The sequence below is a fragment of the Osmerus mordax genome, chromosome 7, assembly GCF_038355195.1.
Source record: "Osmerus mordax isolate fOsmMor3 chromosome 7, fOsmMor3.pri, whole genome shotgun sequence".
Classification (NCBI taxonomy): domain Eukaryota; kingdom Metazoa; phylum Chordata; class Actinopteri; order Osmeriformes; family Osmeridae; genus Osmerus; species Osmerus mordax.
This window is the reverse complement of record NC_090056.1, coordinates 18,016,499-18,160,677: the sequence shown is the minus strand read 5'-3', so window position 1 is coordinate 18,160,677 and position 144,179 is coordinate 18,016,499. Positions and strand designations below refer to the sequence as shown.

Sequence of the window (144,179 nt, the reverse complement as noted above, 5' to 3'; positions counted from 1 at the left end):
GTCTCCATATTTCACAGCAGTGGTACTCATAGTCACTCGCTAGTTACCCACATCTGCGATTCGCAAGTTTAGCGATTCGCAAATGTGGCTTATTTCATGCTGCTGGTGCATCGCCAACTGAGTTAAACACCTCAGGCCTGCTTGGAACTGACGCCCTTCAGCTCTGTAACCAGCACTGAAATATTTACAGGCCCGCGGAGGCGGGGCCATCGTCTAACCAGCACAACTCCAACCCAGGTGCCCCCAACCATCACCTTTCTCCGTCATCCATATTTTAAACAGCACTGTCTGGTGTTGAATACGAACAAGGGTTGTCCTAGAAAATCGGACGCAATTAAGTATTCCGTTTGGACTTCAAAAGCGCGAGGGTGAAATGGTGTTTAAAAACTGTCTTAACGAGGTAGCGTTTAAGGAATCATTCAGTCCTTCTCCACAGCTGATGTCTGAGTGGACTGACATCCTTTGCTTTGCTTGACGCGGACGTATCAAAGACGTTTCCGTGTAATCCTGTTACCCTAACCCGGGCCCTGCAGGGGCAGCACGGACCCCTTCCCCATAGGTTTTATGTGCCGTTAACCACTAATGTCGGTGGGTTCACGACCAATGGGAGACCGTGTGAAGGCCCGTGTGGGTTGAAAAAGCCTCCACCATCCTGGGTTCGATTTCAGAAGTTTCCTCACAAGTCAGCTCAGCCTGGTTCTCTCAGCTTAACTAGGGCTCACTACAAAGAGCTTCTGAGGGGGGGAGAAGGGGCGAGGGGGCGGGGGAGTAGCCTAGTACGGAAGAAACGGGGGAGAGATGGAGAGAACGCTGGCACATCAGCCAGATGGTGCCTTGATTCAGAGAGAGCCTGCATCAGTGGCAAAGTTATAGACAAAATAAGGCAGCTCCTCACCCTCCCTCTGAACTGATATCCATCTAGTCTGGGTCAGGAGAGTAGCAACTGAGCTCAAAATCCCAACGCCTTTGCCGTGGGGAGGTTGGCTGTCAGGTAACTGGGGCAGGCCTGGCTTCATTCTTCCCAGGTTTAATTCTTGTGTACTGTAGCTAGGGGCTGGCTGAAGAAGAAAGAAATGGAGGCTGTAATCTCTCTATTAGGCCAAGTCAATCCCCTTGGGTTCTATGCTGGTTTATCAGACCGGATGATGCAAGAAAAATAACTGCAGAATCTCTGTTTCTCTGTGACAGATGACCCGGTGTGGAATTGTGTGCTTTTTTCAGTTAAAAGAAGGCTGAGGCGAAGGGACTAATGAAAAATGGCTCAAGTGTCACCAAAGGGAAAGAGCTCAAAAGTGAAACTTGCAAAAATTATCACACACCAATCATACGACTGCAAACAGTCGCTCTGCAACTTGCAAATGCCACCATTAACCCATACCCAATTTGAAATGCTTTTAAACTGAACCAACTTCACTTGAGTGTCGCCTGTACCATACGTCGCTTTGGATAAAAGCGTCAGCTAAATACACAAATTATTAGAACATCAGAACGAAAAACTCCATTAGTGAAAAAAATAAGAAAGTAAATGCCAGTCATGACTTCCATTGTGCCATTGCCTGAGTCAGCCCACGTGGGCATAAAATATATGGGTCCTTGTTTTAAATGGCATTCCTGTTTGAGAAGTGAAGGAAGGGCCCACGCCATGCTGGGAAATTGCAGAGTGCAGCCCCTTCGCCCTGACTGCACTAAAAGTAATCAGGTTGCTGAGTAATCTTCATTACACTCCAGCACTCTACTTTATTGAGATTCGGGGAGGGGGAGTTTGCCAGTACACACAAAAATGATTTATTGATCGCACTTAATGCAATAAGCATGCAGGACCCAGTGCAACAATTCCATTAGGTTTTCTTAACGGCCGTGGTGAGGTGGACGACGGGCCTTGTGATGAGGCTGGGGGCGGATGAGGGGGCGGAGAGCGGGAGGATGAGGAGCAGAGGGGCCTGGGGATGAGGCTGGGGGCTGATGAGGGGGCGGAGAGCGGGTGGAGGAGCAGACGGGCCTGGGGATGAAGCTGGGGGCGGATGAGGGGGCGGAGAGCGGGAGGATGAGGAGCAGAGGGGCCTGGGGATGAAGCTGGGGGCTGATGAGGGGGCGGAGAGCGGGTGGAGGAGCAGACGGGCCTGGGGATGAAGCTGGGGGCGGATGAGGGGGCGGAGAGCGGATGGAGGAGCAGACGGGCCTGGGGATGAAGCTGGGGAAGGATGATGGGGGGGAGAGCGGATGGAGGAGCAGACGGGCCTGGGGATGAAGCTGGGGAAGGATGATGGGGGGGAGAGCGGATGGAGGAGCAGACGGGCCTGGGGATGAGGCTGGGGAAGGATGAGGGGGCAGAGAGCGGGTGGAGGAGCAGACGGGCCTGGGGATGAGGCTGGGGGCGGATGAGGGGGTGGAGAGAGGGTGGAGGAGCAGACGGGCCTGTCTGCACACGGTCTCCCTATCTTATGCAAACACTCCCCTGAAGGCTAAGGTGGACTCCCTCTTGAATGGAAGCACCCGTGGTTGAAACTGTAAGACGTGCTGAGCTTAAGACACGACAAATCAGCTACTTAATGCACTTTCTAAATGATTAGAGTCACGGCTGTTGCTGAAAGAGGGAGCGCAGAACATCGTGATCTCATTGAGCCGTTTGCCGACACATTCCACGCAGTTTCAACAGCAGAGTCAGAAGTGCTTCCTGCTAAGGCATCATATCCAGTTGTATTTTAACTCTAACGACGGCCTCATGGAAACCATCTTCAACCTTATTAGGTTTCGTACGCACAATACTGGATGGAACCTAGAACAAAGGGAGAACGGAATCCTCTGTTATGGACGCCTGTTATCAAACCGTATTTTGGCAGGAGTCCTTGAATAGGAGATGAGATACATGGATGAAAGGAAACAAAGAGTGTTCTCTGGAACACAGAGCGCCGCTGGCTGAAATGAAAGGAAGACTCAGGCACACACGACGAGTCTTCCTGTCGGTTGAGTCCTACGCACTCCCGCGTTTGCATTCTTTTTCACATTCAAATCAGCGGCCCCTTTTCAAACGTCGCCCCTGTCGTACTCCCATACGCCCAGCTGGCTGTTCAGTCGGCGCCGCATCAATCGAGACAGAACTCCGAAGGAGGAGGAGGAGGAGGAGAAGGAGGAGGAGGAGGAGAGAAGCGGGCCGCTGATGTCACTCTGTCATGAGGCGTGACCTGACCAGTCAGCCATGTGTTCCAGCTGTTGGGAGTTTACTGACCGCGACCGTTTCCCCCCACAACCTATCCTCATCCACTGGCCAACCTACACTTTTCTGTCACTCCACCACCTCCGCCCCACCAACCACCTTCCTCTTCCCTGCCCCTCCCCCCTGCCCATCCGCTACACCCTAAACTGATGTTTCTGTCACTCCACCACCCCCGCCCCACCAACCACCTTCCTCTTCCCTGCCCCTCCCCCCCGCCCATCCGCTACACCCTAAACTGATGTTTCTGTCACCCCACTCCCCCGCCGAAGTGAACATCCATCCCTTCACTCCTGGAATGACCTCTTTCTTGTGTCAGCACAATAAATACTGCGAGTTGGCCTTAAGAGGCATGTTGACTTCAATTGACTCTGTGACACCTGTGCAAAGACTGAAGAAACACCACTCAAAAGGCACCCAAAAAAAACTGTACATTGAGTAAAGAACAAAGAACAAGAGTCAAAACAAGTAAATCACTCTGACTTGGACTATTAAATGATTTCCGGGAACAATCTTTGTGACTAATTTAATGTTTTGAGGTATCATTATTCCTTGTGAATCATGAGGTTGCCAGAATAAAAAGAAACGTTCGTCAACTTAGCCAAGAGGCTTTTTTTCTTTCGTATGTTTTTTTTTTACAGCAATGATTCAAGAGACTTGAAGCAAACTACAAGGGGAACCAAATGATTAATGTTGTGTGTTTCAACTCCCAAACGTAGGAAGTCCTAAATCAAAACAGAGCTGGAGCTTTTTACAGCTGGCCTAATGAAATTCGAAAAAACAACGGGAGCTCCCATTAGGCTTTGGCCCAGGTCCTACATGATGAAGCGTTTTAGCGACTCGCCATCTTTAAGGTATCAATGATTCTGAAACTCCTTTAGAAACCGAATCGAATGCTGGTTACTTAGGGTTTCCTGACAAATCCTCCGTCTTGTGAGGGAGGGAGGTTTAGCCGTGCTGGGATCCAGGGGTGTTTGCTTGGACACAGCGGCAGTATTTGCTTAGCTCACTGCCGGACTCCATCAATGGAGTGATAAATCAATCCCAGGCGACGTGTCGACTGTGCAGCAAGAGTTATGTGACCGTGATGCGGTTCAGACATCTGTCCACGCCAAAGACACTACGTTTCCCACAATGCACCAAACTAGACTCTGCTCTGCAAAGCTGAGTTGGGTCCAATTTGTCAAAACCCAGACTAGAGTGAAGAGGAAAAACAGCTGAACACTAAAGAGGAAAATTCGGGTAGATACTTCCTCTGAAACAGCTTTGGCTTTTTTTTTTTTTTTTTACAGAGTCATTTTGCTCATGCTAGCTGGTTCAAATGTGTTCTGAGTATGTCATCAATAACACAAAGATAATTCATTCTGTTTGTGTCAGTGCTGGCCTTGGATCTTGTCATTCAGCTCACAGAGTATTTCCTCTAAACTCTGCTGTTTGTTAAGTGGGACTGAGTTTCTGGGGACATATTGACCTGTACTTGACATCAAGATGTCTAGAGGAATGAATGGGAGGAGACTAACTGAGACTGATGACTTGGTTCTACCAAACAGACAAACTGAAACAGCCTTTGCTTATTTACACAATTAATTCATCTATGGGAGTCAGTGGTTTGAACATGTTTGGTTTTACTTAATGTGTTTGTAAATTAATGTAATCACCACAGCACAGCGTCATAGTCAGATACACTTATCACGACTCAGAGGAAAAGCCCATGATCTTTTTGGGCTCTCTCGTCCGAATGCTAAACTAAGATTCTGTTAACTGATGTGCCACCATGACTTAGCATTTACATGGCCTTCCAACATTAAACGTCAATGAATAATAAACAGGAGAAGCTTGAAGAGATGAATACTTTCCCTCCACGGTGTATCAACATGCTTCACTGTGAAGTTCAGCAGTATTGTATGCAAGCTTTGGTTTTTGTTGACAGCAAGATTACAAATAAAGAATAAAAAAAACACTGTCTAGGTCTAAAGCAAAAACTGCTTAGTTATTATCTAATTAATCACAGATCTCTTAGGCACATTCCAGTCTCCAAGATAACATAACTTTATAATTATACCAAAAATGCGTCTCTGAACCGCATAAATGGCTACACTGCATTATGTCCAGTACTGCATAAAGTACCTGCCAAAATCTGTCTATAAACCAATGTTTGTGCTACTATCAACTTATAAACTGGCCAAAAGGACACACACTCAATTAGACTTAGTATTTAATGAAAAACACACATCAGCACAAATATTTAGGAACCAATCCAGCTTGGCATTACAGTTTTCCTTAGATGGTGGTCCAGTCTTTTTTATATACAAAAGAGGTAATTTATTGTTTGACACAAAATCTTTCTGTAAAAAAGTCTTGATTATGTCTTTAGGCCATTCCATTGATTTATTGTGGCAATTGATTTAATTAACTAAGCTATATCTGGAAATGGCAAAATACGATAATTCTAGGCAAATTAACTTCTGACCTGATGTCTGGCCAAACCAATTAATGAAACACAATGAAACACTTCCACTTCAGAGTTGAAATTAATGAGAACAAGAAAGAAAGAGAGACGCAGAAAAAGAAGTAGAGAGGGAGAGGAATAGGGGGAAGAAAAGAAAGACAGACAAGAAAAGAGTCAGAGAGAGAGAGACACACACAAGGAAACAAACACAAACACACACACACAGAAAGTACAAAAAAAAGAACAGACCAAGTCTGCTGGTTGCCATGACAAACAGAAGTGTCAAACTTAAACATAAAATACGGGTTAGGGTTAAATTAGTTAGTTAAAAAACAAGAGAGGGTACAATTTCTGGGGAAATTTTGAGGTGTGCTTGCCTCCGTTGCAGCTGATCGCTACAAACCTTCACCCTCCTCTCATTTGCTTGGTTCTTGGTCTCATGTCTCAGCCTGGGGTAAAGCTAATGGGGCTGACCTGCTGTTCCCACCACACGCTCCCTGTTCCCCTCCTGTGGGCATCCTGACCTTCCTCACTTACAACCCCCTCGCGATGACCTCCATGACCCGTGACCTTGAAGGACAAGTCAGGAATGGCCTCCTTTTTCGAAATCTCTCCAATTACCCATTGCTTCCTCCAGCTCATTTTTGGTTTCCCACTTATCTCGCTCTCTTACCTCACTCTCTCTCCCTCCGCCTTTCTCTCTCCCCCTCTCTCCTACTCCCTCTCCCAATCTCTCCTCCACTCTCTCCTTATCTATTCTTCTCTCTATATCCCTCCTTATCTGTTCTTCTCTCTATACCTCTCTCGCCCTCCTCCTTCCTGCAGTATTTACGAACATTATATCCATCTGTCGTTCAGGCCTAACTAGTTGTCAGTGCTGCTCAGGCTTTATCAGCGGGGGGGTTCAGGAAATGAGTGCAAGATGCAGGGAGGGAGAAAGAGGAGAGGGGCTCCTGAGTCCAATTTTCCCACAGCACCTGGGATTGAGGTGGATCAGATAAACATGCCGTAATTGTAGGCTTGTCATAAAAAAAAGTGTAGACTTGTGAAAAATATTTGCAGGCTGCAGATTGAAAGACGCCTTTAAAATGAGATAGTCACCAGCGGGGTTTAGAGATAAGAGTAGATGTTTTGTCAGGTGGGGGGATGGTTAGGAGAAATATTATCAAACAAGGACAAAGTCACTGTATCAGAAGCTGCAGAAAACAAAAGAGATGTCACAGCTACAGTAACACATTAGCACAGTACCCTTATGCACTCACACGCACACAATATATAGACACACATATACACACTGTAGTCCCAGTTTCATTGTGTCTGTTCGGTTACAGCCCACGCCTGATATGAAGGTCATGTGACCAGTCAGAAACGGGTCAACTCAGGACAGAAGTTCTCCTCTCCAGAGTGACAGGGACAGCAGCTCCTACTCTTTGACCAAATTAAGGAACACACACACACACACATGTACATACACACATACATACACACACACACGCACTGTAACCGGTCTCTATATCAATTATTCAGAGGACAATTACCCGCCCACATGACAAAGTTTTGTCCTTTTCTAGGACGTCACCCCTACTCTCTCTCGTCGCCTCTCTTAGATAAAGGGGTTCGTCAAACAAAAACTTTCCCCCCCAAAAATCTAATCTATTTTACAGAGACGTTTTTGTTAACCTTTTCTCAACAACACTTGAGAGACAAAAACTGTTTTTTATCTTACTGTAAATAGCTGGACATGAAAAAATTTGTGTCCTTAAAACCTTTTAAGGAGTGAGTTATTTTTCCAAAACGGAAGCTAGCTAGTTTTAGTTAGCTTCCGTTACCTAGCAACCTAGCATAATACTCGTAGCAATGCTACTACCTGCTAGTGTTAGCCTCCTAATTGTAAATTTTGAAGCCATACTATAGCGTTTGTCATATAGTTTTTGTATATCGGAAAATAGTCGGTTGGAATGTTCAGAATCACATATGTGTGACGCTACCCCTTATCGGGTTAAGAAACAAGTACAGTTTAGCACCCTCATTTCCCAGGAGTCAGGGATTCCTTCTCCGCTCGCCATCTCAATCAGCAACTTCATCTCTCATGAGGGAACATGTTTGTCGTTTTTGGGTAGCCCCCGGGAACAAGTCAGCATCTATCCATCTACACGGTTAAGCTGTTACTTTTCCACCAGTTGTTTTAGCCTGAGGAAAGAACTTCAGACTATGAAAACATAGTTTATAAAGTGTATAACAAAGACTAAACAGGCCGACGTGAAGGAACATGTAACACTGGCTCACGGCAAAAAAACACACTCACACTCTCGACAGGTTGAAATATCTCTCTGATGAATCAGGTTGTTCGGAATGGTTCTCAATGAAGATCAGTGCATGTGTGTGTGTGTGTGTGCATGTGAGTGTGTGTGTGTGTGTGTGTGTGTGGGGGGGGGGTGTTATGTAAAGTGAGTGCATAACTGATCACTCATTGATCATAGACCTCCACAGGAAAACAAAACAGTTCCGGCTATGAAACATGGATACAGTCATTACATAACTCTCTTTAGTGGATTTCATAGGTTAGATAATTCAAGGATGACAGTAATTAATTTAAATATAAACAGTCATCATAGAATCAGAATCAGAATCAGAATCAGAAAGGGATTTATTCGCCATGAAAGTTTGCACAGACAAGGAATTTGCTTTGGCAGGAAGGTGCATACAATAAACATATACCTAAAATTTAAATATGTGGACTAACTATACTAAAGGTACATAAACTAGCAGTACTAAGTGGGATAAATATAAGTTGCCGTAAATTACAATATAAAAATACAAAAATACAAATATTACAAAAAATTAGGTCCAAAGTGGCATTGTTTGTACATTAAAATGAGCCTAAATGACACTGACCATAGGCTAGTGTTATTCATCACTGGTACATTACAGGTAAATGTCCACTCTCTAGCTCAATACGTCTGCAAAAAGCATGCCTGCAAGGCGCTTGGTTCAGAAAACAGAGGGAGGGGAAGGAGAGGAGGAGGAAGGCTGAGGAATGAGAAAGGATTCCATTGTTCTAACGGAACACTGAGTGCAGAGGCACACTGACACAGGTATTCTGCCCAATAAGGCCTGCATTGTACTGTAGCAGAAGCCCGCATACCAAGAGAGTATGTGGCCTTCAGACACCTGTTCTAGTTGGGTCTGACACAGCCCCTCAGAACGCCTGACGCCTTGGAAATCCATGTTTGGAAAGATTCATTCTCCAGGCCCGGCAATTAGGATTAGGACTTTAAGGAGCCGTGTCAATCGGGTTAGGGATGGTATTCTGGAGGCTTTATTACAGTGGTTCCACAGACATGTGCATCTGAAACTGGATCCCGGGCGTTCACAATCGATGGGTTTTCCCCTGTATTTCTCTCCCTCTGCCGTCTGTCTGACAGTCTTGGCTGGTCCCTGCTGGAAAGCTGGGACTGTCTATTCTGGTTAACAGTCCATGAGGGGTGAGGAGGAGACATACATATTCCCCAGGGGAGAATCCAGGCCAATTCCTGCATCTGTTTACGCCTCAAAGAAGTTAACCAAACTAAGTTAACGTTTTCTTTGCACATTTTACATCACCTATGGAAGTGGGGGAGAGGGGGGGGGGGGGGGTAGGAGGGGGCTTGAAAAGGCTTATTGGTGGCAAAAGACTCCCACAAGAGTCATTCGAAACGACAAAAGCATCGCCCGCCCACTCCCTCGCCCCCGCCTCAACTACCCAGGTTGCCAGAGCATTTCCATTAAAGCATTCCACTCCCCCCGTTTGTCTCTCCTCCCCAGCACTGAAGGAGGGTTATACAGTGGCACTGATTCATCCACGGGTCGGCCCCGACACTGAGAGCGAATGTGCTTTTCACTCTCTCCTCAGCGAGCGGCCGGTGTGATCTAATTACCAGGGGGGAAGATAAAGTTGTCTCCCTTTGCAGAGCTGACGGCCCTATTCTTCTTTAGAATAGAGAAAGAGGGCAGGGCTTAAGTGAAGTCGAGCTACATCTCCCCGGACTACCGCTCGCTAGCGCTAATGCTAACGCATGAATCCATTAGTTACAGGGAGAGGAAGGAGCATCGACTGGGAAATCTCTCAATGATGAGGCCGCATTGATCTTCACTGACGGAGAGGCTTCCACTCTGCTGCAGTTTCCCTCATCTACTTAAGAGCCCGAAAGTCGCAGCCTTCAAAATGCCAAAACAAATCAAAGGCTATCTCTTCAAACGCTCACATACTCGCGTGTCCTCAACCGACTAGAAGTTTTCCCTACCCGACCCGAAGCACGTCTCAGGTCTCCCCACAGGTCGAGTGCTGACGTCTTGTCAGACTAGTCCCTAGAAACACTGCTCTGACAGATTAGTTCAAAGGTCACACATGCCTCCCACTTTAATGAGATGGTACCATACACAAGCCTTGCTATCTCCATGTCACACACATACCAAACAACCACAACAAGTGCATTCCAGTGGCTTGTCTCTCAACAAACAAGTGCCTGCACCCAGAAGAATCCTTGACCTGCTCAAGCCAGAAATTCAGAGCACCAAAGTACTTTGTTTTGGTCTTTTTACGACCCGGACGAGACCACACACACACGGTGCTCGCAACTGGCCTGGTTTTGTTCATGTGGTTGCTAAGGTACCTTTCTAACAGCCGCAGTGGGCTAGTATATGGACGCTGCTGTCAAAAGCTAATGAATAGCCACACTGGGGCCTGTTGTCTTTACTGATAATAGCTGTCGTCCATTTAGATGTTTACAGCTTAGATGTTTAAGTCTACCAGTTTGTAGGTATGCAAAATGTAAGCAGAAAGACTCCAGAGGAGCTTCTACATGTAAAACTTGATCTGAAGCTTGATCTAGTTACGGTAATGAAATCTCAGGTACAATTACAGTTGGCAGTAGCAATTATGCTATGGCGCTGACACATTTCATGCGTGAGAATCCTGACAGCTTTCGCATCGCATTAGATATTCAAATGAGGAGGATTAGATTAGATACTGCAAGGTGAAGTCAAGCATGTATGATGCTACTAATCCTCATGTCAGACACAATGAGACAGACATGTGCTTTAATGATGTTACTTGTGTGTCGGATATGTCGGTTTTAAACTCCCGAGAATCAGATACAAATGTTCCCACTCGTAATACAAGAAATGGTCCGTGTGTTTAAAAGACGTTCACACTCCTTATGGGAGAAATCATTTAGATTTTCTCTCAGAAAACTTTCAGTCAACAAGGTTTTAGCAACAGATAATTAAGACTCAGTTTCGAGTCCCAAAGATTTATGGTCTGTAATCTCAAGGACATTCTTTGGAAATGAACTGCTCAACTCTGCTTAGTGAACATGTTGTAGGTGTTTTAGACTAAGTCTAAACTATGTTGCAAGTTCAGGTCTGTCAACAACAACAAAAATCTACATCTGCTCCGGTATGCTGCGCTAATTAAACGCAAGTAGAAAAAAACACAGCCAGTCAGAAGCCAGAAACGATCAGGCAAGCATCTAAAATCCTCATCTCACTCTCCAATGACTAAATGTAAATGTAATTGTCTGAGAAACTGACTCCCAAAAGCCAGAATTCCTGCAAATTTCTAATATCATTAGCATGGTGTCTGCCAGTCTTATGCTAATGGAGCATTAACATGACAATGAGGCATTCCAAATGAGTTGCAGGAGAAATACAACGCTCTCATAATTTCACAGCAATACTTCTTGAAACAGAGTTCGTACTGCCTTCGCCAGGGTTACACACCAATGGCTTGGTTTCACATGAATAAAAGCTTTTTCAGGCTTAAACAATTTGGTGGAGTGGAACAGGAGATACACTTTTTTCCATCTGTTTTTATTTAATTAAAAACCGCTTCAGATCTAATGAGGCTACATTATTGAGATAAACAGGAGGTGGAAACCTATTGAGTAATGTCAATTTGAGAGATTTGTAGATAGGCTCACACCAGTGAATCCTGGTGTGAGCCAACAACCAGTTTTCTAAAACCTTTTCCTCAGAGATACCACTGCTGCAATCCAGAGTTAAGTGAATGGGATCCTGGCCAGGATCCAGGTCTGACTTAGTGTAAACTAGTAAGCAGACAATAAACCCATAAAAAAAGATTGCTCCTCCTTGGAACCATGTACATTGTCCCCTCGTCTGACCTTCTAACCCCTCCCCGAGGTATCTTCAGACTGTGCCCAATAGAGGTGGCCCGGGAGACATAACACTGATAAGAACTCCAACCCAAAATGAAAACTGCTAGTCTACCCGTGTCCCACCGGCTTGTTATCACGTTCTGGTCGGTTCTACAACGCTTTTGACTGAGAATCGTTCACGGTCTGGAGAAGGCGCCACAGGCTTTACTTCAAAGTTCCAAAGTTTCCATGCGAAAGGAACACAAGCACAAAATTAAACAGAAAAAAAGTTTGGTACTAATCACTGTACTGTTGGCCAAACCCGAACAGCTGTGACGTACTGCGGTTCGTCTTGATGTCCTAATAAAAACAGTTCAAATGAAAAAATAACAAAACGACAGGTGCTTCCAGACCTTCTTCATAAAAAAGGGAAATACAACATTTCCTCCGTGAGCCATATGTTTTTTTTTTGGGGGGGGGGGGGTATCAATTGGGACCATATGTGTAAAGAATCTGCTTCTTATTAGCCGGGATAGCCACCAGCCTGGATTCAGCTCAAGCCTGGAGACCTTCCAGCAGCAACTGGATCTCCAAGAGGCCAGTGGATAATATGACCCTGAGACAGCTTAGATTGACACCAGCTGAGGCCTAGCACTCTCACCCCTATCCACTCTCTCTTAAGAACCAAGAGGTGGCCCTTGGCTGTGTCCAAACACTCTCCGCTCAAACAACCTTCCCTCCTGATCTCCGCTGGCCAATCACAGTGGGGCAGATCCAGAGGGAGGGATCTGTGGAAGGGGGGGGGGGGGTTCGATTGGAAGGCTGCAGGAACACAGCCAAGGTCTCTACCACCTGGAGCCAGCTCCAGGGGGAGTGGAGCACTTCCTGGGTCAGTGAAGAGGATGTTGTGGGAAGGAGTAGCTATACGCCAGCTGTCAAGAGCAGGATTCTCGGAGGCAGAGGTTAATAAGGCTTGGCGGGGGTGTTTCCATAGCGATATCCATGGTTACCAGGACCTTGGCCAAGACATGGCAGTACGAAGGTGGTTTGTGTATGAGGGACAAACCATGGGAGGTCATTGAGAAATGAGAAGGGGCGGGGTCGTGGGATTAAGGAGGAGGAGACAGGGTTAAGTTTTTGCAAAGTTGTTAAGTTTAGAGACCATCAACATCTATGTCAATGTAAGGGTCCTTCACCAGCAACCACTAGATCAGAGCTTAGCGAGCCTGCCCTTAAGTACGTATTCCACTGACAATGGTAAAGTTGAAGAGGTTTTGTGCCTTGTAGGAGTCTGTTATGTAAGAACGGTAGCTGGAGGTCTATGAGGTTAGGTTAGGTTAGGCGAAACTATAAATCATGTTGTTTTCATCTTGCCTTGTTTTTCCACAGCTGGAAGTGGAGTTGGGTTTCCAAGCGGTGGCAAGAAGATAAGAATGTTTTACATTCTGCCAAGATGGGACTAAAGATCAAAAACCACGGTCTCTCAAGAGCCCTTTAGAGTCCCTTGGGGTCGAAACTGCCACTAATCCAGAAGAAAAAGGTCAGCTTGCTGTCTCAGTACAAACCATGCCTGTCTGATGAAGATTACAGAAAAAGACCAAAGAAAGGTTCAACTGAACTTTGAGGGTTAAACTGGACTTGAACTGAGCTCTGGTAATCTACTTTGACGTCGCAGTTTGTCGTTCAACAGTTCATCTTCTGCTATCAAGCTGCTGTGATTGAAGGTTGGAAACACTGGCTCAGTGACTCAGTGTTTGCTCGTTAGATTTGTCACTTGCTAGTGATAAAAACCAGGGAGGTTTGCACCAGGCCAGCAGCCCTGCGGTAGGACTCCACCCTGTCTGGCCTACAGGCCTCGAGTCTGCGACTGACGCATGCCCCTGCTCCCGGCGTTAACCTCTGGGCTTGAACCTTCCAGCACTACAGCTGCTCATTACTGTGCAGCCGACTGGAGCGCTGGGACGGCTTTACAAGCCCTGAGAGAGTCAGGAGGGATTCGCTATCCCAGCACCGCCATGGGGCCCAGACAGGAACACTGATGGGCGGAATGCGTAAGCGTACCAATAGCGAAAGAACCCTTAATATAGAGTTCCAACTGTTTTTTTACGTTTGCGAAAAGACAACCATATGTCAAAGGCTTGTGTTTCATCCTGAATCCAGAACGCAGCGATCCAGCGGGAAATTGTGCGAGGGCGTGAATGTAGACGCCACGGCGGAGATGCGAGCCAAGTCAGTTAACGTGCGGAGGCGGAAAGAAGCTCTTGTTTCAGAGCAATCAGTCTGAAAATGGGTTTTCATAAAGCATAGAAGATGGTTATCTAAGTGGGCACATACAATGGTTTTCTCTTGGCGCCAAATCAAAGAATCACTTTTAGAAAGCCTTGGCATTGCATGGAAGCTACAACTGTACGAATACTCTGGGGAAGAAATACACAAGTTTGGAGGAATGTTAGTTCTCTCTCCAATTTCTTTCTTGGTCAAAGGCCAAGATAAGGTGATGACACATACCTATAATAAACGTGCCTCTTCAAAATTCCCTTTGTGCCTGACTGAATGAGTCGAGTGCATATCAGTGATTCTCATAGCTCTGTAAATGATTAGCGACCTTCCTTAGTAACAGACCGGCCACCTGCCTTTCCTTCTCCAGCCCTCCCTGGTTTTTCTCCACGGGTGAGTAACAAATCAAAACCCTGCAAACACTGAGTCACCTCGTCAGGGTTTCCAACCTTCAATCACGGCGACTTATCGCAATAGCCTCAAGTCAAACACTTGCTCCACAGTGGAGTAAGCAAACACATGTCATGCCAGCCTAAGTAGAGGGAGATAATCTCCTGTGCAGTGTTAACAAGTTCACTGGGCGTGGACACCAATGATGTTGGGCAAGGTTTACCAAGGAAGCTCCCCTGGCGATCGATCAACCTGAGTGGTCTCACTCAGGCATGGTCCGTTTTAAGACCTCATCATATTGACTTAGTAATAACCACTTGCCCTTCCAGCTAAGAGGTTGTACTGGTGTACTAAATGTGTGTCCACAACACAAAAATGGGGTTTCTTCCATTGTAAACATTCTCAAAAAAGGCTAGAAGAATGGCAATTTCATACATGAGGCCGGACACAGCAAAACATGTTTACACAACCCAGATCCAGTCTGGGCAGTTTTCACAAGAGCTTGAGCTTTGTCTGCTTCCCCACACGGCAATTAGACATGATTCTCCAAATCCCACATAGTCTCTCTCAATGTCCGACAGCTCCCGATCCAGCTGTTACTTTTGTCTTCCCTTGACCGACCAGAACTGCTGGACGTTATGTCATGTTAAAGTTTTACAGTTCAGCTTACTCAGTTAGCGGTTAAAGACAACACATTAATCATGGTTCATTGATGTTGACTTACTTTTATGTCAGGGTATGGTTGACTTTATTCATCCTCTCCTCTATGCCTGTTATATAAAGTCTTTTGGTCTATTCAGTCGGCTCTGGAGCAAGACTTGGCTTTTGTATGCAACCTTCCGAATGGAACAGGTATAGAGAACGTAAAAGAGAGAGGGGGGAAGGGAAATTGAAGAAAAACTGCCATGCATGCAGATGCACACAGTCAACACCACTGGCAGACCTCAAGGATTATCCTTTTTAAATGGACACTCTTTTGTCCTTCCACTCTCATTCTCCCTCTGCTCCACTGAAGAATAAAACACCTGTGTCTACAACACAGCCTTTTGTTAAGACTGTGATGAAACAGGTACCCATTTCACACAAAGACATCTTGAACCCATCTTAACAAGTTTGTTTGATGCCCCACAAAAAAACATATACACCCAAATTTACTTAGCAAGGAGCTTTGGGTTTAAAAGGAATAAAAAGTTAAAAACTCCGTAAAGTTTTTTAAAGTATTGTTTACGTAACATGAGATGCTGACTGCACAATGCAAGGGGGAGTCAGGCACTATGTCAGGTGACCCTGAGCTGTAGAATGCTAGCATCTTAGCAGTTAGCGATACAGCGTGCCATCAGGGTTAGGCCTTAACTTTAACCCGAACCCGAACCGGGCCACCAAAACCAGGCCACTGGAACCAGGCCACCAAAACCAGCCCCCCTTGAACCAGGCCACCAAAACCAGCCCCCCTTGAACCAGCCCACCGGTGCATTGAGATGTGAAGGCAGTCACACAAAACATGAATGGGAAAGAATTTGAGAAATGTTGAAAAGTCAACAGAGCTGCAAATACTAAGATACTGAACTGCCTCCTCAGATTTCAACGTTAACATCAGACACCGTCAGTTCAAGGTCTACTTTTTGATTTGTTTCGTTCGCGACGCCGTCTCGAACATCTGGCGAGCTGTTAATGAACAACCACAGTTGTGTCTGAAGTCTTTGTTAAAACATTACTCTTTTTTTTTTTTTCAGGCAGAGGTTGTGAAGCTAAAGGATAACTGACACCTTGCGGTGAGGTCAGGACAATACAAGGGAGGGGGATGTGATGCCTGGGGTCAGAGGGTGAGGTCAGGGGTCACTGAGACTGGAAGGCGGGAGAGAAACTGAACCCAAGTTATGGGGCTGTATTCCAGACAAGTTGAGCTGGTCATACTCAGGTGAACATCTATAGGGGAGGGCGGGGCTTAGGACAAGGGACAACCTGGTGATGGTGAACGCTGAGTTAGGTGGTTGTAAGGAGAGAAAGAGAAAAAGAGTGGGAAAAAGAGGAGGATGACTAAGAATTATGAACAGTAGGCAGGCTTTCAACTGCAATTAGCAAGCCAGTTCGCCACCCATCATATACTTTAAGAAAAGACTGAGTTCTTCAAACACAGAAAAACACCTAAGTGCAAAACGCTAGCGAAGTCGAACAACAAATCAGACAGCGTAAATCTGTCACCGCTTCAATTAGTGTGCGTACACTCATAATGTGCCGAAAAGCAAACCACACCGTTGGCGTGCAGGCCAGACCTCATCATTCCTGCCCAACACCAATAAGCCAAGTCTCTGTGCTTACTGCTTACCATGACTAAATGTGCTGGAGCCTGAGGGGAGCACCTTGGATAACCTTCCTTTACTGCCTGGAGTTTTTAGTGAAATGAGCTGCAGCCCTACAAAGTGTTCCAACAAATCCGTCCTAAGGTGATGGGAGCGCTGCCAACGTCTGACCCACCGGCTACTCCTCTTAAGGTCCTCCTGCTGGCTGCCCGGTATGTGCTTAACGTACACTTGGATCCGGTCCTAGTTTCAGCTCTGTTTCTCTCTCGCTCTCTCGCTCTCTCTCTCTCTTTTCCTTGCTCTCTCTCCCCTCCCTCGTACTTACTTTCGACCCTTTCTCTCTTTTTTTTCTGTCTCTCTCTACCCTTCCACACTCTTTCTTTTTTAAGTCTCTCTCCCCATCCCCACTCTCTCTTTCTCTCTGTCTCCCTCTCTCTACCTCTCTCCTCTTTTCCTCACTCACAACCCCCCCCCACCCCCCACACCCCTCTCACCCCAGCTCTCTCGGTCTCAGCACAATCAAGTGCCCTTGTCAGCGATGGGCATTTCATTACCTAAGTGCCATTTCCTTAGCAACCAAGCAGGTACTGAGGCACTTAGCAGCAAGCGGGCCAGAGAATGCTAATGTGAGGGCCGCCGCTACAGCCGGAGCAGTCGCTGTGTCTGTGCTTTGGAATCTGTCACAGTAGCTTAGTAGGCAAGGTACACGATACATCGAGCGACTTCCAAGACTATGAATCAAAAAAATTATAATACATTTAAAAGCCTGGATACAGTCGTAATCGATATGTTCCAGGGAGCGGTTCAGAAGGTCCAGAGAATGTTCCAGAAGGACCCAGAAGCTCCATACTGCAGCATTCCTGCTCCCTTTTCTGGTTGTGTCCCCACAACCAGATTACTGGTGACGGATAAGGACAATCACATTTACATTTAGTCATTTAGCAGACGCTCTTATCCAGAGCGACTTACAGTAAGTACAGGGACATTCCCCCGAGGCAAGTAGGGTGAAGTGACTTGCCCAAGGACACAACGTCATTTGGCACGGCTGGGAATCGAACTGGCAACCTTCAGATTACTAGCCCGACTCCCTCACCGCTCAGCCATCTGACTCCCTATCAGAGCTGTCTCCAGCAGTTTGTCAGACAGACTTTAAGGGTTTGTGCTCAACCTCTCTCAGAGCAGGATGAGACAGCAAAAAACGGTCGTAAAGACAAATGATGAGCACAGTACATACTGACAAACGCCCTTGTCCATCATTGAAACTCTTTATTTTTTACACCAGCCTCTCTTTGTCTAGCGCCTGTCTGCTGTCTTCCCTCTCTGCTGCAGTCTACAACAGCTTCTCATCCTGCGGAAGTTTGACTTGTCGTGTTTCTCTCCTGTCTATTCTTGTTCTATAAACTGCCATCGGATGGGAAGTGGCAGAGACAGTATGCAGTGGCCACGCTGAGGCCTCAGAACAACATCCCCTTCTCGAATCCCAACAGGCAAATCCCACAGAAAGGCGGTCGGTGAACTACCAACAGGTGCAGACCATAGAGCCCTCAGGGGCTTAAGGAGAAGGACACTTCACCATCAGCTAAAATGAGCCCTAATGTGTTGGGGATGAGGAGGCTAACTTTACGTGGCTAGGTCATTAGCAGACAAAAGGCCTGGATAAATAGAGAATCACCTCAGGGGAGCATGGACGGGGGGTGGAAGGGCAGTGTGGCCTGGCCATGCCCCCTGCACCCCGGGCCCCCTGAGGCGACCCCCTGGGGGAGGGGTGAAGGGGACATTTAAAGATCCTGTAAAGTAAATTCCATGTTTTGCTTCTAAGTACATTATATACGTGTGAAATGAGTTCCTGAAAGCATGTGCAAAGCACGAAAACTTTGTCACACTGAAATGTGGAGTTAAACCGAAGAACAGTTTCTCTTCCGTTTTCAGATCAGGTTTTAATGGGCGGAGCCAAAAAATGCCCTATCTACGTCATTTTGCCCTATCTACGTCAGATCACTGAATGGCTCCTCCTGCTGTACTGTTATTGTAGCCTACATCAGCTAGCTAGCTAGCTTCAGGATGTCTCCCACCACCCGCGACTGCATCTTCCCTGGATGCAATAACTCCAGCTGCGCTGCAACGCCATTTAAGTTCCCTATTGATAATGAAAGGAAAAATAGGTGGATAGATTTTGTGAAGAGCCACGCTCATGGAAAGCTTCGGATCAACTCCAACAGCCGCCTCTGCACTGACCATTTCATGGCGGATAGTTTTAACATGGACCAGAGACAGACGGGGTTCACCAACACACGGCTTCTCTTGCAGCGCGGAGCCGTACCGAGCATCGCCCCTCCGGCCGTTAAACCTGCTACCTGGAATACCCCCCTGCTCTGTCCATGCCAAACATTGAGCAACCTTGCGGCCTAGACATCAAAGCAGCATAGTGTTTGTGCATGCAGGCATTTACAGCCCTGCTCAACACACACACACACACACACAGGGCCAAGGATCAGCTCCAGTGCTGGACTGAGTGCCACCGTAGGGCAGGTACGGAGGGATGGAAACAGCAACAGCTGCAGAAGCTGTCCATCCATGGGAGAGTTTTGTTTAGAATGTCTGAAGTATGTGTTAGGTTGTGGTCTCGGAACTGTGACACAGTCTAAGTTCCGTTTTTACCCTAAAACAAACATCACTTTTTTAGTCTATGCCATACCTCAGCAGGGTCATGACTTTTCAAAACAAATTCTGCGGTAGTTTCCAGAACAAATCAACAACTGCATTTTACACATCAACCACAGCAGAATGAGTCCACGTCAACCTGAATACACACAATTCCTGTTTACCTATAAAACCTGCGTTATTTATAAGTACAATAATTTATTCTGAAACTGGTTCTAAAGTCAAGTGGAGTATTTGTCCCGGGTCAGGTTGCTCTGATACGTGGAGCAACAAAGGGAGACAGAACAATAGAGCTGCTCAAGGCCTGGCAGCGACTTATAAAGCCCTGCTTTGGAGCGCAATAACTTCACCTCATTTAGAACGAAATCTCCGTGAATAATCTGCCGACATGAGAACCTGTCTCCCTGACCCAGAAGTGAGGGAACGGGGGAGGGGGGGGTCTCTCTTTCTTTCTTTCATTCTCACACTCACTCACTCTCTCTGTCTTTCTCTCTCCCTCTCCCTCTCCCTCTCTCTTCCCCCCCATCTCTCTCCCCTTTCTTTCCCCCTCTCTCTCTTTCTCTGTCCCTCTGTTCCCTCCCCCCCCCCCTCTCTCTCTCTCTCTCTCTCTCTCTCTCTCTCTCTCTCTCTTTCTTTTCTGAGACCCATGCTTTGGTACTGGATTATACCGGGATTAGCTAGTCCTGAAAGTCAGTAGTGACCACCTCCGTGATCCTGGGCTCTCACCATGCACACCGTGTAGAAACCATCTCCAGCAGAGAAGGCCCTGGGTACCTCTGTTTCCAGGACAACAAATTGAGTTAAGTGTAGAAGGAGAGCACCGGACTGTTTGTGTGTGTGTGTGTGTGTGTGTGTGTGGTTACATAAAACCAGGCAAAGGAGAGAATGTGTGTATGCTGTTTGTGTGAGTCTGTGTGAGTCTGCGTGTATGTGTGTGTCCTTTCACCCCATTTCAAAGTTTTTGTTTAGGAGAAAAGAAGAGCAAATGTGGAACGAGAGTTTGGATGCCTCTCTCCAGTTTAGAGCAAGAGAGAGAGAGCTCAGATAGAGACAGAGGGAGAAAGAGAGGGAGCGATAGAGAGAGGGAGAGAGAAAAGGAGAGGGAGGGAGAGCACGAGAGGAAAAAAGAGAGAGAGCGAGCGAGCGAGAGAGCATGCCAGGACTGTGCCTCCAGAGCCCTCTCCCCCCCTCTCCCCCCTCTCACCCCTTCTCCTGCCTCAGAGCTGTCTTAACGCTTTGATGAGCAGGACGCAACAATACGCCGATTCTTCAGAGCCACCACGGCCCCTCTTCTTAATCCACCACCCCACCCTTCCTCACTCCTGTCCTGAACTTGAGGCTCCTGATCCGGGAAGCCAGAGGCTAAGAGTGGGGGTGGAAGAGTCCTAATCACTCTATTCTTTACCCCCCGTCCCCGTCCCCCCCGTCCTCCGCCCCATACGTCTCTTCCAGTTCAGTGTCCCAGGTCACACATCTGAAAGAAGGGACAGAACGTACCATTTTCCAAGCCCCGGGGGTAAGGCCCAAGGTGTGCGTTGAACTGGCCCTCCAAGCCTTTGTGGCATTGTCAGGCGTGATGATGGACAGGTGGCTGAGGCACTTTAAAGACTGGAGTCAACAACAAAGCCTATAGGTCCCTCCACAACTGGCCTACTCCCCTGCCCTGATCCTGCCTCTCCTTTGTAGAGAGTGATATGAAAGGACTGGTTATCGAAGGGCTAAGTGATTTATGTTCTCATTCAATGTTGTGAAACCCCCTTTTTCCAGTTGCTGTATTCAACATTTGGAAAATATACCAGCCTCTACAGGCAAATGGAAACTTAAAATTCACTTAAATAAGCACTCGACTCAAAGCACCCTCCATTTTCAAACACCTGCAGTGGAGTGCCGGATCTTTTTGAGATGTTTCGCCGATAGTCGCAGTACTTGGAGACTGCATAGCGAACGTTGTTCTTCTCGAGATTCAATTCCAGCAACTCACCCAGCCAACAAAAAGGGCAAGATTAAAAAGTGATTGGGCACTCTCCAAGGGAGCCCTGTTAAAGCCCGGACTCACTCTACCCTGGTTACTGGGAGAAAGCACTGCTATTCCCCTGAAACATGTCCAAACACACACACACACACTCATACACATGTACACATGTGTACAAAGACTGACATTCAATTCTCAACATTTGGACTTCAAACACCTCGCTTATCACACCAAGTCTCCCTAATTAAACAAAAAGCAATAAAATTAATAAAATTCTTCCATGGATAAAACCCTGCATAGCGAGCGGAGCGGTCTAATCTGTCAGGCCGTCGCAATGAGGACCAATCGGTGATCTGCATCCTGGATCGAATTTCAGACCCCTAACCAGCAGACAAGAGATGCTAAAGCGAGCGAATCCATAAACACGACATCCGTGACTGACTGAAGGTAATCCTGCAGATATACACTACCTGTAGCTCCCAGATCCAAACCTATCTTCCTACAGGCTGAGGGGATGTTCAGCAAGATAGGAACCCTATCCTCTTTGTTATGTTTTTTATTAGGGTGATACTGGTGGTACTCAGTCGGGGAGGTGAACCGACAACTGTTGATGTAGCTCAGTGACAAGAGTGCTATTATCATCGCTGTTGACTTCTGTTATGCTCTTGTGAGATCCATCTTCCATTTTCACTGACCCAATCACAGTAAAATAATTCATGACGCTTAGTATTTTCCCTCTTGTATGTATCTTGGTGGCTGTTAATATCTCAGATATTTATAGACGAGTGCAGCGTCCTTCCAGTGCCGTTGAAAGGGTTCATCCTGTCTATTCCAATCAGTGAAAATGACAGTGAAGGGCAGAGCTCAAGCAAGTGTCGTATGTTGCGTCATGTATGAACACAGTTTATATCTGTATTAAAGCAGACGGGAGTGACACCAAGTTGGCTCTAGTCCTGACTGTCTGCTGCGGTAGCGTGAGGGCATGAGGGCGTGTGTGTGTGTATGTGCGCGTGTGTGTGGAGTTCATTATAACTGGGGTTGCATTGAGAGAGGGCTCTGTCCTCTTGAGTAGAGTCTATGCCCATTCAGAGCACTCTACTGTAGAGAGGAGAGCCGATCTCTCCATCCTGCCAACTGTTGTTCTCCTCTGTCTCCTAAGACACCCATGGAAAAGAGGAGGTGGGGGGAGGGCAGCTCTGGTAGAAAAGACCAAAGCGAAGGGGAGGGAAAGAGGAGAGAAGCGGCATAGGGAGAAATGGGCTTGGGAGAGAGAGGGTTGAGAAAGGGAGGAGAAATCACTTGAACTTCCCCCATTGTCTCCATGTTAATTTGCCCTGATCAAGATTCCGCCAGCATCCTGCCAGCCAGTTCAATCTGCACAGACGGAGCACAGAGAGAGAGAGAGAGATACTGAGAGAGAGAGAGAGAGAGAGAGAGAGAGAGAGAGAGAGAGAGAGAGATGCTGAGAGAGATACTGAAAGAGAGAGAGAGAGATACTGAGAGAGAGAGAGAGAGAGAGAGAGAGAGAGAGAGAGAGATGGTGAGAGAGATACTGAGAGAGAGGGAGAGAGATACTGAGAGAGAGAGAGAGAGAGAGAGAGAGAGAGAGAGAGAGAGAGAGAGATGCTGAAAGAGATACTGAAAGACAGAGAGAGATACTGAGAGAGAGAGAGAGAGAGAGAGAGAGAGAGAGAGAGAGAGAGAGAGAGAGAGAGAGAGAGAGAGAGAGAGAGAGAGAGAGAGAGAGTACACACAAAGAATACACACAAACACCAACACACACACACAGACATACACTCCAAAGTTACAGTACATCTCAAATGAGTGAGCTAGTAGTTACGTTGAGCATCAATCCACAGGTGAGCTCCAATCAAATATACAAATGAATCCTACTTACACAGCCAAGGACAATACGTGCTTTGGTTTCCAGGAAAATAGGTACACACACACCTGCCCCTGACTTCACCTCTGAACTTTGAACCCTCTCTCCTTTAGGTTAAAGAGAGTGGACTGTGTGGTTCCCCTCTTGATTTACTAGAGTGGGATGTGGGAGATAAGATCGTTTCTAGGCAACCTGACCTTCCAGGGAATGGCCCTGGAACCCAGTGAAATTAAGGACCCGAGGGGAATTCCATGTGACTTTTTTTGCGGGGCGTCCATCCAATGCCTGATCATATTAAGTTCATCGAACTGTTTTCATTGATAGCGAGGAAATCGCGCAGGTTAGTGCAGGTCTTAGGAACAGACTATCCAGAAGAACATAAGAGAATAAAACATGGTTTTAGATCTGTTGCCAATTTATACCGTCCACAGGAGACTTGGCAGGCTCATTGGATAAAAGAAGCAAATATTTGCAGGCAGTCCGTGTGGGACAGATGACATTTACATTTTCTTCCAGAATCAAACACATCTGAGAGGGAACACGCTCAGACTTGTCTCCTGTCGAGAAGCTGCATTTCAACAATACCTTTATGTACCAAGCTCAAGAGGCGGAGGGAGTTTTTTCTCCCTGAAGGAACGGCTGCAATCTGACATAGTTCACGAACAAAGTTAGTAAAGAGTCAAGAAAGTCCTTCTCCGCCTACTGAATACCTCTTTCTTAAACCTTGTCGGTTTTCTCAGAGCTTTTAACTCGTACAGCTTCCAGTCCCAAACATTGCCACCTAAATGGGAAAACTCAAATCTCAATGGGGCTGAAGATGGATTTAAAAATTACTTGTCGGAAAGTTTTACTGAACTTTGGTCATTTCAAAATGGCTGACTTTGCCATATGGAAATGTTCCATGGTCATGTTCATCTTGTGAGATAGGCAAAGTACGAAGAGGCAAGCAGAGTCGTGAGAGGCAGCTTTGGGCACACCTCTGGCGGTAGTCACTGATGGAACCTGTTCCCTCAGGCAGAGATTCCCCTTTCTACCAGATAAACGCTGCGAGCTGCGAGCTGCGAGCTGCGAGCTGGCTCACAGCGTAGAAGACATTTTGCTCTGCTTACCATGTTTCTTGAAGTGTGACACAAGCAACTGAATCAAAAACTGGAGTTTAATGTGAATTCCGTCACTTTCAGTCTCGCTTTCTGCCACAAACACTCGTTGATCGTAAGACACACTGCACTAAGAACTGACACACATGCACAAACTCACAGAGAGACGTTTTTTCAACACACTGAACACACCCCCATAAATGTACAGTATACACACACACAGGACATGGGAGAGAGACGGTGTTGGACGAGTGTAACTCTCGATGGAGCAGTGCAGCATCTCTCTGGCTGGTCATGGGATGACTTCATCTCACAGAGGATAATAAAGGCCCCGACCCAAAGCAGGGGAGATGGCCCGCTTCCCTCTCTCTCTCCCTGCACCCCTCCATTCCTCCCACACCTTCCCTCTCTCTCTCCCTGCACCCCTCCCTCAGTTTCTCCCTTTGCTGTCCCCTGGCTCTCTCATCTCTCCTCTGCCGGGATTTCAAACTTGTTTCTGTCATGTGTGTATTCCACTTTTTCTTCACTCTCTGCAGATCATCTGTCTTTAATTGCACTCTGGGTCAACATTCGCCCCTCTTCTTTCTTCTGATGGGTTCCTCATTTCTCACTAACTGGAGGAACCATGCTGCCCACAGCCCTGCCTAGCTCCAGAGCCATGTGACCACACCTCCTGGAAGACGAGGGCTAGGTAGGCTACAAGTGACTATATCTCCTCCATCTACACACACCAGGACACCAGCATTCACTGTGCTGAAATCTAAAGATAAAATTATGTTTAAAACACTGTACAGCTTAGTTTGATTCCTAGACCCGTCCTGAGCCTTCTCCACCGAGGTCACATGCTTGTGTGTGACACTGAGACTTCCTGTGCCAGATAGTATTTGCTTCTGAAAGCCAACACTTCATTGCCATTGTTGGCTAAAACAACAGAAGCATCACAGTGGCTACTCTCCAGCCTGGCAAATCTCTTGGCTCATTGGGGCTGGCCTGGTGAGCAGGGCTGCAAAGCCTCAGGAGAGAGAGGGAGAGAGGGAGGGAGAGAGGGAGAGAGGGAGAGAAGGAGAGAGGGAGAGAAGGAGAGAGGGAGAGAGGGAGAGGGAGAGAGGGAGAGAAGGAAAGAGGGAGAGGGAGAGAGGGAGAGAGGGAGAGAGGGAGATAGGGAGAGAGGGAGAGGGAGAGAGGGAGAGAAGGAGAGAGGGAGAGGGAGAGAGGGAGAGAGTGGGAGAGGGAGAGAGAAAGAGAGGGAGGGAGAGAGGGAGAGAAGGAGAGAGGGAGAGAGGGAGAGAGGGAGGTGGGACTGAGAGAGGTAGGGAGATAGAGGGAGAGATGGAGAGCGGGAGAGGGAGAGAGGGAGAGAGGGAGAGAAGGAGAGAAGGAGAGAAGGAGAGAAGGAGAGAGGGAGAGAAGGAGAGAGGGAGGTGGGACAGAGAGAGACAATAGAGATAGAGGGAGGGAGAGAGTAAAAAACAGAGAGAATAAGAGAGCATTCCTGAGGCCCTAGATAAAGCAGAGATGAATGTCAGGGCCTTGTCAACAATCAGCTTACTCCCCTTCCAGCCCCCCTGACAGATATGATATCCCACACATGCATACATGGCACCCACACGCACACAGAGATGAGCAGAGAGACACTCAGACCCCACCAACTGGAAAAATCACCCAAGTACTTTTACGTAACTTCAAAAATACCAGTAACCTATTGGGTGAATTCAATATAAAAGAAGCACAATTGATGTTTGAAAGCTACCTGGCCAGCACCTTGTGGAACTTGAGAGAGTGAGATGTAGGTTGTTTTATTTTTCTCTCTCTCGTCAGGCTCAGGTCTCCAGGCCGCACCTGGTTATTAGACTATAGCAGCTTTACAACCCAGATTCCAGCCTAATTACAGGTGGACTGGCCTCAGATCTGCTTCCAGACACAGAGGAAGGAGAGAAGGGTGTGTGTGAGAGGGTGGGGGGAGAGAGAGAGAGGGGGGGGCGGGGGGGAAGGGGGAGGGGAAAATGAAGAAGGAGGGAAAAGGGAGAAATAGAAAGAGAGAGAAAGAGAAAAACTGAGGGAGAGAAACAGACAGAGAAAGAGACAGAAGGAAGGGAGAGAGAAAGAGAAAGAGAGAGAGAGAACCATCACCTGCTACTACGGCTGGATAGAGACGATGACAGAGATATGGACAGAGAAGGGTGAGGAGATAGAGAGGTGCAGGAACTGACAGACGGCTAGAGAGACAGATGTGAAGACACTCAACACACCTCCGACGGGGTAGGCAGACATCTGACGTCTGACAAACACGCATGCGGCATGAGTGACGAGACAGATGGATGACAAGCCGACAGTCAGAGGAAGAGAGAAGGAGGGAAACGGGTCAAGACCTTTCCCACAAAACAGGGTTTCTCAATGACCGTGTGAGGGAATGGGATGAGCTAACCCTGTGGTCATTAGGGGTCACTTTGACCCGCTGTGGAGCGGAGAGAGGGATGAGGAGGGCGACAGGAAGCGATAGAGACAGCAGTGATGAGCGGAGGAGCAGAAGGCCGCGGGAAAGGCCTGTGTTTAGACCATCTGTATACATTCGCAAAGGACAGATAAGACACCATTACTGACCCAGTTCACCAAAGAAGCCTAACAACTGCCGGCACCATCAAGCTGCATCCAGGTTCCTATAGTTTACTCCTTAAATCTCTCCTTCACCTCACTGGGAACACACTGAATACAGAGAAACAGGTGTTAAGGTGACACGGAGCTCCATTCGAACACAGCTCTCGGATCGACATTTTCCAACGGTTCAATTCCCTTGGCAGCATTAGAGATTCGGAAACCGGTGCTTAATTAACATTACAGATCGAGGGGGGAAGTGCTGACTGGCACAGCAGATGCCTCAGCACACTACCTCAGGAAACAACCCCAGCAGGGTGAGTTTAAATATTTACCAAAGCCGGGTCAAGCTCACCTCCACACCCAGCATCCAGGGGAGTGGTGGTGACGTTCTGGTAATAAGATACTTCCTGTTTCCTGTTTCTGAATGACATCAGGACACAAGGGCTGGTAGATGTTTGAATGACTTCATTAACATGCTTTATGTCTTGGGGACTGTACTAACATCTATATCACAGCCACACACAGAGGAAACTCAAAGGCTACCTTCCTCTTGGTAAGTGGGGCTTCTACAAATAAAAGTGCACAAATAATAGACCAACGTTGTAAATTCCCTAGTTGACCTCTTGACCTCTCGTGACCAGGAACAGCAAGAAGCTGACAAGCTTTGAACGTATCCTTTCGTGAGTTCATTTCTTAAATCCCAAAAAACGTTGACATGACAGCTAACAGCTAAGCTCACCCCCCCCCCCCCCCCCCCCCACACAAAAAAAAAGTTTCATTTAAAAGCAACATAAAAACATTTATGTTGCTAAAAACCATAGTCATGACAGCGACAAAAACCATATTTTTTTAATGACTACATTTATTTAGCTTCTTCCCACTGAGGAGAACCCGGAAGCTTCTTCTGACGTGACACACTAACCAGCTCTCCGTCCACCACCACAGCTGTCCAGCCCGTGAGACACTTTGAGTCTAAGTGGGGAATGTTGTTTTAGACCCAGACCCGAGGAAGCCCGTATCCCACAGCCTCCCGCCGCTGCTCTCATTGTGTCTGAGATCCAGGGGGGGTTTTCCGCTTGGCTGTGCTTCCGAGGCCTGAGAGCTAGCTGGTGGAGAAGCGGGAGTTTCCTCCGCAGTTTAACTGAGCCGCCTCCTCTTGTTCTAGCTACAGGTGGCTAGAAGACGGTGCCCTATTGGTGCCTGAAGAATACCTCAGCATTACTTATACTCTAATCAGCATGACTTATACTCTCATTAGCATGACTTATGAGGAATGGTGACGGAATGTGTGTATCTAATATTGCAGCGGTGTAGCTTGTGAGAAACGACAATGCTGCCTGGAAGAGGTTGTTCATATTCTGGTGTGTGTGTGTGGAGGGGGGGGGGGGGGGTGGGGGGGGTATTGTTTACAGGGTCTCCAGTTCTTGAATGCTGTGTTATGCTGTTGATTGATTCTCAAGCAAGGGTAACATTTGTAAATGTCATGTTGGAAATTGTATATTTCCCCCTTTACGGACGCTTCTTTAGTGACGTACTGTACATAGAATGTCTCCAATTCCGTTTTCTGCCTGGGGCTACGTTCAGGACCAGACTGTTCTATAAGCCAATCTGTTAGAGGCCACAATATCTATTTGAATGTGTCGTAACTGTGCCGTGAATCATGGCCCGTGATGAGATGAGGGTTCGAGAGAATGTCCTGTGGAAAATGCATGACATTCAACTACAGGCTTGTGCATTCTAGAACTATTAACACACAGGTTGCGCCAACACATAATTACAATAGGGAGGCTTTGGTTTTATTATTGTTTTGTAAACCGTTGCTATGGCTTTCATACTTTATACCAAGAACATTAGCCTATGTGTTTGTGAAGCCCACATTGTGAATCTAGTGACACAAGCAGTGACACACCGCCAGGGATGTGATAATGTATCACTGTGAGCTATCTATCTATCTGGTGATTCTTATCAGGCAACAGAAACACACTCAAAGGTAGACTAGTGAGTGAAGCTAGATAGTGCCAACAGGTCCACCCCTCTCTCTCTCTCTCTCTCTCTCTCTCTCTCTCTCTCTCTCTCTCTCATTCTTTCACTTTTGTCCCTCTTTTCTATCTTTCGTGGCTTTTTCATTTTGAACCCTTCATCGGTATTCCAGACAAGGTCTCCACTTCCACATTTTTAATTAAAATCCATAATAACTCTGGAGACTCGGGGCTAGCTGGCAAACAGGTACATCTCCCGCCTCCCCTGTCTCTGTGTAGAGCTCACATCAAAGCCTCATTATCACCTGATTGCACGTGGGTTTGTCTTAAACACACAACCCACACAGGTACACGCACACACGTGCGTGCTGGAGATGGCTCACGCACTCTTTCTGTCAGACACACACATTCAGGCGTGCACACACCCTAATCCACAGAGGCACCCTGAGAAAAGTCCAATCCTTCGAGTCGCCCCTCTCTGTGTCGTGACTTTGACTTCCCGTGACTCTCTGAACACAAAGGGTTTCTTGTGAACACGTAGGCAGGATAAAAACACAAGACTGCATCGTCTCTCACCCATCTGGGAAAAGACAGATTCATTCTTGGTCAAATTCCTTCATTTTCCCTTATTCCGCAATCTTGGAAATACAAATCCTACTTGCCCCCCAACAAGTATGCTAATACATACTTGTTGTCTCAGTAGTATGCAAACTTGTCTCGTACAATTGGGCGATATTTTGATGGCTGGTGTGTCCTCTCTGATAATCTTATCTGGTGTGAGGGACTAAGTACGTAGTAGGTCTAAAAAGGAAGTGCAGTCCACATTCCAGCATGCTCTTGCATCACTTAGTCATCTTCCAGAGCCTTTCGAGTCACTGATTAACCATGGCTGACAAATGACCCCTCAGACAAAACAACCCCTCACTATCTCAAAACAAACAAACGCTGCTTCCTTTTGAAGCTCTGGAAGCAACAAGCAGATCCTTTGAACAAGGGTTCGACTGCCTTCTGATTCAACTTCCTATGTGTGTCTATGAGGTTCTTCCATGATGGCCTCACAGAGCCATGTCGTGTGCTCATTCAGCATTGAGAATTTAAAGAACGAGAGAAGTCTTCCGTTTCATATCTCCCTCCCCTAATTTTTCCTTTTCACTTCCATTATCACCGTCTGAGATCTGATAACGAAGGGCTGGAAGGAGGGAAGGGGGAGAAGGAGGGAGGGAGCCAGGTAGGGGCTTGCGTGGGGGGGAATTCCAAGACATTCCAGGCCTCCTCCTTGAACAAACAGTGGGGAAAAAAGTGGAACGGTTTTCCGGTGGCCAAGGCTTGCTCACCGGAGGAACACTGAGGGGCTGGGGGGGGGGGGGGGTGGGGGGGGGGGGGTTCACTCCACATCCCACCCACCCCGAGGAGCATTCCGCAGGCCTGTCTGCTCGCCCATCATTAGGCAAGACCACCTGCTGGCAAATCAGGACCCCCATCCCAATCCCGGCTTAGCTGGCTAACCCCATACTGCTCACCGACAGCCCTCACGGGGTTATGCACACACCGTAGAGCGCAAGTGATATACAGCAGCTATACACACACCATAAACAGCCTATATGGTCCCCTAGATCGACTGCGGAGAGCGACTGTCGTGCTTTGGTTAGACGCACCGAATTACGCTGTGTGGCCTCTTTTAGTATCTATGGAAGGACAGATCATCTCTTCGCTTATTGGAGACAGGTGTTACACTGCTATAAACCTGCCACTAAAGGACTTCTTTAAGAGAGGACTCAAAAGGAGAGGAGAGGATCCACAGAGGTAAAAAAAGAAGCCTTGTTGAGCCTCGAGGGGATGGCTATACTGGCATCAGGTGGAGCCGAAACAAAAACAGCTGATAAACGGAGAGATAAAATTTCCTTGTACCCTCAACGCCTATCCATCAAGTTGGCTTCCTCCTTCCCTCACTCCCAGGCCTTTTGCTGTGGCTTTCTCTGTGTGTATGTCTGGGTGTGTATGTTTGTGTGTTTATAGTGCTTCTCTCTCACTCACTCTCTCTTTCTTTTTTACGGGCAAAGGAAAAAGAGAAATTACAACAAACATTTTCCCTTTCCTTTACATAAAATAAAGCCCCAGGCATTTTGAAGTCCTGAATCCCCTCACTTCATTTGTTTGAGACCGTGGCTTCATTGTGTCTTGAAGCATCGCAAATGGCTCCGGTTGATTTTGTCACATTATCTGACAACTCGGCGCGTGGCACAATTGAATATGGTAACATTTCTCTGAACAGTTGCTCGCGGAGCAGACAAAGGACGGGAAGATTCAGCACTGTGGCTCGTCTCTTATCGGCTCCTGCAAGGTGTAACTCAACAATGGGGGGGGGACGCGGTTCTCAGTCTGAGAGTTCCCTTCTGCCTTTTTAGTTTCTCATCATTCAGTCTCGGAACGCCTCAGAGAGGCCCAGTAAACAGAGATAGCACATTCTAACCTGGAGGAAGGTGGTTGGCTTGTCCGTGCAGGGAGAGAAATACTACTTGGGTGTTTTAAGAGTGCCGCCGGCGTGTGTGTTTACTGAGATCTCGGGGAGAGCAGCCTTAGCAAGATGAAGGCGTTATCCGAGTGAGGCTGGCCTCGCAGAGTGGAGGGGTGAGGGAGGAAACATGATGCAGAGAGGCGTCCGTCTCCACAGAGCTTTGGTCGCTCTTTCAGAGTGGTTAATGACAAACAAAACATCCCCAAAAATTCCAAGTCCACACCTGTACAAGGAATTTGTTCTTGGTTCAAATATACCCCCCCCTCTCTCTCTCTCTTCTCCCTCTCTACCTTTCCACATCAATCATCTTTTTTTCCCTCTGCAAACTCATCCTCAAAACTCATCATTACCGGAGAAAGTTACACAAAGCCCTTTTTTTTCTTCCTTCCTTCCACATCTTGACGACGTGCCTCCCCACCCTGCTCTGCCAAGCATTCCTCTGTCTCTCCCGACTATTGAAAATGTGGAGAATGAGGAGAAAGGAGAGAACGGTACAATGAGCGAGTGGCAGGTAGAGTCTTGTCGGGCCGTACTAACATCCACAGTCTCCTGGGCGCATGGTGGTTGGTTGCACACAAGATGAGATCCAACTTGACTTTCTTAATTAAAATTTTGCGCTATGGCGAGCCTCTGAGCTCCTTCTTCATGGGACAGAGGAATGCAATCTAATCATCTTGGTCAATTTGATCCACAGAAAAAAACGAATGATTCTATCAGACTGGCAGTTCATAGGAAGCATCACAGGTTTTAGCCAATGTTCTGAATGAGGTGTTCAACCTGTCTGTTTTTTTTTTTACAGGCCATGCCGTACAGTAAAGGATTAGACCTGAGCATGAAAAATGCATAGGCCTATTAGCATGTAGTGTAGAGTACTGCATTGTACAAAAACGTCCTACAAACCCCCAAAATGGTATTGATCTTATTTATGACAAAAAGGAAGAATCAGTTATATTCACCATTCAATTGAATCTTAATTTTCAGTATTTAAGCACTTAGCCATGAGCACATTAGGTTATGTGAAATATGATGCTCAGCTAAATCTTTTGTGCCAAGACCCTCAAGACTCAAAGCACTCACACCAAAAAAAGACACATTCTCGACAGCGATCGCAAGAGTCAACAACCTCCCCTTCGCACAACAAGGAAAAGAAAAGAAAATCAATGGTATGTTGGCCACTCACCATTAGATAGGTTAGCAGTACCATTTTTCGTGTCTGGACAGGAAATATAAGGAGTGTGCCAGATTTTACCAAACCCCACTGGAGACACCAGTGAAGAAGAGCACGATGGGCTCTGATTGGCCCCTAGCGACTTCTAGAAGCCCTGAAACCTTCTCCCCCCAGATCTGGGAGGCCTGCATGAGTGGTGGACTTTGAACGACTGCCAGCATTGTCAAGCACCCGCAGAAGCCGAGGAGTAACAAGCCTCGCTTGCATGCGTTGAGGGCAAACACAGGCACAGTCATGGCAGATATTAGGCCTTATTAGTCACGGCTATAGAAACCTTCTCATCGTGCCTGACTAATGACTTCTTGGCGAAAAGAACTAACAAGAAAGCAAAGAGTTTGAACTAACTTCCCCAAAAAGTGGTCCGTATCTAAGGCTGCAGCTGGCTGAAATGTATTTCATGTCTTCTGTTTCCTTCTGTTTCTCCTGTCACACTCAGGAAACTCCTTGAAAACTATTTTTAAGACGGCCTGTTCTGAAGCGCAGACAAGCCTGATCTGTTCATTCATTCTCTGCGTCCTGCTTCTGCCTGTTACCATTATTTCCTCAGAGTAGTCTACATCAAATAAGAAACTTACATTAGTCGGTTTTCCACAGAACCTAAACTGTGGCGCTAACACAGCGGGAACATGTTTGTCAACTGTGAAACTCCATCCCCGGTAAATACCCCCCTGTTGCGGGTCACCTGAAGAGCTTCTCTCTGACTTCGAGACGCCCCACTGACAGGGTCAAAGATCAGGAGTCAAACCTCAAGAAAGTTACTCTCTGTCCTTCAAGGTGTTTATCAAAGGAGACACACCCACCACAATTTCAGGTCAGCCTGGGAAAAGCCAAAGCTTCACCATGACAACTAAGCTCCTAAAATGACTCAGGTGTCCCAATGTATCGGAGCGACGTTAAAACATGGATTCAGGGAGCCTAGAGCTATGTAAAGCACACACCACTCATCTTAAAAGAATCCGGGGTCTCTCAAAGTGATGAACTACTGCCGAGAGTTTAACACCCTTTGGCACAACACTGACGTGTGTCATACCATATCTATGAAACACAACCACCCAACATTATTGGATATGCGAATGCCTCAAAAGGACAAAGTCCCCACCTCTTACTGCCAGTTGAGACCGAGGCAGCCGTGTCGGATACATACTGTTCACGAACGCACAAACAAATATGGCTGAGCGGTTAGGGAGTCGGGCTAGTAATCTGAAGGTTGCCAGTTCGATTCCAGGCCAAATGATGTTGTGTCCTTGGGCAAGGCACTTCACCCTACTTGCCTCGGGGGAATGTCCCTGTACTTACTGTAAGTCGCTCTGGATAAGAGCGTCTGATAAATGACTAAATGTAAATCTCGGTACATGTCATCACAGTTAAAATAGGAACATAAGACGAGAGTCAAACGTTTTTCCTCATCGAAGGGTTAGGGTACTCCCAGGGTGCGGATGCCTCAAAAGGACAAAGTCCCCAGTTGAGAGCGAGGCAGCCGTGTCGGATACATACTGTTCACAAACAAATATGGCGTCTTACCGTCCACGCAGTGTTCCACGTCCTCGAGGTTCCGCAGCGTGATTCTCATGAGGCTGGAGTTCAGCATCAGCTCGTTCTTGTGTGCCGGCCACATGTACTCCGGGGCAAGGTTCACAAAGAAAATGCGCGTGTCGCCCGTGGCAACCTGGTTGTCACAGATGCCCGGGTCCCCGAAGCCACCGATCATCACCTTGTTTCCGCCGTCCAGAAGAATCTCTCCATTGACCGTGGTCTTACCCTTCAAGTACCGCCAAACTCTCACCTGTACAAAGGTCACGGGAGACAGGACAAAAGGGTCAAGATATTTGTTGTTTATGCTTCTCCAGAGAGGTGCTCCTCATTAAAATAGGTCACAGACAAGCTCAGGTCTTTTTTAATCATGTTCAATCTGTCATTTTGGTGACACTTTACCCTCAATGTACTTCAATGACTGTGGTAATACCTGTGGTAATAGCGTTGTCGTTGCATAGGAATACTCATGTAATTACATGGTATTATGGTTTGGCATTATGGGTTATTACACAGGGGTAAATATGAGGGTTGAATGACAACATACAGCCAGTACTGCATGTGTTCCGCAGTAACCTTGGCTAATCGCATCAGAGCAGACGCTTTCTCCTCATTGGACAGATTTCCCTTTTTAGGCTCCTCTGTGGACTCATTCCATTTTGGTGGTGGGTGGTTTCCATTTCCCAGAATGGGAAGCGTGTGCCTCTAATCTGCTCCCTCTGAATCTCATGTCATGGGACAGACACAGAACAGTCAGAATACCGCAGGCACTGCGTACTGCTTGGTTTTAAAACTGAAAGATTTCTGGACAGAAAATGTGGGGGGGTTTTTTGTTTGTTTTTTTTGTGTTATAAATGGCCAAGACAAGATCGTTCTGTTTGTGTAAGATGGATGTGTGAGTTATCTGAGGTAGGCTGTTCCCTATAAAGAAAGATCTGAGCTCGCTGAATTGTGGACCATCCCTTTGTTGCTCACAAGACTAAGAGACAAGAGAGCAGTTCAGCACCTGCTGTACCTAAAACAAAGCCCTGGATGCTGTGTTGTGCCAGGACTATAATCTGCACTGCAGTAACACTAGTCATTTATACTACGCCTTATGTTTACTGGGATCGTCTTGAAGTTCTGTAATGGAAGTCAAAGTTCATGGCGGTTCACAGCATGTGAATACAGCATCGGATGTTTGGGGTCATTACATACATGAGTGCCCCAGCCCTGTAGTATAATTTATGATGGTTTAACTCATACGAAACCTCCAAATGCTGGACACATTTCAAATAAAAACCATTGTTAAAACACTGCTCACAGCTCGAACAGTTATTTCACTTGACGGCAAGGGGCTAAGCACCACACCTGATGCCCTGACAAAAATATTTTTGGGGATGGAACACAAATATTAAAGTTGAAAGAAACATCAGTTGTCACATTCGATTTTGTATAAGGTTGAATTATTACTGTAACGTGTCAAGTAATCGTAAAATTGGCTAGGCTAGCCTACTACTCTGACAGGTGCTACTTTTCTATTAGCCTACATATCGCACGGCGCATACAGTATTGAGTTTCTGAGCGACTTTGTAACATTTTCGTATTGGACTAGTAATGGGCAGTCACTGCATTCCACACAAACTGAAGTAACGTCGGGCCAGACTTACCTTGCAAGAGTAGGTATTGTGCACAGGATCCATGTTCATGATTTCCTCTACGGTACCAGTCAAAACTACGTTCGCCTCCTCTTCCCTTTTTTCCAACTCCTTCTCCGGGCAACTTCCATGACATCGTTGACAGAAAACCGCGACTATGAGCATTGCACACCCGTACAAGTGTATCCGTTGTGAACCCATGGTCACAAAACGGAACGCAAAAAAGTTACGAAAAGATTAAATGGCTTCACGACGCCAGGTACTAACTGTGATAAGCAGTAACCGCTCTTTAGAATGGCCTAAAATCCTGTCCCAACTTCCCTACAGACCACGAATCTCCCTCAATTTGAACCAAATTTCATGCATCTGCTGCACGAGCTGAGCTCCCTCGCTGCAAGCCGGCAGAGAGAAGAAAAGGGTAGGATTCTCTCTCAAGGAATGCGCTGCTCTTCTCCCCCTCTCTCACACTCGGTTCTTTCAGAATGACGTTCCTGATTTGCATGTAGTCTGAATTGCTGATATGGGCAGTGAAGGGACCTGGTTTGCGGGTTGAGGATGGCTGTTGCTGACAGTGGTGTAAAACGCCACCCATTGGAGAGATTGCGCCCCAGACGACACAATATCCACAAGGGAAACAATGGCTTTAGGGCAAGTGCAAGTGGTATTAAATCTTTTTATTATTTGGGTAACTTCTAATGGTGATGGAAAAGCATTCGTATTTTATTACTTCACTTTAAATAGCCTATTGCTGATTATAAACATTAGGCACACAAAACACATCTATAAACTTAGAATCATGGAACCTTTTTTTATATTTTGTTATTTGGACGTTATTATTTGCAAATGGCGTGCAAGAAACTTTTTGGTTTCATAAATACTTTTTATGTAGGCTACTACTATGTAAATACTTTTTACGTTTTATCACTTAATAGCCTAAACATCTTAAAATAAATAATCTTATGAGTTTAATAACTATAAAATAAGCAGCCTTGAACTACCTTATTTGCCCCACCACTAAAATCAGATAATTCCATTTCCTCGTATTAAAGATTTCTATCCTAAACTTCTGTAAATGGTTCCGTGTGTTTTGTTACAGCTCCCATTGAGGAACAGACACTGCAGACATTTCCCCTCTTTCAAAAGCTGTAATTTTAACTACCCGTCAATCTATTCCTGGAAAATGACAGGCTTGGCGATGCGCAATAGGCCTACCGACAAAGTATATTCGCAGAAATTGTTCATGTTACAGTAGCTCTTATTTTATTTCTCACTCAAAGGCTCAATTCAGTTCATCTCTCTTTATTGCTGCCAAAAGAAATTTAAGATCTAATATTCGGCTCAATCTTAGATAGATATTGGTTTGCTGAGGTAATATTACTTCAACCCTAAACTATAGCTGAAGTCCCAAGAAAGCCTAATAAGAAAGAGTTTGATCTGAGCAGAGTTGTCTTCAGTACTCTCTACAAAGAGAATGTTTTTGACAATGGGGCATCTTTCCCTGCCGAGAACCATCCAAATCACGAAACATCATGTTAAAAATCTCACCATCAATTGTCTTGTGACAGCACCTCTCATCCCTCAAATATTTCAACACAAAGGCATTCAGAAGTAAACAAGGTTTAACAAGCAGCCATATTTGGGAAGACTTTTTCATTGGTTATTTGTCAAGAAAACAGCAAAGGAAAAGTAATTATTGTGAAAGAAAAAAAGAAACAAGATGACTTTTAGAAGTGTTATTGAAAATGTCCCCACACATTACTTCAGTTAGGTTTTTATATGGATTTGGTTTGTTCTCTTGTTCCTACCTGATCCTTCATGAGGGATTGTTTCACAGTAAACAGTACGCAACACTGATAAATACCAAAAACAGGATGATCTGGGCACTGGGACATGTGACTGTGTGTTCTGGTCATGGGAACCCTCATCCTTTCTGCCTCTTATTTAACATAAGCCAATGTTTACAGTCTCATAGTGATTATGTCTAAAAAGCTACGTGCATTAAACCTACCTGTAAAATTATATATGTATATACTTAAGGGAACAAAACATAGTTTTCAGATGAATATTGTGAATCCAAGAAAAAGAAGGGTGAATTATTTTAGCTTCCAAAAATTGCAGTGTAGACTTAAACTTATAGCCCATGGCCGGCTGTTGACTTTACTGCAGCACGGTGGGTGTATTCGCATTGTCATAATCCCCTGTCCAATCAATGAAATTGTCGCAGTTCAGCTATCAACGTAACTTATATTCTTCGTTGTGCCATATGTAGTCTACTGTGAATGAGTCATGTAAGTGATATCCCCCAATGCATACTACATAAATAATGCACAATGCCTCCTATAATTAATCACTATCTGTTCTGTGTTGTGAAAATTGCGTTGTGAATATCCTTTAGGTTGTGAATAGGAATTTCCCCTTGCCCCGCAGTCTTTTAGTATTCTGCTATGTTAAACTACTCACAAAAGATTCACAAGACACCATTAGCGCAAGTAACCCCATTCCTGTACACAGACACACACACACACTAACCCATGCAAACACACACACACACTGACCCATGCAAGCTCACACACACACACACACACACACACACTAACCCATGCAAACACACACACACTAACCCATGCAAGCTCACACACACACACACACACTCACACATACTAACTCATGCAAGATCACACACACACACACACTAACCCATGCAAGCTCACGCACACACACACACATTCCAACGTTATCAAAAGAGTCTGCTGTAGCTCTTTTGTTTTCCAGAGGACAAGCTTATCCCCATTATCAGGTATCAGCTTGGGAACATAATAGGGAGGCTGGCCTCCTTGGCATCTGCCTGCGTCCACAGACACAGTGTCCAGTATCTTCGCCAGCGTAGCAAAGCCTAGAGACATGGCTTGTTTTTACTGTCTCTCCGTGCAACTATTCTGACTGAAGACACAGCATGGAAACTCTCCTTAGGTTACTGAGTAATGTGCTCATCTAGAGTATAATGATAATGACATTTGTTTTCTTGTTTCATGGAGAAAAGAAAAAAAATGATAAAAATAATGTTGTTTTGGATGCTTATGTGTGTGTCATAAAACCACTCTCTTTCTCTTTTCTGCACGATAATACTTAATTGGAATATGGTAATATACATAACTGTTGTAGAACCCCTTAACAAACTACAAAGACTTTTAAATCCATACCAGCACACAGCACAAAATTGCATGTGGTTTGCATCTTGTCAAATTGTTTCATAGCTTTGTAGGCTGACTGTCACAAAGTTAAGATATGTGTGAGTGGCTGTTCGAGGAGAAAACTGCTCTGGCATTTGCCAATGACATTCAGTCCCATCAGACTCTCCTCTCCCAAGGCAAACAGTGGATGTGCAGCAAACAGCCAGTGTTTAGCTGGGCAGGTTGTCGACTGCCAGGTGTTGTCCTGCTTTGTGATCTCAAGTCTATACAGGAGAGTGATTCTCACACCTGGTTTTATCTTCCCCTTTTAGCTGGAATGCTCATGCCTCACTCTTTCTCTTACACACGCTTTTCTTTTCTTCTCCAGTAGGGTGGAAGAGATTGAACCTTATATTCCAGGCGAAGAGAGACAGAGAGAGAGCGAGAGAGAGAGAGAGAGAGAGAGAGAGAGAGACAGAGAGAGAGCGAGAGACAGAGAGAGAGAGAGAGAGAGAGAGAGAGACAGTGAGAGCTAGCAGACCCTCTTATCTACTGTTTGAGTAGAGGTGCAATGTTTCCTGTAGTCTGTTAACACTGTCAACAAACAGGCAAACAGACCCCATCTGGATGCATTGTGGGGGATGACAGGAACTGTGGCTTGGTTGTGCAGTCTGTCATTCAGATGTACAGACACACTCTACCTCTCTCTCTCACTCTCTCTCTCCGTCTATCTTTCTCACACACACACATACACACACACACACACACACACACACACACACACACACACACACAGACAGAGAAACACACACACAGAAACAGACACAGGTGCAGTATTGGTCCTATCACTGTCTTACCACAGGCGTTTTATACTCTGTGTGGCAGTACTCACTAAGGAATCGAATTCACTAAAATGACAAAGATTTATACATGGCCAAACAATACATTTCATTACAGTCTCTATCTCTATAATCTGGAGAACCTGTGGCAAAAAGCTCCAGGCTGGTGTTCGGGGCTCTCTCTGACAGCACAGAGTACCTCATCTGCATTTATATGACTGTCAGACACAGTTGCTAGCACAGATAGGAAACTGACCCTGAAGAAAACCAGATTGGCCAATCAGGTATTTCTATCCCTGTCTTGAAAGAGGGATGGATAGTGTTCCCCTTAGTTGGGAGTTAAATTAGCATCCGCTGAACAGGCATCGCTAACTGTTATCACTGAGTACTTCTGTGGTGGCTTATACATGTTTAAGTAGGACCTGTGAAAACTGAAAATGTACAGTAGGACAGGCAAATGACCTCAATATCCGGAACGGCTGTCATATAGCCTACTCAGTGTATGTATTTCCTATAACAGTAACAGCAACATAACTCAGACTAATAGTGAGGGACATTACAATAAGTCTTGGAGGCCTGCGAGACTTCCCTACTCATCCGCTGTCTGTGTCATAGCTGGGGCTGTCTCCGCAGAATGGCCAGTATTACCGTCCATCTTGTTTTATTGATGCCGCTCTTTGGCAGACGTCATACTGAGTCCATTAGGAAATGAGCACGATCGGGCTGTCCAAGTCTCCCAAGCCACCAAAGTAGACAAAAGGGAAATTAAAACCTGTCTACTATACATCAGACTAATTTCGTTACCAGGAGTACATACTGAGATTGAAAGAATTTAAGGTTTTCTCAGCAAAGAAAAAACTAGAGTGATTTGCCTCTCAAGTTGCACAGACAATGCGGACTGATGAGTTTGCATTGTCTGAGAGGAAGCAAAAGCGACTGATGATGGTGTTTCTGAAACCTTTGCTCTCGCCTCTTCTCATCCTCTCTATTCCGTCAATCAGCCTTTGATTTAAATTATATCGAAATGAGCTCTCATTTACATAAACACGAGCCAACCTCTGGTTCTCTAAAAACCTCTTCCATCTGACTCGTGTATTAGCATTAGCGTTTCATCAATGCATCTTGGCCCTGGAAGAAACCTATTGAGAATCAATATGGGTATGTGTGTGTATGTATGTATGTGTGTGTGTGTACATATATATGTGTGTGTGTGTGTACATGTACGGTATGTGCTTGTGGACCTGCCAGAACTTCTATTGAAATGGAATTGAGTGATGTGCTAGAGCTAAGCACAGCAACAGAGAACATTATTCTACAGATCCTCCTCAATCATAGGCCCCCTCATTCCAAAATGGCCACCCGGCTACATTAGCTAATTGCTGATGCGCTATTGTCACTGTGTCAGTCCGTTCTGCTGATTCATCTGACTGATTGCTGTTGACTTAGTTCCATTGAGCGGGTCAGCCTTTTTTGCTATCATTAACCAGCAAGTTTAATATTCTGTCTAGACCTTCTCCAAGGAAGTTAGTTCTCTAGAGTTTTTATGACTTAAAGTTGATTGAATTTCCAATGGTTAACAACAAAAAACTACATAAAAGAAAACCCAAGAACGCAATACCCGAACAACACCAGACCGAAGAAAGAAAAGTTCTCCAAAGTTAACTGAGCAACTTTAACACTTTTATTGATAGGATTAGGATAGACTACTTTTTTTTTGTTTTACTGTAGAGAGGAGCAAGACCAATAATTTTCAATGTACCTGTACTTGTACTTATTACATGTTTGAAACAAAACATCGGTTTCATTCCAACAGGCCCCACATAAATTCCTGCCTATTTTACAAACAGTCCTCCATATATGATTTTCGTTATTGTAGTTGGTAGTGTGCTGCACATTTGCTATTTGATGATAGGTGTGAGACACTTGGTGAGAGCAGAGGCCAGATTGTGGAAGTTAGTGTGCGATGTTTGGATATGACCAGGTAGAGGACGAGAGCAGCCCACAACATCAAGAAACAGATGTTCATATACATACTTTCACATGTGACTCATATTGAATCACTCCAATGCCATCCCAGAGTCTCTGATCCTACCTCTCTTGGCAATAGAGGCCAGTGGAAGCGAAAATAACCAACTGGATTTACACCAACTCTTAATGAACATGAATATGACTATGACTCGTGTCTACTTACGTTTGATAGAAGGCCACCGAAAAATATATACTTTATTTAAGGAATCATAAAAATCATAAAATGTCTGGAGGGTGAATTTGACCAATGTCCAGAGGTAGTAGTGTTTGGCTACCAAACACATACTTGTAGATGTAACAGAAAATATTGAATTTGCATCACAAGGACAGTGGGCTGGTTGCTAGGGTGACTAAAGAGAATTTGATCAGAATGATGATCAAAACACGTAACAGTTGATACTATTGAACTCCTTTGGTTTTGTCTTTTCTGTTGCACACTGTTTTTAATGGGTGCCTATCATCTTGTCCCCGAGGTGGAAATAGAATGTTAAAAGAGAAAATCGTTCTTTTGATCAAAAATAACCCAAAGGATGGATTGAAGATAGATGGTCGGCGTTACCTTTTGACCTGCTATTCATTCTTCATGTCTGTGAGAAGTGGTATGCGTCATAATAGAACCATTTCAAGAGTACTAGCACACACAAAAAAAAACAAGAGAAGGAGACAGAGAGCTACAGAAATCAAAGCTCGAGTGATGAAAGTACTCCCAACATCCTGTCTGTCACTCAATGGAAGCAGCCAGCTGCCTGTTTGGACTTGAGAACCGTCTGTATATGGTGTTTCAGTTAATGCATGCTGGTAAAACAGAACTTAAGCAGAGTACCTGTTTTTCTTTGTGTGTGTGTGTGTGTGTGTGTCGAGTGAGTATGTGTGAACACACAGGCGTATGTGGGCCTTTGTGCGCTTGGGGGTCAGATGGCTGAGCGGTTAGGGAATCGGGCTATTAATCAGAAGGTTTCCGGTTTAATTCCCGGCCGTGCCAAATAACGTTGTGTCCTTCACCCTACTTGCCTCGGCGGGGAATATCCCTGTACTTTGTACTTACTGTAAGTCGCTCTGGATAAGAGCGACTGCTAAATGTGTTCATCCGACCAGGTGAGTGTGTCACCTGTTTGTGTGCCGGTAAGAGTGCCCCTAGCTGGTAAAACAGAACTTAAGCAGATTACCAGTTTTTTTGGTGTGTCGAATGAGTATGTGTGAGCACACTCGCGTGCGTGGGCCTTTGTGTGCACGTTCATCCGACTAGGTGAGTGAGTCACGTGTTTGTGTGCCGGTACGAGGGCCCCTTTCCCCTCTTCACGCACCTCTTTCCGGTGAGTCCCAGAGCGAAGAGCAAACAGACTGGAGACGATGCCTGCAGCATCTCAATGCCTCATCATTGAAATATGTCTGGCTGGCCGGGGAGGCCTGTAGAGTATGCGCACCAGCAAGATCCTACTGCTCCAATGTTCGCTTTGTCTTTACGTTTCATTTCTCCCCCCTCGCCTCCTAATTTCCTCCCGAACTCTGTGGGCCGTCTGCAGCAGGTGTTTCCTTTCAGGGCTCCTTTTAAACTCGAGTTGTTGCGATGTGATAAATGCAGACATGATGCACGCATACACATGTGTGTATCTGTGTGTGTGTGTGTGGGCATGTCCACCGATTTCTACACACAATGAGCATTCAAAGTCAAACTGTGTGCACACTTTGACAAACACGCACGCATGCACGGACACACACACACACTTATCCGTACGCACACAGGCACACACACACCACACCGACGGCAGACACTGGCTCCAGGAAATGTTGCTGACAAACTTTTTGCCATCCCTCTTTGAATCTGTGCCCAAATATGGAGCCAAAGGAGAGGTCAATCTCTCAGCACTGTGCTGATGGTGCACAGTATCTCCTCGAACTGACAATGACAGAAGGAATGGGGGTGGGATAGACTCTATTACTAGCACATCTGCACCTCATATTGAACAAGAACATGTGTAGAAAGAAAACCCACTGACCTTTTGGAACAATTTATAAAATTATGTGTGTTAATACAATCTGGTTCAGTGAGTTACGAGTGAGTGAGTCATCATGTGCTTGATCAGACTACAGTTATGTACTGTTATGAATCATAAGTGAATCGTTCACTTGGTCAGTTATGCTTTGGGAATGTGAGGGATGACACAGACAAAAAGGGCTCCATCTCTTCAATGTCACACAGAGTTCGTGAGGCACCCTAGAGAGGTTCAACGATTTATCATTCTATTCAATCAATTAGCTTATTCCATTTGGGCGTGGGCCGTTATTGAACCATTGCTTGACTCAGACATGAATCACAAGATTTCATTATCGTGTGTCCCCTGGAAATGTCCTGTTGATTTAATTCTCCCATCCATCCAGACGTCCAGCACGATACATCCCTTCTCTGTCCTTTCACTTGGAGATAGTGAGGCTCTTCTGGAACTGCTTTGATTCAGAAGTTGCCTGATCATGAACAAAACAACTACAATAACTTAATCAAACCTTTGGTTTGGAAAGAAAGGCAAAATGATGAGATTGGATGAGTTGTTTCTTATTGTCTATACCTCCTCTAACTGTACATGCCCTGTCTGCACCATTAGGATAGAACAATTCCTCAGATCCAAACACGTCTTTGTGGAATCGTATTACACATTCAGGTGTTTCATTAGCTGTATATGTACTGCTTAGCAACCAGAATCAGAATCAGAAACAGCTTTATTCGCCAAGTAAGTTTACACAAACAAGGAATTTACTATGGCAGGAAGGTGCATATGTTAAACTTGTAGTTTTATAAATATAAGATGTAGAAAATATAAAAAGTTGAAAATTAACAACAGTATCTAAATAATACCTGCCAATACTATAATATTTCAAAAGTAAATGAAACATAGACAAGATGGGATTCTAAGACACACCTCATTAAATGACGATTAAATGCAATGATGAGAAAAACGATAATTATGATGATCTCTGGTGCAGACAAATGTCCATGACATTTAAAACTGATAAACCATATAATTTCCCCTCCAAATCAAGAGGTCTATTTAAACCTCATCAATGCTTTGCGAATGTCATGCAGAAATAAATGTATGTATCATTTGAAAACTCAATATTTATAGTATGCTTACCTCTGTGTGTTTCTTTCTCTGCATCTTGGGTAGGTTTCTCTTTTTGTCAAACTATTTTCAAGGCAATGGATCCATCTAGGGGTAAACTATTGCAATTACATTACAATGTGCAGATATTCGCTGTTGACTTTATATATACAAACCAGAGCTATTGCAAAATATGATTTTCAATATTTTTCAATGGCTCTGCTATAAACCAGTCATAAATGAATGCTTGAACTTCCCATCAAAACACTACCAGTCATCCATGTGCGTTAGTTGGGGTGGATTCCCTATTAACAAATAACTGGGCAACTTATTACTCTTATTCATATTTTAATAATAATAAGATAAGAAATTATGAATTTTACATTATAACAAGAAGTAGTAGAGAGTTGATTTCAACATCTGTAACAATACAATAATTTCGTTTTAATTCTGTTAAAGGTATTTGTTTAGGACTTTATTGCAGTTTTTAATATAGGTTTAGATTATATATTATAAATTTAGATAGGCCGCTATGGACTGACAATAGGAGCTTGTCAAATAATTCCAATGTACCTGTACTTCATCCGTGAACGGCAAATAAAGTTGAAACTTGAAACATTCTGCGCAGCCCTATTGAAGGCTGCGAAGCGCAATATGATGTTTGAGAATGTGTTGGCGTGCTCCCTGCTAGACCCCTGCCCATAGCACTTGCTTGCTTGCACCCTTACCTTAACCAGCAAGCTAGCTAAACAAAACATTTCCTACCCACATTTCAAAACAAGACAGAGCAATGAGTTAATTTCTGCCAGAATAAGGACATATTTCTTCGCCGAAACAAGTTCATTAAGTAAGACTTAGCTATCTTTGTTGTCTGCATGCTTAACAATTCAAGCGCTCATGTAATTTGCTTCAGCAGAGTAACGTAAGTGCTAGCTAGTTTAGCTGGTGGTGCTACAGTGCGAGGAACCTAGCTAGCTTTAGCTAACGAATTGTATCGAATCTTGCAGCAAAAAAAACGCAAACACGTTAGCATAACAATTCTTCCATCTCTTTACAGTATTATCTAGCATTTGGCTAGTTATGCATCAATTATCAGCGAACTTGATTGCAGTAGCTTGTTCAGCCAAACAGACGGGCTACAATAACATTGAGTTAATGACAGCTAGTTAAGTTTGTGTAGCTGGAACGAGTATCCATATTTCTGATGGACGTTGCAGTAAGTTGGTGTTACAATTTCGGTGGTTTAGACTCACATCTGTTTGAATAGTTATAATATTAGCCTACGACTCAAATGTACAGGTCCGGCCATTCCAATGGTGATCATGTCGGGAACAGCCACTGTGCTGCAACAGTTCGTGAGTGGGCTAAAGAGTCGAAATGAGGACACGCGAGCAAAGTCTGCCAAAGATCTTCAGCACTATGTTACCACAGAGCTTAGAGAGGTGAGTTGTACTTGAACTGCTTGTGCAGTAGCCTAGTACACGTCTCCTAACTGGCTGTCATATACGTTCCCGAGCCTCTCTTGAGGCTTTAGTCTATCCTAGGCCTTTTGAAGTGCAGCCGTGGTGCTGTTGTCCTTTATGTCCATGCTTATTCGGTCGTTATTAGCAGTGGTATAAGATGATTACAACATGTTAATCTTTATACTTAAATGTTTTTTTGTGTGTTTCGAATGCTACCCAAGTTGAGCCAAGATGAGGCCACAACATTCTATGATGAGTTAAACCATCACATATTCGAGCTGGTGTCCAGCTCGGATGTAAATGAGAAAAAAGGAGGGATTCTCGCCATAGGTAAGTCTAGAAGCACACATAAATTCTTTTTTTTCTCTCCCCTCGAGTGTCTTCAACCTTAACCAAAATCCTCCAATCGTTAACTCTTCCCAGTGAGTCTGATTGGAGTAGAGGGAGGAAATGCCACAAGAATCAGTCGCTTTGCCAACTACCTGCGCAACCTGCTGCCTTCAAGTGACCCCGTCGTCATGGAGATGGCCTCCAAGGCCATGGGTCACCTGTCCATGGCGGGGGACACCTTCACGGCGGAGTATGTGGAGTTCGAGGTGAAGAGGGCGCTGGAGTGGCTGGGCGCCGATAGGAACGAAGGAAGACGCCACGCAGCTGTAAGTAGGTCACAACTTGGGGCTGCCAGTGAGGCCCGAGGCTTGTTCCGTGCTGCGAGTTCACCGAATAACCCGGGCTTATGTCAGGGGAAAGTAACTTACATGAGCCTGGCTTATTCTGTGAACCTGTTTTAGGGAACATGCCCCAGGTGTGTTTGTTTTGTCAATGTTGCAGTCCCTGGGTTTGTTGCGTTGGTCGTCGAATGCTTTGTTTTGATTAGGAGGGTTCTCACACTGGTCGGGGCTGTTCTTGAGCCCTGATAAGCGTTTGTTTACATGTCCTTGGAATGGAAAGTGAGTTTTGTTGCGAGTAATCCTTTTCACCTTTACCCGCCAGGTGCTTGTCTTGAGGGAGTTGGCTGTGAGCGCACCCACCTTCTTCTTCCAGCAAGTGCAGCCGTTCTTCGACAACATCTTCTATGCGGTTTGGGACCCCAAGCAGGCCATACGTGAGGGTGCGGTGTCTGCCCTCAGGGCTTGCCTCATCCTCACCACCCAGAGGGAAACCAAGGAGATGCAGAAACCACAGTGGTACAAAGTAAGAGAGAACCATATCAGTTGTTTATTATGTTTCATTGTTTCTAATCTACGTCTCGGGTACAGTTTTTTAGTATGACGACGATATCTTTCAAAATCCCTCATTCTTAGTTTGCTTCTTCTTTTCCCCCCTCTTCTCCAAAGCAAACGTTTGAGGAAGCAGAAAAGGGGTTTGACGAGACGCTGGCCAAGGAGAAGGGCATGAACCGTGACGACAGGGTCCACGGGGCCCTCCTCATCCTCAACGAGCTGGTCCGCATCAGCAGCATGGAAGGAGAGGTGAAACAGCGTCTACTAGAATGTTACCATGCCATCTATCTATGATGCTTTTGTCAGGGTTATAGGTTATTTGCCCGCAATATCAAGTAAGTAAGTAAGACTTTATTTATATAGAACATTTCATACAAAAATTGTAGCTCAAGGTGCTTTACATAAAATCATTAAAAACAATAATACAAGTGATAAAAGTAGATCAAGAGGTTTTCCGGGTTCAAATTTAGACAAGTGAACGCTATACATTTACATTTAGTCGTTTAGCAGACGCTCTTATCCAGCACGACTTACAGTAAGGACAGGGACATTCCCCCAAGGCAAGTAGGGTGAAGTGCCTTGCCCAAGGACACAACGTCATTTTGCACCTGATTAATCTGATTAATAGCCCGATTCCCTAACCGACATTACCACCCTAATTCTCGACGACGTCCTCTCATCATCCCTCACCTGTCCGCAGCGCATGCGGGAGGAGATGGAGGAGATCGCCCAGCAGCAGGTTGTTCACGACCGCTACTGCAAAGAGCTGATGGGCTTCGGGACCAAGCCTCGCCACATCACCCCGTTCACCAGCTTCCAGTCGGTGCAGCCGCAGCAGTCCAACGCCCTGCTGGGCCTGCTGGGCTACAGCACCCCCCAGGGCTTCCTCAGCTTCGGGGCCACGCCCGTGCCTGCCAAGAGCTCCCTGGTGGAGAGCCGCTACTGCCGGGAGCTGATGGAGGAGCGCTTCGACCAGGTCTGTCACTGGTCACGGTCGATGGGTGTGGCTCAGTGGTTAGAGCACTTTGACCGCTTAAGAGGTCGCAGTTTCAAAATCCAACTACGTTTTATCAAATTGTATCGGATGTATACATTTTATTTGTGGAGAAACGTGTTTTGAGTTATGGAAGGTGTATGTGACACTTTCTGTTAAAGCAATACGTACTTTTGGTCTCACCGTGTCGACCCCTCAGCCTCTGTAAAGGTTGCTGGTCATTCTGCGGAGGGTGACATGTTCTGTTGTCTCCGGCTATCAGGTGTGTCGTTGGGTTCTGAAGTACAGGACCAGTAAGAACCCTCTGATCCAGATGACCACCCTAAACTTGCTGCCCCGACTGGCCGCCTTCCAACCAAACACCTTCACGGGTCAGCATAGAACCTCTTTTCACCTCTACTTCTTCTTAATTTATCTCACAACATCCCAGGCTCTTTTCTCTTCGTGACATTTCTCCCCCCTCCCCCGCCCTCTCTTCCTTCTTTTTCCTCCTTTCTCCATCCCCAGACCAGTACCTGTCGGACACCATGGGCTACCTGCTAGGCTGCCTGAAGAAGGAGAAGGAGCGCACGTTAGCCTTCCAGGCCCTGGGTCTGCTGGTGGTGGCCGTGAGGACGGAGATCCAGCCTTACCTCACCAAGATCCTGGAGATCATCAAGGCAGCCCTGCCGCCCAAGGACTTCGCCCACAAGTAAGAGCTGTTGCTGTGAGCCAGTGGGTTTGTGTGTGAGGTGTCTGTCACCTCTTAATCGCTCTTGAATACATCTTCCTGGTGTCTTCACCTACGGGTATGAAAGAACATGAACCTGATGGTCAGATCCTGTCGTATAGAGAGGGCAGAGTATTTGGTTCTTGTGAGAAATAATGATGTGGACCTGAGTTGAGTGTTTGTACAGTGGTGCTGTGCTAACCTCTCCTCGTGTCTCTTTAGGAGGCAGAAGATGATGCAGGTGGACGCCACAGTGTTCACCTGCATCAGCATGCTGTCCAGAGCCATGGGCCCCAGCATACAGCAGGACATCAAGGAGCTTCTGGAGCCCATGCTGGCCGTGGGACTCAGGTAGGGTCAAGGTGTTTTAACGCATGAAGAGAGAGAGCGTGTGTGAGTGAGTATGAGAGTGCAAGTGTGTGTGTGTGTGTATAAGTGAGTATGAGAGTGCAAGTGTGTGTGTGTGTGTGTATAAGTGAGTATGAGAGTGCAAGTGTGTGTGTGTATAAGTGAGTATGAGAGTGCAAGTGTGTGTGTGTGTGTGTGTGTGTGTATGAGTGAGTCTGAGAGTGCAAGTGGGTGTGTGAGTGAGTAAATAAGCAACTATTTGTGTTACCACCTGCCTCCTCACTGTACCCCCCCCCCCCCCCCCCCTCCCACAGCCCCGCCCTCACCGCGGTTCTCTACGACCTGAGTCGTCAGATCCCTCAGCTGAAGAAGGACATCCAGGACGGTCTGCTGAAGATGCTCTCCCTGGTGCTGATGCACAAGCCCCTGCGCCACCCCGGCATGCCCAAGGGCCTGGCCCACCAGCTGGCCTCGCCCAGCCTCACCAACATCCCCGAGGCCAGTGATGTGGGCAGCATCACTCTGGCTCTCAGAACCCTGGGCAGCTTTGAGTTTGAAGGTGTGGCCTTTCACGAGACGCTGGTCAAAACCTGACAGTAGTGTATAGTCTTGGCCAGGTTGTATTGTAGAGTTTATATAGGGTTAACTTCACACAAAGAAGAATAGAACCAACACATTTAGGTTAGAAACTGTTAAGAGGAGAAAGACCAATAATTCCAATGCAACTGTTCTTGTCACAAATGACAAACACACTAGAAACCTAACCGATCGTTTACATCTGCTGAAAGTTAACAACAACAAAACAACAACAAAACAAAAACTGATTAGGCTATTTCTATTGGATTTAAAAAACGGTGTGTTTTAATATAAGTGTATATATTAAAGTAAAATGCTGTGACATAACGTTTTTATTTTGTATTATATCGACATTTTCATAAGATTTCTGACGAGTGTCCAGAGCTAGGACGCTAATGCCATTATGGACCCCTTACGCTAGTAAACAAAACGAAAACACATTGAATCCGAGAGCACCGTCCACGCTGCCTGTACCTACATGATTAGCGGTTAAACAACACATAAGTTAAATTACAGTTATTTTTTTACTGCTCTAAAACGGAAACGGCCCAAGTATCAGAAAGTCGCTAGATACAACTTTTTTTGTCACCAGTAGGGAAGGTGAAAAGTTGCTAAATCTAACGACATTGTCGCTAAATTGGTAACACTGTTTAACCGGTAAACATTCGTATTGTCGGTTATGGGTTACACGGTTGATTATGAGCATCCTTACTCCCTTTCCAAATCTGTATTCAACCCTCCCTGTTCCTCCCTCCCCGTTCCTCCTCCCTACCCGTTCCTCCCTCCCTGTTCCTCCCTCCCTGTTCCTCCCTCCCTGTTCCTCCCTCCCTGTTCCTCCCTCCCTGTTTCTCCCTCCCTGTTCCTCCCTCCCTGTTCCTCCCTCCCTGTTCCTCCCTCCCTGTTCCTCCCTTCCTCCCTCCCTGTTCCTCCCTCCCTGTTCCTCCCTTCCTCCCTCCCTGTTCCTCCCTCCCTGTTCCTCCCTCCCTGTTCCTCCCTTCCTCTCTCCCTGTTCCTCCCTCCCTGTTCCTCCCTCCCTGTTCCTCCCTCCCTGTTCCTCCCTTCCTCCCTACCTGTTCCTCCCTCCCTGTTCCTCCCTGTTCCTCCCTCCCTGTTCCTCCCTTCCTCCCTACCTGTTCCTCCCTCCCTGTTCCTCCCTTTCTCCCTCCCTGTTCCTCCCTCCCTGTTCCTCCCTGTTCCTCCCTGTTCCTCCCTCCCTGTTCCTCCCTCCCTGTTCCTCCCTCCCTGTTCCTCCCTTCCTCCCTCCCTGTTCCTCCCTCCCTGTTTCTCCCTCCCTGTTCCTCCCTCCCTGTTCCTCCCTTCCTCCCTACCTGTTCCTCCCTCCCTGTTCCTCCCTTTCTCCCTCCCTGTTCCTCCCTCCCTGTTCCTCCCTCCCTGTTCCTCCCTCCCTGTTCCTCCCTTCCTCTCTCCCTGTTCCTCCCTCCCTGTTTCTCCCTACCTTTTCCTCCCTCCCTGTTCCTCCCTCCCTGTTCCTCCCTCCCTGTTTCTCCCTCCCTGTTCCTCCCTCCCTGTTCCTCCCTTCCTCCCTACCTGTTCCTCCCTCCCTGTTCCTCCCTTTCTCCCTCCCTGTTCCTCCCTCCCTGTTCCTCCCTCCCTCTCTCCCTGTTCCTCTCTCCCTGTTCCTCCCTCCCTGTTCCTCCCTCCCTGTTCCTCCCTCCCTGTTCCTCCCTCCCTGTTCCTCCCTCCCTGTTTCTCCCGGCAGGTCACTCCCTGACCCAGTTCGTCCGCCACTGCGCCGACCACTTTCTGAACAGCGAGCACAAGGAGATCCGCATGGAGGCGGCTCGCACCTGCTCCCGCCTGCTCACGCCTTCCATCCACCTGATCAGCGGTCACGGCCACGTGGTGAGCCAGACCGCCGTGCAGGTGGTGGCCGACGTCCTCAGCAAGCTGCTGGTGGTGGGCATCACCGACCCAGGTGAGAAGGACGGTCATGCTGGCTCCACGGTGGGTAGTGAAGGGTTTGGATTAGACTGTCTGCTGAATGAATACAGTTTGAAACGTAAAGGCCCTGATGGGGCATTTGTCTGTTAGACCGTCTGCTGAATGAATACAGTTTGAAACGTAAAGGCCCTGATGGGGCATTTGTCTGTTTTTCAGTGGGCTGGAAATGCTTAGTTTTGAGCTACAGTACTATAATTACAGCAGTAAAACCATGGATGAAGTCTGTGGAATTATCGTGTGGTTGAAGATAATAATAAGGATGTGTCCCTTTTAGCAGATGCTTTTAGGGGGTTATTCGAACCCGCAACTTTTTGATCTGCAGTTAAATGCTCTGCCACTGAGCTATACCCCTCCCCCCATCCCACCCTCCAACTGTTTATCTAACTGTTGCCGTGGTCTCTCTCTCCCAGATCCTGACATCCGCTACTGCGTGCTGGCCTCTCTGGACGAGCGCTTCGACGCCCACCTGGCGCAGGCCGAGAATCTGCAGGCGCTGTTTGTGGCTCTGAACGACGAGGTGTTTGAGATCCGCGAGCTGGCCATCTGCACCATCGGCCGCCTCAGCAGCATGAACCCGGCCTTCGTCATGCCCTTCCTCCGCAAGATGCTCATCCAGGTCGGCACCACAGCAACCACGTGCTCCCTTCACCTCCGCCAGTCGTGGAACCTGACTTTTAAACAGATCGTCCGAAGAGAGCGGGGGGGGGGGGGGGGGGGGGGTGGCGAGGTTTTTGTTTGTTGAGGGTTCTGTTTGAACCCTGCACCTGACTAGCTCGAAGCGTTTTTGTTGAAGCGTTTTGTTTTCCTGTTTTGCCACCCCGACAGATCCTGACCGAGCTGGAGCACAGCGGCGTGGGCAGGAACAAGGAGCAGAGCGCCCGCATGCTGGGTCACCTGGTGTCCAACGCCCCTCGTCTCATCCGACCCTACATGGAGCCCATTCTGAAGGTACAGCTGTCACCACTGCACCCGTAGTCACACCATTAAAGGCTACATAACCTCTTCATCTCTTGAAAGCTGGCAGCTTAACAGAAAGTGATTTATATTGTGTTACATTAAGTTTTAAAATACGTTTTCCCATCATTTCAATACTTATGGGATTTACTTGATTCCACCTCTTTCTGTCTCTCCACCCAAGGCTCTGATCCTGAAGCTGAAAGACACAGACCCCAACCCAGGGGTGGTCATCAGTGTTCTGGCCACCATCGGAGAGTTGGCTCAGGTAAGACCAGCAGGAACCCACCTAGCTATCTGTAACCTACAACCAATAAGTCCCTGTTAGATTCAGTGTGTATACAGTGCTGTGCAAAAGGCTTTTTACCCCCCAAAATGATAATAATGTATTTGTTTGTAATGTATTTGTTTTGTCTTAAAATGTTTACTTTTCATTTAAATATTTCTCAACGCATTTTTAGCTTTGTTTTAACATTTAACTTTTTTTTGTATCTCTTTTTTGTGTGTATCTATCGATAAAAACAAATCGTCCTCTAGAGTCATTAGTCTGTATACATCTTCTAGTATACAGACGAGTCGCAGAAAAAAAATCTAACCTTACCTGGAGAGAGTTTCAATGATGTTGTTGTTCCCAGTTTGATCCCCATCCCTGTCCCTGGCCAGGTGAACTCGCAGAGCCCAGGCAGGGGAGAGGAGAGCAGGGTCAGGGGTCGTCTAGGCCTGCTGCGCAGAGGGAGTGCTGGAGATGCCAGAGTAGACAAGAGAGTTTGTTCTGAGACGGTTGGAGGACAGGTCAGAGTCAGAGGCTGTCTCTGGAGCCACTATGGAGAAGTCGCACAGAGGGGAAAGAAGCTGTATGAGAACAGAAAACAGTTTGTAGGTGCACCGTAAGGGTCCAAACGAGAGGACAAAAGATACATCATTGAACATTTGAGGGGGGGAATGGAAGACTGAGGAAGGCCAAGTTTTCTGTGACGTCAGAATGGAACATTGTCAAATCATGCTGGGAGAACATGGGTCATGGGTTGTGCACAAACTTTTGGAGTCCATTAGTTAGTGAAGCAAAAACAAATACAAGGGATGTGTATTTTCATTGGCTGCTGTTTACTTGTCGTCCAGGTGAGTGGTCTGGAGATGAGGAAGTGGATGGATGAGCTGTTCCCCATCATCATGGACATGCTGCAGGACTCCTCCTCATTGGCTAAGAGACAGGTATGCTCCATAGATTTCACCCTTTGAAGATAAACCAATCTTTTTTTTTGGTTTTGTTTTTTCATGAAGTTTTGTGATAGAGAAAAAACATTTGGTTACTTTGACAGTGTAGTTTCTTATTTTCCTTTTCCCACCAGGTGGCGCTGTGGACCCTTGGCCAACAAGTCGCCAGCACAGGCTATGTTGTGGATCCCTACCGCAAGTACCCCTCACTCCTTGAGGTGCTGCTGAACTTCCTGAAGACAGAGCAGAACCAGGGAATCAGGAGAGAGGTGCCTCCATTTTGGCTCAGTTTGTCATTTTCCAGCGTTTAGCAGATGCACTGGTTAAAAGTAGTATAAAGGGCATGAGGCAACATGCTGCTAGCCCAAAATGTCTCCCGTCTTCTGCCAAACCATGATGCCAAGCTTTAACAAAACAAATACAGGTCTAATAATGCCCACAGTTTGACCCTGTCGCTACAATCAAGGATAACAATGTGAACCTGACTTGACTTAAACATGATATAGGTTATAGCTCAGAGTATTTGACAGATCCAGATCAAGTGATCTCTGGTTCAAATCTCCCTGTGCTATAATTGCTTATTATAAGCATCTACTAAGTGAAATCAATACATAACATCCTGGTACATCTCAAGCCTGCCTTAATTATTTACCTCAAAAACATATCAGTGCCTTAAAATACAGTATTTACTATGTTGCCACGTTTAACCCTTGTGTTATCTTCGGGTCATTCTGACCCATCAGTCATTGTGACCCACCGTCGTATTGCGACAAATTTACCTCATACAAAAACAAAGTGAAGCATTTTCTTTTAACTGTCGGGCTGTCTCAGACCCCCCACATTGGAATGGTTAAAAGAAAATTATTTTTATTTGTTTTTGTATTGGGTAAAATTGGGTAAACACAACGATGGTTCGTTATGAACCTTTGGGTCATGTGACTCGAAGGCAGCACAAGGGTTAAAAGGTTTTAACCTTGCTGGAGGTGCAGGTATTTACATTTAGTCATTTAGCAGACGCTCTTATCCAGAGCGACTTACAGTAAGTACAGGGACATTCCCCCGAGGCAAGTAGGGTGAAGTGCCTTGCCCAAGGACACGTCATTTGGCACAGCCGGGAATCGAACTGACAACCTTCTGATTACTAGCCCGACTCCCTCACCGCTCAGCCATCTGACTGTTCTGTTCTGGTATGCTCATATACCATCCTCTCTGTCCTCCAGGCTATCCGTGTGCTGGGCTTGCTTGGAGCCCTGGACCCCTATAAGCACAAGGTCAACATTGGCATGATCGACCAGTCAAGAGATGCCTCTGCTGTCAGCCTGTCAGAGTCCAAGTCGAGTAATGACTCTGGTGAGCCCCTGCTTTACACACACACACACACACACACACACACACACACACACACACACACACACACACACCTCATTACAGCATCACAGACTATACACACACACACCTCATTACAGCATCACAGACTGTACGCACACACACACGCACACACACACACACACACACACCCACACACAGGCACATGGCTACCTGCTTGGCAGAGCAGGCTAGGTCACATAAAGTGGAATAAAAATCGTTCTGATGGTGTCCACGTTCTCTAAAGTGTATGGCCATTACAATGGATGAAAAATATAAAATGTTTCAATTATAAGGTGTCGAACCTGGCTGTAGCACAACTCCTTAGACTGACCCATCTGTGTATTCGAATGAGTTATTGCCTTTGTTAAAAGTGGAGACCACTGCAAGTATCCAGCATACAGTATCCATTCTGTCATCAAAACTCATAACTCATGAAACAATTGAGCACAGTCAACAGAAATAATGGTCGGGGTTTACAACCTGTTGGAGCCCCAGGACATTAAAATGTCTCCTGACTTGTGTTAGATCCTGAACCAAGGGAACCCGGCGCAGAGAAGTCACTTCACAGTGAACGTGATCATACTAAGTGTTTTAAAACCTGCCAGAGTTCAGTATATGATCAGAAGTGACCTACGTAACGCTGTCAGCCCTTCAGACGATACGACACAGTGAAAGGAGACTATACCTTTTATACCCTACGCCTAATGTGTTCAACACAGTTTCTGTAAGCTACAATTTGATGAGTTTATTTATTTATTTTTGCCAGCTTTCATCCTTTCATTGGACAGTTTTGAAATGAAATGTGACAGGAAAGGATATGCAGTAAAGGGCCAAAACGGGATTTGAATCCAGGCCTCAGTCTACATGGCACATGAGCTACCAGGGTGCTGTAGTTCGATTTTTTTTTTCTTTCATATATGAGCTAATAGACAATACTTAAGTTGTGATGTAATTTCTGATCTCAGACTATGCACTATCAAAATGTCAAAACATATTCATTGTGAATGAAGATATATATATTTTTTGTCGTGTGTATATTTTGTTCACATATTGCGATCATAAATCACTCATCGCGATCGCAGGTGCAGACTCGATCGACGGTCCTAGACAGGGCCCCCTCGAGGGAAATTCATACCTTGGCCGTATCAGTGAAGATGGTTCCATGTCAATGCCATATTACATCATTGCGTTTACACAAGTCTGCACATCTGATAATACCATCTGACCGGCCACACTAGTCCAGAGACGAACCTAGATAAACGACGGAACGAAAACGCAAGATATTTTGCTGATCTCACCTCTTTGTTTAAATGATGATTTCACTTGTCCAGTTAGCTTCCAGCGAACCACTGAATCAACTTACTGCGTGCATAGCTGTGGATGTGCAGGAAAAACTTGCTGAATGTGTATTCAATTCACAGATGCATTGTGAATGTGACATTGAGCTTTATGGTGATAGTTTTAGCAGTGTTAGGCTACTAAATGGGCTGCGACTGCAATGGAGGCCTCCAAACGGCAGATCTGGTAACCGTCAGAGCTAATGGAGCTAAGGAGTCTGGCAATCGCTGTGAATGAGCAGAATATTTAACGGTTATATAGGGTCAGGGAGGAATTGAATGTCGGATTCACCTCACCTGACTGTACACACACCCCCAACTGAATGACTTTAATTGGTGATATGGTGGTTGGTGGCTGATGAATGGAATTATATCTTCTGGGGAGTCAGGTGGCTGAGCGGTTAGGGAATCGGGCTAGTAATCTGAAGGTTGCCAGTTCGATTCCCGGCCGTGCAAAATTACGTTGTTTCCTTGGGCAAGGCACTTCACCCTACTTGCCTCGGGGGAATGTCCCTGTACTTACTGTAAGTCGCTCTGGATAAGAGCGTCTGCTAAATGAGTAAATGTAAATGTAAATATCTTTCGGTCACCTTTGACTTGTAAAATGTTTGTTTTTTTGTTTAGTTTTTTTACAAGTGTTTTGATAGCTAACAATAAAAACAGCTCGACCGTCTGCCTCTACATGAAAAACCGCCGTAAATGTGTTGTGTCTGACTAGACTTCGTAAAGGGCCAGAGAGCGCCGTGTGACTTGCGTTTCTGTTGAAACCGAACCCTCACGACGGACCAATGAAAAGTTGAATACCAGACATCTCTTGTCTCTCCAGCTCTCCAATAAAAGCTTGTAGACCCCTCCCTGGGACTGACACACTGACTGCCCCCGGGACAGTAGACCCCTCCCTGGGACTGACACACTGACTGCCCCCGGGACAGTAGACCCCTCCCTGGGACTGACACACTGACTGCCCCCGGGACAGTAGACCCCTCCCTGGGACTGACACACTGACTGCCCCCGGGACAGTAGACCCCTCCCTGGGACTGACACACTGACTGCCCCCGGGACAGTAGACCCCTCCCTGGGACTGACACACTGACTGCCCCCGGGACAGTAGACCCCTCCCTGGGACTGACACACTGACTGCCCCCGGGACAGTAGACCCCTCCCTGGGACTGACACACTGACTGCCCCCGGGACAGTAGACCCCTCCCTGGGACTGACACACTGACTGCCCCCGGGACAGTAGACCCCTCCCTGGGACTGACACACTGACTGCCCCCGGGACAGTAGACCCCTCCCTGGGACTGACACACTGACTGCCCCCGGGACAGTAGACCCCTCCCTGGGACTGACACACTGACTGCCCCCGGGACAGTAGACCCCTCCCTGGGACTGACACACTGACTGCCCCCGGGACAGTAGACCCCTCCCTGGGACTGACACACTGACTGCCCCCGGGACAGTAGACCCCTCCCTGGGACTGACACACTGACTGCCCCCGGGACAGTAGACCCCTCCCTGGGACTGACACACTGACTGCCCCCGGGACAGTAGACCCCTCCCTGGGACTGACACACTGACTGCCCCCGGGACAGTAGACCCCTCCCTGGGACTGACACACTGACTGCCCCCGGGACAGTAGACCCCTCCCTGGGACTGACACACTGACTGCCCCCGGGACAGTAGACCCCTCCCTGGGACTGACACACTGACTGCCCCCGGGACAGTAGACCCCTCCCTGGGACTGACACACTGACTGCCCCCGGGACAGTAGACCCCTCCCTGGGACTGACACACTGACTGCCCCCGGGACAGTAGACCCCTCCCTGGGACTGACACACTGACTGCCCCCGGGACAGTAGACCCCTCCCTGGGACTGACACACTGACTGCCCCCGGGACAGTAGACCCCTCCCTGGGACTGACACACTGACTGCCCCCGGGACAGTAGACCCCTCCCTGGGACTGACACACTGACTGCCCCCGGGACAGTAGACCCCTCCCTGGGACTGACACACTGACTGCCCCCGGGACAGTAGACCCCTCCCTGGGACTGACACACTGACTGCCCCCGGGACAGTAGACCCCTCCCTGGGACTGACACACTGACTGCCCCCGGGACAGTAGACCCCTCCCTGGGACTGACACACTGACTGCCCCCGGGACAGTAGACCCCTCCCTGGGACTGACACACTGACTGCCCCCGGGACAGTAGACCCCTCCCTGGGACTGACACACTGACTGCCCCCGGGACAGTAGACCCCTCCCTGGGACTGACACACTGACTGCCCCCGGGACAGTAGACCCCTCCCTGGGACTGACACACTGACTGCCCCCGGGACAGTAGACCCCTCCCTGGGACTGACACACTGACTGCCCCCGGGACAGTAGACCCCTCCCTGGGACTGACACACTGACTGCCCCCGGGACAGTAGACCCCTCCCTGGGACTGACACACTGACTGCCCCCGGGACAGTAGACCCCTCCCTGGGACTGACACACTGACTGCCCCCGGGACAGTAGACCCCTCCCTGGGACTGACACACTGACTGCCCCCGGGACAGTAGACCCCTCCCTGGGACTGACACACTGACTGCCCCCGGGACAGCCCTTTGTCACGTACGACCTTGTGTCCAGACGAGTCCTCCAAGTGGGAAATGTTGTTGATGCTTAGTGTGAAATCATCTTGGCGGCAAGCTGATTAGAGAATTTCTCATTCACTTAGGAACCTACTCACAATATCAGTTTACAATTACGACTAGCCCAAGAGAGAACTGGCTATCAAAATACATTGTTCAGTGCCAAACTAAATCTGATGTGGAAGTTAGTATGTAAACTAGAGACAAATGCTGTTTCTCCATAGCAAATCTATATTTCTCTGTGTCTTTTTCTTTGTCTCTCTCTCTCTCTAATCTATTCTTCATCTTCCCATCTCAGCTGACTACAGCACCAGTGAGATGCTGGTGAACATGGGCAACCTCCCCCTAGACGAGTTCTACCCGGCGGTTGCCATAGTGACTCTGATGCGTATCTTGCGGGACCCTTCGCTGTCTAACCACCACACCATGGTGGTCCAAGCCGTCACCTTCATCTTCAAGTCTCTGGGCCTCAAGTGTGTTCAATTCCTGCCCCAGGTCATGCCCACTTTCCTCAATGTCATCCGGGTGTGCGACACCAGCATCCGAGAGGTAGCTAATGCTAAGTAGCGCATTTGTTTTAATTTATTGGTTTTACTTAAACTGATTTTCTTTTTTAACAGATGTGTTCTATGGGTTAAGGCGTTGACAATATCTTTTTTTGTGAACGTTTCACTTTTGTAAAATTGTGTTAAAGTTCAGAGGAAGTCAGGAAAAAGGTTGAAGAGAAGATGTACTTGAGGTGACCTGTTTACTGTCACGTTAACAGGAAGACCTTTGATACTCACTACAGCCAAGAAGGTGCTTTTTTGGTTGCCATTTCATCACAACCACACGTTTTCTTCTCAGTAGCTTCAACAAGAGGTGTACCGTGTCAGGGCAGTGTTAGACAGCCTGTGACTAAACTCATGACCCCCATCACCATATATTTTCCTCAGAGCAGTCGGACTCAAGCCAATCAACATGTTTTGGCTACACCTGCTTTCTCACCCCTTTCCTCCCTCTCTCTCCCTCTGTCCTTCTCTCAGTTTCTCTTCCAGCAGATGGGGATGGTGGTGTCGTTTGTGAAGATCCACATCCGGCCCTACATGGATGACATCTTCACCCTCATCAGAGTGAGTAGCTTTGTTCAACAATGAGCCCCTTTTTCTCTCTCTCTGTTTTTTTGGGGGGACTCAGAAAACAGCTGCAAACTCTTAATTCCTTCAGTTCACTTCTCTCCTTTCCTCATTAGCCTTAATGTGCAACGGGCCTTGAACTGAACTCGTGCTGTGGCACCGTCTATATGTGTCTGCACACAATGACTGGGGTCGGTATAGAAAAGCATTAAAAAAAATAAGGACTTGATGAGGAAATAATGTAGTTTATAGGAGATTCTAATCAGTAACTAGAGAGGATACAATTTCTGGGGAAATTGTAGGGTGTGCTTGCTTGCGTCGGTTGCACAGGGGTCTGTATATTTTATATAAAAATGCATCGGGCCTACTTATTATTTATAAAGATTACATAGATTTAAAAGCATCTTTTTTTTGCTGCTCATTTACAACTCAAAATACGAGTGAAGTGTAGAATGAAATATGATGTCTTCTCATTTCCCCTGCAAGAGGCAGCTGACAGGCTGAATCAAAACGAATACATTTGGCAGAACGGTGTACAAATGGACCTAATCTCTATGACTTAAACGTCCTTTTAAGTTGTCCCTTCTCGTGATATTTTCAGGCATTTAGCCTACTCATATTGCATTCATTCATTAATAAAGAACCCCCTTTGAAGATTATTCTACGACTTTACCGGCAGAAGATAGAATCGCGATTCAAACAGTACCATCTGCTAACTGAAAATATGCCCCCAAAAACGTAAATAAGCTTGACATTTATTTAGTGGAAAATAGCTCATTCATAAAAAGCTCACTGGTAGCGATCATTGTCAGTAACAACTCAAAATGCGATATAGCCCTGTGTGGAGAAGCTGCCCCGGTAAATTCTACTACTACAGTACAGTACTAGACTACTGCTGTGTTCGTCTTGATAGCGATTGCGTTGGTTGAATTCGATTAAACGTTCCGTTGTACGGTTTAGGCTGAAATTAATTATTTTCATGAACAGATTGACAAAGTTTAGGCTGTGGCAATGAAGTTCAGGTTAGTAGTCAGATAGTTTCCCTACTGAAAGACTTTTGAGTAAGGGGAGTGCCGAACATGTTCTGTTGCCGTTTGACTTAAACAGCTGAGGAGTTGTTGTTAGCTACTCACACTAGTGTCTCGGGTACAGTAGGCTACAGCGTTGCAGTGAGCTACACTGGTTTGAAACCACAGGTAATGGTAATTTCACCAACAAATCGTTTACTAATGTCAGAATAAATCCTACAACGAAAATGTATATGTGAGGAATGTTTATTTTAACGATTGAAAACAGATACATCATAGACCACTGTAGTATGTGTTGCCCGGGCAACACAGGCTAATGTCATGATGCTAATATGTCAGTGAAATAGTGGACTACTGTTTCCGAAAGTAGATGTACTTCCTTAATAATATCAGCTTATATTGTACATTACACATCACAATTGTGTGTCATATCACAAAGTAAAATGAGTAAATAGTTATCACCCTGGCCTCTTTTCTTGTGGCGTTTCTGCAGCTGCCTTGCAGTAAAGCTATAGTTAGCCTAGCTATCCCCCAAGTTAACAGATGCTAAACGAATGTTCTGGCAAAGGTAGTCACGCGTGTTTTCGTGACGTTAGTGACGCAGTGACGTTAGTAACGTCAGTGACTGTGGCTAGCAAATTAGCCACCGTTAGCTTCACTTTTCGCCACAAAAACCTAATTTAAGCTTAAACCATGCAACGGAACGTAAATTCCAATAGAAGCAACTCAATCGCTACCAAGACGAAACTTTTGACACCTACGTTGTCTATGTAGGCCAAGTATTTACTGAGTTTTAGGGGGGCAAAAAGAAATAAAAATAATAATAATAATAATAATATATATGTGAGAGAACAAAGGTTGTGCTCTCGCCGAAGGCTTGAGCACACCCAATTAGAATTTGATTTTCTCGGATCGGTTGTATATGTGATTTGGACTTCCCACTTCGGTCAGTCATGCTATTGTATATTCACATGACAGCTTCCTGAAATTGATAGTTATACAAACTTATCAGATGATGTGAAACATCCAAAATTTCGGTTAAACCCGTTGCCCTACACACCCTCTCAAGCTGTCAAGCACATACTCAATACGAAGGAGCAAAATATCAAATGTCCTCTCCTCATTGAAATCTCAATAACTTATCGGCAGCTTTAACTACTCAGGAAAAAGGAACTTTTTTCACTGCGTCTTGAGTCAGTGAGTTAATAAATGGCCAGTCAAACAAAGGATCTATTCATTTTAGTAACAGAGTCTACTCCATGCATCCAGGGCTTTGAAGGGCTGGAATAGCCATTCAAGGCACATTCATCTGAATCTGGTAGCTTTTCTGTCTATCCTCCAGAGCAGGAAAGCGGGGGTAGGGACCCTTAGCCACTGACAAAACATCACAAGCTTTCACAGCTGAGTTTTTTTTTTGTTTTCACATCCCGCCATCTCTATTATCTGTCCAGTGGCTTTAACTGGAACTTAACCCCCCCCCTTATTCCCCCTTAGTGGTTCTAGGACGTGGTGTCAATTCAGTTGACAGGAAATTGACGTCCGTCTCCCACATGTGGTGTCCAGTCATCTCTCGCACTGTGGAATGTCCTTCCAGATCTACTGCTTAGTTATGAGAAGACCCCACTTTAGTTTGACCCAGTTACCCAACCGGCACTTTTCTATATAGCAATAGGGAGGATGACATTTACATTTTAGTCATTTAGCAGATGCTCTTATCCAGAGCGACTTACAGTAAGTACAAGGACATTCCCCCCGAGGCAAATAGGGTGAAGTGCCTTGCGCAAGGACACAACGTCAATTTGGAACGGTCGGGAATCGAACCCGCAACCTTCTGATTACTAGCCAGATTCCCTAACCGCTCAGCCACCTGACTCCCAATGAGGTAGCGTTTGGTAGCTTGCACTCTGGCAGCATCGTCCCAGCCTTTTACCCTAGACCCATGTTAAACCAGGTCGCTCATAATTGTGGGGGAAAAACACATTTCTGAACACGGTGGTAACGTCTCTCCTAGGGCTTATGCGCTTTTACGACGTAGTGCAACTTTCCGACATGTTCTCCTGACACGTGTGGTTCTCAGGAGTACTGGACGCCCAACAACCCCATGCAGAACACCATCATCCTGCTGATCGAGCAGATCGTGGTCGCCTTGGGGGGCGAGTTCAAGCTCTACCTTCCCCAGCTCATCCCGCACATGCTGCGCGTCTTCATGCATGACAACAGCACAGGACGCAGTGTCACCATCAAGGTAAGGCCATTGCAAGACTCAGACTGTTTAATTAACCTGGACAAAGCTGAATCGGAAGGTATAGCTCAGTGGTTGGAGCACTTGACTACAGATCAAGCGGTCGCAGGTTCGAATCTCTCCCGGTGATTTACATTGCTTTGGATAAAAGTGTCTGCTAAGTGTCTGACACATTCTTGTTACTGTTATTACATGTTACACGTTTTATTCATTAAGCGTACACTTTTATCCAAAAGCGACATGTACTACACACTCTCGTGCATCTAGATCATAGGTATATACATAGTGCATGCTAAATCCCTCACTCCACAGTGGTCTCTCAGGACGGTTAGGCTTATAAACATTATCGGGGGAAACGTACAAAGATTTGTTTTCTAAACTGTTCTCTAAAGCCATTCATTCAAACCACGGTGGTCATTTTCATCGAACGGAGGTTATTATAAACAGGTAAACCAACTCGTGGTTGATATTGAAACCGACCTTGAACTTCCAGTCTAGCTGAAGCACCCTCACAAACAAGACCTCAGCCAGTCAAGCAGGGCTGCCTGGCACTCTATCCAGTTGCTCTAATTACCCCGATACGGATCCAGGTTTCCCCTCAACAGTAAATCACCAATCAGCTTAATAAAATCTACAAGGGTACCACCGCACTCCAAACCAACCACAGTTATACAGCCTCTTCCCTGGCATAGCGCATGTTATGTGTCCTTTTAGACAGAGAGATGTTGAGCTTCCACCGTTCCACGTCTGGTTAGTCAATAACAGAGGCCTTGGGTAATCTGTACACGTATCATACTAGAGGTCATGGACGGGGGAGAGGGAGAGGGAGTAGGGTTACCTTCCAGCCCAAGTAAAAGAAAAGAAAACAGAGCTCCATCATTCCGGGAGCTGTTGTGTCGAGGCCCCAACTTCCTGTAGTCTCGCCGAGTGCAATTTAGAGGTTGGGGGTCTTCGGTCTGTGTACGGTACGTCATCCCACAGCTCAGCCTGGCACCCAAACACCAGCCAACCGCCCACACACACACTCACACCACCATTCTCATTGAGGACTTTACTGTGGGTTAAGTCCACACGGAACAACCACCCACTTGACCAAATGTACTGATATCTTTTGATTCAGACGTGATGGAACCAGCTTGCATGTAGGAGGAATACGTGTATGAAAAAAGCTCATTTTGTAACTATGGTTACAGAGAATCGCTTTTGAAAGATTGTGTGAAATTCCCTACTCGGTGTTGAAACAGTAAAATGGCAAAAAAAAAAAAGAAAAGAAGTTGAAGAAAGTACTAAAAGCAAGTTTCATCTCAGCTGGTAACAGTAACACCAGTATAAAACGTGCCTTCTGTCAATTAAGTTTCTTGTCTTGCTCCAATCAAATCTGAAATGATACTGATATAGTGCCTTTCAGCAAAATCACAAAATACAGGCAACCAATGAAGGCCCTTTAGGACTATTACAAATACTTAAGATAAGCGCTTTCACTCATTACGGTGTTTGAAAAATCGTATATAAAACGTGTTTCCTGCTTCTCTCCTTAGCTCCTCAATGCCATTCAGCTGTTTGGTGCCAACCTGGATGACTACCTCCACCTGCTCCTGCCCCCCATCGTCAAGCTGTTCGACGCCCCGGATGCGCCCCTGCAGGCTCGGAAGTCAGTGAAACTTCTCAAAACAACATTTTCCTTCTACTCACGTTTTTATATCGGTGTGCTGTAATACATTCATGCCAGTACTGAAGAGACCTACTGTTTCCAGCATAAATTGCCAGAGATGCGTACTGTATTTTATTTAACCCTCAGGGCTTCAGCGAGTCTACAAATACTTAACGGTTGAGAGCTTCTAATGCGCTGTGATTTTTTTTAATGCATCCAAACCTTCAGGAACAAGACATCTGCCTCTTTTAGTAGCACTCAAGTAGCGTTGTTTATCTGTGTTTTGCTCTTACCCTCCAGGGTTGCCTTGGAAACGCTGGACCGGCTGACCGAGTCCCTAGACTTTACGGACTACGCCTCGCGCATCATCCACCCCATTGTGCGCGCGCTGGACAGCACCCCGGAGCTGCGCATCACCTCCATGGACACGCTGTCCTCGCTAGTTTTCCAGCTGGGCAAGAAGGTATCTGGCAGGGCGGGGGGGTTTGGGGGATGGGGGGGTACCCCTCAGGGCCCTCTTAGATCTGCTTTGATGTGCACGCTGCCAGACCCTGCCTCTGGTGGAACAGGAGTGGTTTCCCACAATGACTGACTCCGCCTGCACGCTTTTACTACTTCCTGTGAGGCCGATGATGTCATCACACATTGACCGAATGGCAGCAGGAGCAGTGTTTATGGATAGCGATTAAGTCACATACACATACACATGTATACACACACACACACACACGTGTACATAGACACACACACAAGTGTACATAGACACACACACTTACCGCTGCACCCCAAACCATAGAAACCACATGTGGGCATGTCTGGCTGGACTTGAAAGAGACAGGTCTAACAGAAGGCCATGGGGGTCAAATGCAAAGTAATGCCGGTCTGTCATTTTGGTTATGGCAAAGGGGCGAGGTGAATAGCTTAAACACATAAACCATGACGCAAGCTCACTTTTCCTGGCTCCCTTCTCTTTTCTCATCTCCAGTACCAGATCTTCATCCCCATGGTGAACAAAGTCATGTTAAAGCACAGGATCAATCACCAGCGCTATGACGTTCTCATCTGTCGGATCGTCAAGGTCAGCCTCCCTACCGTCTCTCTCTCTTTCTCTCTCTCTCTCTCTCTCTCTCTCTCTCTCTCTTTCTCTCTCTCTATCTCCTTTACATCTCTCTCTCTATCTTTTTCTCCATGCAAGATGTTTGGCATGAGATAAACCTGTTACAGAAATGGTCTTTTCATGTTTGGCTTCGCCTTGAGAGACTGGAACAATCAAAATTTGGAATTCCACTTATATTACTGTTTATTATATTTCTCCTTCACAGACTCAAAGTCCTAACATGTTGACGTTGTAAGCACATGTACCAGCACATGTCTGAAGATAATAAAAAGCCATCAACTGTCCACAATTTCAGCGCCAACCTCAGAGTTTATAGAATACAGACAAATTGCATTGTTTGTCAACAATAACTCATCAAGCAGGACACGTAGCTGTACACAACACATGTTTGGAAGCCGGCCTTCATAGTAGGACTTGTTGTGTGGGCCGGTTTAGCGTGTGTTTGTGTATTTCTCAGTCGAACTGTGTTTACTTCAGGGGTACACGCTTGCGGAAGAGGAAGAGGACTCTCTGATCTTCCAGCATCGCCACCTGCGTGGTAACCAAGGCGACACGCTCGTTAGCGGGCCGGTGGAGGCGGGACCCATGAAGAAGCTCCACGTCAGCACCACTGCTTTGCAGAAGGTCAGGGATGTTTTCCACCACAAGACTTTTTATTTATTTGTGTTTTATAAACAGATGTAACGATCAAGGATTGAGTACGTTTCCACTTACTTTTTACAAGAATTACAACCACCAATTTCCCCTATCACACACCATGACATATATACCCTAGAATTAGAACTAAGATTAGAACTTTAACTAGCCCTACTCATCAAATCAGTGCAAGACTCCCCCAGACCCAATGCCAAAGGTACATGTGTATGCTCATTGAGATTCCCACAGCCCAAAACCTACTAAAGAAAGCAGCCCTTGTGTTTTCCTCTGGTGGCGCTAGGCATGGGGCGCAGCCAGGAAGGTATCCAAGGACGACTGGCTGGAGTGGCTGAGGCGCCTGAGCGTGGTGTTGCTGAAGGAGTCTTCCTCCCCTGCCCTGCGGTCCTGCTGGTCGCTGGCCCAGACCTACATCCCCCTGGCCCGGTAACCCTTCTCCTCTCCTGCACACTTGTCTGTCTCCCAATCCTACCGTACCAACTCCTCAATTCTAATCAGCTCCGTTTGGGTCGAGTTGCGGATCTGTGAAAGACCTCTGTCAGACTGTAGCATCGGACAGCATGTTTGAGATTTGAAGAGACTTGGAAGTTTTTTGATCAGTTTTGAACTGAAATATAAATCGACATCAATTAGTGGGGATCTGCAGGAGTATCGATGGAGAAACATCTCTGGGGACACAGTCTTTCACTAGCCATTGAAAAGAGAGAGTGAAATATGTAGAAGATCCAGTAATGAAATCCTCCCTCACTGCAGGGACCTATTCAATGCGGCGTTCCTGTCCTGTTGGTCTGAGCTGAGTGAGGACCAGCAGGATGAGCTGATCCGCAGCATCGAGCTGGCCCTCACCTCCCAGGACATAGCCGAGGTTACCCAGACCCTGCTCAACCTCGCCGAGTTCATGGAGCACAGCGACAAGGTGAGCTTCAAGGCTGTGACATGTTTGAGTTACGAAAGTTCCCTTCATAACTCAATCTCACACGGAGTCCGTTCGACCATTCAACAAAAAACACCCACAGGGTTACCTATCCCTTCGCAAACGGTTAATTCACCTGATGATGGATTCCTCTAACGAATTGTCCTTGTCTTTTAAGGGGCCCCTACCCCTGAGAGACGACAACGGCATAGTGTTGCTGGGGGAGAGGGCTGCTAAATGCCGAGCTTACGCCAAGGCCCTGCACTACAAAGAGCTGGAGTTCCAGAAAGGCCCATCTCCTCAGATCTTGGAATCTCTTATCAGGTAAGAAGGCCGCATCTGCTCTCCAGCGGTAATATGGCTGAACAGGCACAAAAAAGTTTCAAAACATTCAAAACAAAATGTCAAATAAGTTTGGAAACATATGTATCGTGTGTGGAAAGAACCCCTTTTCTTTCTTTTTTTTTTTTTTTTAGAAAGGTTTAAAACATATCCCCCCCCCCCTCCCCCCCCAAACAAAACTCAAAAAAAGTTTTTCGCTGTTTTCTTGAAAAATATTTTGGAAAGACCGAAGCGATGGAATCAGCGAAATAATGAATACAAAAAGACAAAAGATGGGTTTGACTTTTTCAAAGGTGAAAAAAACGTATCAAAAAAGTGTACAAATTATAATAGATTTTAGAAGCGTAATTTCAATTCACAGAGATTCACATTCGATCAGGAGCTCTAATCCGAAATCAAACTGGTAGCAAATTCAAGAATTTGCTTTTCTAAAGCGAAGTGACTAGCAATATTAAATAATTGTCTACTTGTAGGTTATCTAATTCCAGTTTGTGTTGGGCTCCCAAAAAACTGTCTGAGATGAAACCACAAAGTACATTTACATTACATTTACATTTAGTCATTTAGCAGACGCTCTTATCCAGAGCGACTTACAGTAAGTACAGGGACATTCCCCCGAGGCAAGTAGGGTGAAGTGCCTTGCCCAAGGACACAACATCAGTTGGCATGACCGGGAATCGAACTGGCAACCTTCGGATTACTAGCCCGATTCCCTCACCGCTCAGCCACCTGACTCCCTTATAGCTTAACGACAGGGGCCATTTTCTTTGGCTTCCTGGTGTCAGTTTTGTGAAATGTGGCATATGGGTTGAAAGAGAAATGCCTGACGTTAAGTAGTTCAAAGCAGCTGTCGCTTGCCTTGGTGACTAAGTGCAAATACTTGAGAGGGCATGTTACCTAATTGCATTATCCTGAAATAACTATACCTTTGATTGACGTAAAATGATATTCTTTTTTTTTTTTTTTTTTTACCCCTGTGACTTGGAGCATTGAAATCATTAGCTATGGGAATGTTGAGGGAGTGGATCATTTCTGGATAAAAGGAAAACAAATTATCGCATTTCTGTGAGATGTTTGCTTATTGCAGACGGAACAGCTAATTGTTTTAAATTATCTCATACGTTGTACACGTTGTTTAGTTATGATACAAACCTTTCTGCAAGTGTTTAGCCTAGAGTAGTGGTGTTTAGGTCATTTAAGGTCGTAAAGACTTTGTTCAACAGCTGTTCACCCTTGACTTTAAATTCCTTTTTGCCAACATTAGTTCCAGTATTCAGGATTATTTAGAAGTTGGTTGAAAATGTTTGTGATTAACAAATTCGTAACAGGCCTGTTCCTTCATGAAAGTCAATTTCATTACAATAGATAATGGTTCACATATCTTCCATCAGGTAGCATTTTCATATGATGTCAACTTTTCCAGATTCGTCTTGCCATTTGTGCTTTTACGTTAGTATTGTAAGAAGAAATCTGTTTTCCAGCCATTTAATTGGACGTTTGCCTCCTTCCATGCAAAGTGTCTGGAATAGTGTATCTTGGTGGCCTGTTTTCAATTTATTTGGGCCTTGATGATGATAAATGAAGAGCCAGCTCTTCAGCGTTTTTAGTTACTCCATCTGGTTCTCACCTTTGCAGGATTCCCCATAAAAGTCTCAATTCTTTGTGCATAGACCTGTTCTATCCTATACAACGACTAGCGATGTGCAGGGGTTACATGATAGTTAATCATCCCAATTTAACGTGGATAGAATTTGTTTTGTTGATAAATGGTCCTTGCCTTGTTGTCATTTTACTTTGCTTGAATCACTTATTTGTAGTGCAGAGTAGTGAATTAAGATAAATGGCTTGGCTTTTGAGTTTTCAAAACTGAAAAAGATAAAGCTTTTTTTAAATTAGTTTATTTTAAAGATTTTTTTGTGAAATCTTGATTGCTGCATTCATAGATAAATATGTCAGCTTTTCAAACTGTACTGTAATTCAAACCATATGGGTCCTCTTTTTTTGCATTTTGTTATTTCTGTGTCTGGTGAAGGCATTTACCGTCAGTAAAGCGGAAATGCACATTCTTGCATTATCCACGCTCTCAACATAGGAAGTGAGGTAGACTTTCAAGATCTCTCCTCAAGCAGTCCAGATGCGGGGGTTCACCGTATGAATAAGACATGAGGGATTTAGGGATTTATTGAATAAGGAGCCCTATTATGTGCTCAGGCCACCCGTACTCTAAGCAAAGTATGAGGAAGAAAGTGCCTGTGATACTGATGGCCAACTTGAGGTCAGGCACTTGGTGGTTGGAAAAATATACTCCATATATAGGTTATATATCCCAATATAGCTACTCTTTACCAAATCAAAGGGTGGTCAGGTCAAGTTTACCTGTAGAAGAAGGAGATGGGACGCTTTTGTTATCGTTGCTAAATGTTTTGTATCACATTAAGATTGGTCTCAGATCACATAGATCCAGACGATGTCAGAAGTCAATGATGTTCTCAGTGTCAGGTGGTTATCTGCCTACCATGCCAATTTTTGCCAATATTTGAGCACTGATGATTTTATTGAGCTTTTTTTTAATGAATTTTGCTTGTTGGATTGAAAGCTTTTCCCATTGAATTTAATGATCAGAGCTTGGACCTAGTCTCCCTGGTGTGGTAGCTCCCAATAAAGGCCTCTTTAAGAGATGCCTGTTTTATTTACAGTTAAAATGTGAGGCCGGTAGCCCAATCTCCCAACGCAGTGACTGGAAAAGAGTGTCACTGCATCCAGCCCATCTGTTTATAGTAAACACATGGCCATAAGGTTGCCGGGCACCGTGGAAATGGAATTTCAAATAAAGTCTGGTATGCTCAGATGTAAAGGGGTCTGTAACCTCTTAAGCAGAACCCCATCCTCTCAGACGGGTACTCATCCAACACTGGCCGTCCTGACTCTTTCATGCAGCTTTCATGCAGCTTCTGTACTGCAGCCTTGTAAAATATGCATCATATATATATATATATATATATATATATATATATATAGGAGTCAGTTGGCTGAGCGGTGAGGGAGTCGGGCTAGTAATCCGAAGGTTGCCAGTTCGATTCCCGGTCATGCCAACTGACGTTGTGTCCTTGGGCAAGGCACTTCACCCTACTTGCCTCGGGGGGAATGTCCCTGTACTTACTGTAAATCGCTCTGGATAAGAGCGTCTGCTAAATGACTAAATGTAAATGTAATATATCGTTTTACGCTAGTCTGAAATCGAACGATACAATTTCCCGGCAGACCTTGAATCAGCGCGGATGGAGGAATGAAGCATGTCAGCGTGTTCAGATTGGGGCGTTCCACGCAGGCAGCCAGAAGGTTATGCCAGGCCACAAGGTTACTCCCTTCATTAATTAGGGACCTCAGTGGGAACCGACCTAGCGGCTTCCCTCTGGACCTCAAGCTCCACTCCATGGCTGGTGGGAGCTGAGTGGAACGTACTGAAGGCACAAGAGGCTCCTTTATAATAGAATAGCCTGGTCATGAAGGACTTGCCCCAATGTTCTCAAGGACTTGCTATTGAATGACTTTGTACTCTTTCCCAGAATGACGAGGAAGCTTTACTGGAGGTTGCAGTAAGATATTCAGGGAGCGCTGACTTCCATGACCTCACGTCAGTGGAGCTGAGATGGGGGAAGTGCTCGGTTGTTCTGACACTGCCTGAATCTTTACAAAAACATTTGCAACGTAGTTGCTGTTTAACCCTTGGTTAGGGCGATTTATTTTATGTGTGTGGTCTTCATTTTTAAAAACAAGGTTACTTTGACCTCTAGTCTGAATGTCAGAATGTGACCTTAGTGTTAAGATCAGTAGCTGAAAGAAAATGCATGCTCTTTGTTGGACAGGCATATGTGTCAGACCTGTTAGGAATTTTCCACTTTGTTATGGCTTGGGGTCATTATGTAATCTGACTTGGTAACACCACTACTTTAAAAAATACACGTTTATTTTCTATCCCACAACACAACACACAATATAGAGCTGTACACATTTTACAAATGACAATTCCACAAAATCAACAAATTTTCTCACAATAAAATCTGTTGGGTATTTGTGGTGGAAGGACCACGAGTGGTCGTTCCCATGGCAACACAATATATGTATCTTCATGATTCCCCCTCCCCCCCCCCCCCCCCCCGGCATTGTTATACCAATTCCAAACACGCATTCACCCTTATCACAGTCTACTAGACAGCTTGTGATGTGATAAATACAAGCTAATTTTTGGAGACAAAATTATAGAGGAAAGCAACATTCAGTTACCCTTATGGAACGGTGGTAAAGAGGCTTCTGTCAAAGCTTTTAAGAAAATAAAAATATTTCGAAGATAAATATGAAATTAACTACAATTTACAATCAAATCATTACACATTCAACCCTTAGAAATGATCCAGAAGTAACACACCTATGTGTCTCCTCATCAAAGAAGAGTCACATTTTTGTTTGGTTCATGTATCTCTCAGCAAGCATGCGTTTCAGTTAAGAGTTTGAAGTGGAAAGCCTTCATGGATGAAAATTCTGTGGCCGGATCTTCATCTCCACTCTCTTCATGGAGTAGTTGGGCCCATGCCACCCGTACCAAGTGATCCCATCTGTGCTCTTGGTGTGATCCCCGTAGCGATAGAACACGCCATTCAGGTTGGAGTCAGTACAGCAGTTATACCAGTAGCCCCCTGTTTGAAGGGGGAAAAAAAACGTTCAAATTATTCAGTTAAGTGTGTTCTATGAACTATTGCTTTTTTTTAAGCAAACAGTTTTCGTTAACCTTTGCCACTTAAGTATTGGGATTTAGTCCCTTAGCAGTTGAGGCTGTTTTCGTACCTTTGCGTAGTTCAGCGCAGTCGTCGACACACTTGTCATTGTCCTTGTTCTTGGTGCTGAAGTTGGTGTTATTGTGGTAACGCAGAGAGTCTCCAGCATTTCCACTGTAGTTGGCGAGGAAAAGCTTGTAGCTGTTCAGCTCATTACTCACAGTGAAGTAGCCGTACTCTGCATAGCGGGTTTGTCCTTCCCAGTCCTTCACAACACAGCAAGAACACACAGCACAACATTTAGCTCTTCGTAACTACTTACTGTATGGAAAATGATGCAACTGAGAATACAGAACCTTCTGAAATATTTATGGTTGCTAAATTTACAGAGATGAAAAAATCTGTCATCACTTTAGATTGAGGATTTTATATACTAAGCTACTTCGAGTTTTTTTTACTGGTCTGGGACTTTATCTTTCAGTCAGGCCTAGAACAAGAGAGAGTAAATCAAATTGTCCTCCCTGTAGCCGGGGGCCTTGCCTGGAAGGCTTTTTTTTGTTATCAAACACAGACACCCAATCTTACATTTACATTTAGTCATTTTTAGCAGACACTCTTATCCAGAGCGACTTACAGTAAGTACAGGGACATTCCCCCGAGGCAAGTAGGGTGAAGTGCCTTGCCCAAGGACACAACGTCAGTTGGCATGACCGGGAATCGAACTGGCAACCTTCGGATTACTAGCCCGATTCCCTCACCGCTCAGCCACCTGACTCCCCCACATCTTCCATCGTACCCTCTCCCCTCGTACCTCCATCTCTATCCTGAGAACACTGGGCTGCCTTGTCAGACGGAAGATGTGCTCGTTGCCCAGCCAGAAGTCTCCTCGGATGGTTCCAAAGCCGTTCTTGTACTGCTTCCAGTCGCGGTTGAAGGAAGTCAGGCCCACCTTGCGCCTCTGGATGAGGGTCCAGCCTCCGCCGTGACTCTCCATGTCACAGAACACCTAGAACCAACCAAACACATTCAACATCTTCACATTAGCCACATGGTGTTATTGTTCTGTAGCGAGAGCTACACCGCTGGGCCACTATGATCATGATCAGGGTTTCAGTGTCGGGTCAGTTTTAATTTTTTCCTTTGACAGTTCTAACCGTGTTACTTACATCTATCTCAGGAGTTCCCAGGAAGTCATCTGCAGGCAGTTTGTACTCCCCAGAGATCTTGTAGTTCTTGCTGTACAGAGCCGCACAGTCGTAGATGGCATCTAGTGAAAGAAAAGGTCTCGTCAGTCATGGAAAAAACAGATGTTGTTTTATGGGTTGGTTTGAAAAATGCTAATGGCCTGTAAACGGTATCTTGGGGATACATGTCTGGCGGGGGGGTGAGGGGGTGGACTTGGCATCTGAAAAAATGTCTTTCACCAAGAATTCCGTACAGAAGGAAATTATTCGCAGCATGGTTCTGAGTCTTGCATAGTTCCCTCCATTGTTCCCATCATGGCATGGCAATGCCATTAGTATTTCTCAGGGATCACTGGGGAGAAATCGATCCAGTGTATATAAAAAAAGTGTCCTTAGATTTTCTTTTTCTTTTCGATGGCTGTCTGAGAATGAAGTGGAAACCTCCACTTTAATCTGTGCTTTTCTTCCTGTTCTGCCTCCCCAGAGTCTGCAAAGTCTCTCTGTAATTTGCAGAGACTGTATAAAGACCCTCTGTGTTCCCCTGGCCAATGACATAAAAGTAGCACAGATAATTGGGTATTATAATAATACTCTGAGCGATGCCTGTTTAAAACTCCGTGGTGGCGATGCTGATTAATGGTTTGCCGAAGTTCAAATGACTGATGGAGGCAATTAAGCTGTGATGGAAGTGCTCTTTAGTGACAGTCTGACACTGTGTCTGAATTACAGGTTCTGACTTCTGCAGGACACCCCGAGACATTTTACCCACTATAATCTCTATTATCATCGATTGATGGCAGCTGTCTGGTGGATTCAGAGCGTGCGTGGTTGATTATAGTTTTTTACGTCTTAAAATATATTAATAGTATCCTGTAAAATGAAAGGAATGTCATGAGTATAGTGGGTATTTGGAATGAAGACTAATTTACATTCCACAGCTAGACAGAATGTGGAACCATTTTTACCATTTTATTTAAGTACCACAGTCTTCAGGGCATCTTCCAGATTACTGGTGATGCCTAACAATTGATTGACAAAGACAGGTTTTGTTCAATATTTTTCAGACGGTAAGACTGACAGAAGTAGTGATCATGGGAAGGGATGGAGGGGGAAGCCTTTTCAAGTCCAAACACATTTCCTATGTCTTTCACACGAGTGTCTGCAATTAATATTTAAGGCTGTGTGTGATGTCAGTCATGGATATGGTTTTCACACCTGGGGTGAGTGTCTGACGGCAGCTGGCGTGCAGACACGAGAGGGAGGCAGAATCGTAGATGAGAGAGAGGGGGGAGGTCATGTGGTTCAAAGCAGGGCTGACAATCATATGAAGCTGACCACATTTCTTGCATTTTCCTTAGAGCGAAATATTTCAAAAATAGCTCAACTTTCTCGTAATGTCAACTTTTTTGCCAAATTGCAGTACGGTACACACAATGTACTGCAAATGTAAACCTCAAACATACCAACACACACAATCCTTACCTGAAGAGGTCTGGGTGACTGACTGGGCGGCCTGCAGCTGCATGATCTCCACCCGGTTGTTGATCTCAGAGTACTTGCTCTCAGCTTCGGTGACGCGGGCTTCCTGCTGCCGATTCTGCTTATCCAGCTCCAACATCTGCCTCACCACGTTCATCAAGTCTGTCTCCTGCTTGCGGCTCATCTCCTCCAGCAAACTGGTCAGGTTGGCCACTTGCACCTTGAGGGAGCGCACCTCATCGCAGCACTGAGCCTTGGGGACCTTGGGGGGCACCAGCCTCTTCCTGGGACTCTGCGCGCATGTTGCCACCAGCAGGAGAAGCAAGGTGACGCTCAGAGCAGCTATCCTCACTGACATCTTAATATTGCGAATTGAGATCTCGAACTTAAGTGAAAGTCTAGGTTTTGTCTCTGGCTTGTTTACCGGCTGTCCTGGCGAACAGCTGACTCTTTGCTCTGATGGAGGTCTTGAAGAGAACGAACAGGCTTGGTTTGGTTTGGTGAAGTTAAGAATAGACGCCCTCACTGGTTGAACCTGGAGCTGTTTTTTGGACAACTGATCACACAGTGCCTTTCCTGTCTCCTCTGTGAAGAACTGCTGTGCTTGTGCATCTTAAATATCTTTACGGGTGGCCCCTCCTCCTGTTCTGGGAGTGCTTACCAGTCACCACTGACCCCCTTCAGACACTCGAGGTGGAGGGCCTTCCCCACCCCAACCCCTCCTTCCCCTGCCTCCCTCCCTCCGTCCCTCCCCTCACCTCTCCTCTTACTTTCGCTCACTGGCTCTGTCTGCCCCTGTTTGTTCTCTACTTTCTTTGCAAGGGGTTTGTCAAAAGGACAGATTGTATTTTTGTGTGGACAAACAATGGAACAAAAACAAAGGTTGCACTCCCGCCGAAGCACACTTAAGCCCCACGTTATTACTAGTAGAGCTACGCCCTACCTTTTCATTTGGATCGCCACTGCCTTCCGTTTTGGAATGAGTCAGCTACAGAAAGACCTTGCCAGTCATTTTGGTGTGTTTGCAGCTGTTAGTAATGTGTAATGGTACAATTATCTCCCAGTGTATTTCACACATTAAGGTAACAGTTTTAGGTAATGATAGATTGCATGACACCCTTAAGGGGATGTTTCTTCAATAAACGTTGCCCTTGACATCTCAAAGGAATAGCTTTAGTTGCTAAGTACTCTTTAATTGCGGGTTTAGGATATTATTGATGCCACCGTTTTTCTCCTGTTGTGGCATGGAGTCTAAAGTAGCTTTAACATTTCCTGAAAACAAAGAAATGTATAAAAATCATTTAGAAGAGGACTAGGGGGCTTTGTGAATATTTTAAGTTCAGTGCACACAGAGTACATTGATAGCACGGAGGATATTAAGAGGAAAGAATTTGCCCAGGAGGAGTCTGATTAAGTCTTGGGAGTCAATCCAACATGTAAAAAGCTTTCACTTATGTATGACACTGCCCTGCCAAGATCAGTACCTTAACATCAACACAGCTAAAACAGGAACCTACTATACTGTTTTTCCCTCTGTGAACCAGCATGCGACAGAAAACATTGTTAAGGCTTCCATGTCTATTGAAAGGGATGCGTGCCACGTACTTTGTGTGTCCGTAAAGAGATTTCTCACTCTCACACCAGTTTAGACCTCATAAATATTTCCCTTTAGATTTACTATTGTAAGAACATTCTGAATTTTCCTAAACGACGTTGTCATGGGAATGTCTGGTCCTGAATGTAATTACAGGCCTAAGCAACCAGTACACTCTCCTCGTGTTTGATGGTTATTTTTCTTTAGATAATTTTACAGCTCAAACTACAGGGGCTCCGAAAGTAAAGACATTAAAAGGAAATCAGAACAAAGGAGCAAGCAACCAAGTATCACAAATTATTCAACCACTAATAAGGAGAAATCATTTCCTATAAGCTATCTTTTTTGATAAAAGCTTTTCAGAAGTATTAGGGGTTTTGCAGTGGAATTCAGAGCACTTCAAAACAAATTAAACTCGACACCTTCACCCTCCTTCGCCACCTTCTTACATAACCTGCCATCCATATCTCATCTTTTTTTTCAAACAGTCCTGCCCCTTTATTAAGCCTCTCCCGCTGGTGGTTGTCAGGCATTTACATTTAGTCATTTAGCAGACGCTCTTATCCAGAGCGACTTACAGTAAGTACAGGGACATTCCCCCGAGGCAAGTAGGGTGAAGTGCCTTGCCCAAGGACACAACGTCAGTCGGCATGACCGGGAATCGAACTGGCAACCTTCGGATTACTAGCCCGATTCCCTCACCGCTCAGCCACCTGACTCCCTCCAGGGGAGGCATCCCTCTGTTAAACGCTCCTCCCCTTGGGGGGGCGAGCAATGAGGAAACAATCAGTGTGTCTGGTCACCATCAACTTTTTGAGTCATCAGGAAATGTGGCTGGTTTGGCTAATGAATGATCTGTTCTTAAACGATTCTGTAAATATTATACAAGTGTGAAAAGGTCACGCTGGAATTGCTTCAGTGTGTCATTCTCCTGAAGGATGCGTATTGGGAGACTCTCTGGGCCTTTCCTGTTTGGGATTGAGATCTCTGAATGTCACTTCTTGGTCTTTGAACTTGCCACTGCTGTGCAGTTCCCCTGGTCACACGTTGTTGTTTTTTTTTGTAGGATCATGGCGTCTATGGTTGGGGTCAATTCAGATGACATTTTGTTAGGATTTGACACTGAAAGATTTCACTCTGATTTAACTAACAAATGAAATTAATTTTATCTAATCTATTACAAGGACAACTGGATTTTATTTGGTAAAGAATTTGTGAAAAATAACCAGATTTTGTAGAGATTGAGTTGTGCCCTCTGTGAGGATAGTAATAGACTTCTATTTTTTGACCATAAATTTGACCGTAAATGGATTCTTGAATTTTTGACCGTAAATGGATCTCAATGATTTTACATTTCCAAATCAAGTATATCTTCTGCATTTCTGAAAAGAAAAAACATGTGAATGCCAGAAGCCTCTAAACGTTATCCATGTGCCTCACCTCAAACAAAAGAAACGTGTTTTTACAATCTAAAAACAGACTTACAGGAACCCAAAGTTCATAACCATCTGACATTTTCAAAGTCCTCAAGTGACTGAAGGATGACCATGTCTATTTCCACATCAAATCCATCTTCGTCACTATACCATTTTTTTTACGTCATGAGTGACTCTTTTGGAAAATTCCGGATAATTTGCTTTCCTGGATATTCTCATTGCTCAGACTATCATTGGGAGTCACATTTCTCTCTCAAGCAATGTGCCCCCAGGGCCCAGATTTTCTCTAGATCTGGACTCTGTCATTCGGTGCCGTTAGGTCCAGCTGGATGCTGCTTTATGCCTTCAGCTTCACGCTGTTCCTGCCCTACACATCCTTTTCCGTCTCAACATGTATTCCTGCGCTCCGTGGGAAGAATGCTGAGCTCCTTTCGACTTCGGAGGTGTTGTAGCTAATTAACACACACCGAGAGACACCCTTAAGTGTACCCCCCCCTTATGCCTCTGTGGAAAACTAGTTTTGCTCCGTTTTTGCTTTGATTTTCATGTACTATAAAACATATTCAGAGCTTGGCCCCTTGCTCAGATCCTGGTTCCCATTTATCTCTGTTAAGAGTGAGCTCACTTTGCAAGTGTTTCTTGTCAGGAATTGCTCAACGCCAAGTCATCCTTTCTGAAAAGGAGCTTTGTAAAACAGTTTGAAATCAGACTGTTCAGTGACCGGAGGGGCCAACCTGTCAGTCTGTCAGAGCACTCATGGGTTCAATTAAGGAGAAGGGAGGAGGCAGAACGGAAGCCAGAGAATTCCAGAACTGCCTCTCGCAAGAACTAAAACAATATCATCTTTATTAACGTAGCGTGTTGCACCTGAATTCAATACCTCAGTGCAGGCCATCGTTTTTTTAAACCATTTATTGTAACTTAGAATAGAAAATATGATGCCATTATTGCATGGTGCTCTTTTTCTACTTTTCTTAATATTCTCTATCGCAGATAGAGTTTCTGTTTATTATTTTCTTAGAGATCACCATCTCCCTACCTGTGAGTTGGTAGTGGGAGCAGCATAGAGAGAGAGAACCTCATTGTTGATAGATATTGATACACTGAGGTTAACCCAGTTTCTACCACATTTCAGGATGTTTTACAGCCCACACTTTGAGTGACTAACCTAATTATGTTTATAGTGTAATTACGTTGGTGCAGTGTGGGCTATAACAACAAAAGTTATACAGTAGGCAAGTATTTTTTATTTTATTTTTAAGCTTCATGAGAACTCTTTAGCCACTAAGTCAAGGATTTAAATCTATTTACCTTTCAAATAATGTGGTATGGTATAGTTTTTTGAAGATAAATATTTTTGTGGCATTTTTTATGCTTCATTGGACAGTTTGTGACATGTGACAGGAAAGGCAGGGGGAGAGAAAGGAGAAGACAGCAAAGGGACAAGGCCGGATTCGAACCCAGGCCGCTGTGCTAAGGCCTCAGCTTACATGGTACGCACACTTATCTAGTGAACTACCAAAGCTTCCCAGGCATGATGTTTACAATTCCAGATATGGAATTGCCAGTCATGCCTAAGGTCTGAACAAACTATTTCATATTTGCCTGTAATGAGACAATTAGGGAGTCAGATGGCTGAGCGGTTAGGGAATCGGGCTAGTAATTTGAAGGTTGCCAGTTCGATTCCCGGCCGTGCAAAATGACGTTGTGTCCTTGGGCAAGGCACTTCACCCTACTTGCCTCGGGGGCATGTCCCTGTACTTACTGTAAGTCGCTCTGGATAAGAGCGTCTGCTAAATGACTAAATGTAAATTTGTATTAGCCCGGGCACCCGCCACCTGTCTGAGCGGAAGGCATCAGGCCCCTGCAGTACACCGGCTGTTCTGGTGGCTTAGGTTGCCACGACTACCAGGTGGTGTTGTTTATGTCTCAGTGGACACTGCAGAACAGAAGCCGGGACAGAGCGTACTGCGGAGAGAGAGAAAAGATCCTTATTCCTTATCCTTTTTGAGCCGTCTGCTATGTTATGTGACTGTGTGGCACTTCTTCAAAGAGCATGTGCGTGACAGTCAGCGGGGCTCATATCTGTGGGTACTGAAGGATTCTCTTTTTGTTGTGAATTTTCAACGTCTGGTTGTGCTTGGTTGGCTTTTCCTGGCATCTGTCGTTATAACTGTCTGTAGTCAACCCATTTAGTACTTTTCAATGACCTAAGGATGGAATTTCTGAATGGGATTGTTTATATAATTTAATATCAAAGGCAAAATGTAACTAATAACTTAGAAAATACACAAAGGAATGCATTTGTTGCTTTGACAATTTTCGTATCTAATCAAATATAATCCTTTTGTTGTAGAAATGAGGCAACCCTCCATGCTGCTCGTTTTCCATTGTTTGGAAAGAAAAAGTTCAAAAACATGCGTCTGTTATGGAGAAAAAAACTCAATGACTGTGCCGGTACTTAAAAGTATAATTATTCAATAAAAATATGTTGGATTGCTAATTTTACTGTTAAATTCATTCAATATGGATGGAAAGTGTCTCTCACCAAATAGTCCATGGTTCCCATGTTTGTGTCCACATAGCAACAGCAACATTCTGATGAGGTCATTCTCAGTGACTCCAAAGGCAGAGGGGGCACCTTTCTTCCCTAGACCTTTTGACCCCGAGGTGAAGGACTCGCGAGACACATTCTGTGGCGGTGTCTCAATGTGTTAACAGCATGGCATAAACAAAGATGGAATGATTTCTCCATCTAATGCCTTGACCCTAACCCTAACTAACATTAGTTAAAAGTAGTGACAAAATGATTAATTCATTTATGATATGTTACGGAATGTATGTATATTTTTCCCCCCACACACACTTTTGGAAAACGAGCATCTGCTAGGTGATAAAAACAAAACAAACACGGTTTTCGGGAATCGTTTCGTTGGGGGAATCCTCTGAAACAATGGTCTAGTCTAGTCAAACTGTGTAAAGGTTGACTGATTGTAGTTAACCACCCACATGACAGCAACATCTGTGGCGGAAGAGGGACATGACTTGGCTGACCCGTTTGCCCTGGGCTCCTCGCATGCAGAAAGATGTGTCGCTGCCTCCTCAGTAGTTAGCGGTCAAGGTCTGCGTTTGACAGTTTGGAATTTTGGGGTCGCTCTGTGTGTTCTATGTTGAGATGCGCCTGTATAACGGACAGGGTCGTGTCAGGTACGCAGGATTTATGCTGTGTACGTGTGCAACATGTCAGAATGAGGCCCTTCAGCTTAGGTGAGGTAGGTCTTTTTCTGGTTGGTGATGTCATCGTTTGCTTAAAGTAATCTGAGATGTTTACATCACTCATCAAAGTCCTACAGGTTGCTATGATACCATCAATACCAGAAAATTCTCTGGCTGTTGATATTGATTTCTTCAAGATTACAATACATGATGCTATTGACTATATACTTGACCTTGTATTAAATTAATTATTAATGTTCTTTGCAGGTCAGTATTTACAAATGATCAGGTACAAATAACTAGCACATACTAAGTGAAGAGGTATCAATGAGTTACATTCATTCACTTTTAACTATTATAAGTCCATCTAATGGCAATTTAGTATGCATAAACCACTTTATCTCAGTATCCGATTGCACTATGTTCACCATTCACGCTGCTCTTTCTATTCTTATTTTTATATATATTTTATTTTATATTTAAATTGTTGTATTCTTAGATTGTTTAGTTCTTAGAAATAGTTAAACTTTTGTACTTTAACTTAATTTAAGATCTGTGTATGTTTAGTGTTTTGCACCTCCCTGCCACAGTAAATTCCGTGTTTGTATAACATACATGGCGAATAAACCGAATTCTGATTCTGATTCTGACATTTACATTTTGTCATTTAGCAGACGCTCTTATCCAGAGCGACTTACAGTAAGTACAGGGACATTCCCCCGAGGCAAGTAGGGTGAAGTGCCTTGCCCAAGGACACAACATAATTTGGCACAGCCGGGAATCGAACCAGCGACCTTCTGATTACTAGCCTGATTCTCTAACTGCTCAGGCACCTGACTCCGAACTTACGTCCCTCTCTCTGTGTCATTCCATAATCCAGGGAAAAATATCATTTCCATCCTTTGTTCAAAGCTCAGCCATGGTCCTGTGGAATACCCAGCTGAAAAAACAAGAACGTTCTGGGTCGAATTATATCAGTCATTTTCTAATAGCCTTAATCTGAAATGGGCCTGTTGGTGCAGATTTTTATGGATGGAACAGGAAAACAAAACTGGTCTTGGCTAACCATCATACATTGCTCACTATCATTTAGCTTACTAATGCGGAGAACTCGATACCAATCAGTTTTCTTCCAAATTCTGGGGTTTAGAAAGAGGGAAAAGTAAAGGGCAAAGGATTGATGTATTTTTGGAAACACATCCAACTTACTGTATTTGTAAGTCCTACTGTTTGATGTAAAGTAACGTTCGTTAATAGCTCCTTGTCTGGAGCAATTCGTGCGTGCATCACTTTGTTTTCCGAAAGTGTATACTCTGTACACGGACAGTCCTGTTTCACAGCGATGGAAACGCTGTCCGTGTACCGTCACCCTCTGAGTGACCGTCAGGACACTCCAGATGATCTCAGTCTGTACATAATGCTGCCTCACTTTACATTTACATTTAGTCATTTATCAGACGCTCTTATCCATAGCGACTTACAGTAAGTACAGGGACATTCCCCCTGAGGCAAGTAGGGTGAAGTGCCTTGCCCAAGGACACAACATCATTTGACACGGCCGGGAATCGAACCAGCGACCTTCTGATTACTAGCCTGATTCTCTAACCGCTCAGTCACCTGACTCCCACTTTAGAACAACATTGCACTGTTTTGTTCACACTGTACTGCGTTTGCCGGCTGTCTAACTCAATATCGAGCAATATGTTTGCAACGTAATGAGCTTCACTCAGTCAAAGGCCTCTGTGTGTTGTACTGTCAAATTGGGGGGGGACGGGGGGGGGACGACGACGACGATGACTGTGTCACACCAAGTGGTTTTTGGAAGCGCTGAAGTGTGAGCTGTCAGCTTGCTCTGCCCATTCCCCCTATGTCGTCTTCTGGGGAAAGAAGTGCTGCAATGGAAGAAAATACCCTTACAGTACTACATGCTTTAGCTCATTCTGGCCCCTCTTCTAAACCATCATTGATTGCAATCTGGCCGCCTCACAAATAACGGTTTGTCTGGCATCAAAGCCAGAGTTTCGTCAAACACCCGTTGTCACTTTTCTTTCTACTCTTCTTCTTCCATTGTCAGAGAGCTCAGGGTTACCCGCCACCATTTAGAGACAATCCAATCAAATACGTTTTTTTTGTGAATACATACACAGTGTCTATTTGCCGTCTAGTTAAGTTGGGCGATACTGAATCTTTGCTTATTCTGAGATCTTTCTCTCGAAGGCCAGCCTGCCACCTCTCCCCCTCCCCCTAGTTTCCCTGAGTAGCCCCCCATGCACACCAATTAAATGGCAATTTAAGAGTCAGACAGAGGCCATTTCAGCGTCGGAGTCGCATGCATCACCCCTGCGGACCACAACTCCCTTCAGCAAACTCTGGAAAGGTGCCATGTGTGTGGCTGTTTTTGTTTTGTCTCCCTGGCAGATAGATCAGGCGGGGCACCCACCCCTCTCTTCTCACCAGGAGAGCCGCTGCTGGTGCTTGAAGTCTATTTTTAATGACCACCTCAATAACTTTCCCCTCACATGCAGCTCCTCTTGGGTCAGGTGTGGCCTGCACGTGGGATTCTTTGCTCCCTGAACACTGGCAGGAGGTGCTGATCGCCCTCTGGCATTTTCCAGTTGCTTTTTCTCCCCCCCCTCCTCCTCCTCCCCCTCTTTTCCTTTTCTGCCTTTTTTTGCTGCCAGTCATTATCGAAATTACATTGTATGGGAATTGCAACAATGAATGAGGCAAAGCAGATACTGTTGGGGAAAAGCTTTGTGGACTGGTGAAGATAGTGGGGAAAAGCTTTGTGGACTGGTGAAGGGGAAAAGTCCATTTTAGCGGGTCATGTCATCAGGTTGGGCAGAGTTTCAGTCTTAACACTTAGTAGGGGAAAGTCGAGGGCACAGATCTGTCAGCGAACCCGGTTTATGTGATGAATTGACACATCTACACTGTCTGAACCGCTTCCACTGAGATTATGTAAGTCATACTGAGGAAATACACATCTTACATGTGGGCAAACCTCAATTAAAGCAAATGCCTTTTATTGTTGGGTCTTGATTCATACTTTCCTCAAGCCGTTTTCCGAAATAACTTTTTTCAATACCAGAAATAACAGTATTGTGGTCTGTCAGTGAAAATCTTCAACTACCACTTTGTGAAACAGTTTTGTTCAATGTTGAGGAACAGAGTCAACGTTTGGCAGGCTAAAGGGCGAAAAATCTGCAAGGATCTAGAGGATACTGTACTGATTAGATTAGATTAGGTTCACTAGTGAGACACGATTTTCCCTCTCTCCTTCACATATGTTACGCTCTGTGGGGGGAAGTTAGGTTTTCCTGAAAGATCGTATTCTGTGTCATTGAACAGAAAGCCAGGCCACTCAACTGCATAGTGGAGACAGGGTGATTGCGTGAGAGAGGAGTTTTGTGAGTCTTATCCTGTCAGAGCAAGGTCCAAAAAGCAACACTGGATCTGCGAAAAGTCCTGATTAGTATTCAGCCCTGTTTTAATAGTATGCACAGTATTATAGTTGACAATATAAGAACTTCCTTTGTCAGAAGCACCAGCTTGCTGGAGGCTTTTGATTAGGTTTAGTTTAAGACGTGTGTTAATACCTTTCTCCCCACCTATCTGACATGATGAATGACAAAAGCATGGAGAACTCTTGTTTTTCTAATGAAGGGGGTTGTCAAAGTAAGCAGGCAGTCAGCTCTGAATGAAAGCCCTAAAATATATTCACTGTATTTATTCTTCTTAGGGGACTTGTTGAAATGTGTGTTCAGATTAGGGCTCTGATGGTTTAGAGAAAACAACTGTTTTGGGAGATTTCAGTTGAGGCCCCTGGTCACTTGTAAACCTTTAAACCAAACCTGTTGAAACAAGGCTCAAATGTACACTGAACAAAAATATTTAGGTGACATGTGAATTGTCATACCCATGATGGTTTATGAGCTAAAATAAAAGATTTCAGCAATGTTCCACAAGGACAAAAAGCATATTTCTTCCGTGTATACACAGACATGGCCCGATTGTTAAATTTCCTCAATCTGTACTGTAGACAACTCTTACATAGTAACATATCTTGAAGTTGTTTAAAGTTACCATAGTAAACTCAAATGACACAAATGAATGACTAAGGATGCTAAACCTAGATTTAGTTAATAGTTTTTAGTTTTTTTAACCATCAAGGTTTATAGAGGAGCAACAATAGCTTGTTTTGTCCATTCTTTATTGGGGTACATGCAGTCATTCATTACCATTTTACAGGTAATATAATTTTAGCGCTCGCATTTTCCGGAGTAACTTCCCTGTGACTGAGGTCATTCTGCATGGGATCAGACTAACGGTGGGTGTCAGACCAGCCATGACTCTGGCAGTGACGGGTGGGGGACAAGGGCCAGGGAACAAAGGTTGACTGGCCCTTGTCCTGAAAGGTGGCTGCTGGCTGGCCGTGTGTTGATGGAGACCTCAGTGTGCCGCATGTTACGTGAGCCCCCGTCATCTGGATGTGTTTAGAGTTTGTGTGTTGGGACTCGGAGCCAGATGGCGCAGTCTGGGGGACAGTGAAGTCCCCAGGGTTCATGGGAGAGAAAACTGTTACTTGTTCCAATTCGTCATCTCAGACGGCCACATCTGGGTAGCTTTAGTGTGACTCTGCTGGTGTCTGGATGCTGGGAGGTTTCGTGTTTCTTTATTGTTGAAGGTTGTCCTTCTATATACTCGCTGATTATTTTCAACAGGTTTAGTTTCGGGATCAAAATCAAAACGCCCCAAGGAAAGGGATTGTGTTTTAACATAAGCCGTAACCAAGATGGTGTGAGTAAATGTTCAACATTTATGGTGTTCCTGCCAGAAAATGTTTCACATTAAAATCAAACCTTATCTGAACGTACAGTACTCACGTTCCTGTTAGTCTCAGACACACACACGGAGACAAACACACATTTATTGAGTTGAGCTCACCTCCAGTGTTATGCAACGGCTCTCTTTCTGTCCATTTTGATTTCCCTCAAGTGTTGAAGGGTCCTTACAAGACGTACTTTTTTAAATAATGTTTTTTACTTTTGAGGATCGAAAGCATCAGTCAGTGTTTGATTGTATGGCACAGTCATGCAGTGTGTGCCTAATTCACATTTGGATTATCAAAATGAGTTTGAAGAAATAGTTACTACTAAAATATCCTCTTAACAGAAACAGACATACTTCATGACAGGACCCTTGCGGTACTGCTATTTTAAAGACTGGTTACATACAGTCAAAGTCGACCGAGTGTCATGGTCATATTCGATTCATATTGTATGCAGGACACTTGTGTGGTTGATATGCTGCACCATTTATCACGTCTGGCTCTTGGCTCCATGTCATCGAGTGATTCTGACATATAGAGTCTCAGTTCCTTCATCAACTCTGTCACCCGCTCTCCACCCCCCCAACTGCCTTCGAGCTTCCTTCAGACACTAGTACATTTTAACAGATGTAATGGCAGTGGAGGAGCAAGCGAGGCGAGCGAGGCTTTTGCAGTCTAGGAAATACTACAGACTTGCGTTTCAAATGAGTGCTTCCAGATGTGTTGTGTGTGTGTGTGTGTGTGGGGGGGGGGGGGGGGACGCATCATCTATCTCCTAAATGTGTCATGTGTCATTGCGCTACCTAGCACAATTACCTTTCAGAATACACACCTTTGTTAAAAGAGGAAGCATTTGTTTTAACACCCTAAAGGCAAAGGTGAAGACTCTGATAGGTCGTTTCTTGACAGTGGTGACCGTAGAAACCCAGCTTGTGAATCAGACAGTTGTATATCATCTTAGGATAGCACAACTGCACAACTCGTGGTGTTCGCATGTGAGCAACATGTTAAGCAACTGGATTAAACATTTTCCTTGGCCATCAGCAAGTGGTAGTTCAGACCCATTAGTCACAAAGTGACAGCAGTGCCTGGATCCTGTTCCTCCTATTTCATCAGCTCTGATTGTGTGCGTATCTCTATGTATGATCTCAACTGCCATCCATCACCCTGACAACGCTCCAAGCGACTCTTGAGAGCTGTCTTTGTGTTGCTTGCCATGTTGTGTATGAAAACTGTCTAAAGTGTGTTTCGGTCTTGTCTGTCGCAGCATCAATAACAAACTGCAGCAGCCAGAGGCAGCGTCAGGGGTGCTGGAGTACGCCATGAAACACTTTGGCGAGCTGGTGAGTGTTTGATCATCCGTGATCTTCTTTATTCATCTGTGTTTATACTCACAAGTGGTCCATCAGGGTGTCTTGTGACTCGTTCCGTTACCCAGAGGAGGATGAGCGCTGTCTGAGGCACGTGGGGCTTTCTCCTCACAACATGTGGAAAGAGCATCTGCTTCGATGGTCGATAGCTTTCGTGTTGTTAAAGGGCAAGAGTGCCGTTCCTCCTCTATTAAATGGGTGACATATCGTTTCTTTTTCTTTCTGAATTTCACCTGTACTTACTGCTTTTTTTTTAATGTGTCTGTCTGTGAAAATTGTGACTGTGGACATTTTGTTCCAAACTTATGCAGTTCATGTTCCATACCAAGCTTGCTTACAGTAATATTTATCTAACTGTGAAATCTGCTCAGAGCCACTATATAACTCACTGTACAGTATTTAATCATGTTCTTTAGGGACTTTTTACATGCCAAATCAAGGGTCAAAAATGTGTCACTTTTTGAACTTGTTGCACCTTCATTCTCACTGTCTCAGATGGCATTCCTAGAAAAACATTCCTAATCGAACGCTCTCGGATAATTTGTCAATTTTCCAACAGATTTTGCAGAACCTGTGCATAATTTGAACTGTGCTAGCTAGTACCTCTCTGCTCAGTCTCTCACGTTGTCTAGATGGAGCTGTTCCAGATATAAAAGAACAGATCTAAACAGAGTACATGTCTTGGAAGCCCTCATCCCAGCTTTCCACATCCATTACGTAACACTCCAGAAAAGCATTCCTTGTTGGACCCGATTGTCTCCTTCTGTTCCAGTAATGACACAAGTCTGTTATTGTGTTTAATCAGCCAGTTGATGTGTATCGGCATTGTCACTTGCTGAAAGTAAGCACGGCTCGTAAATACTATGAACTCAACTCAAGTCTTACTTGAAAGTTAAACAGGAAAAGATATAAAATTAGCTGGGAAGTCTCGATGCACATGACCAGCAGTGAATGGCAGTGATTGTGGAAAACAAGGACGAACAAGCTCTCGTGTTGTAGAAACAACCCAAATAGAAGGGGGGTCAGATGCCTGAGCGGTTAGGGAATCAGGCTTTTAATCAGAAGGTTGCCGGTTTGATTCCAGGCTGTGAAAAATGACGTTGTGTCCTTGGGCAAGGCACTTCACCTTACTTGCCTCGGGGGAATGTCCCTGTACTTACTGTAAGTCTCTCTGGATACGAGCGTCTGCTAGATGATTAAATGTACATTTTACAGTATGTGCCACTAGTGTTTTATTAAGTGGCTACTTTAAGCCCAGAGTCCGGTTGTTAGACCCCCGACTGTTTCACAGGTGGGGTTCCTGCAGAAATTGCATCGCCGCCTGTCTTCATAAGCTGTAATTATGTTCTCTGTTAAAGTTGTAGTGTAGTGAAAAGCCTTCGGTTAAAAACACCTTGGAGAGCACTTCCAGAAACCTTGTTTATGAGGTAAACAGTCTGAGGCGTTTTACTGCGAGAGCGAACTAGCAGACCATGGACAGGGCGGACGATGTTTTGTTTGCCCTCCCAGTCAGGCTTATCACCAGGTCGCTAAAGGTCTCCTCAGGTCTGGGAATCACTTCCTCAGGTCACTGACAAGACGTCAACATGCAGCGGCGACTCGGGAAGTCACGTGACGGTCACAGTTCGATGAGATGCCTGTGACGGGAAAACAGTTGTCCCTTTCCATTTAATTTCTCAAGTCTGCTTCAGTGGCAGATCTGTGACTGGTACATACATGAAATAACTCAACGGAGATATCTGAAAGATTAAGAATGTCTCATTGTAGTCATTTTGCTTTCACTGGATTGACGTACCGTCATGCTACAAACCCACCTCCTATATCCATTAGTCATTGTATTCATAAAGCAGATATATCCCATGTACTTTATATGGGCTGTGTATACATGTACCACTCATCACCTCATAGAAGCGTATCTTTCTTGTCACGGTCTCGTTTGACAGGAAATCCAAGCCACCTGGTACGAGAAGCTGCATGAGTGGGAAGACGCCCTGGTGGCGTATGACAAGAAGATCGACATGAACAAGGACGAGGACCCCGAGCTCATCCTGGGGCGCATGCGCTGCCTGGAGGCTTTGGGAGAATGGTGAGTCACATCAAACTGCTGTTCAAATCTGTACAAATACAGTTTGATTCAAATACAGTTTGATTCAAATACAGTTTGATTCATATACAGTTTGATTCAAATACAGTTTGATTCAAATACAGTTTGATTCATATACAGTTTGATTCAAATACAGTTTGATTCAAATACAGTTTGATTCAAATACAGTTTGATTTCAATTAAATTCCATTAAATGTCGTTGGAAGAGGGCCAAAGAATCACATTTCTCTTTCAAATTGTCCATCAAGGTATAAGTATTCTATGTGTTTAGCTTAAAAAAAATATTGGCCAAACGTAATAATGTGTGACTTAAAACATTGTTTTATCATATCCAAGTTGTCAGGGCCTGATTTAATTTTTTGGCTCAACATTTTTCACTAAATACCGCTTTGCTCTGGGCCCATCGCTTCACTGCTTAAAGAAGTTTGACTCCTGAGTGTAATGGAGGAAGATGAGGTCTGTGAAAGAGAAGCTGCCGGAAGCTGACCTGTCCTCAGCACTTTGTACTTGAACACAGCGGACCAGCAGCCTGTTCCTAATGGAAGCTGACATTAGGCTCTGAGATGGCTGGATCTGTGAGAGAGATAAAAAGAGAGAGAAAGAAAGAGAGAGAGAGGGATGGTAAAAATGAGAGGGAGAGTAAGGGAGAGAATGACAGAGTGCGAGAGAGAGATGGTAAAAGTGAGAGAGAGTTCGAGAGAGAGTGCGAGTGAGATGGAGAGAGAGAGAGATATTTACATTTCCTGTAATGAGAGAATATTGCTGGAAAGAGCCAGGACAGTCAGTCCAGGACAGTGAATGTTTCTGTGGTTCAGAAATAGATGAAACCTCAAATCTACCATACGCCAAGAACACTCTCTTTTCTTCATCTCTCTTCATCATCCATCTCTGTTGGTCTCCCTCATGTCTGGCTTGAAGCAGGTGGATCAGTACGTTCTTCCAGGAGTCATTAGGAAACAAAGAGTTCCGTAATATGCAGCGTCATAGTTCCTGGTGATAAACATGCACGTACGTAGCTTATGTAGCTGGCGACGTTGGGGCATAGTTGTATATCCCCTGATCAAAAACATGATTCAAGTGTGTGTGTGTGGGATGGGGTTACTGCATAAATTGCCTCACCGCCTGTCTTTGTAAGCTGTAATTATGTTCCCTATTAAAAGTTGGAGTGTAGTGAAAAGCATTCTGTTAAAAGCACCTAGCTAGCTTATGTAACTGGTGATGTTGGGGCATAGTTGTATATCCCCTGAACAAAAACATGATTCAAGTGTGTGTGTGTGTGTGTGTGTTTGTGGGGGGGACAGGACAGAACATTATAATTCTCTTAATTGTTAAGGATTGTTCTCTCACGGGAATATCTATTGCCTTGTGGAATTTGCACATTTTGTTCTGTTTAGTCACATTTCCAAAGTGGTCTAAAGTCAAAGTTTGGCAGAAGTTGTTTGGTCTGAAGGTACAGAATGTGAATCTGTTTTGTTGATAGACCACGCCATAACCGTAAATGAAGGATTTGGCTAAGTATTATTTAATTGTTAGATTTAAAACATTGTGTTTAACACTTTTTTCTAAAGAAAGTCTTGTTCCACAATGTGGTATTTAAAGGCACAAATGCACTTGGCATCTTCCATTTAATTTCACTAGGGCAGTGTGCAGTATCTATATTTAACTATCACAAGATTCATAGCTCTATCAGCTAGTGCAGCTCCACATGGCTGCAAATAGGTATATATATATTGTTTTTGTGGTTGTTAAGAAACACTTTTCCAAACAACATAACACATGACAACCCTGCAAGTCCTAAGCAATACACCGAGCACATTTCATCCTCAGACAGTGCCCGGTTCTCGAGGAAATCCATCCACAGATACACAGATTCCTGCCTTTACAGTTAGACCTCAGATCATTTTGCCACATTGCAAGGTTACCACAGGTGACATTAACAGGGGCCCCTAATGCTTCTAAAATAAGAAGAAACCATGGCCGGTCTCACCATATCTGTTGAATATTATTTCAGTGGAATTCCAGCAGGTTGAAGGATGTGCTGCTGGGTCGTGCGTTGATCGTACCTCCGCTGTGCTCTCCCCGCTAGCTCAGACTACGACAGGCACGCACAGCAGTGGTGACAGGGGCCTTTTGTTTTTGTAGCCTCCATGAATTATCCAAGCCTGACAGCTGGGGAAATTCTTATTCTCGTTGCCCCCCCCCCCCCCCCCCCCCCACCAACCTGTCTTAACTCCCTGTCCCCTCAAATGTCTTTCCCATGATGCACGTGGCAAGGGGGCAGCCGCCAGGGTTCCTTCCTCTGGGAGCAGGGTGAAGGAACGTGCAGTACAGTTCGGTACTTCGTGTTATTTAAAGGTTGGGTGAGTTCACCTGGTCATGGTGGGAACCGGTGTGCTTATTGGGTTAGTGATTATCAGAGCCATACCGTCCCCGGTCGGAGAGGCTGGGGGACAGCTGTAGGAGGCCAGGTTTTCAGTGAAGCTGAGCATCCTTTATTGAGTTGTTTTTCTTTTCATCCTACGCCAGTTCTGCTTGGTAGGAGGGCTCCACGGGCAAAGCGAATGTTGCAGGGTCAGTGGGAACAGAATGCAGGGGTGCGGTGAAGGGAAATTCTATCCGGGAACAATTCATAATTCAGAGTTAGTAGGATCAATCATAGGGATGGATTTCAAGAAGTGTTGTCTTTCTGACGATGTAAATGTAGCTCTTTGAGTTTGAGATTGATCGTGTGTCTCTGAGGTAAGACACATAACCTGTTCTGGTTATTAATAATCACGTTTCCAACTTCACCGGAAATTCTAGAGCTGGCCTATTTTCCCCCGGAAATACTCATCACTGTCGTGTGCATATAGCCAAACAAAACACACATTCACACAGAACCATACCCACACTGCTGTGGGTATGGTTCTGTCCCATATCTCATAGAGACAAAGTTGGCAACCCTAGTTATCAGCCAATTATTTTTCTTCCAAAACGAGTATCACTTTTGTCACCCCAAGCCTTTCCTGAAACGTGTGTGTGTGTGTACTCTCTGTGTGTGTCCAGGGGCCAGCTGCACCAGCAGTGCTGTGAGGAGTGGACCCTGGTGACTGAGGACACCCAGGCTAAGATGGCTCGCATGGCCGCGGCTGCAGCCTGGGGCCTGGGTAAGAGACCACGACCGCCTCACACTCAGGGTCAACTGTTACAGTAGTTTTACAATACAATATTTCTTATTACTTTCACTGCTAATACGATATTCAAAATGTATGATGCCTATAAACAACATCTGAATGGTAAAATAATAATAAAATTAAAATAACATACATTTTAAATTTAAAATAATGTATTGCTAAGTCGGTATAAAGGTGGCCTAAAAGTACCTTCCTGCCCTTTATTTTGTACTGTTTGTATTTAGAAATTTAAAATAACGTAGGTATATCGAACATATTCACTTAATTGAATTGCAATCCCTGTAAGCACACATTTAACCACAGTACTTGTCCACACAAATCACACACCACACACCAAGAGGGATTTGCGCCGTCCTTCCCGACTCACGGCTGTTTCGGCCGAGCGCCAACGACACCAGCAGAGGCTCCAGATCCTCTCTCCCCCTCCACCTGAGAATGGCATTCACTCATAAGAGTAACCATCTCATAACGTGCAAAGATGGAGAGGAGGCCTTCCCCTCCCCCGGCCAGCCTGCTCTGTGGTGAGCCCGGGGCGGAGACCACACTGGGGGCTCCCGGAGGCCCAGGGCTTCATTACAGGAGAACTTGATCCATGACCCTTCAGAGCCGCTCACACACAGGCCCAGTCCACCTGGACCCTGAACACACTCGTTGCTGTTCTGGGTAATCAAAATATTAACTCCAGCCACACTCTTTTGATTTTTATTCCAGTTTTCTTTTTTTATTATTTTTTGTTTGAAGGTTTATTCAGAAACCACAGTGGTACTGGAGCCATGAGACTATTTGTAGTCTATTATTAATCACAAGGAATCTAAGAACACATTTGAACAGTCCTTGTTAGTTCTGTGTGGAGCTCATATTAACCCTGAAGCATACAGATGAAATTAAAACAAAGGAATTCACCACAGGAAAAGTAACACCACATTTCTCTTATCTAACTTGGTTTGTTGTGTAACAGCAGTTGGGTTAGTAGCGGATCCACACAGTGTAACAACAGTATGTTTTGAAGTGCCTGCCCTTTTCCAAACTTTCCAAGGACTTCTTTGGCAGCCACGTGATTGGATGAACCATCTGTCTATCACCATCCATCACGGGCTAACTTCAATCAGCCAAGTAGCTGCCAGTAGTTCCTCATAGGACGCTGATGGGTCTGGACCACTGTGGTGTATGTTGATGTGTGTGTGTGTTCCCCCAGGCCACTGGGACAGCATGGAAGAGTACACCTGTATGATTAAAAAAAATATTTTTAAACATTTTTTAGTCATTTAGCAGACGCTCTTATCCAGAGCGACTTACAGTAAGTACAGGGACATTCCTCCGAGGCAAGTAGGGTGAAGTGCCTTGCCCAAGGACACAACGTCAGTTGGCATGACCGGGAATCGAACTGGCAACCTTCGGATTACTAGCCCGACTCCCTCACCGCTCAGCCACCTGACTCCCTTGATCACATGATGATGTGTGTGTGTTCCCCCAGGCCACTGGGACAGCATGGAGGAGTACACCTGTATGATCCCTAGGGACACCCATGACGGGGCCTTCTACAGAGCTGTCCTCGCCCTGCATCAAGACCTCTTCTCATTGGCCCAGCAGGTGGGTGACATCACCAAACAGCACTTGTCCTGTATAGGAGCTGGCTCAGCCAACAGGAGAGGTAGTCTGGGGGTTTTATATACTGTAGATCAGTTGATTGATTTTTTTTTATTACAAAGGTGTTTTTCCACTTGGAAACAGTGTACATTGAGACATATTGTATGTTCATAACCTATTTTTATTTGTCTGGCTTCAATGCTGCTGGCGCCTTTGCTTAAGACTTTAAAAAGGTTTTAAAAGTTAGACACTTTTCTAACTGTTTCGCAGAAGCGGAAAACTACTCCATATTGCTTTAGCACCCAGTTTAATAAAAGGCCTAAAAGGAATGCATCAATGGCCTCACAAATATATCAAAACGGAATTCGTAATTTTTTCAGCCGTGTCCTGAAATGAATAAAACCCTTCTTTTAACAATGTGCCACTTCCTCTGTTTGGAAACTTTATGAAACTGTCCAGAATCGTAAGTCATCGGCGTTACTCAGCCTGGGGCGAATACAGAGCCCTCTTTATGGTTATCAACAAGGTTGGGTCTGGTCAAGCGACTGATTTCCTCATTGGCCGAGAGCCGAGGCAGTACTTCTATGACTTCATGGTCTCCAGAGAGAGCTCTGTTCAGGCTGGATGCCAGTGGGGAGCCGAACCAGCACGGGCCTCACGGTCCAGCACAGCGCTACAAACCCACTGCTCAGACTCTCAGGAGTCGTCAACGGAGCTCTCCCCCCCCTCCCCCCCCCCTCCCTCCTCTCCCCCCCCCCCCCCCTCTCCCTCCAAACCCTCCCTTTGATTGGAGACGAAGACCAGGTGTGGCCTAAAGCACTCTCTGAAAAGAAAAGGTGACTTTTGCCTTGTTTTGGAGGGAGGGCCGGTTCTCAGTGAGCAGAAGGCTGAATGAGAAGCAGATGAAGGGAAAGAAGAGCAGCGTGAAAGCTTCGATGTGAACATGAGCTCACTCCTGTCCTCCGGATATGGATGCTAATCCTGTGGCTTAAAGTCTTTGGTTCCAGGCCTTGTTCTCCAGGAGTTTTCTCTCTCCTACAGGGAGACATGGGCTCTGAGGAACCACACGTATCTCTCTGGAAGGGATCTAGCCCGACGCTGTAAACCTAAGAGAGATTGATCTGTTTCTTGTAGCTGTGCAGACACAACAGTGGTGCTCTCTGGCCTAACAATGCTGCTAGCTGCCTTGCCAATAGTCAGGATGTACAGTATCTTGGTTAGGAAAATGTCTGTGCGCACATTTGAACAATTACATTCATCATTGTTTTGCCTGAACGTGTTTGTAGAGGGTAATGCATGAACGGTGTGTTGACGTGCATTCTGTAACCTGCACCAGACACACACGCACCATCCCACACACACACACACACACATTCAGGATGCTGCTAAGACATGGCATTTATCAGGAGTCAACTAGACAAGACTTCAATTGAATGTGCAGCACAGTGAGCCTTGAGTAAACAGACCCTTAGTTGACTCGGATCATAAAGAACCAGCCTCATTGTCACCTCGTCTCAGAGACCTCCCCCCCCAAAGCCCCCCCCCTCCTCCCTTCCCCGTGTTGTGAATGCCTGTTGGGTGTTTTGGCACGCAATCACTCCCCCCTCCAAAAAAGTAATTGCTCAAGGCCTGCTGAAACAGCTGTGTCCGCCCTGACCCTCCCGCCCCGCTGCCTAGCCTCCTCTCCGTCCTCCCTTATCTGGTCCCGGGCCTAATTACAGTCTGCTAAATCCTGCCTGTCTGGCTGCCTCACTGTCTGCCTTCCTGTCTACCTGTCTGTCTGTGTCTGTCGGTATGCCTGGCTGTTTGTCTGTCTGTTTGTCTACCTGCCTAGCTGCCTGCCCTCCTACCTTGCTGACTATCTGCCTGTCTACCTTATTGCCTGTCTACCTACTTGCCTGCCTGTCTTTCTGCCTGCCTGTCTGGATGTTTCCACAGAGCTGCTTCTTTCTGTTTTCCATCTTTCTACACTCTCTCTTCTCTTTTTTTTTAGGTTAATATCTGCCTCCTCGTTTGGGTTGCTGTTTGCAAAGAACATAAAAGGGATCTGGAAAGCTTTGTCAAACAGTAATCAACAATCCAGGCAGTTCTGGTAACCCGCCTGCTCAGACGAAGGGCTGCTGTCTGTCTCGTATGCAGCACCTGGCACAGGGAGAGGCTGTTTGTGTACACAAACACCCCAGTGTTAACACGGCTCGTTTAATCAAAGCAGTCCATCGTGCCAGCGTTGGCAGTTCTGAGCTGTAGTAAGTAGGGGGTGCGTTCCCCAGCGTGTTCATGCTGCCTGGGTTTGATCCGGGCCTTACATTTACATTTAGTCATTTAGCAGACGCTCTTATCCAGAGCGACTTACAGTAAGTACAGGGACATCCCCCCCCGAAGCAAGTAGGGTGAAGTGCCTTGCCCAAGGACACAACGTCATTTGGCACGGCTGGGAATCGAACTGGCAACCTTCAGATTACTAGCCCGACTCCCTCACCGCTCAGCCATCTGACTTCATGTGAGCCGAGCTCAATTCCCTTCTTGTTGCGGAGGTGCCAGGAGCTGATGAGGTTAGGATTAGGAGGGTTATGAGTTCTGGTCGCTGCTTCACTGTACGGTCTGGGTTCCAGACTCGTTTTCTTCCCATTTCACTCCTCTTTATTTTCACAGAGTGTTTGAGAGGGTAGGAGAGGGTTTGAGAGGGTAGGTGAGGGTAGGAGAGGGTTTGAGAGGTTAGGAGAGTGTTTGAGAGGTTAGGAGAGTGTTTGAGAGGTTAGGAGAGTGTTTGAGAGGTTAGGAGAGGGTAGGAGAGGGTTTGAGAGGGTAGGTGAGAAGGTGAGACGATTTTGTTCCTGACATGCTCATTCGTCAGCCCTCAAATGTCTTATCAAGTGGCTGTCAGAAACTGCACTTGGTCGTGTTTGTTTTTACTGTTAACTTGACGGTCCTGACTTGACTGTCCTGGCTTTTGCTTGGAAAACGTAATAATGAACGTGTGTGTGTGTGTTTTGTGTTCCAGTGTATCGACAAGGCCAGGGACCTGCTGGATGCTGAGCTGACGGCCATGGCTGGAGAGAGCTACAGCCGAGCTTACGGGGTAGGTCTCTCTCCTCTGGTCTCTCTTCTGTCTATAATATTCATATTCAGTGTTAATTCATTCTAATATTTATATTCATAAAATAATTTAATTTGACCAGATTAATTGCAGTTTGGGTCCTTACCGTGAACTCCACATGACTGAACTGTATTTTCCTCATCCATTTCTGTTGAATTATATAATAACATTGCCAGATGACAGTTGGAACAGCATCACAGGAGCCGATCTCATACAGATGTTGTCTGATAACAAAAAAAACTAGCATTAACATAAGGTCTGACACTGATATCAGTAGGATAAAGGAAAGAGGAAATTGCTTGGCTCCCTCTATAGCAGCCCTTCTGCCTGTCTGCACCTAAACCATGACCTTAACAATGTGATATTTAGAAATTGACCGCAGATAAAAATTTATTATAAAAAAACGGATTTATAGAGAATGTCATCATAGAGTATGAATGTGTTGCTGGTTCATTTTGAGTGCCTTCAGTCTTATGGAACGGTTATCACATACTGTAGTTAGGATTTGAAATGACTGTGTACGAATGTGTTGTGTGTGTGCGTGTTCCTGTGCGTGTATGTGTTTTGCAGGCCATGGTGTCATGCCAGATGCTGTCAGAGCTGGAGGAGGTGATTCAGTACAAGCTGGTCCCAGAGAGGAGGGACATCATCCGAGAGACCTGGTGGGAGAGACTGCAGGTGACTACACACACACACGTACACGCACACACACACACACACACACACACAGTACACACACTCACACAGCACACGCACACACAGTACACACACACACACACAGCACACAAAGTACACACGCACACACAGTACACACACACACACAGCACACGCACACACACGCTCTAAGGAGTTATGTGTTAGAGGGGAGCAGACCCCAGTCCAGAAGACACACTGCTTTTACTAATAGCTTCTTTTCAATGTTATTTGTTGCTGACTAATGGGGCCAAGGAGTCAGGTGGCTGAGCGATTAGGGAGTCGGGCTAGTAATCTGAAGGTTACCGGTTCGATTCCTGGCCGTGTAAAATGACGTTGTGTCCTTGGGCAAGGCACTTCACCCTACTTGCCTCGGGGGGAATGTCCCTGTACTTACTGTAAGTCGCTCTGGATAAGAGCGTCTGCTAAATGACTAAATGTAAATGTAAGTTTCAAAAAGATTCAGCTGCAGGAGATTAGTTTCTTCTTTCTTCTGAGGCTAATATTGTTTCTTTACTTATTTATAAAGCCCTGTATCAACCCTAAGGTCCGGTGTCTAGCATCCAAACCTCAAGCGTTGCCAAGCGCCCAGAGCCCAATCCTCCGGAAGGCTGGATTGTGATTAGAGTGATTATGACAGTTAATGACATCAGCGGAGGCAGAGTGAGAGCGACATGAAGATGAGCACATTAACCACCTCTGGTCGGAACACACAGGCTCCACCGCAAAGCTCTCGCAACCAAATACAAATGCTGGCCCGTCAAGAAATTACCGTAGTTACAGTTGACAGTATGAATCCCTGTTTGTCTTACCCCTGGTTTTACCGGTGCCGTAGCTGTGACTGGAGTGGCTTAGGGAGTTTGCCTTAGCGTGTTGTTGCTACCAAAAGGCCAAAACATGACACCGGGAGGGTGGGGAGGTGAGGAGGGCATGAGGAGGAGGGCATGGTAAACGGTTGAGACCTGAAGCCGTTCCTTGCGTGCGACGGCATCGCCTCCAGACATGCCTGATACCCAGCGTGACATTCTAATGGTCTCTCTCCTGTCTCTCTCCTGTCTCTTCGGGCATTCCAGACCCTCCGTGCTAGTTCAGGTGTTCGACTCTCTGAAGCATCGAGCCAAAAAAAACTCTCCACGCCCGTTGCCTAGGCAACAACCCAACAAGGCGGTTGTTGACGTTTTCCTCGGGACTGTCATGTGTCTCTCCTGAGGGGTGCATGGGCCCTAAAGGTGCCCCCCTCCCCAACACACACACACCCTCACTCTCTATGTTGTCAAAACCTCCTTGATCAACTTGACTTGTTCCATTCATAAAAGCTGTGGAGGGTTTGTGGGAAGAGGTGGTTGGATCTAGAGGCTCTCCCTGAACAAACACCGGGGCCTGATGGCAGCTCCAGACCTCAGCACGCTGGCTGGTTGGCCGGCCGGCTGGCTGGCTGGCAGGGATCCCTAGTCTGTGATTTATTGGCGGCTAATTTGACACATCTGTCAAGGACTCACCACATCTCGTTCTCTCTCCCTCTCACTTTCTCTCTAACTCCGTCCTATACTCTCACACTCTTTTTCCATCTCCCTCTCTCCCCCCCGCTCCACTCTGTTTCTCTATCTCCCCCTCTCCCGTCTGTCAAAAGGCTGGAATGAATCAGTGAGTTTTAGGAACCTGCATCACCACATAGCGTGTGTATTCACCATTTAGCATCCCTGTGGTCCTCTTCAGCTCCTTCATACAGACACACAGCGCCTGTGATCAACGTTATGTGACTGTGTGTGTGTGTGTGTGTGTGTGTGTGTGTGTGTGTGTGAGAGAGAGAGACTGTGTGAGAATGTGCGACTGTGTGTGTGTGTGTGAGAGACAGAGACAGACAGAGACAGACAGAGACAGACAGAGACAGACAGAGACAGACAGAGACAGACAGAGACAGACAGAGACAGAGAGAGACAGAGAGAGACAGAGAGAGAACATCCTGGCGTCCCACAGGTATTTCCAGCAGCATCTGTCTCCCTTCTCTGTTTGCTCACATGTTGGTCTCCCCGTGAGACTGTTCTGGTTACAGAACGAAGGGCAGGAGACAGACGTGTGTTGCTGTGCTGTGTTGACAGAGTGTTCTACTGTTCACCCCTCCTCCTACCCCTCCTCCTCCCTCCTCCCTCCCTCCTCCCACCCCTCCTCCTCCCTCCCTCCTCCCACCCCCCCTCCTCCCTCCCACCCCCCCTCCTCCCTCCCTCCTCCCACCCCTCCTCCTCCCTCCCTCCCTCCTCCAACCCCTCCTCCTCCCACCCCTCCTCCTCCCTCCCTCCCTCCTCCAACCCCTCCTCCTCCCACCCCTCCTCCTCCCTCCCTCCCTCCTCCCACCCCCCCTCCTTCCTCCTCTCACCCCTCCTCCCTCCTCTCACCCCTCCTCCCTCCCCTCCTCCTCCCTCCTCCTCCCTCCCTCCTCCAGGGTTGCCAGCGCGTGGTGGAGGACTGGCAGAAGATCCTGATGGTGCGCTCCCTGGTCATTAACCCCCACGAGGACATGAGGACCTGGCTGAAGTACGCCAGCCTCTGTGGCAAGAGTGGACGCCTGGTGAGTACGCACGTCGCTCCGGCAACACGCTGCCTCGTCATGACGACGTGTCGAACGTCCAGGGGCCTTGCTTTCACTGGACATGGAGTGGGACATGTACCACACACTTTAAAAAACTGCAAATCTAAAAATAAATAAATACATAAAAACACTTTTTATTAAGAAAAACATATTTAACATATTTTTATTGTTATAAAAAAAAAAAAAGCTTTCTCACCCACTTCTGAAAACAAACCTACACCCCTGTGCACATCTCCTGGTGGTCAGTACATCAGTTAATACTCTGCCTCGTTCATTACAGTTAGAAAGGCATGGTCGTGTAGCCTAGGCATGTGTGAGATGGATATAAACTTACCCAAACACATGGATATGTGATTGACCCCACAAACTACACTTTCAGACAGCAAGGAAACAAGGTTGACTTTTATAAATAAGCCTCTTGTCAAATCAAGCTTAATTCAGTTTGCTGTGACAATGAAGAAAATGGAAATCAAACCAGGGGAAAAAAAGCTTTTCTGAAATCACTGATGGATGTAATGTAAGTCTCCCAATCACTTTGTTTAGAAACCCTACCTTAAATCTGTTCAATAAAAGTGTCACAATTTTTCCTTCTCTGCTCTACTGTTTTTCCAGGTGATTGTACTAGATTGCAGGCAGCACACCAAATTACCACACACACACACACACAATTCTTCCAGTGACATCCGGTATGATGTCATTCACAGAGAGCTGTGCCTGGCTCCTGACCATGCAGATCAAACACAGGCGTGGGGGTGGGGGTGATGAAGGGAAAACCAGGAGGTAGATGACTGAACAGGGGCAAGAATGACCACACTGTTGCATAAAACACTCTCCCTGGGGGGGGAACGCAATCTCAGGTCTCCACACACGTACACACACACACACGTACTTATGCACACACACACACACACACACACCCCCTCTGTAGCTCTAATTGAGTTGTTTATTTGCCATGTGCTCCAGCAGGCTGGTGTTCGTTACGGAGGCTTGTTAAGGGACAGGATCACCGTGGAGACCTTCAGGGGCCAACACTTCTTCAACCATTTAACCCTCTGACACTGTGTTCTCCCCCCCTTCCCTCCTACCTCCTCTCTCTCCTCCCCCCCTCTCCTCTCCCCCCCCCCTTCCCTCCTACCTCCTCTCTCTCCTCCCCCCCTCTCCTCTCCCCCCCCCTTCCCTCCTACCTCCTACCTCCTCTCTCTCCTCCCCCCCTCTCCTATCCCCCCCCCCTTCCCTCCTACCTCCTCTCTCTCCTCCCCCCCTCTCCTCTCCCCCCCTTCCCTCCTACCTCCTCTCTCTCCTCCCCCCCTCTCCTCTCCCCACCCCCCTTCCCTCCTACCTCCTCTCTCTCCTCCCCCCCTCTCCTCTCCCCCCCCCTTCCCTCCTACCTCCTACCTCCTCTCTCTCCTCCCCCCCTCTCCTCTCCCCCCCTTCCCTCCTACCTCCTCTCTCTCCTCCCCCCCCTCTCCTCTCCCCCCCTTCCCTCCTACCTCCTCTCTCTCCTCCCCCCCTCTCCTCTCTCCCCCCCCTTCCCTCCTACCTCCTCTCTCTCCTCCCCCCCCCCCTTCCCTCCTCTCTCCTCTCTCTCCTCCCCCCCTCTCCCTCCCTCCTCTCTCTCCTCCCCCCCTCTCCTCTCCCCCCCCCCCTTTCCTCCTATCTCCTCCCCCATCTCCTCTCCCCCCCCCTCTCCTCTCCCCCCCCTCTCCTCTCTCTCTCCTCCCCCCTTCCAGGCCCTGGCACACAAGACCCTGGTGCTGCTCCTGGGAGTGGACCCCTCCAAGCAGCTGGACCACCCGCTGCCCACGGCCCACCCCCACGTCACCTACGCCTACATGAAGTACATGTGGAAGAGCACCCGCAAGGTGAGGGCATCGGGGGTTGGGAGAGGGTACGGGAGGGGAGGAGTGGGGAGAGGAGAAGGAGGAGAGGGGAGGTCTGTGATGCCACACCTGGTTCCTGGTACAGTAGTTGGTCCTGTGGCAGGTTTGTTTTGGTCTTTTTTGTGCATCTTCTTCACAAAACGCTGGTGAAGGGAAGGGTAGGCCAGAGAGGAGCAGACTGGAATGCGCTCTTGTGAAACTCTTGCGGAGGCTGACGTGTGAGGATGGGTTTTTCCTGGAGAACACTCCGAGGAATAATGTGCAGTAGTGAAGAATGTCTCATCATTCCAACCACAGGGGAACAGCAGGGGAACTCATTCACTCCACCCCACACCTCTGTCAGTACACACACTCTCTCACACACACACACACACACACACGTTTTGTCACACACACTCTTCCCCCCTGCCCCCCCGGCGTGTGTCTCATTAGTGAAGTGTTAGAGCCTGTTGTGATGGAGAGGTTACGTAAGTGTGATCCTCGCACGCCCGCCCGCTGTCTGCCACGGGGCCAGCTGCAGGAGCAGCGCCACTCACCAGGCAGGAATCTTAATGACACACACACACAGTCTCTCACACACACACACAGTCTCTCACACACACACACAGTCTCTCTCACACACACACAGTCTCTCACACACACACACACAGTCTCTCTCACACACACACACACAGTCTCTCACACACACACACAGTCTCTCTCACACACACACAGTCTCTCTCTCACACACACACACACAGTCTCTCACACACACACAGTCTCTCTCACACACACACAGTCTCTCACACACACACACACACAGTCTCTCTCTCACACACACACACACACACACAGTCTCTCACACACACACATTCTCACACACACACACACACAGTCTCTCACATACACACACACACACACACATTCTCTCACACACACACACTCACTCACACACTATACACCAGACTAGACCCATTTCTCATAAGTATAGCTCTGTTAGACAAGGTTCAAAGATCAAGTTTGCAGGTTCAAATCCCCTTTTTTGGATAAAAGTGTCTACTAAATGAAGATGGAAATTGTGCACTCAGATATCTTGAAGGATTACGAAGGGTGGAATATAATAAAGTTAAAATTCTTAAAGAATAATTTTTATCAGATTTATGGATATTGGATCGGCCTGTTGGGGAACTGTAATTAAATCTCAGCTGTTGAGCAGGATTAATTTGATTACCTTCAAAAATCCTAATCGATTTGGGATTTATTCTATTAAATCAAGTTAAAACGATTCGACTCCCATCTCAAGTTTAATGGAACGGGATATGGAAATAGATTTAAACGCTGATCTATTTCGCAGGGGTCAACAGAATTTCATCACGCTAGATATACATACAAGAAAAACATTGATTCTCCGACACGTAGAGCTGGTATTGTCCTCGCTCTGTCTCGATGATGTCCTCCTGTCTCTCTCTCTCCGTCTCCATGACGACCTCCTGCCCCTCCCCTCCTCAGATCGATGCGTTCCAGCACATGCAGCACTTTGTGCAGGGCATGCAGCAGCAGGCCCAGCATGCCATCGCTGCAGAGGACCAGCAGCACAAGCAGGAGCTGCACAAGCTCATGGCCAGGTCAGCACCCCTTACACACACACACAGACACCTGCATGCACGCAAACATGAACACACACTGTCTGTCTCTAAGGCAACATGTTATCCAGCATCTGATAGGCCTTTTAGAAATGTCTCGACTGTCGACTTTACTTTCAGTCACCAAACAACATTTCAAATCGTTTGACTATTCATCCAAAATGCAACATTTGGGTTTTATCATGTACCAGATGGGTCTGTGAACGTTTTGGTCTTGGCTGAAAGCAGCTCTTTGGAGAAGCTGAAATTGCTGTGTAGTAACGTTTCAGGCTCTTTATGTGCCCTGAGAGGTAAGGTAACTCCCCACCTCAGTCCTCGCTGTATCGAAGGCTGTGTGTGTCTGACAGCATCTTGGACTGGAACAGTCAGCGTAATCCAGATTGTTGGTGTGGAGGAACCGAGTGGCCTCAGGGGGTCAGCCAGGTTCTCCGCTCTCGTGCTCAGAACACCAGAGGTCAGGCGCAGAACGAAGCGTTTCTTTGGTTCCTATGACCTGACTTGCAGCGGCGGTTCACTCGTTTACTGGCATCTCTCTCTCTCTCTTTCATCAAACACCAGCCAAGCGCTCTCTTCAGCCCTCCAGGCAGCAGGCCGTCAAGCTGCTTCTCTCCAACCCACAGTTAGCGTGATCCTCTCGGGTACAGGGGCCAGGTGGGTTCCCTCCCCCCCCTCCCCCCAACCTGGCATCCTGCTCCTGTTCCGGCACCCGTGTCTTGACCTCCACCTGGGCGTGGCCCTGCAGTACCCGTTCACGCCCCGGCCTCTCCTGCTGTGCTCCTGCAGGACTGTCTGCTTGGCACCGTGCGTCTGTCCAGAGAGTTTGGACTGAGCATCGAAAGCAGAAGTAGAGATTTGAGGATGGGAATATCCTTCCCCGAGTTATTCAAAATGGCTTCCCCTAGACATCAGAGCCCGAGGATGTTGTTGCTCTGCGGGCCGTGACAGAAGAATCCCTGAAGCGGAGCCTCCTCCTCCTCCTTCTTTGTGAAATGGTAAATGGACTGCATTTATATAGCGCTTTTCTACCTTAGTAGCACTCAAAGCGCTTTACAATGTTTGCCTCTCATTAACCCATTCATACTCTCACTCACACGTACCGACGGCAGCGAGCTGCCATGCCAGGCTCCGGCCTGCCCGTCGGGAGCAACTTGGGGTTCAGAGTCTTGCTCAAGGATACTTCGGCACATGACCTAGGAGGAGTCGGGGATCGAACCGTCAACCTTGCGATTAACATATGACCTTCTCTACCTCCTGAGCCACAGCCGCCCTCTTCGTGGGCCTTCAGGACTTCACATGACGACCCAGAGGGGGATCCCAGTCCTCCGAGGGGCCGGTCCGTCTGTGAGGGAGCGGTGTGCTGCTCCCAGAGCTGGAGCGGGAGGCTGTGCAGGGTTTCACCCTGGACAAACAACAAGCAAGAGGCCACAAGCACTCGTGTTTTCTTTATGCCAGGAGAGAGAACCTCACACTTAGTCAGAGACGACATACAGTTAAACCTACTGTAAAGACACTCATCATTGGGAAACACACACACACACATCCGGACATACACACCCTCACACCTCATAATTCATGTGAGGCCACAAGCAAGCATGGCACCAGGAACGATGTTTTCCTGTCTTGAGACAGGAGGTTGTGTTGTCCCAGGAATGCTTGCCGGGGACAACACCTGTACGGTCTTAGCTGGTCCCCGGGGCCCAGGCGTGATGACACGCTTTCCTGAAAACAGGTTGGGAGCGTGGAATGGTGCACACCTGGTCTGCACTCTGTCTGTGTCTCTCTCTCTCTCTCTCTCTCTCTCTCTCTCTCTGTCTCTCGCACACACACACAAACATGCACACACACACACAGACACAAACGAACAGACTCATACACGTGTACACACACGTGTACACACACACACGTGTCCTGCCATCTTCCCAAAGAATGCATTGTCATTTCAGGGTTTTATCTACTGTGTTTGCACAGACGAGCTGTTTGGAAGGCCAACAGTGATAGGCTCAGAGCGTGTGCCGTTTGGAAGGCCAACAGTGATAGGCTCAGAGCGTGTGCCGTTTGGAAGGCCAACAGTGATAGGCTCAGAGCGTGTGCCGTTTGGAAGGCCAACAGTGATAGGCTCAGAGCGTGTGCCGTCAACGCCAGCTTGTCACTCTGCACCGCTGCCTCCGCACATAGAAAAGCTTTCAACGGGGATGACGTCACCTTAATGGCTGATTTATTAGGAGTGCTCTAGAAATAGCAGAAGCTGTAGTACAAGAGGAGGCTGATGGATGAGACGGACGACAGTCCCTCAACGATTCTCGTCACGTCGTGTTCTAATCCGGTTACGTGTTCTGGCGCAGGTAAATCAAACACGGCTAGTTTGATTTGAGCGTTTTTGCCCTGAAGAGCTGGTGTCTGTGAGAGTGATGGGGGGGAGCTCAGAGCATCTGGAGGGAGACCACAAGGCACTGCTCCCAGACCAGAAGAATTCTCCAATTATTGACTTTGTGACACTCCCCTCTTTTGAGTGATCCCAGAACCTTTCATTGGCTAAATGCACGGCTGCCTTCTGCTCATGGTGCTTTACTGTAAGTGTCCTATGTGAACGCCACGTCCATTTAATACTCTGTCCTGCAGTGGGTTTGGATACCTGGGCCAAGTCCCCTCTCGACAAGCCGTGACAGTCAGCGGAGTGTTGAGATTTGTCTCCCTGGACGCTGGACAGCAGAACGCTGTCTTCTGCGAAACTAGGAATTGAATTCATGTGTTATTTTTTACTAGAGAGTGTACCACAGACCTGGGCTTAAGGCCTAGACGGCTGTGTCGGAGAGAACGCACGAGGAACCTATTCATCTTAACAGCAAAACAAGCCCAAGGCTCGCCGCGAGAAGGCCTCTCTCCCTGCTGTCGTGCTGGGGCTGTTGACATCAGTGTTTATCATGGTTGCCCTCCGTGATTTATCAAAGCTCTAATGCAACCGCTAATCTGTTGACCAAGACCTTGGTGTCTCTCTCTCCGTCCCCTTCTCGCCTTCCCTACCTCTTACACAACCTCCCCCTCTTTTCCTCTCTGCCTCCGTCTCATCCAACCTCTCCCCCTCCCCAACTCTTTCCCAACTTCCGACCTCTCACTGAACCTCTCCATCCCTCCCTCCCTCCCCCCAGGTGTTTCCTGAAGCTGGGAGAGTGGCAGCTGAGTCTGCAGGGCATCAACGAGAGCACCATCCCCAAGGTGCTGCAGTACTACAGCCACTCCACCGAGCATGACCGCAACTGGTACAAGGTCAGTCCCTCCAACACTCTCCCTGTCACCACTCATCCTCCCTCCCTGCCCATGTAGAGAACCAGGGCTTCGTCCCTGCCTTGCTGTCGTGTCTGTGAACACCAAATCCGTAGTGTTGTACAGCCTGAAGTGATTGAAGTTGGATTTGGTCAGGCTGCATAAATAAAACCTTTCAGCGCTACCTGTGTGAAGTGAATCATCACTTCTCAAAGCATCACATTCAAGTGTTCTTTCCACTGGTGCGTCAAAGATAAGTGTTGACTTGAAAGGAACCGGCGGGGCCTAACCAGTGATGACCATGCCCAGGCTGTAGGCCACTCTTAACTGAGCGCTCGCTCTATCAAGATCTGTTCCTTCCCTTTCACCCCTTGGCTTTCGTTTGCCAATTACATAATTACATAAGCTTTGTTCAGATCCAGAAAAACATTCTAACCTAATCCCCCCCAGGGACATTTACCCGCTCCTCGTGATGACGGACATTCAGACAACTCACCTGATCTCCATAATCTTCCACCTTGTCCCCCTCCACCCCCCTTCCTTCCTTCCTCTCCCCCCAATCCCCACTCCCTCCTCCTCCCCCCTGTCCCTCCTCTCCCCCCCTCCTCCTCCCCCTCCCCTCCTCCCCCCTGTCCCTCCTCCCCCTCCCCTCGTCCCCCCTGTCCTCCCTCCCCCCCTCCTCCTCCTCCCCCCCTCCCTCCTCCTCCCCTCCTCCCCCCTGTCCCTCCTCTCACCCCTCCTCCCCCCTCCCCTCCTCTCCCCCTCCCCTCCTCCCCCCTGTCCTCCTCTCCTCCCTCCCCTCCTCCCCCTGTCCTCCTCCCCTCCTCCCTCCTCCTCCCCTCCTCCCCCCTGTCCCTCCTCTCACCCCTCCTCCCCTCCTCCCTCCTCTCCCCCTCCCCTCCTCCCCCCTGTCCTCCTCTCCTCCCTCCCCTCCTCCCCCTGTCCTCCTCTCCCCCTCCCCTCCTCCCTCCGGTCCAGGCCTGGCACGCCTGGGCGGTGATGAACTTTGAGGCGGTGCTCCACTACAAGCACCAGAACCAGGGCCGCGACGACAAGAAGAAGCATCGCCACGCCAGCGGGACCAGCGCCACCAGCGAGGCGTCCAACAGCGACAGCGAGGTGGACAGCACCGATCACAGCCCCGTGCCCTCCCCCGGGCAGAAGAAGGCCAGCGAGGTGAGGAGGGCTGCTGCACACACACACACACTTTCAGATACACTCACATACACACACACACACACACTTGGGCTTGTGTGAGGTCACACTAAACACACACACACACACTTTCATATGCACTCACATACACACACACACACACACTTGGGCTTGTGTGAGGTCACACTAAACACACACACACACACTTTCATATACACACACACACACACACACACACACTGAGGCTTGTGTGAGGTCACACTAAACACCCACACTGTCTCAATGTTCCATGCCGCCACCTGTCCAAAGGAAAATTGAACCAGGTTCTGTCAAACGTACAAAGACTCACACATACACGCACACTCAGCCAGAACATTAGAGGCTAGCCTCTCTCTTTCACACAGACACACACACACAAATCCTTACAATACTGACCAAGAACTGCCATAATAAATGGCCCCAGTTCAAGACATTGTACAGATTCTTCATTAACATCTTGGAGAGGAGAAGTGACAAACTGATTTCACACGTACTAAGACTGCCAAAGAGAACTGACATTCCATTAGGCCGAGCCACATCCACTCAGCATCAGAGGGACTTCAGTCATGCTGAGGCATCAGTAGGCATTCAGACGTTGTACGCCATCACAGAAGAACCTAATATTATAAATCATACTGGAAACAATTTTTTAAAACTTTTTATTAGGTTTTCTTTTAAAGAACACTGAGAAACAAAAGCCAATCATTTACATTTAGTCATTTAGCAGACGCTCTTATCCAGAGCGACTTACAGTAAGTACAGGGACATTCCCCCGAGGCAAGTAGGGTGAAGTGCCTTGCCCAAGGACACAACGTCAGTTGGCATGACCGGGAATCGAACTGGAAACCTTCGGATTACTAGCCCGATTCCCTCACCGCTCAGCCACCTGACTCCCAATCAGACACAAAACACACTTTAAAGGACATTAACAACAGGGGGAGAATCCATCTATTAAATTAACAGCTACATCTTCATATACAAATATATATATACATATATATATCTCTTCTCCCCCGTCTGCCTGTCCCTCAGGACCTGTCTAAGACCCTGCTGATGTACACGGTTCCTGCTGTCCAGGGCTTCTTCCGGTCCATCTCCCTGTCCCGGGGCAACAACCTGCAGGACACCCTCAGGTGAGCAGCAGGTTGGGCCGCCTGGGCCTCACCACAGGGGGGACCTGGGGGAGGTGCGAGGGTGGGAAAGGGAGACCTCTGGTGGAAGGAAAGCTCACTGCATGCCCCGGACGTGCCGGTGAAGCGTGGGGAGCTACTCTGAGGGTGGACAGGGTGAATGTTCCGAGAAGGGAGCTCGTTGTTTTGAGTTGTTAGAGTCGCTGACTGGTTTGTCTTCCTCCAGGGTTCTGACTGTGGTTTTTACTCCTCCAGGGTTCTGACTCTGTGGTTTTTACTCCTCCAGGGTTCTGACTCTGTGGTTTTTACTCCTCCAGGGTTCTGACTCTGTGGTTTGATTACGGGCACTGGCCCGAGGTGAACGAGGCGCTGGTGGAGGGCATCAAGACCATCCAGATAGACACCTGGCTGCAGGTGAGCACCACTCTCTCCCCTCCCTCCCTGCCCTCCCTCCCTGCCCTGCCCTGTCTCCCTCCCTCTCTCCCTCCCTCCCTGCCTCCCTGCCCTGCCTTCCTCCCTGCCCTGTGTACTCCCTGGAGCCCAGAGAGGGGACCCCTGCAGTAGCCCATGAGTCCTCTCACCCCAGGGAAACAAAACCTTCAATCCCAAAACATCCACAGGTTAACCTTTGACCCCGCGCCCCTAACCCCGCCCCTACAGGTGATCCCTCAGCTGATCGCTCGGATTGACACGCCCCGCGCTCTGGTGGGCCGTCTCATCCACCAGCTGCTCACCGACATTGGACGCTACCACCCCCAGGTACCCCACCCCACACACCTCACCTGCTGTTACACAGGATGCAGACAGGATGCAGACAGGATGCAGACAGGATGGAGACAGGATGGAGACAGGATGCAGACAGGATGCAGACAGGATGCAGACAGGATGCAGACAGGATGCAGACAGGATGCAGACAGGATGCAGACAGGATGGAGACAGGATGGAGACAGGATGGAGACGGGATGTCGATCCCTTGTTGATTGGCTGATTGTGTTGTTCCGCAGGCTCTGATCTATCCTCTGACCGTGGCATCCAAGTCCACCACCACCGCCCGCCACAACGCTGCCAACAAGATCCTCAAGAACATGTGTGAGCACTGCAACGCTCTGGTGCAGCAGGCCATCATGGTGAGAACACACACACACAGATATGACATGCACATACACACATACACACACATGCATATGACATGCACACACACACATGCACACACACACATACACACACACAGATATGACATGCACACACACACATACACACACACACACGCATATGACATGCACACACACACACATGCACACACACAGATATGACATGCACACATACACACGAATATGACATGCACACACACACACACATTCAGAACCACACAGAAGCGCACGCTCCGACACACACACACATCTCCCGGCTAACCCGCGTGCCCTCCAGGTGAGCGAGGAGCTGATCCGCGTGGCCATCCTGTGGCACGAGATGTGGCACGAGGGCCTGGAGGAGGCGTCCCGCCTCTACTTCGGGGAGAGGAACGTGAAGGGCATGTTCGCTGTGCTGGAGCCCCTCCACGCCATGATGGAGAGGGGACCGCAGACGCTCAAGGAGACCTCCTTCAACCAGGTACGCTGGCCCGGGGGCCACGCTGTCCAAGGGAGCTCTGCTTTTCAGGGAGGGATCCAGAGTTGTGGTTCCTGTTGATGTGGTTGATGTGTCAGGGAGTCAGGTGGCTGAGCGGTTAGGGAATCGGGCTAGTAATCACAAGGTCGCTGGTTCGATTCCCGGCCGTGCCAAAATGACGTTGTGTCCTTGGGCAAGGCACTTCACCCTACTTGCCTTAGGGGGAATGTCCCTGTACTTACTGTAAGTCGCTCTGGATAAGAGCGTCTGCTAAATGACTAAATGTAATTTAATGATGTGCTGTCATTCTCGTGGATGAGTTGCCATTCTTGTTGTTGTTGCAGACGTACGGGCGGGACCTGATGGAGGCCCAGGACTGGTGCAGGAAGTACATGCGCTCTGGTAACGTGAAGGACCTGACCCAGGCCTGGGACCTGTACTACCACGTCTTCAGACGCATCTCCAAGCAGCTGCCACAGGTCTGGGAGCACTCTCACACACACACTCTCTATTCTCTCTCTAAAACACGCACTCCCTCTCTCACACACACACGCACACAGACACACATGATGCATGCATACTCACAAACACACCACACTGATGTGTCTGTCTCATATCCTCCATATCCTCCTGTGTGGCAGTGGGCTCCTCCTGTGTGGCAGTGGGCTCCTCCTGTGTGGCAGTGGGCTCCTCCTGTGTGGCAGTGGGCTCCTCCTGTGTGGCAGTGGGCTCCTCCTGTGTGTACAGTGGGCTCCTCCTGTGTGTACAGTGGGCTCCTCCTGTGTGGCAGTGGGCTCCTCCTGTGTGGCAGTGGGCTCCTCCTGTGTGGCAGTGGGCTCCTCCTGTGTGTACAGTGGGCTCCTCCTGTGTGGCAGTGGGCTCCTCCTGTGTGTACAGTGGGCTCCTCCTGTGTGGCAGTGGGCTCCTCCTGTGTGGCAGTGGGCTCCTCCTGTGTGTACAGTGGGCTCCTCCTGTGTGGCAGTGGGCTCCTCCTGTGTGGCAGTGGGCTCCTCCTGTGTGGCAGTGGGCTCCTCCTGTGTGTACAGTGGGCTCGTCCTGTGTGGCAGTGGGCTCCTCCTGTGTGTACAGTGGGCTCCTCCTGTGTGTACAGTGGGCTCCTCCTGTGTGTACAGTGGGCTCCTCCTGTGTGGCAGTGGGCTCCTCCTGTGTGGCAGTGGGCTCCTCCTGTGTGGCAGTGGGCTCCTCCTGTGTGTACAGTGGGCTCGTCCTGTGTGTACAGTGGGCTCGTCCTGTGTGGCAGTGGGCTCGTCCTGTGTGTACAGTGGGCTCCTCCTGTGTGTACAGTGTGTGCATTCCTGTCTCTCAGCAGCTGCGGAGACGTGCATGTTTCCCCTGCTGCTCAGGCGTACCTGCCCAGGCGTACCTGCCCAGGCGTACCTGCCCAGGCGTACCTGCCCAGGCGTACCTGCCCAGGCGTACCTGCCCAGGTGTGGCAGGACAGAGGAGCTGATTCACCTGGGTCACATCCCGATCCATAACCAGAGTGATTCACTAACGATAGACGTGATGATTCATGTCCAATAGTTTTCCGTCACTCGGAGTAGCACGTATGTGTCCTACAGTGCCAAGAACAGCGTTGTAGAGACCTCACTGTAGAGACCTCACTGTAGAGACCTCACTGTAGAGACCTCACTGTAGAGACCTCACTGTAGAGACTTTGTTAGCGTTGTAGAGACCTCACTGAAGAGACTTTGTTAGCGTTGTAGAGACCTCACTATAGAGACATTGTTACAGCGTTGTGGAGGCCAGAGAGACAGCACTGCCAGAAAGAAACAGAGACTCCTTTCTTAGGCTGTATTTGCACAGGTGATTTCCTGGAGGAAGGTTATTTTCAAAGGGAGGCCTGCGCTATGAGAGAGAGTCGTGAGAGAAAGCATCAAACTGGCAGTGATGGAGAGACTGAGAGATGGATGGATGGAGAGACTGAGAGATGGATGGATGGAGAGACTGAGAGATGGATGGATGGAGAGACTGAGAGATGGATGGATGGATGGATGGAGAGACTGAGAGATGGATGGATGGAGAGACTGAGAGATGGATGGATGGAGAGAGAGACTGAGAGATGGATGGATGGAGAGACTGAGAGATGGATGGATGGAGAGACTGAGAGATGGATGGAGAGAGAGACTGAGAGATGGATGGATGGAGAGACTGAGAGATGGATGGATGGATGGAGAGACTGAGAGATGGATGGATGGAGAGACTGAGAGATGGATGGATGGAGAGACTGACAGATGGATGGATGGAGAGACTGAGAGATGGCTGGATGGAGAGACTGAGAGATGGCTGGATGGAGAGACTGAGAGATGGATGGAGGCTGAAGGAGGAAGAGTGACAGAGGGTCATGGCACTGTGAAACACTTTTCCCTTTATGCACACACACACACACACACACACACTGAACACTGTCACCTTCCATCTGTGACTCACCGCCTCTCACACAGATACACACATGCCCTCCTGATGTCGCTTTCACACACACACACACACACTGCCCTCTGTACAGCTACATGGATACAAATCTCTAACGTGTGTGTGTGTGTGTGTGTGTCCCAGCTGACGTCTCTGGAGCTGCAGTACGTGTCTCCTAAGCTGCTGATGTGTCGAGACCTGGAGCTGGCTGTGCCCGGCACCTACGACCCCAACCAGCCCATCATCCGCATCCAGTCCATCGCCCCTTCCCTGCAGGTCATCACCTCCAAACAGCGGCCCCGCAAGCTCACCATCATGGGTAAGCCCTCCGCCTCCACCGTCCTGGTCACCTGGCTGCTCCTGCCAACTAGCCAGGATTTACATTTAGTCATTTATCAGACGCTCTTATCCAGAGCGACTTACAGTAAGTACAGGGACATACCCCCCGAGGCAAGTAGGGTGAAGTGCCTTGCCCAGACACAACGTCAGTTGGCATGACCGGGAATCGAACTGGCAAACTTCGGATTAATAGCCCGATTCCCTAACCGCTCAGCCAACAGGATTTATTTATGTTTGTTTTTTTATCGTTGTTTTAGTCTTCTGTACTTATGCCTGGACGTAGCACGATCTAAGATACTGTTTCCTTGATAGGAGAGATGCCTACCGTAAATATCAGTTCATCACAAAAAAAACATTTATATAATTGTATTTAAGGGGAATTAGACGTATTCTTTTTGTAGCAGTATTAGCCTCCGTGCTAGCCTAGACGCTAGACCCTTCAAACCTTAAAACATCACCAGTACACACACCCACACACTATTGATATAAATAACTTTGGGGAAATGGACAACAGACTTTGTCTCCTAGCAACACACACACACTTGTCTCCATGGTTCCCCCCTGTGTACACGGTGTCCCTGGGTGTCTCCTTATGTAACATCTGGCTCAGTCGGGACGTTTGAGTGGGAACTCGGATCACTTCCGTGGTTCTAGCGGGTCCACTGAGTATTAGCTAACTAGCCCACCAGACATTATTCACTGTCTGCTGGAAACAGAGCCGTTTCTGAAATTCATTAAAACGTACCCAGACTTTTTCCTCCTGAGATGTTCCCCGTTCGAAAAAACAGTGGTTGATAAATTACATATGGCATTTTAATTACATGCTGAATGGCTTTCGGGAATAACTTGGCTACATTCTGACGACGTTGTCGCGGCAGCATCAGAGGTGTTGGGTGTTGTGATGTTGGGTGTTGTGATGCAGTGTGTTGGCGCCCCCTGCAGGCAGTAACGGGCACGAGTTCATGTTCCTGCTGAAGGGTCACGAGGACCTGAGGCAGGATGAGAGGGTGATGCAGCTGTTCGGTCTGGTCAACACCCTGCTAGCCAACGACCCGGCCTCCCTACGCAAGAACCTCAGGTAGACCTGGGGGGGCTGCTGGACACACACACACTCCCATACGCCAACACACTCTGTCTCATACACTCACACACACAAACACAAACAGATACTCTGTTCCATACACTCACACATAGTAAGAACACATTTCTATTTGTGTGGCAGCATCCAGAGGTACGCGGTGATTCCTCTGTCCACAAACTCTGGTCTGATTGGCTGGGTGCCTCACTGTGACACGCTCCACGCCCTCATCAGAGACTACCGGGAGAAGAAGAAGATCCTGCTCAACATAGAGCACCGCATCATGCTCCGGGTAGGAACCCCTCTACACTGAACCCCTCTACACTGAACCAGATGTGATGTGATGTGTCTCCCTGTGGTCTGCAGATGTGATGTGTCTCCCTGTGGTCTGCAGATGTGATGTGATGTGTGTGTCTCCCTGTGGTCGACAGATGTGATGTGATGTGTCTCCCTGTGGTCTGCAGATGTGATGTGATGTGTCTCCCTGTGGTCTGCAGATGTGATGTGATGTGTCTCCCTGTGGTCGACAGATGTGATGTGTCTCCCTGTGGTCTGCAGATGTGATGTGATGTGTCTCCCTGTGGTCTGCAGATGTGATGTGTGTGTCTCCCTGTGGTCTGCAGATGTGATGTGATGTGTGTGTCTCCCTGTGGTCGACAGATGTGATGTGATGTGTCTCCCTGTGGTCTGCAGATGTGATGTGTCTCCCTGTGGTCTGCAGATGTGATGTGTGTGTCTCCCTGTGGTCTGCAGATGTGATGTGATGTGTGTGTCTCCCTGTGGTCGACAGATGTAATGTGATGTGTCTCCCTGTGGTCTGCAGATGTGATGTGTCTCCCTGTGGTCTGCAGATGTGATGTGATGTGTCTCCCTGTGGTCTGCAGATGTGATGTGATGTGTCTCCCTGTGGTCGACAGATGTGATGTGTCTCCCTGTGGTCTGCAGATGTGATGTGATGTGTCTCCCTGTGGTCTGCAGATGTAATGTGTGTGTCTCCCTGTGGTCTGCAGATGAGATGTGATGTGTGTGTCTCCCTGTGGTCGACAGATGTGATGTGATGTCTCCCTGTGGTCTGCAGATGTGATGTGATGTGTCTCCCTGTGGTCTGCAGATGTGATGTGATGTGTCTCCCTGTGGTCTGCAGATGTAATGTGTGTGTCTCCCTGTGGTCTGCAGATGAGATGTGATGTGTGTGTCTCCCTGTGGTCGACAGATGTGATGTGATGTGTCTCCCTGTGGTCTGCAGATGTGATGTGATGTGTCTCCCTGTGGTCTGCAGATGTGATGTGATGTGTCTCCCTGTGGTCTGCAGATGTGATGTGTCTCCCTGTGGTCTGCAGATGTGATGTGATGTGTCTCCCTGTGGTCTGCAGATGTGATGTGATGTGTCTCCCTGTGGTCGACAGATGTGATGTGTCTCCCTGTGGTCTGCAGATGTGATGTGATGTGTCTCCCTGTGGTCTGCAGATGTAATGTGTGTGTCTCCCTGTGGTCTGCAGATGAGATGTGATGTGTGTGTCTCCCTGTGGTCGACAGATGTGATGTGATGTCTCCCTGTGGTCTGCAGATGTGATGTGATGTGTCTCCCTGTGGTCTGCAGATGTGATGTGATGTGTCTCCCTGTGGTCTGCAGATGTAATGTGTGTGTCTCCCTGTGGTCTGCAGATGAGATGTGATGTGTGTGTCTCCCTGTGGTCTGCAGATGTGATGTGATGTGTCTCCCTGTGGTCTGCAGATGTGATGTGATGTGTCTCCCTGTGGTCTGCAGATGTGATGTGATGTGTCTCCCTGTGGTCTGCAGATGTGATGTGTCTCCCTGTGGTCTGCAGATGTGATGTGATGTGTCTCCCTGTGGTCTGCAGATGTGATGTGATGTGTCTCCCTGTGGTCTGCAGATGTGATGTGTCTCCCTGTGGTCTGCAGATGTGATGTGTCTCCCTGTGGTCTGCAGATGTGATGTGTCTCCCTGTGGTCTGCAGATGTGATGTGTCTCCCTGTGGTCTGCAGATGTGATGTGTGTGTCTCCCTGTGGTCTGCAGATGTGATGTGATGTGTCTCCCTGTGGTCTGCAGATGTGATGTGATGTGTCTCCCTGTGGTCTGCAGATGTGATGTGATGTGTGTGTCTCCCTGTGGTCTGCAGATGTGATGTGATGTGTGTGTCTCCCTGTGGTCTGCAGATGTGATGTGATGTGTCTCCCTGTGGTCTGCAGATGTGATGTGATGTGTGTGTCTCCCTGTGGTCTGCAGATGTGATGTGATGTGTGTGTCTCCCTGTGGTCTGCAGATGTGAGGTGATGTGATGTGTCTCCCTGTGGTCTGCAGATGTGATGTGATGTGTGTGTCTCCCTGTGGTCTGCAGATGTGAGGTGATGTGTGTGTCTCCCTGTGGTCTGCAGATGTGAGGTGATGTGATGTGTCTCCCTGTGGTCTGCAGATGGCTCCAGACTACGACCACCTGACTCTGATGGAGAAGGTGGAGGTGTTTGAACATGCGGTCAACAACACGGCTGGAGACGACCTGGCCAAGCTGCTGTGGCTGAAGAGCCCCAGCTCTGAGGTACACCCTGTCACACTCACCCTGTCACACTCACCCTGTCACACGCACCCTGTCACACGCACCCTGTCACACGCACCCTGTCACACGCACCCTGTCACACACACCCTGTCACACGCACCCTGTCAGACCTGTCTGGAGGTGACGCTCTCTCTCACACACACACACACACATGCCTAGAGGTGATGCAAACACACACACACACATGCCTAGAGGTGATGCAAACACACACGCACACACACCTGCATAGAAGTGATGCAGATACACACACACACCTGCCTAGAGGTGAATTGGATGGCAGCTCTCCAGTCCTGCTACCTCTGCATGTTCTCATTCTAACCTCAGATTAGGACAAAACGAGTTTATTCATGAATCATCCAGCTGTAAGGGCCTGCAGGAAGGAAGCTCTGCCAGAACAGGGTTTCAGCCGTGCGTTACATATGAGATCTAACAGAAATATGTAACAGTGAGACAATGTCATCCTTCTGTAGGTGTGGTTTGACAGGAGGACCAATTACACGCGCTCCCTGGCTGTGATGTCGATGGTGGGCTACATCCTGGGATTGGGTGACAGGTGAGCCCCTCCACCAATAACAGCTCAGGAACTAAATGCTGAGTATAGTTAAGCGGTAGGGGTGGGAAGCTTTTGGTACCTCGGATGGATTCTTGGGGTCACGATTCGATTAAAAATCGTTTCACGAATTTTTTTTAACCAAAAGATTTTTTATTTTGATTCAATCGATGTTTTCCCCCATCCCTATTAAGCAGTAACTCACTGCTTAATAGGGGTGCTGCTCTCATCAGGGCTCCAGTCGTTCTGGTTCTCCTTCTGGTTCTCTCATTCTGGTTCAATCCTTCCCTCTACACAGACATCCATCTAATTTGATGTTGGATCGACTGAGTGGCAAAATCCTCCACATTGACTTTGGGGACTGCTTTGAGGTGAGAGAAATGTCCATTTACTCCTGCTCGATAGCTATCTGGAAAAGTTACGTCAACTATTTGTAAATGCCGGCACCTCCTCCCAGGTGGCCATGACCAGAGAGAAGTTTCCTGAGAAGATCCCCTTCAGGCTGACCAGGATGCTGACCAACGCCATGGAGGTGGGGTCGCTGTTTAGCCCGTTAAAGCGTCAGGTGTCAGGTGGGCGTCAGGGGAGTCAGGTGGCTGAGCGGTGAGGGAATCGGGCTAGTAATCCGAAGGTTGCCAGTTCGATTCCCGGTCATGCCAACTGACGTTGTGTCCTTGGGCAAGGCACTTCACCCTACTTGCCTCGGGGGAATGTCCCTGTACTTACTGTAAGTCGCTCTGGATAAGAGCGTCTGCTAAATGGCTAAATGTAAATGTAAAGCCATTTTATTATGAAACTACTGTAGCCTGGCTAGCATTGAAACTCTACTCTGTGTGTGTGTCTGTCTTCACATGTGAATGTGTCTATCTCTGCGTGTGTTTGTGCGTGCGTGTGTGTGTTTGCGTGTGTGTGTTTGCCTGCGTGCGTGTGTTTGCCTGCGTGCGTGTGTTTGCCTGCGTGCGTGTGTTTGCCTGCGTGCGTGTGTTTACCTGCGTGCGTGTGTTTGCCTGCGTGCGTGTGTTTGCCTGCGTGCGTGTGTTTGCCTGCGTGCGTGTGTTTGCCTGCGTGTGTGTGTTTGCCTGCGTGTGTGTGTTTGCCTGCGTGTGTGTGTGTGTGCCCCAGGTGACAGGTCTGGACGGTAACTACCGGATCACGTGTCACACGGTGATGGAGGTGCTGAGGGAACACAGGGACAGCGTCATGGCGGTCCTGGAGGCCTTCGTCTACGACCCGCTGCTCAACTGGAGGCTGATGGACAGTAAGACTTCGCCAACAGCCCTCGCCAACAGCCTCCGCACACTTCTGACCACCTCTGCCCAGTCTAACCCTGCTATAACTCATCTCTACACAATCTTTTTGTCTAACCCTGCTATAATTCATCTGTACACAATCTTTTTGTCTAAAACTGCTATAACCACGTTTGTACGGTCTCACCCTAACTCTCTCACCCTGCCATAACTCATCTCTACACAGTTGCTAAAGGTGGGTTCAAACAGATGGTGACCTGTAACCCACCCTCCTACTATTTACCAGACATGACAGGGCTGTAGGAAGTGTTCCAACATGTGTCTCCTGTGTTGTCCACAGCGAACACCAAGGGAAACAAGCGCTCCAGGACCAGGACTGACTCCTACACCGCCGGACAGTCCGTCGGTCAGTTTCTGTTTGTGTCGTGGTGGTGGTTTTAATCACAGGCCGATGATTTCGACGTTAGATCGGTTGGAAGCTCGTCTTTTCTGAAGCCACCTGCATGTGTCTTGTGCTGATGTCTTGTGCAGAGGCCCTGGATGGGATAGACCTTGGAGAGGCCACGCTCAAGAAACCGGGAACCACCGTGCCCGAATCCATCCACTCCTTCAGTGAGTCCTGTCTCTGACATCCTCTCTAGTACCTCCTCATGCCTGACATCCTCTCAAGCGGCATCTTTCCTCTCGTTACCATGGCTGGACTCACGAAACGATGCAGAAACATCTTTGCGATAGAGTAGAAATTCCTGCAGTCCTTTTTCTTTTCCGGGGGGGGGGGAAGCATAGAGTGGCATCAGATAAACAGTCATTGTTGCCGCCGGCCAGGTTGTGTCAGCAGTGTGTGTTTGTGTCCCTGCAGTTGGAGACGGCCTCGTGCAGCCCGAAGCCCTCAACAAGAAGGCCATCCAGATCATTAACCGGGTCCGAGACAAACTCACCGGTACGTTCCGCGTCGCACCCTTCCCCAGCAGCCAATAAGATGCTGTGCTGACGGGGGTTCTAATGCGTTCTGTTCCAGGGCGAGACTTCTCACACGACGAGACCCTGGATGTCCCCACCCAGGTGGAGCTTCTGATCAAGCAGGCCACCTCTCACGAGAACCTGTGTCAGTGCTACATCGGATGGTCAGTACGGGTGGAGCTGCCTCGCACTGCCTGGGGGCTGGTTCTCTGTCTCCCTTTGTCTGTTTCCTTTGTTGTTTTCGAAATAAACGCTAAGAAAAAACACTGTTGGGTTCGGAGCAACCCAACCTTCTTTTATTATTCATCTCTGAATTCAACTGTTATTTTCTTGTTTCTTTCATAAACCCCACAGTTTCCCCAGCTGGTTCAGCACTCAGCTGTCGCCATGGGAGATAGATACCTTGTTAATTACTGAACTACATTCACAAAAACTTGTACTGGCAAGAAAGGAAGGGGTCTGGAGCTGAAGCTTTCTCTCCTGCTCATATGAGACATGTTTTGATCTGCAGGGGGGTCGTGTTTGTTAGTGAGCTTCTTCACTGATCTTGTTTTTCCTCTCCAGGTGTCCATTCTGGTAGACAAGCTGTGATGGAGGTCCAGCTCATGATGGCTTCCTAATGCAGTTGCCTGGGCACGTTGTCCTGCTATGAAAGCACCCAGTGGCTATACTGGTACTGTACGGTTCTGAACAGAAGAGGAGAGGGATCCTACCGTGCTGTTGTAGAAGAAACCATCGCATTGAGGGTTGGGTTTCTCAGTCTATATTTTTTTTTTTTTTTAGATGGGAGAGGAAGGGGGGGGGGGGGGTGGGGAGAGGGTGTATGTTGAGTACGCAAGCTTGGTTTTTATCAAACCGATTTGGTGTGAATAATGAAATGAGCACCAGTTTCCAAGTAATTGCTCCACCAAGCGTCCACACATCGTTTGTCATCAAGCTGCTTGGCAGTCCTGCGAGCTACTGAGGCTTCAGACGCCACAGCCTGGGAGAGAGGGACGTGCCACCTTGGTTTTTAATGCCGTTCTCTTTTGCTTCAGCTTTCTACAGCTGCCATACTAATGACAAGTGAAGACCGGCCGTTTCCTACTTGTTGCACACTGTATGTACGCTTCATAGAGGCCACTAGTGTTTAGCGTGTATTACTGTGACACTTTGAATAACAGGCTGTGTGCTTTTTACTAACTTGAGCATCATTGGAGGATGTCGGTGACTGAAAGTGAACGACCAGAGGGGTGTTCCATTCGAAACGTTGATAAGTAACGGCATTTGAATGCCAATAAAACTGTGTAAAGATCTCTGGCTGCTTGTTTTGTGTACGGTGCCTGCACAGTACTGTTCGTTTTGGTGTTTGTGATGTGTGTGTGTGTGTTTACTGGAGCAGGTGTATCCTACCCTGTCGGTTTCTAAAACGGGCACCAAGACTTGTGCCTTTTCCAATACAAAGAATAAGAGGTGAGCTGAGATGGTGGTGATCCTTGAACGCCCACCCCCAGAGGGCACTGTGTCTCTAATAAAGGGACCCGTTCTCCACATCGAGGCTTCAGGCACGATGCACGGCTCCTGACCTATTTCATATTTGCTGCTAACGCGTTGAATTAGTTTTTCAAGCAAATCATCAGACACCTGTCACCTGTAGACGATTAAATAAACACCAGTTCAACAGTAAGGGATGAAAAAATTCATATTGTTTCATCTGGTGGCTGAATTTAAGTAAACGGCAAGAAAACAGTGTTGTTTCCTTGTTGCTGCGGGTCAAGTCTGGGTACAATAGAAGTTGCGATTGCACAAACAAGAACTCATTGCTATTCGCAGACACTAGCAGTCGGCTGCTCAATTTATTTCTTTATTTGTTTCCCTGTTCTCCTCTGAAGGTTAATTACTTATAGATAGTTAAGGATTACTGGGCAACAAAAAGCCTCAAATTGATCTCTTCCCTGTTGTGCACACCCCTGCAATGTCACGCATTTACACATCGGGACAGAGTCCTAGATTATCTCCTAGCATTGATCGATTTCTCCTCTGTCCTCCCTCTCTTTCTCTTTCTTCCCCAATATCATCCTCATTGTCTTTCGCTCTGTCTCGCTCTCTCTCTCTCTCTGTTGATACTCCATTCTAAACGTGTTATTCAAAATCTCATTTTTAATCCCGCGTTCGACGCCTCGCCCTCCCCTCTTTTTTTTGTGGTTCCTTTTCACCCGTCTAATTTGTTTGTATTTTTCTTCTCTTTGTTCCGAGGGGCCTGGCCACCAAGTCAATAGCTCAAGTTAAATAGGCCCCATCGATCGGCGGGGGGGGCAGAGGGGAGGGGGGGGTGGTTAGCTATTTACTGTGGAGGAGATGGGAAGAAGGCCGAGGGGGAGAGGGGGAGAGGCTGTGGAGCCAGTCGATGGTGACAAATGATACTCGCTGGGAGACGCCGGTCCTAAATGATGGAAGGTGAAGGACCTGAGCGTGCAGGTGGGAGGAGGCCGCCGTGCTACATCAAGACGTCGCCTGTCACAGGTGGCCAGGCACCTTGAGGCAGACACCGGGACAAATGGCATCCGCCGAGGTGATCACGGCTACCTGCCTCCCCTGGGTTCATCTTCAGACGGATGGACCAGCGCCTTTCACGGCCTCCTTTCCCCCCTTTTTGCTTTCCGCCCCACAGACTCGACCTTGGAAGAGGGGGTGGTCGCGAAGCATCGTGCAGAATTACTCGGCCGTGAGCTTATATCGTGGCTACCGTCCCCTTCCTTGGTAGCGAATCGCTTTCCTCGCTCTATTTTCAAAGTTAACCTTTCATTATGTCCTTATTAAAGTTGTTATTCAGAGATGCACGCAGGCAACCAGGGTTGAAATCCTGTTTTCCCGAGCTCATGCTTACAGCCTGTCCCAGTATATGAGTGTGAACACATTTTCCGCCCCATACACTTGTTTTCTAATCGAATGAAAAAAGAGGGCACGGTCTCAGTCTTTAGAAAGAAACGAGCTCCCAGCTTGGAAGTGGGCCAGTGAGCCGGCTCTCCTCCTCCCTCTGCTCTCCTGTCTACCCTCTGTTGTCAGCTATAGCCTTCTCCTCTTCCTCCCCCACCATCCCCACCCCCCTCCACACATCCGTGTCCTCTCCCTCTCCGAAGTGGCTAACTGGTGGAAAAAGGGAAGGGTGATATTGACAGATTGGGGAGTTCAATAGCAGGGGCTGTAGTGTTTAGGGCATAGCTAGAGGCCTGTACGAGGCTGTCTTTGTGCAGTCTTGTGAAAAGCTCCCTATCGATGAACTTGACAGCAGTTTAGCTGTGTTGAGCTGTGGTCTCAGGGGACACAACCCCCTCCCTGCTCCCTCTCCCCCTCCGGGCCTGACCTGTTTTATCCAGGCTTCCAGCCCCTCAGCCGGCAGACCTTAACAGGAAAGTTTGTTTGGCTTCTGCCAAACCTAGCCTGACTCCTGTGACGTGAGAGGCCTACCCAAATCCACGGGCGTGCCAAGATAGATTTGAGCTTTATGTAGGTTCCAGTCACCAACTGTAACACTGCACGCTGTTAGTGACCGTGTCCATTCATGCCTCTGAACATCCTACATTCAGCTATGAGTCACTTGGGCCTCGCTGCTCCTTATTATAGATGTTATGGTACAGTATGGCTGTTTCTCATTTTTTTCACTCCGCCACCACCACCACTCCCCCTCTCTCTCTCTCTCCTCCGCCTTACCCTTCCCATAAGTAATCCTTTGGACCGGAACCATCCTCCAGTTGTCTCCATTGACCACATCCTGTCTCCCAGGGCAGATTTACCTAGCTCCAGTTCGGGCCATTACATTCCTTGTTATTATTAGCCATAAAGCTGCGGATGAACGACGATCAACAGTGAGCCTGTAAAAGGCGGCGGGGTGTGAGGGAGGCGTCTCCGCGTCATCAATCAGACACAGTGCCGAAACACTCCCCACCCCCCACAAGGAGGGGAAATTGATTTTTCTATAAGTCTCAACGATTAGGGTGTGAAAAAGGGGATAGGAGAGGAGAGGAGCAATGCGGACGACAGGAGGAGGTGAAGTGGGGTATGGCTCCTGTGGCAGGAAGAGAGGGGGGGGGGGGGGGGACAAGTGGAGAATTGAAAAGTGGCTTCTGTTTTATATCCCAGTAGTTGCCACCTGCTGGTCTGCTTCTAAGGTTCCAGCAGCGAGACATTAGACAGTGTTACTTCACAGGGATGTCACTTGGGGGGGTGTCAAGGGCTAATGTCGTTGAGATAAAATCATTGTCATGTGAAGTTAAAGTATGTTTTTCAGCATGTCTACAGCTTTAACATGTTTTTCAAAGTAGCACTCTCGATGACAAATTAGATTTGGTTACTGCCACTCTGTTACACAAAATGTATTGTTATGCAAAGGCAACACTCGGTAAGTGATGAAGGGGCTTCTCTCCAGCATTGCCTCTTATTAGTTAGGTTACATTTAGTTATTTTTAACAGGAATGCAAAACAAATTGCCTACTCTCTCTCACTCCCACTCTCACTTTTTGTCGGCCTCACTATCATTCTCTGTCCATGTACTATCTCTCCTTTACGTTTCTTTTATTTGTATTTTTGCCTCAGGTAGCTGTCCACAAATCAACAGTGCATGGCCGTGAAGCATAATGAAAGACGGAATCTACAAAAACACATTCACAGTCACTCTTCAATCGTGTGACTCATGTTCTTTGGTGATAAAAGAAAGGAGAGAGAAAAAACTGTGATTCATTTATTTTCCCTCCCATCATTGTCTTCCATTCCCAAATGTCCACGGTAGCCTATGCGTGTGAATAGCCTCTGATGCTAGCCTGCGTGCCAGATCCATTAACCCTTGTGCTGCCTTCGGGTCACATGACCCAAAGGTTCATAACGAACCATCGTTGTGTTTACCCAATACAAAAACAAAAAATAATAATTTTCTTTTAACCTTTGCAATGTGGGGGGTCTGAGACAGCCCAACGGTTAAAAGAAAATGATTCACTTTGTTTTTGTATGCGGTAAAGTTGTTGCAATACGACGGTGGGTCACAATGACTGATGGGTCAGAATGACCGGAAGATAACACAAGGGTTAATCCACTCCTCATCCATCCCTCCACAGAAGAGTACAGTAAGCTGTGAGTCAGTAGTCTATTCTCATCATAGCCTATGTGTATTTGGATGATAATACATGCTGGTGCAGTGACCTCAGCCTGTGTCTCATAAGCATAACCATGTCTGACAGTGCCAGAGGTGTTTGGGGCGAAGGGAGGAGGGGTGGTTGGGGAGGAGGGGTGGTTGGGGGCGAGGAGGGGTGGTTGGGCAGGAGGGGTGATGGGGGAGGAGTGATGGGGGAGGAGGGGTGATGGGGTGGTTGGGGAGGAGGGGTGGTTGGGGAGGAGGGGTGATGGTGGAGGAGGGGTGATGGTGGAGGAGGGGTTGTTGGGGGGGAGGAGGGGTGGTGGGGGAGGAGGGGTGGTGGGGAGGAGGGGTGGTGGGAGAGGAGGGGTGGTGGGGGAGGAGGGGTGATGGGGGAGGAGGGGTGGTCGGAACTCTCTCCCTCTACCTCTAGCTGGGTTCCCTTTGCACCGTCTGTCTCCTTCCCTCCTGGAAGCATCCTGTCTACTCAGTTGGGTCCTGTGGGGGGCTGAGGGGCTGGGGAGGATAAGGGGGGGGTGGATTCTCTAACCTGGGCAGGGCTGGACCAGAGGGGGAGGGAGAGATCTGGAGGTGATGCTGGGATTTGATATGTTCCAGTAGGTCCTGTCACGTAGCCTGTCTAAGGTGGTGCCAGCTTTGTAGTCTGTGTCCTTGCAATCATATCGTCTGAACATACTGTTTTTCATCTAGTTGAGGGCATGTAGTCCAGGAACGAGTGTCTGTTTCCATTGAATCCTTTTTTTCCTCTTCATCCGTAAACTAGTTTGACCCCTTTTTTCTCTGGGGTGATAGGTTGAGAAACCACCTCACTCCGCCAGCCTACCCTGTATCAGAAGGAACGCGCCAGAGCCCTAGGGCCCGTTCTGTATGCTGCTCCACAGTCCTCCATCCTCTTACACCTAACACCATTTGTTCATCAGTCCAGGGACAAAAAAGCCTGTCTCGGAGGATCAATTAGTCACTAGCACGGTGTTCCGGAGTGAAGAGAGATGAGAGCGGGAGAGCCGGAAAGACAAAAGAGACGGGCATGTTCGACCCTCGGAGTGGAACGACGAGGACGTCCTTCCAGGTCATTACCGTGACAACAGGACCTCACAGGTGGACCTACATCAGGAAGTCTCAAAGGACCTGTCTTTCTCTTAGATTTTTTTTTTTTCCCTTCTCTTTCGACTCGCTCTCCTTTTTTATCTGTCATGCGTTTGCCTTAATAATGTGTTCCTCTTTCAAAAGCCAGGCCTAGGTTTAATGCTCCTCTCTCTTTCTTAGCTCGCCTTTGTGGTTTCAGTCTATTCATTATAGACTGACACTGCCAAAGCAACAAAAAAACGGTGAGTTCGTGCGCACACAGTCACAGCAGGACAGAGAGTCAACGAAACAACACACGAGGGGTAAACAAGCTATTTATAGTGTTGAGAGAGTTGTTTTCCCTAAAGGAGCTAAATGCAGTGCACTCTACTGCACAGACACAGAGAGGGAATGGGGAGATAGAGGAGAGGAGTAGGTGTTCTGTGTTCGAAGTAGCAGAGAAAGAGAGAGTGAGGTGTGTGTCTGTGGGTGTGTGAGGGAGGGAGATGGGTATTGAGGCTTTCTCAGTGTGACACCTTAGCCAAGTGAGTTGTCTGCCTATTGTCTAACAGTTGGAGGTGAACTTGTGTACTAACTCTACGAGTATGACAAATGTGGGAGGTGGTTTTCATGTTGTCTAAAATACATCTACATTTACATTTAGTCATTTAGCAGATGCTCTTATCCAGAGTGACTTACAGTAAGTACAGGGACATTCTCCCGAGGCAAGTAGGGTGAAGTGCCTTGCCCAAGGACACAATGTCAGTTGGCATGACCGGGAACCTGACTCCTGACATCCTGACATCTATCCAGCATCCCATAATTGGCCAAAGTCAGACATAGACATGTCGTCCGTTGATTCCAGTAATGATTGGTTCTGCAGGGAAGGCACAGTTTTATGATAAACACTGTTCTTCAGAGGCCTGTGCTTTAAGGGTGCTCATGTGTCACCTTATTACTTAAGCTTGGATGTGTGCTGCATATCTGCTGCATCAGTTGTGCATGGTTACACTTGCCCCCACAGGAAAGATTTTCTTTCACTATTCAGGTACTCTGCCAGTGTGTGTATGTGTGTGTGTGTGTGTATGTATGTGTGTGTGTGTATGTGTGTGTGTGTGTGTGTATGTGTGCCAACTGTTAAGGAGTGTGAAATCTGTATGGTGTGTGTGCATATCTATGGTTATCTTGAACGCCCTGTCAGACACTTACCCACAATCGGTATAATTGGTTGAACAGTGGCCGCAATTTTTTAAATTGATGGGTTCTGCGTATACCTCAGTGGATAAAAGACATTGGTCGTTATTTTGATCTGCTGTATCACCATCCCATGCCTGTGGGGTATATCTTTAGGACAGGGTATGTTAGAGAAAGGAAACATCTCCCTCCCTTTCTCTCCTTTTCTCCTTACACTGAACTGTCACTGCCGATATTCCAGCTCCAAGGTTAGACTGCGCTGTTCATAATTCTCAGCCCGGCAATTTGCTCTGAAAACGATCCGTGAAAACGTGGCTTGTTGAACCGCTTGGAGGAGATCAAGCTTGTTTTCTTTCTTGGAGAAAATCCACAAGCTCACAAAACCTCCTCATATAATGAAAAAAAACAAAAAACAATTGCAGGTGATAATGTCAAGTGTCTTTGATCGATATAAACTTGCCGTTCATAATAGCCACTTGGGTTGTGGCATTAGGTGGTGCTGGAATTTCGGATGACTGTTCATTAAGTGTTGAGTGATGGAGCTTATAAGTGTGTTTGTCCATGTTGCAGCCTGCATAGCCTTGTGACCATCCAGCTATCGCGGCATTCGTGAAGCATATTCAATGGTAGCAGGCTAGCAAACCGCTACAGCGCCATTACCACAAGGCCTTTCCACCACTGCACTGTCACATACTGTACAGGATTAGCATTAACATGGCCACTATGCTCTACAACATATGGTACCTACAGTACATTTCATTCCATTCCCCTACACACACACACAATCTCCACCTCCCCCTCATATGTGGCCTTGACAGCTTTGTCACAAAGATGAATTCATCGTCAGCACTGCAGCCAAAACAAGTAATTTGATTGCCCCGACCACAAATTAAGTTAGTGTGATTCAATTTTCGATTTGGGCTTCTCCTGCAGTCATACATCACAGCAGACATATTTCATTATGCAGCGAAACCACAGGCACCCACCAGTGAGTCCCCTCCATTGGAAGACATCATGGGAACATTAGGACGTACACTCAATACAGCTGGTCCATGGAGACTGGTGGTGGTCGGTGGAGATGGTGTTGCCGTGGGAGCTGTCCTAGAAAGGGCAGGGCTGCTTAGCACAGCCAGACAGCTAGCCAGCTACAGCATGGCTATGCAGGCAGCCTGAGAGGAAACACTGGCACTCTGCAGCTGAAGGGTGAACTGTGCAGATACACACACACACAATACAGACATAAACAATACCAACACACACACACAATACAGACACACACACAATACCGACACACACACACACAGTATGAACACACACACACAGACGATACTGACACACGATATGAACATATTCACAATACAAACAGACAGTAGAAAAATAAATAAATAAATGCTCCGTAACACACAGGACAAAAGCATAAACTCTTTGAATACCTACAGTGCTCCACATTTGATGTTCTTGCACAGTTACAATAGTGCTTTTCATCCCACACTCCTGACCTTCTTACCACAATACTTTCAAGGGAAAATGGATGTTAAGAAAAAGTGCAGGGCCCACTCCCTGCTTCCCCTGCCTCTCTCCTGAGTCTTGGTTGCACTGTGTGAAAAGACTGAGTGCTTAATCACTAACCGTGCTTCCTCCTCTTCCATCTCTCTTCTCACCACAGAGCTGAGGGCTCCCTCACTGAACTGCAGGCTCCTCAAGGTAACCAGATGATAGGAAAGCAGCCATTGAGGGATTTCTTCTAGTTCAAACTGCACAGTGTGATACAGCATGTTCAGAGGTTGCACACCGAGTTGCGTAATCACTAACATGATCAGTGACATGATCCTCTGTGGAACCACAAAGGAACCTTGTTGATGAACACCACGAGCAGATCAGAAGATTGTATCAAATCCTGTTAGCGGATCTCACTCAGTGTGTTTACTGCCAGGCCTGATAAACCAGCATCAACAGTATGGGCTGTTGCCAGACTCCTCGAGCCCTGTTTCAAAGGTGACTATATTGTTTATTTGTTTACTCACTATCTTAAATCTGTCTTATTTGCTGCAGTTCTTTCTGAAAAGAATGAAAACACGCCTCCGTCCGTCCCAGTTCCTGGAATTTGCTTCTTCATTGTCATAATCCTCCTGGTGCCTTCCATCCTGACTGACTGCTGAGGTGTGATACTTATACAGCTCCTGTCTTCTGTTATGCAGGTTTAATTTGAAGTGTGCAGGAAGGGAGAGACATCCTGCCATGCCCTGAGCCGTTAGAAAAAGGCAGAGAAGCCGCCAAGCATAGACATTTCTGGTAAATGAGAATGTGACAGGCTTTCTATTCAGACCAAGGCCCTGGGATCCCAAATTACAGCTGTAAATTTTGCACAACGGCCTCACGGTTGATTACCTCTGATCTGAGTTTTCTCTCTTCCTCCTTTTCATCTCCCATCCTGTGTGCTTGGTTAGATTTTCATCTGCTTTGCTTTCTCTGTCTCCCTTAGTTTATCTTCTCTCTTTCCTCTCTCTTTCTTTATCTCTATTTCTCCCTAGTTCTATAATTTATCCTTTTTGTTATAAATCTTTTAACCCTTGTGCTGCCTTCGGGTCACATGACCCAAAGGTTCATAACGAACCACCGTTATGTTTACCCAATTTTACCCAATACAAAAACAAATAATTTTCTTTTAACCTTCTCAATGTGGGGGGTCTGAGACAGCCCGACGGTTAAAAGAAAATGCTTCACTTTGTTTTTGTATGCGGTAAAGTTGTCTCAATACGACGGTGGGTCACAATGACCCGAAGATAACAAAAGGGTTAAGTTATGTAGTAAGTAGTTTTATTGTACATGGTGTTGCATTGTATAATTTACAACTCTAAGAAATACTAATGCATTTTTTCAGCTTTATACCATTTCTGTTCAGGAGGGTTTAAAACATTTTTTTGTGTGTGTGTGTGAAGTTGGGGGGGGGGCCGGCAGGGTGGCCATTCTCTGACCAATGGTGGCCGTGGCCCCCCCTGGCCACCACGTGGCTACGCCCCTGGCTACAACTGTCAATGCTTCCAGTTTCAATGAAACTCTGTTGCCATTTCAGATTCAAGAAGGAAAAACTCCCATCACAATAACAGCAACAAACCAGGAGTAAAACTGACACTAGCAAGGGAAAAAAACCACACTTCTACTCCACTACTGATGCTCCTAGCATGGGGTGGGGTCATGTTTTCTGAAACAATTTCAAACACAGGTTTTGAGAGGCATGGAAAATGAGTCCTCTTTGAATGCCTACCCATGAAATGTTTATGTGTCGTTCCCTGCCACCTGTGGTTTCAGGGTGGGGAGAGTTTGGGTGATGCAATGGAGATGACACTGGAACTGCATGCAGGGATGTAGCAGAGATAAGATACACACTGTAGCTACTTAAAGACTTTGGGGTCACTTTGAATGCTGACTACTTGACACCAGAACACCACACAGCTCTTTAGAAATGGGTTCAGCTCACCATACAGAAGGGTGCACTCTGACAGTAGCTGGGGATGGAGCTGAATATTTCAGTGAACATGATTTTAGAGTTCTGGTTTTGGTCTTTGATGTCGAGTTTGCAAAAAAAAAAAAAGTTTACAATACATGCTGAGCATCGTGTCGTTCATTTAAAGAATGCTTGCTTCCAGCCATGTGCTTCCTCGAAGTCTGGGCTGTGGACAAAGTTTCAGCATGCTACGCGGATGTGCAAACGGAAAATGAATATTTGATATGGTACTCTCTGTGCATTGCTAAAATGCTTTAAATGTGGTGGGTACTTGAGATTCTCATATCAGGCCCAAAAAAGGGCATCTCGTAATTGAAAGCAATGTCATTATGGTAAACTCTCCGGAGCGAGCGATAGTTAGTGATGAGATGAGGTGTCTTGATTGGTTTCTCCCGCTGAGGAGAAAATCGTGTCAGTTGGTTGAGAGAGAACGCAAGGGTTCCTGACTCGAGTGTTGTAAAGATGATTGTGGCAAGGCGTTGACGTAGAACCAAGATGACATTCACAGCGGAGTATGATCCACTCTTGATTTACTTGGGGGGGATTTGTGCTCGTGAATTGCGCTCCGCATAATGCGGTAAATATTGCGCCCTCATCACGGCTCTCGCTGATGGTTTTCCTCCACTTGCCTTATGTTTCACACAGTTGTTGTTTACACTCTGAAGGGCTGCCCAAACAGCCCCGAGATAAGCCTAATCTTTCAGAAGATACAGTATCATGCTGCTCGCTGCCCCATTCCTATTCCCTCTGTCTGGAGACGTGTCCGAGTCTCCGGGCCACAGCTGGAAGATGAATAGGACTGCATGGCTCCACTTTGTCACGGTGGCTTATGAAGCTCTGATAGCATTGAAACATCCTAGTTCTTTTCGGAAGGACGTCTTGCTCTGCACACCCTAGTTCTGTATGACCCCCTCACACAGACGGGCAACTTCTGAAGTCCTTGGAGAGAGGATGAATTTCCTAAGGATCTTTGTGTGTGTGTGTGTGTGTGTGCGCGCGTGCGTGTGCGTGCAGTGGCGGATCTAAGGGGTGGCAGCTGCCACCCCAATAAAAAATACTGCCACCCCAATCTTTTTTTTTCTTTTTTTTATGCATTTAGCAGACGCTTTTATCCAAAGCGACTTCCAAGAGAGAGCTTTACAAAAGTGCATAGGTGACTGATCATAACAACGAGATAGCCCCAAACATTGCTGGTAGCCAAAACATGAAGCATACATTGTGAAAAAAAAGCCCAAAGGGAAGAACCATAAGAACATGTAGCGAAACAAGTTACAATTAAACAACATGAACTTCAATCTTCCCATGGAAAATATTATTTGTACATTACAGAACATTTCAATAAATAATATAAATGTTACTGTTTAATTTACACTACAATGTTATAGCCTAATCATTTACCATAGGGAGTACTGTACCCCCCTACTTTTGATTCGCCTCCAGGAAGCCACCCAACAACTTCCCTCTGCCACCCCATTGCCACCCCGAATGAAAATCTGTAGATCCGTGTGTGTTGTGTGTGTGTGTGTGTGTGTGAGAGAGAGAGAGAGGGAGGGAGGGAGAGAGGGGGAGGGAGAGAGATGGAGAGATAGAGATATGATGACTGACTGAGCAGGACTCAAGAACAGATATTTTCACATTACTCTGATATTAACAAATGGATGGGCAGAATGAAATGTAGTAGGCTACTAGGCTATTCCCAGGACCAGAAACCCAAAAGCAGGGCCTCTTCTCAGAGCTTGTGCATAAACAGGTCTGTTGTACAGTTAATTTGTCTGCATGACTGTCTTGCGATGCCAAACAGTTATTTGTCTGTGAGACCATGATGCAGTGCACCATATGTGGGAGTGTACATGAAAACATCTTGCCAATTTCGCTCGATTTGTTACTATAGATACCGAACATGATGAAAAGATTTGTAGGACGTTCCCAAAAGCAGAGAAACAGCAACAGCCTACCTACTTAAATTAGATCGCTGTTCTCATGGAAACGCATCATAGGAGTAGGAAGACAAGGGGGACAGAAATACTAGCTCTCAAAACAGTAGCACACTATGCAGCTTTGGATATGCACTTTAACACTCTGACATGACTGACATTAGGTAGGCCTACATAGGCCTAACCCATATCTGAACGGTAAAAAAAAAAAAAAAAAATCTTCCCCGCTGTTAGATTTGGTGTCACCGTCTGGGAGAGCTGGGTGGATATCGAGGGCCTGAGGTCCACAGCCGAATCAAGATGTAGGCTAGCTATGTCCCTGCCCTTCAGGCGATCATTACAATAGTGCCAGTCTCGGACTGTTGACGAGGATGTGGACTGGCATGGCTCTGCGGGAGGAGACGTGAAGAGGCTGCACTCGCAGCGGGCTCGCAGACAGAAGTAGGGCCGCGCACTGTAAGTGTGCTTTAGCAGTACTGAGGAGGACATGCAGTAGCCTACAATACTTTGTGTGTCACAACACCGCCCCTGACATAATGAGATAGCTAGCGGCCCAGCAGGTCTGCGCTCACATTAATGTTGGATCCTGATTCACTTCTGACTAACAGCTTACACAGATACAAAGAAAAGCCCCTCTCTGCTGATCCTCGTATTCTATTCTTGGTTTTGCCGAGCTTTTTATGCATTATTTGACAAAGCTTTCTTTTATATTAACTTTTCTTCTTCTGCTGCTGCTGATGATGATTGCGATGATTGCATAAATTACAGTGACACCGATGATGGTGATACGGCTGAGTGTGACAACGTGGACAATAATGTGGAAGAAGTCAAATAAAATGTTGATTGAATAAGGTGAGCAATCTTAAAGTCTGCAATCTTAGTGATAAGTAACTTATCGATCCCACAGGTTGTATCCCAATTATCCACCAAGACCGCCTGCCCATTTTATATTAATCATGCGACCAACATCCTGCAAAGCTTCATTACTCACCTGTGCTTTAAAGGCCTGCTTACTGCAGCAGCTACTCGTTTATTTCAGAGTGATTACATTAAATGAAACACACAAATGAGCTCTGAGATCAAGGAGGCAGTGTACCGCGGAGGAAAATGACCTAGAGTAAAAACATTTTATTGCTTTCCGTAGATTATGTTGTTGATGTGTGACGAAAGTGGGATAAAATTAGATAGCGCACGATTGGACCGAGTGTAACTTTTACTCGTTGATACCATGTATCACGGCAATGAAATTAGCTGCATGTTATGAAATACCCCACCACCGCACACACACACTTCCACCGATGTAGGCAACACGTTATCACGTGTAGGTTATCACACGTGCACACACAGACACACTCACGCACACACAAACTATTTTACCTTCATGGATGGGACTGCGTGCACCAAGAGGCTCTGTAAAGGAACAGCAGCACATGGCTGTGTGCACGTGCTTATGCTCTGCTTCCAAACTCATGGCTTGCTGTGCTAAACTCTGGTGTAACTTAGAACAGTCTTATTTTATAAATACATAAATAAAGTATATTCTCTTACTCCAAAGGTAGCATGGTCTTTAAATAACAATTTTTACATCTGGCATCCAACAAGGATATTTAGTCAAATAAAATTTCTATTTGTGTAGCTATTTTTACAAGCAATGTCACTAAACCTAGAAATAAACCAAAGATCTGGTTCCTGGCTGTGCTTAGAGGAGATGGCCCTAAGTATCCCAGTAACATACAATTATGTACAATTAGGGCCTACATTAGATTTATCATCATGCTTTTACAAAGTTCACAACCTAAACTTTAAGTAATGGAAAGTGAAATGTATTGAAAGTTTTTTCAACCTGGGATGAAACTGTTTTTTTTCTTCTGTGAGTGGATTTAATTAGTGGTTTGAATAAATCACATTTCACCCCACCTCTCTTTGGTAATCAGTTCTGCTCCATTAATGAGCGGATGACTATCGACTGGAAATGTGGGCTGCTGATAATTGAATGTGTTGAGATCATTAAACACTGCTAATCAAAAACAAACACTCCAAGACTGCTTCAGTTCCTTTCCAACAATACGGTAGAAGATAAACAATGGAGGACTTTCTGGTGAGAGAAACTGAGGGGGCTGTTCTCTGAGTCCACGCAGTGTGAGGCTGCTCTGTCCAGAGTCACTGACTCCTGCGGTTGTACTGAAAGTTCAGATCAGGCTTCCTTCTCTAGTGTCACTTGACTCAGACATAATTCACTCATGTGTCAAACCATTAGGAAGTCTCTCAAGATTGAGAAACGAAGAGCCTTCAACAGAACTGACCAGTCTCGATGGAGGACTTGACTTCTGACAGTCATAAGTCGTGTCCTATCTAAAAACATAACGATTTTGAGGCAACAAACTCACACAACGCACTAATCTCAAGGAACAACATGATGTCAGAACCCTCACTATGGCCCATTTAGTCAAACACACCTGTTGCTGTATGCTAAATTTCGACCCTTCGGCCCGGACAACAACACGAAAACAATCAAACTGTTCAATTAGGAACAAGTCCTGGGCTCTGCTGTTGATGTGAGAGGCACATCACACACATGGTCATTGCAGGGAGTTCTTGTTGTGTCTCGGATGTGTTGTTCTTTCAAGGTCTGCCGCTCCCTCAAAAAGACAGACGCTCCGTTCCTCCACCGGAGGCTTGTCATCGCGGTTCTCACTCCAGCGGAGCAGAAAACGGGCCAAGGAAAGAACCGCTTCTGCTCCGCTCGTCCAGGAGGAGAGCGGCCCGCAAGGAAGTCATCTTAGTAATAACCAAACTCTCGTCGGCGTGGAACGCGGTGGAGCGCCGCTGCATCTGTGGGCGCGGGAGGATGAGCGTCTTCATCCGACTGGGTTTGGTGGAACAGGATGTTGGACACACCAGAACCACATCTGGTCAGGTGACAGATATGTGTATCGGTACGTTGCCATTTTAAACATGCTTATTCATATTATTCTTATGTTATTAGATTATTAGTAATGGCGTTTACAATGCCTAGATAGAACTGGGAAAAAAAGTGTATCACGTTCAGTTTTGGAGTCCTGTATGGACATGGATGGTGGGTTGAAACTAGTTTGTGGTTGTCTCACATCAGCGGCCCATACGTCATAATGATATCTTTTCCTGTGAGACTGGGTGAGGGCCTGCAATTGAAGTGCACAGAGGCCATCACTCCATCTGCTAATAAAGTGCACTCTGCTGGCCACAGACTAGAGAGCTGAGTTATATGTATGGTACTCAACGGCCAGGGAGTTTTAATGGTGGTCATTTAAAAGATAGAGTGGCATCTGCAGAGCCCTAAATCTGACTGTGTGTGTGTGTGTGTGTGTGTGTGTGTGTGTGTGTGTGTGTGTGTGTGTGTGTGTGTGTGTGTGTGTGTGTGTGTGTGTGTGTGTGTGTGTGTGTGTGTGTGTGTGTGTGTGTGTGTGTGTGTGTGTGTGTGTGTGTGTGTGTGTGTGTGTGTGTGTGTGTGTGTGTGAGAGATTCAGCAGCTATACCTACAGCCCGCAAGATCCAGAGAGCTCTTGCATCCTTTGTAGAACAGTAGAGCCTCAAGATGTCCCCATTGCAGCTTCAAGGAGATTTGACTGCAATAAGGTGCAATTTGCAAGGGCAGGGAGTAGTAGCCTATACAGGCATTGATGATATTCACAGTGGGTTCTAGTTTAGTCCTATACTTTCAGGGCTTTGTCTGGGTTTAAACTTTGTTTGTGATAAGCACACTTGCTTATCACAGGGTTAATATGCCCTTCAAACTGAGGTTGTTCAGTTCAGTGTTTAAGAAGAGCGATTTGTGTGTGTGTGGGGGGGGGGGGGGGGGGAGAGGTGGGGGTAGAGAGTGAGTGAAAAAGAGAGGGAGGGAGAATGTTAACTCAAGGCAACTGGCAATGCAGACTTTCTTTCGATGAATAGAAGGAGATCCAGTGAGTGTAACCTAAATTGTGCAGTAGAAGTGACTCCAGGGACGTGGACGATTCGACTCTAAAATCAGCACGGTAGGCCTACATATTTTATTTATAGCACAAAAATGTTGTGCTTTTCACTTATCCGATTTTGCCCCGTCCAGACGAACCAAGCCGTTTCTAGTATTGATTTGGCAGGAAGATAAGCTACGTCGGTAAATGACACAGACCAGCTTCCGTGGACTTCACGAGGTAGGTGAAGTGACTGAGGAAAGGAACACTGACATTTCGCGAGATCAACTCATAGAATTGGTAAATGTCGATTCTAATCAGAAGCATACAGGTGATTTGTGCAAAGATTATTTATCATCACCTCACCTCTTAAATTAACTCGGTGATGACTGATATTATGCACTGCATTTTTACCACCGACTACCTTAAAATTGTTATGCCTCTCAAATTAGCTTCAGTGTAAGATATGTGCACGGTTTGTCATTTAAATCAGTAAAACTCCTATCTTAATATAAACCTTATAAAAATGTAATCTCGTTTGTCTAGGATGATAGGCTAGTTGTGATAGCCTACATTCGTTGTAGTGCTGCGTGTCCATGTTTCCAAGTACAAGGACAGCAGGCAATATTGTGCTTCGAAATAACTTTTTATTTTCCACAGGATCTCGCTCTGCCTCATGTGAAGGCAGAGTTGGTGGGGAAAAGTGGTGCGTCGTCGAGCTGCCGCAAAGAAACTGACGATGCTTGCGGAGATCTTGCGCTTCAACGTCGCGTCTTGTAGCCTTTGAACCGGGAATACCACTCTGCAGTCTGAGGATAAAACTGTTAAATTCCGCCTCATATGGGGAGGATTATTCATTTAAACTGACTGCTATATCATGACAGTTGTATCCGGTTTTAACCGCGGTTTCCTAAACTTGCCAATGACATTCTATTTTACTTGAACTTGAGGTAATCGCATCAATCGGCCTCGCAGTCCACAACTGCAACAGTAGTGACTATCACAAGCTGAAGAAAAATACGGAATTTGATAAAAGGGATTTCCTGTCAATCATAATCTCCAGGCTTTTCCTGCACTAATTTACCCCTCAAAATGGATGCCAACGACGGGCTATCGAAACACCACTGGAATAAGTATTCACCCTTTACCGAGTTCGAGCACAGTGTTTAAACACACCCGTTAAAGTGGGAAAGAAGATCAAGGATAAAATTCGACAGGACGGAGGAGGATGCAGACTGGAGTGAAAGCACTCTCCGCTGGTGGAGGAGCGTCAATTTGCTGTCTTTTGCTCCTGTGGGTGATCTACTCGCATCTCCTGAGAGAGGGTAAGTGCGTCTACTCTTTACAATGCCACGGCAGGAACACTGCATGTCTTTCTGGTGAATAGCTTAAGCGACTGATGGTGAATAGATTGGCATGATAATATAACTGGACACTGCGATTCTCACTCAGTTCGCTCTTCCCTAACCATTTTTTTTCCTGTTACATATTTTTTTGTTGTTGTTTATTTGTGTTGCATATCTTTGATGTTAACTCATATACATGACCTTCTGATTACAGCTGAACATTGCTGTTGCAAACACAAACTATTGTGAAAAGTGTGGGCTATTCTATGAAATATGCTCTACTTGACTGTTATTTTTCATGACAGCATGACAGGTTTATTTAGGGAATAATAACGGAATACTGTTTGAAAGCCTACTCTGCTATTGTGATTCCATGACTGTTACCTTCCACATTAAATAATGTACACAGTTCTAAACAGCTACAGCTTCAGTTCATGCATCCACAAACGAGAAAGCAAAATCCTGTTTTTAGTTCTCTTCATGGTCTATTACCCTGAACAAGATGTTTTGGCTGCCCATTTTACTAGGAGATAAGAAAATCAAAGCATGAATCCCTCACCAGCTCTTCCTGTGCTTCTGGTCCAGAAGGCCATGTCCCTCATGTCCCTCATGTTCCTCAAGCATATATGATCAAACACATCAGGTAGCCTTTTAAGCTTTACAACCAATAACCACTGTGACATCCATGGCCTTCTGCCAAGCCGTCAACATTTTATGACCCTTAAGGGAAAAGGGGATAGTTGTTTCCTTCACTCAATATTATCAATATACTTTCAAATGGGATTTACACCATTATTTTATTAGAGGGTGTTGATACGAACCAATCACTTAAGTCAGATCGTTGATGGCTCTCATATGATTGTGCAAATTATTGAAAAAATCTATCTTGTTCATCTGAGAGCTTGAGGGTCTTCTCTCTTTAACCGTGACCTGGGTCCTCAGATATTCATCTCACATATGGGACCTTTTTCTGCCCTGTGATAAATTAAATAGATAACTCTAATTGATTACTCAAGGATTAACAGTTTTCCATAATGATGACTATGATATAAGATACTGAAATACTCACTCTCCATCCCCAACAAGACCCTCTTTCCAAGGCAGCCATGTTTTCTACCGACATTTCTACATTTAGTCATTTAGCAGTCGCTCTTATCCAGAGCGACTTACAGTAAGTACAGGGACATTCCCCCCGAAGCAAGTAGGGTGAAGTGCCTTGCCCAAGGACACAACTTCATTTTGCACGGCTGGGAATCGAACTGGCAACCTTTAGATTACTAGCCCGACTCCCTCACCGCTCAGCCACCTGACTCCCTACCTGTTGTAAACAAAATATCCCAAATTCTCCACCAGCAGCCTCATGACTATGCTGAACACTGAGCTACAGTATCCATTAATCAGCGAAGCACAACACTTTTATTCTGTGAGCCAGGGGACGACCGTATCTCCATTCCTCACCGTTCGGGGCCTGGTGCGTGCCAGCAAGTTCCGCCCACCGTTCCCCGAGGGCCCCAGGAACAGAGAGTGGTTTTGGGGGTGTCGGGAAGAGGCTAGCGGGCAGCCAGGGGCAGCGGGGCGATGGGTCGTGTCGTGACTGCTCTGCCTCCATTGCATCACCGTGCCATCCGTCATGGCGGCACCGACAGGAAATCAAAGTGCAGTAGCCGCTGTCCGCTTACACCATTGGGCCGGCGCCCGTGCAGATGGATGGGCTGTCAGGTCCCCTTTCCACGCTGCCAGTTTATTCAACGATAAATTTGGAAATGTCTGGATTTCCTCAACGGAACTGATTTCCGGTTCACTGGTGCGGTCCGAGACCCCTCTATACCGTGTCAACAGCAAACCTTGGTGCTGGATTGGGGTTAAGACCAGAGAAAGGGAGAGAGGGGGGGGTGCACAGCCAGGTGTTGGTTTTCAAGGAAGGATAGGAGCACTCTTCAAGGTGCTTGTGGACAGCCTTGATCAGGCAGCAACACACCTGGGTTGATCCATGAATTGGATATTGTACATTGTTGCACCATTCCTGATGCTGCACAGTGGGGTAAAAGTGTGGACCCACTTAATCCTTCAGGGAACGGCTGTTCTGTTGGTAGCTTTCCGCATCCACTAACCACAGAGATCTAGAATATGAAGATGGGCTGTACTGGCCATTCACAAGAAAAGTGCTGAAACGCACATTGTGAAGTTAAAACATTCATCCCATTCAACTAATGTCTTGAGCTCAGCAGTAATTAGTCACAGAGAGAATGGCTTTGATTACAACCTTGCATGCTTGAAAACGTGAACAAACCTTTTAGACACTTAAGCCTCAATGTAGGTAGTAAAGCCATGGAACTATGTCGATGTTTATGGAAAAAAACAGAATTGTTTTTATTGCTGAATCGATTTGACTGCACGGAAGGCTTATATTTCACACACAACCATCAGCTGTTTCCTTCCCTTTGCGGTTGAGTTTATTGCTCACTTGACTGTATTTCTGCATTGTGTTTTCTCTATGGAATCCACTGGACTCAAAAATGTCTGATGGCAGAGGCAGTGTAAAAGCACTACAAATAGTGACAGACTCCCTTCAATAGAGTGCTACATTACACTGTCTTTTCATCAAAAGTAGGAGAGGACATCTTCTATATTACGAAAAATCCTCAGGAACAGAAATGTTGTAATAACAGCACACAGATGGACTGGGTAATGGCATCAATTACTGGCCAACACTGGAAAGCCACATGCAAATCAAGGTTGTATAGACTGAGGCCTTTCCAGCCAGGTCATGTCTAAAAGATGGGCTGTAAATGCAGCAGCGCTTCAGTGCACGGCTGGCCTAGTTATACAGGAACAGAGGTTCATGGTGGAGGCAGAACAGTTGAAGAAGGTCAATGAACATCTGCCTTTCACGCCAGCTGTTCTCCTACTGAAGGTAGTGACAGAAAAGGTTTTTTCCTATGCTGTGTGTGCTGCGACTCTGAGCACACACAGCACTGAACACGGTTTGGGGTTTGTTTCCTCCCAGGCTACAAGAACAAAAAAACTGTTTCTGTGTCATGTTTTGCTAAAATAGTAAGTGTTACAGATTAGCCCAATGAAAGGATGACTGAGATGTGAGGGATTCGTACATCCATGGAAATAAAGGGCTTGAAATGCCTACAGTAAGCTGATACAAGCCTACGGCCGCAGTTTAATGAGATGCACATCACTGTGCTGGAGGTGTAGTGCCCTGGCATCCAATATTCAGTTGTCTGGCAAGATTAAGATAAAAGGAAAGATGGCAGAAGCTTGTGGACGAGGATGAATACATGTTAGCCTACAGCTGCATATGTTGGACAAAACATTTTTGTTTTGTGGCATTTCTGTTTCTGATCCACAAGACGCCAACCGCATGGATGGTATCACAATCATGTAAAACATGCGTGTGTGCGTTGGTATGTCTGTTTGCGCCTGATTGTGTGTGCCAGCTTGTTAGTGTATGTGTCTTTGTGTGTGTGTGTGTCCATCCCTGTGTGTGTGTGTTTGATTCAGTGATAAGGTCATTTGCCCTCCTGACAGTCCGTCCTGGAAGCCAGCATCTCCGCTCGGTAGCGGGTGTCATGGCCCTCAGTCGTCATGTGTGATGGAAACCAAAGCCTCAACGCCCCACGCCATCCCTCACCCCCACAGCCCGGCCCCGACGCCGTATGTGCATTTCATCATCGGAAATAGAGACGAGGCCAAGTGCCTTCACGCCATGCGGTGACAGAAACCCCCTGTCACATGAATTAACTCCCCTCTGTAAGATTGAGCTCCTGCCATAGCCAGGGGCACATTAAAAAGCCCTCCCCCCTCTTCTCTCCCCCCTCCACCTCTCTGCATGCTGCTACTTCTTCCCTCCCTCCCCCCACCCCCTACTCCCCCCCTCCCTCCCCCCGTCCTCATCCCCCCCTCTTCTCCGGGCTTATCGCATGTGGCCCATTCATCTGTTAGCTGTTGAAACACAGGAGAGGGCACTGATATCTGATGGCACAGTCATCCCCCGGAGCACACAAACACACACAGATTCTGGCGCACACATACGCAGACACACCCACACACACACATAAGCAGACACACACACACATACGCACACACACCCACACACACACATAAGCAGACACACACACACATACGCAGACACACACACACATAAGCAGACACACCCACACATACGCACACACACACACAGGGACTCGAATTGTGGAAGGTGGGAGGGAGAGTGTGTGGGTTAGGAACGT

At 46.8% G+C, this 144,179-nt stretch overlaps 3 protein-coding genes across 3 annotated transcripts in view; 2 read left to right on the top strand and 1 right to left on the bottom strand.

The window, feature by feature from the left end:
- Nucleotides 1-45,751: 45,751 nt before the first annotated feature.
- Nucleotides 45,752-123,132, top strand: mtor (mechanistic target of rapamycin kinase). Its single transcript, XM_067239326.1, has 58 exons — nt 45,752-45,836; nt 46,289-46,431; nt 46,674-46,782; nt 46,876-47,108; nt 47,446-47,646; nt 47,790-47,924; nt 48,376-48,651; nt 48,932-49,040; nt 49,177-49,360; nt 49,601-49,729; nt 50,041-50,285; nt 52,023-52,238; nt 52,675-52,880; nt 53,090-53,212; nt 53,403-53,486; nt 54,338-54,430; nt 54,568-54,702; nt 55,654-55,783; nt 60,072-60,322; nt 60,799-60,885; nt 63,994-64,161; nt 65,697-65,809; nt 66,110-66,272; nt 66,795-66,887; nt 67,404-67,550; nt 67,864-68,006; nt 68,334-68,496; nt 68,672-68,817; nt 88,615-88,690; nt 90,661-90,803; nt 93,867-93,967; nt 95,469-95,584; nt 98,583-98,660; nt 99,249-99,356; nt 101,812-101,937; nt 103,689-103,820; nt 105,327-105,442; nt 108,607-108,724; nt 109,700-109,897; nt 110,948-111,048; nt 111,363-111,459; nt 111,706-111,804; nt 112,050-112,172; nt 112,474-112,656; nt 112,998-113,132; nt 115,231-115,405; nt 116,368-116,503; nt 116,648-116,795; nt 118,940-119,062; nt 119,551-119,633; nt 119,929-120,001; nt 120,088-120,162; nt 120,753-120,888; nt 121,218-121,283; nt 121,409-121,489; nt 121,737-121,817; nt 121,896-122,001; nt 122,402-123,132. Exons 2-58 carry the CDS (start codon nt 46,303-46,305, stop codon nt 122,415-122,417), a joined length of 7,560 nt encoding a protein of 2,519 aa, XP_067095427.1. The 5' UTR covers nt 45,752-45,836; nt 46,289-46,302; the 3' UTR covers nt 122,418-123,132.
- Nucleotides 72,996-76,828, bottom strand: angptl7 (angiopoietin-like 7). The gene is made up of 5 exons (XM_067240366.1): nt 76,274-76,828; nt 74,774-74,874; nt 74,419-74,613; nt 73,678-73,873; nt 72,996-73,529 (listed from the first exon to the last, which is right to left on the bottom strand). Exons 1-5 carry the CDS (start codon nt 76,626-76,628, stop codon nt 73,360-73,362), a joined length of 1,017 nt encoding a protein of 338 aa, XP_067096467.1. The 5' UTR covers nt 76,629-76,828; the 3' UTR covers nt 72,996-73,359.
- Nucleotides 123,133-139,820: 16,688 nt separating the features above from the next.
- Nucleotides 139,821-144,179, top strand: part of tafa5l (TAFA chemokine like family member 5, like) — a 14,077-nt gene continuing 9,718 nt past the window's right edge. Inside the window, 1 exon segment of the mRNA XM_067239137.1 lies at nt 139,821-139,917. Within this exon segment, the coding sequence (XP_067095238.1) occupies nt 139,821-139,917 (97 nt within the window).

Excerpts from the sequence above, each read along its gene's own strand:
- angptl7 (XM_067240366.1), bottom strand. The coding sequence starts at position 76,628 with ATGTCAGTGAGGATAGCTGCTCTGAGCGTCACCTTGCTTCTCCTGCTG. Across the intron at positions 74,875-76,273 it reads AGTCACCCAGACCTCTTCAG|ATGCCATCTACGACTGTGCG; the intron begins GTAAGGATTGTG and ends TTCTTTCACTAG. Across the intron at positions 73,874-74,418 it reads TTCTCAGGATAGAGATGGAG|GACTGGGAAGGACAAACCCG; the intron begins GTACGAGGGGAG and ends TGTGTTGTGAAG.
- mtor (XM_067239326.1), top strand. The coding sequence starts at position 46,303 with ATGGTGATCATGTCGGGAACAGCCACTGTGCTGCAACAGTTCGTGAGT. Across the intron at positions 93,968-95,468 it reads GGCTGCAGCCTGGGGCCTGG|GCCACTGGGACAGCATGGAG; the intron begins GTAAGAGACCAC and ends GTGTTCCCCCAG. Across the intron at positions 119,063-119,550 it reads TGAAGAGCCCCAGCTCTGAG|GTGTGGTTTGACAGGAGGAC; the intron begins GTACACCCTGTC and ends ATCCTTCTGTAG.